General features: G+C 48.0%; 2 protein-coding genes across 6 annotated transcripts in view; both read right to left on the minus strand.

Moving 5' to 3' along the window:
• Positions 1–6,360, minus strand: part of LOC128894512 (uncharacterized) — a 14,218-nt gene extending 7,858 nt beyond the window's left edge. The window contains exon 1 of the mRNA XM_054156291.1: positions 6,321–6,360. The gene's annotated coding sequence lies outside the window, so the exon portion shown is untranslated. The remainder of the gene's footprint in view (positions 1–6,320) is intronic.
• Positions 6,361–39,246: 32,886 nt separating this feature from the next.
• LOC128894509 (ankyrin repeat domain-containing protein SOWAHB) lies at positions 39,247–120,928 on the minus strand. 5 transcript variants are annotated; one of them, XM_054156282.1, is made up of 7 exons: positions 120,768–120,928; positions 120,532–120,593; positions 119,565–119,954; positions 118,203–118,352; positions 101,406–101,441; positions 100,954–101,058; positions 39,247–40,058 (listed from the first exon to the last, which is right to left on the minus strand). In XM_054156282.1, exons 1-7 carry the CDS (start codon positions 120,892–120,894, stop codon positions 39,900–39,902), a joined length of 1,029 nt encoding a protein of 342 aa, XP_054012257.1. In that variant the 5' UTR covers positions 120,895–120,928; the 3' UTR covers positions 39,247–39,899. The 5 variants fall into 5 exon arrangements, with proteins under 5 accessions (XP_054012257.1, XP_054012261.1, XP_054012260.1 ...); XM_054156286.1 differs by lacking the exon at positions 39,247–40,058 and adding an exon at positions 60,221–60,451; XM_054156285.1 differs by lacking the exon at positions 39,247–40,058 and adding an exon at positions 64,340–64,567.
• Between the last annotated feature and the right edge of the window lie 968 nt (positions 120,929–121,896).

Raw genomic sequence — 121,896 nt, forward strand, 5'->3', positions numbered from 1 at the left:
GACGATAGGTCGACTCACGCATATGAACTTCCCGACTTTCATCCGGGTCTCGCGCGGAAATCCAGCTGCTGCGGGTTCAAGAAATACACCGTTACGCACGCTTTCCCGCGCGTTTTACTCTCGGAATCTATGGTAAACCTAAAAGTGTGGTATCATAGAGATCCTTCGATCAGTTAGGTTTCTACATCGTTGAATCTTACCGGTAGTCTATCTTTGTCAATTACACGCGTTCTACTGATTACATTATTCGAAAGATCGAGATCTTCTATGCTAAGCTGCTGAATTATTAATTTATAGATACCATGGTTTAATCAAACGGTCATCAACGGTATTGTTAATACCTCTGTGGAAGCGACGAGGCAGCAGCTGTTCCCCGACAGACTAGAGGAAAACTGGCCCCATTTCACCTGCCGTTCATCGATACTAATTACGAGATAACGTTCGTCCAATATTTCCATCAGCGCGACACTATTTAACGTGTCAACGATATTACATGATACGTCCCATTTTTTGCACCGTTTCTTTCGTCCATTTCGTTTATTCCGCGTACTCGCGCAGCGATCGCGACGCGTGCATTCGCCACTGGTGTCAAGACGTTCGTTCCGTATCATTTGCATCGTAATTGCGTGTTGGATGCACGGTGATCCTTCGTGGAACGGTATTACGAAGGAAGAACCGTGTTATTGGAGCACGATGAGGGATTACATTGTCGGAGGACACCGGGGCCGAGTGGTGTTGTAATCCTTCTTTATTGCAAATACACTAGCGTGCCGCTTTCGTTCGTGTCTGTCGCTGTTTTCTGTAATTAACGACCGATGCGACTCTTTGAGCTTGCATATCTCGATATTTCGATCCTCGGTCCACGATCGAAAATTTGAAACAATTTCGACTTCGCTCCGATGCAAGATCGGTTGCGAAACGAACGGCGTTATCGATGCGTTGGAATAATTTCTTCAAAGATCGAGGGGATATCGATCACGGTGGTCGATGCGGCGACAAAATTGCACGACCTTGAAATATCGTATGCAAAGCGTAACTTGGCGACGGTCGACCGGGTGAACCGGTACTCGCGAAAGCGAGCACGTATCGGTCGTTCACGATGTCCATCTCGATAAGTGCGACAAATTGCGCGTAATCGCGCGCGTCCACCAGTCATTATACGGTGGAGGTGAAAACGCGGACGATACGTCGAACGGATCCCCCGATCAACGTGGATCTTGATCGCTGGAAGGTCGATACGCAGATTAGCTTCCACGGCGTGTATGCAAACTGAACGACGAATGGCGAAGGTAAATTTTAATGCTAAAGTGAAAGCGGACGGGAAAATTTCGACTCGTGTGGAAAAAAAATAATCAGTGGGAATTAGTTTAAAGTAAATTAACGATGTAAATTTATATTTTAACTTTTGTAGCGTCATCCTCGGCGAGGGTGGCCTAAAAGAAATCGAATGGAGGTCGAAACGAGCGACCATAAACAGCTTCTCTATATATCCTGCTCTCAATATCGCATTCCGCAATAAACGCGGTGACAAATGGGTGGAAACCGCGATCATAGGCGGACGCGTTCGCCGTTGTTATCGAGGCGAGTGCGAGCACCCCTCGAGCCAGACTTTGAAAGGGGTTCGAAGCGGAGGGGCAGAGAGACCGAGAGAGTTATTCAGCGAGCATCGACTCTAATTTATTTCACTTTAAAGTCCCCGCGTATAGGTAGCCGAAAGTCAGGCGGTCGCATAGAGAGGGCCGCATAGGAAAACACGTATGGGGTGCCAACACCGAGTCACCCTTTTCCCAACTCCAATAGCACGCGACACGTGTGTCCTCGCGACAAGTGGCGCGACACCCTCTGCCTTCACGCATGCTCGATCTTTCTCTCAGTCTTGGCCTTTTTCCATTACGTTCGTCGCCGTTATGCGGTCAGGGCCGCATTAACCATTCGACTTCCATTACTCGAATCGTAGTCTAAGTATATGTATAAAATTCATAGAATCCAGAAAGAAGTCAGAAAGGGGTGCAGCGCACACCGAGCAAGCGAAATAGCGGCGTCAGTCCTTGTGGTTGCATTTGCTTGCAGGATGACATAAAATAACTGACATAAGATTCTCTCGTGTTCCTATTAAGTCTGATAATTTCAAATTTCCAACGCCTACTGCACAAGTTTATAATGTCACAGTTTATTAGTTTTAAAATATAGAGCCGAGGGGTCCACGAAATCTCGATCCGTCGCTGTAGGCAGTGTTCCACACTTTCCACCCTTTTTATACTCTCGACGATATATTTTAAAGTAGCATTGTCCCGACACGCCGAGTCACCGCGCCTCGAGACAATATCGCTGGAGCCAACCCCCGTGAACCCTTCTCCTTTCGCCCATCCCTTTGCGTTTTTCAGAATCTCTTCGTGCTACCGTGTCTCCTCCGCTCCGGTGTTCCGACCTCTTCGAGGGGTTTCCCTTCTTCCTCGCGCGACAGACTTCGGGAACGGGACAGCTGCCGGCCACCAATATCACGCACGCGTATATCACCGTTGAGGATTTTCAATTTTAATATTTTCCAACATCGGGGCCGCCTTTACGAGCAGCTAAATCATAACGGCCCTCCGCGCCGACGATTCCGACATTTTGTATTTCGACACCCTCGGATATTGGTTCCTATAATGTGGAACCCATTCCTTTCGACCCTGTTAGGTGTTCCCCGACGATCGTGTGTCTCTCAGGTGCTCCGAGAGACTCGAAGGAGGGACGTACACCTAGAAAGCTGGGGAAACGATCTTGCTTGATTTATTTTTTCAAAGAGAATTTAAAACGTCAAGAGGAAAGTCGAGAGGAAACGTACATCTAGGAGGCTGAGGAAATGGTCCTTGTCTTATTTTTTAAAAGACTGAAGATCGTTTGGACTCGAAGGGGATTGAAGAATGAAATAGGAGCACAAGATTTCGAGTAAGAATTTTTCTCGCAACTGCTCCTAATATTTAAATTTCAAGCACCCGGTGTATCTACAGACCGTTAACAAAAAAGACTCGACGGGGATTTCGTCCCTTCTAGAATCCCTTCAAAGTCCTCATTCCCCAAGTATCATTTTACTTTCTTCGTTCGCGATGTTTTCGATTCTAGTTCGCTGGGAGACGCGTTCGAAACAGGTCACCCGTTGTACGAGGACAGATTCCGGCGTTGTCTCGGGGGTCCACCGGTGGGATCGCCATTGTCGTTGGCTGTCGTACGCCTGGCAAGGATGCAGGCGCCACACGGGCGGCTTACGGTCCCCGTGGGGAACGGGCACCGTTTTTTGCGGGGATTAAATGCGAGCCGATGCCGCGATAAGCCGTAGAAAACTACGGTGGAAGCGGTACCCGTGACAGATTACGCTCGTGACTGCAATCCACCGTCTGCGACGTTGGCCCGCGGTTGTCTGCGCCGGTTCTAACGCCGGCCAGGAACCGTCCGCGAGAAGAAACGCCGCGACCAATTTCGCCGTGACGTGTCTATCGCCTGGCAAACGAGCCACACCTGCGAAAGAAGGCGCTTAGAAAGAAGAAGATGACAATTTCACGACGCCTCGACTCGCTGCGTTAATTTTTGGGTGAGTGAATCGAGAGGGAAGAAAATCTGGAGAGTGGCACATTTTCACTTGTACCAAGTCACTCTCCTAGTTTAAAGATAGATGCTTCAACAAGCGAAAAATAAGCTATTTATTTTCATTGGATCCCACGTATAGATAGATGTCCATATATTGTCCGCAAAGAGTTTCCACTTGTTCCCATCATTGTCAACAGATTCTTGGAATCTCCCCCAGGTGGTCTCGAGAGGGCCCAGTCATGTTTCTTTCGGTATTGTTACAATCATAATTGCAATTTTCTGTAGGAGATAAACACGTTCTTTTGCCATCCCACACAGCCAGAAATCGCACGGTGTGAGGCCTCGGGTCTCTCGCCTCTGGAGACCACCTGGAGGAGACTCCAAGAATGTGTTGACAATGATGCAGCCGCAAAGCGAGACTCTTCCAAGACAAAATATATTTGTCGCATAAATGACACACCGTATCATCAAATTTAAAAAAGTTACTTCCAATGTTATCATTTGCTTGTTAAATATCCTGTAAAAAGGACGAGGTTTTTATTCGAATTTCACCATTTCCTCAAGTTACAGGGAAAAATTCATCCCTCGAATATAATGTTTAGGGCTCGTTCGTTTCCTCTACGAGGGATAAAATAAGATCCACGCGATACCGGGTTAATGCTCCGTCTCCTCTCATGACAAACAGCCTGCATATTCTCGAAATTTCGTTCTAATTCTCTCGACATCCAGTACACGGACAAGAAATACCAGAAACTCGGGTCGGGTGCACTTTGTAACAAAAGAGAGCTGAAAACTACTTTGTACCAAAAGAAAGCCACGCTCCGGTGAAAGAAACACCGTGCCCGATTGGCGGGGATAAAAAGTGTCGGCCACCGGAATTCCTCTCGATTCGGAACGGTTACACGGAACGAGGGGATATTACACGGTGTGAAATCGCTGGCGTCCAACCGAGAAAGATACGCAACTTAGGATTGCGCGACGGGGACCTGGAGACCCGTGCTGTTTTTCCCTCTTTTTCATTTGCCAGAGCATTAAGCGGGGACCCGGTGGCGGTGGCGGGATAAGCCGGCAGAAAACTACGCCGAGAGCGGTGGCTGTGACAGATTACGCCATGCCGCGATTCACCGTCTGCTGTTAAAGCCGCTGGAAGGAGAAAAAAACCGAGGCGGATGGAGGATGGATCCATTCCAGAGTGGATTAGCCGCGCCACGCTGTCGGTACCTACACGAATACACGCGTATTTATTAAATCGAGCGCTAATCCCACGGAAACAGAGAGTCTGGCGAAATGGAGGCGACGCGGGCCGTGTTTTAAAAGAATCGACGACTGAAGCTACCCGATCGCCGATTACTAAATTCAATTATCGCAAAACCAATGTTCTTTATTACTGATTTCTGCAGACACAGGGGTTACACATTAATAATTCTCGATAAGAGGTGTGGAGTACTTTTTGTGAGATGATCTCTACGCCATGGGAAGGAGTCGAGAGGGAAAAAAGGTGTCACGGCGCCGACAGGCCGACTTAGGTTACGCTGCGAAGACAAATGAGCAGGGAACGTGGCAGGCTCACGAATGTGCTTTGGGAATTTATAAGATTCACCGCAGGGCGAATATGATCGCGATTAGATGCGATCTGCAGCCATTACGCCGCTAATCTCCTTAATAGCGATCTCCGAAGCGGAAAGGGAACGGAAGAGTCTTGCGCAATGGGACGAGACCTTCGATAAACGGAAAATGAAAATTATCAAACTTATCTCCCAATTAGATCCCAAGTTAGAAATTAAATTAGGAACGAAACTGATCGGTTGGACGTAGGATGCGAATCCCATAGTCTGGCAATCAACGTGTTAAACGCTATCTGCCCGAGATTTTGATGGCCTTGTTCAACACCCGATAGAAGGAACACAGCTTTGAGCAGACATTGTACCTCAGACGAACCTCCCGGCCGTCCTCCATCAAAATTACTCCGTTTTTTCACTCTGGCGACAAGCATTCTGCTCGTCCATCTTCGGAGGAACGTCCACGGTGGTTCAAGCGGTGTTTGTCGCGAGCCGCTAACGAGCACGGTTCTCCGCTTCCTCGGTCACTCTCTTCGCCTCCTTTCTGCCCCGTTTCTTTCCCCCCGCAAAGGGCACTCCGGCTTATATAAGTCTTATAAAGAGCAAAGCGGCGGACCACACACATCCGATCCTATCTGCGGAGTCTTCTCTCCGCGCCCTGCGCCTACCGTTTCGTCTCTTTCCTTCCACCGAGAACGAACATCCGTCGTCTTTCCTCGTCCTCTACGCTCGAGAGACGCGCGGCGCTCGCAGAACCGCTTAAATGCAAGGCCTGCGCTCCTTTCGCACGGCGGCCACTTAGAGATTACGGTAGATACCGTCGCGATACTCGCTCGCGATTTATTTTCGACGGTGCCGCGGCTCAACCTCGCCCCGCTTTCGCTTTATCGATCTCTCTCCTCTTCCTGCTTTTCCTCTTTCACTCGAATACGCGCGGTTCCGGTGCCGAATCGATCACTTTTGCAGCTTCATGTCGGGGATTTTAACGATTTCGTGATACGCTCGAAATTTGCAGGTTTGAGCGATTTTTAGGGAAACTGACTTCACAAATGAATATTTCATTGTGGAACAATTATAGATGCGGACTTGTTTTGTTTTAGTCGAAGAGGATGAATCTTTTCGAGTGAAGTTTCGTTTTAGGGCAAGGAGGAAGACGCCGACGATAAAAATGAAGTAGTGGTATGAAAGACTTACCCCATTCTGTGTACAGCAGGTTCGGAACAAGGCCGGAAACAGAATACAAAAGAGAAATCAGAGTTAAGCAGGCTCGATAAATTCTAAACTTGTTTTGTAGTGCATGGTTCGGTTAATACTCACAGAGGTCTCGTTGACGCTTTTGATGTAGTCCTTGTAGGTCCCTGCTATCAGCTTCACGATGTTCTCGTCGCCGTGCTTCGCGGCCCAGTGCAAAGCAGTCTGCAACACGCATAACAACGTCATGGATAATGATTATTCTTTATTTTTCATTTCGCTAAATATTTTTTTAGATACTCCCCCGTGCAATTCATGTCCCAACCCTCTTAATGTAACTAACCAGAAACCAACGGTGGGTACGTTGTATTTATCATTCCGCTAAACACATTATTCAGTATGTAACAATAATCCCGTAATGCGTGTACCTTACAATGTGTACGGAGTCCGAAGAGGTTAATAATTCACGACGCCAAATTTGCATTTCTTACGATAGTTTGTTGCCAAAACACGCGTTCCCGCGAACAACTCGTTTTACTACCCGATAAATCAGAATTCCGGATTAAATCATCGTGGCGCGCGTGCTCGAGAATAGAATTATCGAGTTCGCGGATTATTCGAGTACCCGGAAAGAAAAAGAATCGAGAGACGTAAAAATACTCGACGACGGAAATTTACAATCCCCCACCGTGCCCCGGTGGCTGGACGGGAATATTTCGGAAAAATCGCGACGGTGGCCCCGGTTGTAGACACGACGAGAGCAGCTGTAGCGTATTTTCAGAGAGCAGGCACGGTGAAATATTCGCGAATTAAGCAACGGCACCCGGCTACGTCAACCGGAACGAGCTGGATGAATGGCGACGTCGGACAGCACTCGAGAGGAGGAGGAGCACTTTGAGAGCAGTCGATCACGAGGCACTGCGAGAGGGAAGAACGGCGCTCGCCAGAAAGACCAACTCGAGGATCGTCGCCGAGGCTCGAATTACTCGGAGGATCTCGCCGACCTGGCGAGAAAAAATCGTCACCGGAACTGGTGCGGCCCCGTCAAATTCTTGGCTCGGGTTCAGATCGACCCTGCCGCCCCGAAGGGGTCGGTTCAAAGGACGTCGATCGATCGAGGACTCGGAGGAGCGCGAGGACTGCTGGAAGGTCTTCGAAAGCTTAAGCTATCGAAGAATTGTGCCACCTTGTCGACAGTCGTCTATTTCTATCCATTAGGAGACATCATTTTTTAGTCACAATGATTTCTAATCGATAACCAAATCCCAGCTTTGGAACGCAATTTACAAATCTCCACTTTCAATTTCATTCAATTGTTTCGTCGCTTTCGTCGCGCGAAACAACACCGGAATAAAAATAGCGCGCGAGTAAAATGTAAATACCGCGGTTTTAAAAAAGTCCCCGAAAACGTTGCTGCCGCGGTTGAAGCGGGCCGTGCTCGTTTAAGCGTTGAAATATATTCGCGGTGGCTCGCTTTGACATCGAGCTATTCAAATGTCCGGCTATTTCCATATAGCGGGTTATCCCGACGACGGATTATTTCGAGCATATACGTTATTATACTTTGTAAGTTACCGCGACGGCTCGTAAATTTAATGGCCGAGGGAGTGGAGGGGGTTTCGCTCGCGAAAAACGCGCGTGTACGCTTAATATCACTTTCGACGATGCACGATGCGCCATTGCTGTTAACGGCGACACGCGACTGTGCTTGTCGATGTGCGGTCCACGTTTCGGTGTCTCATTAACCGGAGCAAGCTCCTGAAAATTGAGTCGCCGTTTCAGAAAATCTATTCGCCCTATCGACGATACACGTTTCGAGATTAACACCCCAATAGGGAGAGGGAAGGAAGACTGAAAGATACGAGTCGAAATTCCCGTGGATCCAGGTATATTTTATGGTGAAAAGTGGTGGAGTCAATTGATTTGTGAACGGCTCAATAATACCAGTAGCAACTCCGTAACGAGAATTCCTCTACATCCACCGTCCATTTCGGAGAATTCGTAACGACGGCAGAGAGGAGCTCGGGGAATTCGTGCCGCGAGCGTAGAACGAAAAGAGAAAATCTGCCGGTTGGCGTAACAGTTGGAAAGAACGCGGATTATTCCGCGACGTCCGAGCCGGCGGAGGGTGGTCCGTTAAGAGAGAAATATACGATCCGCGTCGGGGATATAAGCAAGCGAGCCAGTGGACATGAATTTTAATTCCGTCAAGTCCGCGTCCCGGGGGTAGATTAAAAATAGTGTCCCCTGGTCTCCAGATTCACGCGGACGTCATAGAAAGCCAGGACCGTCGTCCACCTGATCCGAGGCGGAGAGGAGAGCCGGGTACGCGGCGGACCGTCTGCACGCCGCAGAGACAACTTGCAGCCCACCTCATTAGCGGCGGAAAAACTCATCCTAACGAGGCTACGTACCTAATGATGAGAACCACGCGCGCGAGCGCCCCTCTTTCGTGTATGCCTATTTACCCGACGCGTCCGTGTGTGCGAACGGCTTCAACGTTGGCCACCGTGCGCTGGTTGCTCACCAACGGCTCCCGTGTATGTGAACGTGTACGTGCGACCACGTGTGGGGTGCACCTTGTGCGCCCACTGGCCCTATATGCACTGCCTCCACAGCAAATTAACGAGCGACGCACCGGCAGGATATACGACCTCCTGGTTGATATTAGAGGCACGTGGCGCTAATACCGTTCCTCCGGCAGGATGCACTTGCCAAAGGATTCTCTGATCGAAATTGAGACCGTTGGCTGCTCGACAAATATTTACCCTTGTACCGGGGACTGTCCTTCGGCGTTCCTGAACAGGTTTAGGACGAGTTTCCTGAACCGCGCGCCGGTGTATTTGCTCCTTTAGGAAATTTCAAAGGGGAAACGGTCGACGGAGAAAATGATTTTGTAAGTACGTTTGGGTTGACTTGGTATTGACATACAAGTACGTCTTACTCAGAGAATATGTCTGACACATAGAAGCCTCGATTAGTTTCAATTTTGTTTGTCTAAAGCATTTGATATCTAGAAGATTCGAGCACCGGGACTCTATGTGAGAGCCTGTTACATGTTCAGTAGATTCGGTGTCTTATGGTCAGACACAGACCAGTGGAAGAAATAATACGCTATTCGCATCGACTATACATATAATATATGTATAAACTCCGCAGACCGCTGGCTTCTTTTTCCCTTTAACGAGAGTATATACGAAGAGCATGTACTCGGTGTCGTAAAATCATAGAACATTTAACAAGGTTACCAGCACGAAGATTCCGTGAACGTCCGCGGAATTGGTAGAGAACGAGTCGCGTTTCCTCGCGCGGATGAAGCTCCGAGGAAGACATCGCGATGAATCTCGTTTACCACGAATAAAGGAACGCGGTGCGCTAATCAAGATTAGGATCTCCTAGACGACAGGCGGGTCTACGCGACGGGGACGGGGTCCGGCGAACACGGTTCGCCTAATACGGTCCGGCGGTGCGAAAGATGCAAGAATCCGGGGGAAATTACACGAGCGGGTACAAAATGAATTTTTACGGTAGCCCCGCGAGGCCATCAGCGCTTATGCGCGGTTACACACACCGTGGCTCGCCTGGCCGTCTACTTCCAGCGTGCTAACGAAGTTTTATGAAGCGCGATAGCGCCATACCTACGCCGTCCCGTGGACTTTGGCGCTCCTTAATTTGTGAACGCTGCGCGCACTGTGTCGGACGCCGCAGTGCCGCAAAAGAATGGTATGTCGGCCGACAACGTGATATATCTTCGGTCCTGTGCCCTGGACCTTCGGCGCGCACGGACCTGGGTACACCGTGGGTATACGGTAGCCGTCGTCTTCGCACTCTTTAGCGGGATTCCCCGTTGAAAAGCCCCCTTCGTCATGCGTGAGAACCTTTACGTCGAACGTGGCCACGAGTGATTTGTGTTCGCCTTTGTTCCGCGTACCTCGTCGTTGGGTCGTGGCCCTAAGACCGATTCTTGCTTTACATCGTTCTGTCCTCTGTATCACGATTAATCGCGACGTAAAATGTCCAAGACACCTAGGACGTTGGTCAGAAAACAAAATCGTTGCTTCTTCCATCCGAATCGACCTCTTCAAAGGCATTCTTTCCGATGGTCCCAAAAGAAGCTGCCCTTTGAATACGACGACTGACCGTTCTTGTCCGATATCATAATCAAATCTCCGCTTGGATTAATTAGTACGTCGCAACGGTTTCGCGCGAGCTCTTCGTCTCTTTCGCCCTTCGGTCCTGGGCGAAAGAAATCGTCCGGATTCGTAGGTCTCCGAGGTCGATGTGTGGACGCTATATGTGCACGAAACTATGTAGCCGTGGTATATAGTTGTCTCCTCGTGGGTACTGATTAAGCTAACCGGAGACTGCGGACGCTTCGAGCCACGGCGAGCGGCACAGGCCTCTGGAGAAGCAGCAGCAGAGGCCAGCAGCAACAACGGCAGCAGCTACCGCGGGCTCTGATGTATGCGAGCGATACAGATATCTCCGGGAAGGAATTTGCGTTGAATTAGCGTATAATCGGCGGGCCGATCTGCTCATACGGAATCCCGCGGCCCCGCTTACACGTGTCCTGAGAGCTGTATTCTCTGCGCGAACACAATATTTAGTGGCCGTCTCGTGGTCCGGCGTCGTTGGCCCTTTCCTCCCTTTGGCTCCCGTGGGACCCCGTCGCAGCCCGGCTGGTATGCGATTCCCCTTAAATCCGCGCTCCCGGCCCAAATATCTTTGCGGTAGCACCCTTCGAACACCCGCGGATGCCTGACTTCGTCAATTCCGCCGCGCTGATTAAGGCCGCTATCGCCGGATCGAGCGGAGAATCCGACTTCCATATTAAGCCAAGGTCTAAGGGAAGGTTTGCTGGATCAGGAAAACGTTAAGTAAGACGAAAGAGCGATTCTTGGAACCCTTTCCCATGGATGCTCAGAGCTGGGGGACCGATCATTAATGCACTTGGAGGCATGGAGGCAGCTTCCAATGTAAATGCTTCTGTAGTCGTCACTCTTCATTTTTTATTTATGCCATCGAGTAGCAGATAATAGATTTTAATGAACCATCTATCTAGTCGATGTATTTTGGTATTTCACTTTGCTACTGCTGACTTCTCGGTTCAGGAAATTTGTCGATTCCCAATACAAATGCTTCTACCATCAACCTCTTAATTTTGATGCCATATTGAGATGCCACTCGGAAGTCGATGGATTCGGCTGATCCAAGACGAAGCTCGCGATCCTCGCCCTGGGGAACCATGGATGCCTGCGCTGCGGAAAGACGCGCGTTTTGGCCTCGGGCGCTGTACTCGACGTAATTGGATCCTTGTTAAGCGAAGAAATCCAAGGGAACGCGACCCTACGGAGCAACTTTTCTTAAACGTGATTTTGTTGCTTTCTTCCACGTCGAGTTCCGAGTTTTAATAATTTAAAATCCCTTTTGCGCGTTGACTCTGAACCTAACCCATAAAACAGCATCGGTTAGCGTACACGATAAAAGTACCTAATTCGAAAGCAACGCCGAACGTCCTCGCATTGTTGCCAACTTCAGCCCACAGCGAAACCCATGTTCCGAGCCCTGTCCAGGATCGATGCTCGCATGCCTCGATACCATCTCTGAGAGGTGATCGCGTCGGATCAAGGATACAAATTGACTAGGAATATCGGTCCTTGCGAACCCTCAACAGGCTGCTACGCGAATAATCGTTTCCCAGATGTCTTTGTTTCCACGGATTCGGCGGGGTTAACAGATTCAGTCGACGGCTCCTTAACTGCGGCGTTCATCTCTGCGACGGGATTCGACTTGGGGGAGAGGTAGCCGGTTCGGCGACCGATCCTCCGAACTCGTGGGTACCCGTGGTGGGTCGTCCCGATCCTGGCGGCGATTCGATCTCTCGGAAGACGATTCCGGGAAATCGGGGGAGACGTCGGGCGCGTGTCTTCCGACGGGAAGACCGGAGGAGGGAACAGGCTGGGAGAAGGAAGAAAGATAGGAGGATGTAACGAGCCTCCGGTCACGTGTACAGCGTCGGGCGTCGAGATGTCAGATCTATCGGCGCGTGCTCGATAGCGCGTGTCCTCGCCTGTTGATCAGCCCCGTGTCTATGCCCGACGCATATCGGCTAGAACGTCAATCAGCGCTATTAGTCATGAATTCTACTCGACGCGGCGTTATGGTGTCTCATATCTGACATTAGACGGCGCGATTGGATTTTCTGGAACGATTCGATCCTTCGCGAGATTGTCTTCGATGTCTTCTTCCATGATGGCGTTGGATGATAGCGCTCAAGGCCTTTCGAGATGCTTTCTTAGCATTCTATTGCTGCGAATTTTAAACTTAATCAGGTCACCTTCGCCAACAATCATTTTATGAACACTTTGAGTTCCAAAGAAGCGAAACCTAAACAAACGTTATTGTTGGTCGATTTAATGCGTTAAATATGGAGGCGGTGACGATCTAGATTATATCGGTATTTGGAAACATGGCGTTAGCTTCGCTTCCGCGGACTGTCCCGGTTCTCAGGCAGTGCCACCACGGATCGACCGAACTTTATCGCGGGTCGCGCTATCAATGCACGGCGATCTGGTGAAAAATCGTGTCCAGGATTAATTGGGCTCATTTTTCTCGGGTACAACGCGAACGCCGTGGCGCGATATTTCTTTCTCGCACCGCAGTCTCGTTACACGGCCGAGTACGGCTGTTGCATCGCGGCGTCTCGCGCTGTTGTTCGCCGGTTGAACGCGGGGAAATGTCGAGGAAGAGTGTTTTATTTCCTGCAATTGCGTCAAGGAGGTGTGTTGCCGAGGGGTCCCGTAAAAAAGAAGAACGAACAACAACCGCGTGGCGTGCCACTCGGAACTTTCGCGGCCCGCGCCAAGGATACACAGGATGCAGGAGGTGTCATTAGCATAGCGCGGAAGAGCCGTGCTTTATGATTTATTCGGCCCCTTCTTGTTATTCCCTCCTTTTCGCTCGTAATTCCAGCTGCACGCCAGGTAAACACGACTCCGGCTGCAATCCGTACCTACCGTAGAGATCCATCGGGAAGATGGACGAAATTCACTTTCGACCGTCGATATATCCGCGAAATCTACGTTTCGAAATTGCGTATACCGGAGAGATATCGTGACCAAGGTAATACTTAACACCGCTTACCGTCTAATGTTAACGATGCTATCCGATCTTCTCCGTATCTCGCACTTCGACGACTAACACCGTTTAGTATCCAATATCAATCCTAACTTGAGACACTGAATTCTTGCTTGGAAGAACATTTGTTTTGTCGCTATTTCCGCTGTTCCGGTTAGGTGAGATCTGTCTTCATCGCGTTACACTCTTCTAAATTCGCTATAATATTTCCCACAGAGTTTCGAACGAAACGATACGCACTGATTGCTGGAAATTGGACGCTTGATTGTTTAGCTAACGCCAGCTCTCACTGGCCACTCCGAACCGATACCCAAGCGTTCTCTTTCGCATCGGGATCACAATGTTATCCAGCGCCATCGAGCCTGCAATTTCAATTCGTCGACGCGACTGAAACACCGCTTCCTAGATCGTGGAAATAATAAGAGCCGTATACGACCGGATCGTGCAAACGAGGTGTAACTGAAATCACTTGAGGCATCCGCTCAAACGAGCTGTGACTGCACGGTGATTCTTATCCCGGGACCAGCAGGAGTCTTTAATTCCTCGATCTACGTTCGCGATATCGCGTTGCATTATTCTTCGCAGCGATATTAACTCCTCTCCGACAAATGTTTGCGACGTTAACTAGACACGACCCCAACTTTTCAATCTACCGCGATAAAATCCTTAAACGCTAGATTCCCTTCTCGCGATAGCCCTTCGATTCGCAAAACGTTTGAAACTCGAAGAATTATCCGGTTAGGTGCTCCTCTTAAGTGAAGGTTAGGAGCAGAAATGGGATGCGTATCCTTTCAGCAGAACTCGATGCCTAGTTTAAAGAAATTTAAATATTTTTCGTCCCACGATCGATTCGCGACGCTTCGCATGTTTTTCGCGAGATCTAAGCTTCTTCCGATGTTCCAAGATACGTGAAACCAAATGGATCTCTTTTCTAGCCTGATGATAGATCGAGAACGAAATTTTGAGTCATTAAGAAAGAATTAGGATTTCCGCTGGTTGTGAGAAATCGCAAAAGAAACGAGGCACCTTATACACCGGTCGGTCGAGTTAGCTTCCAGAACAAAACAATTGTTCGACCAAGTTTACCATCCTGACCAGCTCGTTTCCGGGGAACACGACAGCGCAAGTGGCTTTACGCGATCGGAGTGGTACGGTGAGAAATAGTTAAGCACAATTGCGGGTATCGAATCGACGATCCTTTGGCGAGTCTTCGGTGCGTCGCAGGTGTCTCCGCCGAGCCGCGACGCGGACAAGACATTGCCATCAGCGGCGTCCATTAACTGGAAAATGGCGACTCGCGTCGACGAGCATCGGTAGCTAACGATTTCGCCGAGTACTCGGTCAGGGAATGTGCGTGTCACGAGTCATTCTTACACGTGCAACCGTGAGAGACCGGAAATCGAGGATTGACGTCATTTACCGCGAGAGGACGCTCAGTGTTTTGGATACGAGTTGACCACTTCAAGTATGAACCAACGCAAAGTTGAAACTAGGTAACAAAAAAATGTTCTACGCTATCCAAGAGGAATAGAAGGTTCGAGAGGACTATTTTATATGACTATTGCTTTTTTTGGTTCAGATGCTGAGGCTGAATCAAGGCCACCGCCATGAGATTTTGTTTATAATACATGATCCTTGAAGGTTATGCATAGATAGATTTAATATTTATCGCACTGTTCCAGTTTAGCTGCCTCATCCTGTATACCACTATTCTGCATTTGTTACTTAGGAATACTGTAATCGAAGAATACGTCACAAGCGGTTCTCCCCTATCAATCCCTCGCAGGATAATCGACGCTCGCAGCGCTAATTTCTTATTAATCTCCCGGCTGTTTTGCCGAAACACGGGACTGATGCCCTGGCGCGTAGCCCAGACTCTTCCAGAACGGGTATCGATATCCCCCGGGTGAATGGTGGTGTTCGGCGGTTTGCTGGATCACGCAGTGCGTACCTGGAGGCACGGGCGCCGCGGTACGTCCTCCTGGAACGGAGTTTAAACGATTAACGCGAGCGGTTTCCCGCGAATAATCGATGTCCCTGATGTCCTAGGGCGTACGGCAAAGTTCTCGGGATCCAGCGCGCTATTTCACCGGGGATTACCCGGCTTACGTTTTCGTTCGATCGCGCCCGCCGTTCCGGCTCTTTCGCCGTCAGGAATTATCGGTTGCGTGCTGATTATATTTCCCGAACCCTCTCCTCTCTTTTTCCTGTTTCATTTCCCCTTCGCGGTGACTCCGATTCTTCCTGTCGTGGAAACGTACGATACCAACCTCTGCCGTTCCGTACTCCGCTTTATTTCCGTTCTTTTTTCCCCATGGCGTGGGCGATAGTTTTTCATCGAGTACGGAATTTATACTTTCATCGATGGAGCGCACCTCGCGTCTGGACGATGACAGATAAGCGACTGCGATTCGATCAAACGTTGTGGGATCGAGTTAGGTATTCTACAGAGCGACGCGCTTGAGAGGGGACGATTCAATATATAAGAACTTTTGGTCCGGTCGATGTTATCTGGGTAAACGGGAATTGCTTGTTGCGCAATCGGGGAACAGATAGGAGAATATTTAGGCGATTATTACGCAAGGTTGAGCCAAGAGCCTTTACCCTTTTATTTTTTATCCTTGACACTTGCTTTACCTATAGAATAATTTCTATTTTGCTGTATTTTTTTTAATTGGGGGTCACCCTAACTTTCTTGCCACGTAGATTCCTAGAATACAGTAGCAGTTTGGTAGGATGATAGAATTTCATTCCAACGATTTAGGCTTTTTACGATATCAATAACCACGACGTGGACTAAATCTAGCTATCTATAAAACAGCCTCGGGGTCATTAAGTAAAACACCCAGCTCCATTTTCTTCCTTTCGCGTAACTCTGTATATATATTTGGCAAGATTCTCATGCCTTCCACAGCAACAGAAATTCTGAAACGTTCCTCGTCGAGTGCGTCACCTTGTACTCGCGACAGGGCTATCAGCTTCGCCGAATACGCATCGTATAACAATTCGTCAAGCGAATGAGTCGCTTGGTCGATGCCAACTGGTCTGGTACGGTATGAATCAAGCCTGAAACGACGAAGATCGCGATCCGTTCGGACGGACAGCCACCTCGCGGTGGCCGAAAATACGTTCAAACGAGCACCGACCTGTGGCCGCAACCAGAGATGGGCAAAATTCGTTGCTGCGATCTCTTATATACATTTTAATCGATGTATCAAATTCTAATTCCCATTTAACTAGTACCCGAGAAACAGTTGTTCACTCTTTGTTCGTTGTTGAAAGTTTTTTGTCCGGACAAGAATGTCTCGCATTTCTGGGAGCAACGGTTTGAACTTCCACGAAGATTCACGGATCCTGACGAGAATCGAACGCGATTCGATCGCAGATGCGGAATTTCTCGGGTGTCCCAACAAGAGGCGGAAGGGGGTGAAAGGGTAAGCCGCTTTGCGAACCAGCGGAATCGCGCGCTGGACGAAGGAGGTAGGGAGAGTAAGCGATTAGGTAAACCCAGGATTAGTTGGACGCTAGTGCTCCCTTCGTTTCGGATCGGTAGTCGGGGTTGCTTCTCACCCCCGATCGCTCCCATTGGCCTAGGAGAGTTCGATTGCAGCCACTAATAATGCTACCCCTGATTTACATGATTGGATCGCCGTTGCGAAATTGAAACTGCTGCCCGCCACAGCGTCCTATCCTTGTATCGGCATGCAAATGCTGGAAATTAGCTGGATGCTACGGATATCGACATGCTGCTACCAGAAAAACCGAATTATCGTTGTAGCTCGCGGGAGGAAATTCGTGGTGGTCGATTCATTCGAACCGTGTACTCTTCCCTGTTTAGGTATTTCGCTTCGACTAACATTTTCCAATGGTCGAGAAAAGTGAGCTTTCGTTATATTCTGTTGCGGTATTTTCTGTCGAGTACGAAAACCTGCGTTTACGCGTATTCCTAGAATTTGTAAGAGAGTCGAAGTCCTCCACTCCAGAGGAATATCTATGCCGGCCATCCAGCCGTCATTTGATCTTCGATAAAAACTCTTCGAGCGCAAAAATCCGTCCTTTGTCCCGTATCCAGTGACTCGTATATACGTTTCTATTTCCCGGTACGTTCGTCGATGATCTAGAGGCGCACGATCTCGGAAAAATGCGCCGAAGATCCTCCATGTCGGAATGATATTGAATCGTTCCCCCGTGTCGGACGTCGGGGTAGGACACCAATATATTTCATAGACGGATACAACAAAAGGACACGGTTTCCTCGGAGAGACCTCTCGGAGAGATTAGTATGCTCGTATCTGCATGCCGCAAGATCGTATCTGCCGCGAGCGCGGTCCTTTGTGGGTTTTTGTTTGCGTTGCGTACGTATTTATGTGACCGTTCTCCTCCTCTTTCTTTTCTCCTCCTCGTCCACCGCCGCCTCCGCCAGCGACGTCTCTTCCTGTAGCTCCTCTTCTTCATCCTCCTCTTCTTCTGTTTTTCCGTGCCATAACCGCGAGGACGCGTCCCTCTTCGGGAACGTTCGCGAATGATTTGCTTTGTCCCAGGTATATCTCGAAAGCTACTTTCGGCGAACTGCTCTCCCGGGCGTTCCATCCGCGTTTTATCGTTCGTAATTTACAATGAAACGATTTGCAGCCACTCGAAAACTCTGAATTTATCGTCGACGACCCTTCGTTGCATAATGGGACCTGATCGGGGAACACAATGGACGAAATTAAGGCACGCGTAGAGTCAAATTAAGCATTCGCGATTACTAGTAGAAATACTGCTCACCGCGATCCTTATCGCGAAATACAACTTGATTCGATATAGCAAATATATAAAACTGGAGAAATTAAATATATCCAGCTGATTCGTAATATGTCAAGTAGTTCATTCCCAATCGTTCTCTGTTATGGAAAACGAATATACTCATCTTCCTACTAATGTAGTTAACGGATATCCGCGCAGAATAACCGTGGAATGCGTCAGAGGCATCTACCGAGAGCTTGAAAAATGTCCAACAAATTACGATCGCTGATCTAATTGTCCTTTCGTGAAACAGTTCCTCCGTCGGATGCCTCTTTAAAGGTGCGCCAAAAATTTCAAGTTAAAAGCAGCCGGTCGCAATTAAAAGAAAGCAGAGGTCCGGGAATCGTTGCTCCGAGACGGAGGAATCCGAGCCAACAGAGGCGCCCGGAACATCCGTCGCCCTGGCGCAGCCCTAATCCCTACTGTGTACCAATTACCTCGTCCATTTTGGTCGCAGTTCATGCAAATTGGATTTCGGTTGCGGAAGACAGAGAGGAAGAGGCCCCTTATTCGACCACGGACGGGGCTTTGTCGTCGTTGAGGCGAACCGTGAGGATAAATGTGTCGCGCGCCTGGAAGGAGACCCTCCCGTCCCTCCGGCAGAACCGATTCGACGGTCAAGCGATCCCGAAGAAAAGAGCCGTAAAATCGTTGCAGAGCTTTCGTGCAAAGCCGTGCAACCGTGTGACGATTCCTCATCACAATGGGGATGTCGTTGTCACCGGGAAGCAGCCGACGACAATGAGCCCAGGCCACGATAATGGGACCCATTTTCCACCGGAGCACTCGACGATCTGGAGTCCGCAAACCACCGGAAGAAAGGTAAACGATAGGTTGTCGACGAAGAAAGGTAAACGTTTTCACCGAGCTGTGTCGATTGCCGCGAAAGAATGAAAGCAGAACCGACGTTGCGCGGTTACAAGCCACTCGGTCTAATCCAATTGAGGGAACGACTCGTGCCAGTTTCCTTTCTGGATCCACCAGCTCGGGACTTTCCACGTGATCGAACCTTATGCAGGGGGTTTACACATGTAAAGATTATTGAATCTACTGCCACTGAAAACACTTTGCTTAAAGTACAAGATAGACTTGTCGAAGGCATACACGACTTGAGGTATTGGAACTTAGTTTTAGTACCGAAGATCAGTCCCTGAAGAAAATATAGTTAACCGTTTGAGACCTGAATGTTTTTTCTCGTACTATTGTAATTTCATTTTTCGGGTTAAGTTGAACTAAGATTAGTATGGAAAAAATAAAAAGAAATCATAATAGTGTAGTTTTCGAGGGAAACTGGTGTTTCTTTCTGTGCAAAAATGAGAACTCTTTGTCCTCGCGATAGTGTCGGTAATTTTTAAATGTTGTGTCTGAAAGGATTAAGTAAGTGACCCGCTGTACCCGCCGTACCTTTTTTGGGAAAACAAAGCCTCGACATATTTAATGCGCATCGATAATAAGTTCACAAGAGCAATTAGCGAAATTCAGAAAGCTTTTCAGGGAAGGGGACGAAAAAGAGTCTCTCGACATTTAGGCGTCCTGAAAAGAGGGATCACGGTGCACGAGTAATGCGGCGGCGCTGGAGCATGGGAAACGTCGATGATCGTTGGCATCGCTGAGAAAGGAAAAGAACCATTATGTAAAGATGAACTTTTTGTGGCAATCTTTGCGTCAATTAAATTACTGCGATGCGTCCGGGCCCTGAGCGTTCGATCGAGGCCTACGGTAAAGTGCATCGTGCGAGTGAGAATCGTTCCCACGAGAAACGTATTAAAGATATAGGCGCCTCACTCGAGAAAAGTAAATTGGCGAGGCTGTAATGCAACGCGCGCTCGCGGGGGAATAACGCCGAGGCAATTTGCCGCCGAAAAATTCTGGAAAATATTCCGCCTGGAAAACTTCCGCAGTTCCAACGTTCGTGGAATAATCCTTAATAAATAAGCAATACCATTGTTCGTGTAAATAAAACATGGGTGCGATAGTTTGTTTCTCGGATCTTGGGAGAACGATTGTTATTTAACGGGAAATTAATATTTTTCGTTAGGAACTTTCAACCTTCTACGTTCATAGTTTCTTTGAGAATACCAAACGACTCCAGTCTATAATAAAAGCCACTTAATAACGTAACGTTTAGTTAAGATTCAGGAAACACCGTCCGTTAGTTTTCGGAAGTGCGACCTGGGCGGTCGGAGTCGCGCGCCCGGCGACTGTATACGAAAGGCTGCGTCTGCGAGTCGAAATTCGAAAAGTCAGGAAATCGATGCTATCGTGTTGGAAGAATGAACGCGTCGACAGCGAGGAGGCCAGTGAATCACGCCACCTGATTAGTAGTCCTTAGCCATAGGGTTTTGTGTCGGCGTGCGAGATGACGAGGCCGATGATGCGCAGTCCGACACATGGGCTGCATCGTTCTCTCGCTAGGATAGAGGTAGCGATGGGATTAATGCAATGACGTGCGTATCGATACCATCGGGTTTCGGGTATACGTTCGAGACATCGAATATGTCTGGAAACACGTAGTCATCGGTACTTGTAACTGGTCGTACTTGTTGAAGTACCAACGAGGGTTATTAGAATAAACTGGAACACTTGTTTATTTCTGTCAAATTCTAGATAAACCACTGGAGAAGCTCCTTGGTCTGAGTTTTCTTCTCCTGTACTATTCTCTAATACCAAACTACCTTAACACGTTGATCGTCACGTCACCCATATAACCCATATATGGGTGACAGTGCTTTTCGCGGAAAAACTACAAAAATTAATTCTGAAAATTAAGTGTCATAAAAAATGAATTTAAACGAACTCTGATGAAGTTACAAAACTAAATACCACAATAAGTGTTTCATTAAGCAGTTTTCAATAGTCTCTAAACAAAATTTAATCACAGTAGAAATTTTCAACAGTATTAGACTGACAGTGAACGTTGTTATCCGGACACCTCCGTTTATTTTGTAAATTTCTTCGCGGTGTCGATAGAACCCGAACCCGTCTCAGTCCCATCGCTAGCCAGCGGCTAGCCATAACGAGCGCGCGCACAGTGAATTCTATTATTTAGTCAGCGACGCAGGCTGACACAGGTGGGCGCAGCAGTCGCATACGCAACCGTGCCGTTTAACGCAATTACCTTGCTGCCGTGCAGACGTGCGTGAAATCTCAATTTCACCCGTGCACGCCGCTTGTCACCCGGAGATACCTGCCTCGGGAAAGAGCGAACGGAGTCGCTCGTTTCTTGCCGCGATACCGCAACACGCTTCGGAGAAGAATCCGTTCTAAGCGCAAGGATTCCTCCTGAAACCGGGATTTCTCTGAGTGGTGGCACGGAACGACGCGGAATTTAATATCCAGCGACAGGTTGAGTTATAGTAAAATTCCTAAGACAGTTACCCATCCAAAACTTCGATTCGATTATTCAGACTTACTGGGTACTTAAATCTTGTAGTCCATCGATGCGATCAAAAAAAAGTTCGTACAGAGAATCTTCTCTACAAGGCATAACTGAATAGGAAGCACGTCTCGATAGATAAAGACTCAACATCTATGGAGATGTCACACACTCATTTGTCTTTACAATTCCGTTTAAGAAGCACTTGCTTTAACCTGCTTCTAGCAAAAGTGGATCGCGTCCCACTTTCCGATATCGTCAGTAAAACTCCAAGAAGATGATCCTATAGATCTTGGATTCTCGATTCCCTGCGAAACACGTTTCGCGACAGGCGCAACGTCCCTACTCGCCCAAGCTAAAAGCCACCTATGTTCCCCGGTAATAGCATGCTCGGCGAGTCCCTCTCGCCGTGGGCGCTCGGTGCGCGCGTAACACCGCGAGCAAGAAGACGCTTGTACGCCTGGCGTTTCCCCGTTTAAACTAATCAAACGCTACAGCCTGGCGCGCATGCCGCGCACGGTAGTCGGTGGTCTCCGGCACGCTAATCTTCCAGCAATTTTCAAGACAACCTTCAGCTTCGGAAGCGTTCGAGATCGACGCCCGTGGAAAGAGTAATCCGCGCGTTGCACGCGGAAGAACGCGGAGGAGCGCGGCGGACGCCGTCGTAGGCGACGGAGAAGGGTCGCAGGACGCGGAGGCGGGCGTTGGTTAGGGGTTCGTGTGCAACAGCACGGGCACAAGGGTCAGCTACAGATTTTTGCGGGCAGCTCGAGCGGCGTCGGGCAGCTGGCGTGCGGTCAGCCGCTCCGGCCGCAGCGCTGCGTCGGTCGTGCATCACCGGCCACCGTATTAACCCCAAGCCCCGACGTACTCGGCCAGCACCACAGGCCGCAGAGTCCACGGTCCATGGTGCCCCATGCCCGTCCTTCGCGTCCAAACGTTGTGTACCTGCCTGCATACCCACCGACTACGCCACCATATCGGCCATAATTGTTCACGGTTCCTCGCGCTCCAACCGAATCGCCTCCACCATTCTCTCACCGGATCGTGGACGTTCGTAAAAGTATATATCCTCTATAGGACCTCCTTTTGTTTACTCTTCGGGGATTAGATGGGTTAACCCTTTGCGATATGTCGATTGAAGTTCGACAAAAATGTACTGAAATCTGAAAATTCGAAGTGCAAATGGGTTACAAAGTGGCCCACCTTTTGCTTAGCATTTTATGCATGGTGGGATTATGAGCGGTTCGACTTTCATTTTTCTTTAAATCGCATGCTTCGAAGGGTTGAAATTTCGATACTTTTACTTTTAAAGCTCAGGTCCCTGCAGAAGGTAGAATATTTTCTATACATTCTATAACACAAGATTCTAATTTTGGACACGTACATCTTGAACTTCCATTCAACGCTTATCTTTTAATTTTGCCCATTTCTGCTGGCGATCCACCTACGCAACCACCGTATCGGCCATAATTATTCACGGTTCGTCGCGCTCCATCCAAAACGCCCCTCTCCCTGTATGTATCTCTGTTCGGCATAGCGCGTGGACGTACGCTGCTAAGCGCACTCGATGCGTTTTCCTCGTGTTAAGCAACGGACGTTTAGCGGCGATACGGGGAGCGGTCCCGCGGTAAATGGCTCGGTATTTAATGCTCCCCGGCATCGATGCTGTTCCAGTCGATTCGGTTGGCTAGGATATTCTGCGGTTGCGATCGTTTTTGTCGGTACGCGATCATCCTCGTTCTCGCCCCCGCTTCCGCTGCTTCGACCGTGTACTCGATGAATAATTGATCGATTTTATTTGTTTCGATAGGGACCTACTGCGTTTGTTATCGGTAGGTTAATTGGAATAGCCATGCCCACGAGGGACCGCGGATAACAGTTCGACTGATGGGCAAGGATTCGGTGCAACAAATCTACGTCTAGGACGTCACTTTTCAGACTGAGTTTTGTGTTAAAACCACGTCAACTTAAAACCTTTGATATTTTAAACAACAAGTTAGTGCTGTCAGTAAATGTTAAAGATCGTCGAGGCATTAGCAACAGGTCCTTTGCGTTGTCCATCTTTTTCTAAACAAATCCTAGGATCGATCAATGTTAGATGTAGTATCTTCGTTCATTAGTTATCGCATATTTATGATCCCGAAAACCTGAAGTTTAAGACTCCACACAAGTTCTTGGTAAGCTTGATTAAAAAAGGATCTCCGCAACCTCAGCCATCCGAGGACGCTCGATGATAGCGCCATTCCCGAGTCGATTTCGCTGACAAACGCGACAGGCTTCCAACCGAAACGTCATTCTCTCTCCTTTCATCGGCGTATCGGAATTAATTTGCGGCCAGGGAAATTTTTACGAGCGTCGCCCGAATAAAACGTGTGTTAACAACCCGATCGGCGCGTTGAACGGTAATCGCCGAATAAGCGTCCGCGGACGGCGATCAGCCCCGCCGCGTTACCAGAGTGCGAACCGACGTTCGAATTAATAAATCACATACAGACGAGACGTTTCCAAATGCGTGCGTGTCGCTATACAAGCAATATCCCTGATAATGACAGGTTACGCGCGACGATACACGAACTTCAGTGTACCCCGGCTACCAGGAAATGTCCCGCGAAGTTAAGTACCGTGGAACAAGTCCGGTCGTTTGCTCCGTTATTAGTAGCAGTGGCCGACGCGTAGAAACTTGATCGAACCTCTCTCTCTCTCCCGATATAACACGAAACGAAAGATACCGTACCGAGAAACGAGGCAAATTAAACGTCCTCGATGAAAGCGACGACGTGTAATCACCCACTCCCATGAACTGTACGAGAGAAATGGAGACATCGAGTTTTTTCAACGCTTTCTCTGCTGGGAGCCGACTCGCGGACTTCTTGATTTCAGTATTTATCTATAGAAACCTGTTAACTATTTGTGATTGGCCGAGTTGAAAACTGTTCCACCTTTGGTTTACCTGTTCATACTTGGTGAGATATTTTTTAATTCAAAAAGTTGGAAGTACTAATAGTAGGTTTTCAATTCGGTTGGCAATGCTATGAACTAATTTTATACAGGAAACATTTGTAAGGTTAAGTTCTATCTTCGACGCATCATCTTCTCCTGGAGTAATGTCTCTCTTCGCGTTTTAATTTCGCGTGATCGGTGTCAGTCCTCGTTATTTTTTTATGGAGCTTACGGTCGTGTACACATATTAAAATACATGTGTAAGTGCAAAAATCATTGTATAATTCCATTCCTTGGCGTGTCATTTTCTTTTGGAGCAGTCTTTTCTTCGCGTTTTTATTTCATGTCATAAGTAAGTCAGTCCTCGTTATTTTTTATGGAGCTCCCGATCATCTACGTGCATTGAAGTACAAGCACACACGCGAAAATCACCATAAAGAACACGCGTGGACTTGTCGAGATCCTCGTCGAACATGTAATCATCTCTGCTTGTAAGCTACGGGACAAATGGAGCCATTGACTTCCTTAACGTTCTCCAACGTGTCATCTTCTTGTAGAGCACACACGCTCTCATCCTATAGTTCAACTTAACCGACACACATTTAATTAGTACCGCATCTACAGTTTCCACAGGCGTAAATCTATCATCCCATACCAATTTTATCTCCATAGTTTCGGGAATGGCGCAATTGTTTTTGTGGCGTCGAAACACCCTCGAATCGGTATTGATAAGCGCAGCGTAGCGTTCGTAGGGATTCGTCGGTTCTCAGATTGATGGAGGAGAGATCGAGATCCACGCACAGGTGGCTGGCAACGTAGAAGCGTCGGAGGATCGATCGACGAGTGGTAGCCGGAATCGGGGGGCAGAAAACAGCTAGCACGAGCTCATATTCCACATAATAAGAGCGGCAGCAACATCAGACAGGCCGACAGAGCCGCGTAATTGAAACCTGCCAACCTAAACGACCTTCCCCCGATTCCGTAAAAAGTGCGCGCGCCGTCTCGCGGGAAATCGGAGCGGACTTTTGCGCGCGAAATCCATTTCGACGCCGCGCGAGCCTCCCCCCTTTGGTTTTACGACCGATAAACCGCTCTCGATCGCTGGTAATTGGACGATCCCGCGATGAGATCGGGAAACACCGAAATCCTCAACTGCCACGCCGAAAATTACACCCTTTATTTGATGTGTAATGTCCGTAATTTATGTTAACTAACGACCTCGGACGTGCCCATCGAGCTCTGCCGATTTTCGGCGCCGCGGCGGATACGTGCATCGGCGAAATAAAAGTTTGAAGCACTCTGTGCATGAACGTTACTATGGTACTTCTACGGTTAATAATTTTTGTTATCTCTCCCGTTGGTGCTTTATCTCCATGCGATCATACTCTATGCCCTATCCATGCTTCACGAATGATAGCTACCTTGCCTCTACATAAGCTGCACTTATCAATTACACAGTACAAAACACAGACGGTAATAACGTAAAACTCGATTACTTACATACTGATGATCCATCGTCGAGCGTGCAACGTCCATGGCGACACAGGTGAGCGTGTAACAGAAAGAACATCATCATTAATACTCGTTATTATGATCAGCGTCGAGTTCTTATTTGTCTAAAGTCTAAAGGGACCGGCGATGGTCGTGTAATCGACGCGCGTTTCGCGTGGCTACGCGCGACGATTAAACGTCGCTGGGTAGATCTATCATGGCTGTCATTACCGAGCGTTATGAGGGTGCAAAGGGAGGTTCGGGAGGGCTCGCCAGTCGCACCGGCAAATTATCGTCGAGTATATACACGGACAATCGTTGACAGGCGGCAATCAAGTTACGCTCCGAGTCGGCAATCGCGTATCGGTAGACGCATACGGTATAACTGCGATTAACGTCGTTTTTGCGGCAAACATGATATCGCGGTGGCGTGTGCTACGAAACCGCCTCGATCGCGAACTGTTCCACGGGAAAACCGAGGAAATTTCTACGGAGAAGTAAAGGTCCGTTTTCACGAGACCAAAACTTTCTCGTTGCTGTTTCAAATCTTTCGTTTTTAACGAAAGAGGGATCTTTCTTATTAACGGTCAGTGTCTGGGATTTTTTGTCGAGGAAAGTACACGGCGAGTTCAACTGAAACACAGCATGAATATTTTTATATAATTAACATTAACAAGAAACAAGTTATCGATGAGATCCTGCTACCATGGAGAAGTCCAAGAGATTAACATTCCACGTAGCTGTCGTTTACATTAAAAGTAATTATAATGCTTCAGCGGTAACACTACACGCGACGTTTAATTTTTCACAGTGATAAATGTCGCGATACTCGATGCCAGAGTATTAAAACTCACGACTTTACGTCACTTGAAAACGGACCTTAAGCCTTGGCGGCATGCAACGACGCGCACGAGACCCCTGTTCCCCGATCCGTCATGATCAACTCGGAACCTATGATTTAATTGTCACTCAGCTTCGCGACGGAACGGAGAAAGTCTAGAGACGCGGCGAGCAGCTGCGTGTGTTTTTTTAAGTTTCAGCTCGGGGGTTCCTTGTTCGATTTGCAAGAGAAGCCTGCTCTGATTCCATTACATCATTCGTCGGTACGAGCGAGGAATCGACGATCACGAGAATATTTCCCTATATCAAGTACATATAACAAGTCGGAAGTACCGATGTAACGCTTGACTGTATTCGACGACGAACAGTAACCGACTTAACACGCTTCGAGAAGACAACGAGTAACGAATGGTCGATACAGTACAAAAACACACCGTGCTCGAAGAAAGCATTGAGAATCGTAACACAATTTCAAGTTTCGAAGTATTCATTCCGAAACACTGTTCCTTCGATAAACTCCACCGTCTCCAACGGACTGCAGCAACATCCTCGCGACAAACACGAAGAACAGATGCGAACTAAAGAACGCGCGGCACTGTCCGAAGGGCGGATCTCGAGAAGGCGAGCGCCTCGACTCGCGCGAGCAGACACGAGACGATCCTGGCGACGTTTCGCGAATCTCGTTCAACGAGTGGCACGATATCCAGTCGAGCAATTATAAAACTGCTGTAGAGAGCCACCGGCATCACGAACACATGTCGTTCCCCGCTGCTACCCTCCGCGTTCTTCGACGCCGACATGGAAGCGAACGCGCGGCACGCACGTACGCGGCACGCACGCACCGACGCCGACGCCCCCGTTGCACGACGTGCACGTACAAACCCCGTTTGCGCGAGTGTACGCCCGCGTGTGTCGCGGTTCTGAATAATTTGACATGTTGTCGTACACGTTATTATTCAGATAGATCTTGAGATACCGCCAGTCGAGCGGACCTCCGCCTCCTTCGGGCAGACCTCGCCCCAACCTCTCGCGTTCCGCTTCTCTGTTCGATCATCCCAGCTGACTTGCTCGCTCGATCGCTTCGGTGCCTCGGGGTAGTCAGATTGGGCGTGTTTCGCGGCAAATTCTAGAGATCTGACTTTGTCGAGGTTGTTTGCCGCGCGGAAATTCATGGCTTGCCTCTTCCTGGCTTTTCAGGATAGTGGCTTACCGACAGGTTGCCATTGTGTAGTTGGGAGGATCATCTTGTGTCCTTTGAAGGATTCATAGGTAAGCTTGATTCGATAAGCTTGAGTGGATAACGGTTGGCGACAAGGCTCCTGGTATGTCAGATGCCATCCGTGTCTTTTGGATAAGTAGGAGCTATTTGATAAAAGAACTTCCAGTGTGTCAGACATAAATTTCATACTACGAGAGAAATATCCACCTCGGAACAATAATTCAACGCAACAGTGCCGGGATTCACACTGTCTAAACTGTGTTCTAAGCCTAGGAAGGTTAACAATCTTCTCACAACTAAACTGTGAGTTTTGAAAGGTTATGGGTCACTGCTACGAACCGTCTACTCTTGTTTATCCGTAGGACCATGTCTCGTTAGCCTACAGGATCACACGCCACCGCGTATCGATGCGATCTATTAGGAAATCTCTTTTCCTATCGACCACTGGGTCTCATAAAGCTGCCTTAACATCTCAACATACCGGTTTCCAATCGGGGACTCGAAACTTTTGAGGCTAAAATACAGCGACGTTGCGTCACGAACGCGGGTCGACAACATCTCAAGGAGTGGCACGCGGTTTGCGATAGAAGAGAACTCTCAATTGTGTCGCCAGGCAGGGGGACGAAATACCTCCCTGGCAACGCGACGTTCGACGACAGTGAGAAATATAACCGCTCGTTGCCATTAGGTGAAATATACGCCTTTATTAAGACAGACAGAAAAGACTTTACGATGGTCCAGCCCAGCAATCATAACAACTTCTATTGGTGACCAGCGAACCGTCTCACGAGCTCGGTGATTGGTGGATGCCAACCGTGACAGTAGCAAGGGTACTCCAAAAAAAAGCCTAAACTACGCAATGTCGATATTAGTGTGTTATTTGAAAAAGCTGTAGAGTGCAACAAAATGGTACCATATCCTATGTCTTTACTTATATTGAAGGTACTCTACGAAAGTAAAGGAAGCACATATATAAATCCAAGTTAAAATCGGTGAAACAAAATAATAGCGAAAACTAAGACGTGTAAATATTTTTATCACAGGCACCCGGAAGTCTCGACTCCGATCAATTACGTAGAACCTCGTTTGAAATATTTTATACCCCTAGAAAACTCACGACAGACCCCGGAGTTCCTCCTATCGAGATTGACATTCAGATTGCGGCTGCGCGGATCGCCATGCGATCGGACGAGCCCCTAATAGGCTCTATTAGCATGAAACGTTGTAATCGGTTCGCTCTTGCATGCGCCAAGGAAAAGAGTCGGCGTACCGCCACATTGGTTCCACAACGTGGATCGCGACGCGCCGTTAGAATAATACACCCGGTAATGCGTTAAACATCGGGACCCGCATAATAAACTGGCTGCACCTGCAGCACAGCGTCTAATTATTCGGCCGGTTTTTTAAGTCGCGGCGATTTATATCAAGCAATTAGCTCTGGCTGTAGCGCTAATTGGAGTGAGACCACGTACGTGCGCCCCGGCTGTTGATAAACAGGGACTATCTCGTTAGTACTTCGCGTGGGGTCTGCCCTTTCGCGTACAACCTAACGGCGAAACTTTCGAAACCAGCGAGCCGGCTCAATTTATACCTGGAAACCGAGTCACGGCGGGTATACCAGGTGAAGCCAGTCGAAAACAGACCGTGGCATCGAACACATCTCGCGCGCTGCTCTTGGGTAAGTATGTCTAGCTTAGAGCCTTCAGAATTTGCCAAATTTTGGAAATTTTTTTCTAAGAAAATTATTCGGTTGAGATTATTTTTAAGCATCCACAGGATTAGGAACTAGATCGAGTTAATTAATTAGTGGTTTAGGGAAGCCCGAATTGGTTGATTTAAAAAATAAAAAGAAATTTCGAGCACCATTTCCCTTAGAAGCTTGTTTTCCGTAAATTTGCAGCAGGTATATACGTCTGTTCTCCACTGTGCAATTCCAAATCACGATCGATCAGAATAAGTTGTAGAACCGCGAGGAATCGTGCGAGACACGTGTTACGATCTTGATAGCGTTATGGAAGCTAGTCTCCATCGATGAAGAGGGAAAAAATTGTGATACGAAATTGAAAGCATGTCAGAGGGGAAGCTTGAAGATTGTTCTGGGTAAGAACGTGACAGACTCGAGACGAGGAACAGAGGAAATCCGCATTCCTCGTGCGAAAACGTAAATTAAAATACGCTAGAAGTGCCGGTCGTATCAATCAATGTCTGCCAGGTAGAAGGGAGGCGCGAAGATGCCTCGTCATTATTTCGAGGAACCCTCGGAGCCAGAAACGGCCAATTTACTTCCTGTATGTTACTTGCTTTGAATATTTATTAAAAAATAATATTGCTAGTGCTCTTCGTACATTTGTATAACACTTTCAATAAAAGTATATGAATTTCATCCCCATTTCATACAGTATTACCAGATAAAACGTTTTTTACATAGCCGATGGCAATGCAACGTAAGTTCGAGATATCGTATATCCGCGGCTGCCGTCACGAATCTACCCCACAAGCAATTTAAAAGCACATCGGACCCCAATCTTTCCATCCAGCCGAACGCCTTTCGTTCCTACCGGTGGCGTCGATACGATCCCGTTGAAACCGACGCGTCGTTGCGACGGCTCGACGCACCTGCGTCCATCGAGTGGTGTCTTGGCCCGTGAATGGCCGCGTTCTCTGTACATATGCATGCGTGTCGAGCGAAAGGGACGAAAAGAGGGCAAAGCGGAGGGGTCCAGTTGCGCCTGGAGAGATCTCCCGTGGTAGATATAGCGCCGGCCCCTAAACATCCACCATTATATTAAATTGTGTATATTTCCCTTCATAATTACTCGAATTATACGCATTATGTAAATCGCTATGTTAATGCACCGCGTCCACCCTCCCGCAACCCCCTGACCCCACCCCGTGTACATCGTCGAGGCACTAGCGGTGCTTTCGTCCGCCACGCCGCAAAAGGATTACAGCAATTTCGTTTAAGCGCGCGCTAAATGTTACTTTATGCGCTTCTTATTCAGCCAGCATCCGCTCGCGCTGGGGCCAACTGCTACCCGGCCATTTCTAGGCGGTACGCTTTTAACGCGCGCCTCTATTTACATAATATTCCGCGGGAGATTCGTATCGGTGGCCGAAAGCGTGCTGGCAAAGATGCGTTTTTACGGCGATCGGCGCTAATACCCGAACCTCGGGAGCCGTTCATCCGGTCACGGAAGATGACGACCGGCGATCCTTCTTCGGGAGGATTTGGTTCGGTGAACCGGACCTCCAGACTGCGTTTCTTGGGAAAATGTGCCCGTGGTGGCTGATGCTAGGTTGTTGTTGCGTTAGGCTCCATTGGCGAGAAGATACTCAAAAGTCTTATAAAGTTAGAGAGTTTAACGTTTAACTTTCTTTGGACCATGCGGCCAGAGGAAGCTTTACCTATATCGATCAATCGCATACCGAAGAGAGCATTAGTTACAACATTCTCGAATTACGTTTTTCCTCGGACTAAGGATAAAATTGCCACGATCGTCTTTCGCGATATCTATGCGTAATAGCAACGCGGTGTTATTATTATAACATAGAATAAAGATTAATCGGGCCGTTATAGGCGCAACACCTGCCTCTATCAGCTTGTGTTCTTACTTCACCGTTTCTTAAGAAAAACGTATTCCTTCCGGTCGATAGTGCTCCGTATCGAACGAGTTTGCTGCTCTATTTACATAATATTCCCGAAGATCAGTATCGAGGCAGAGATTGCGGTGCCTTAATAAGGCTGCCAGCTCAAATTAGGAACCCCGAGCCATTCGCGCGCCCTGTCCTCGAAGGGACCAAGGCTTGGGGGGAGCAGGGACGGGTAAAATATCAACCAGCGATCGTCGGATAAACGCGATCTTCGTTATTAGCGATAGGCATCGTTTAATAAAGCAAATCGACAGCCATCGATGGGCCCCGATGCTAAACGCACCGGTCGATAAGTTACTTCGCACGTTACTTCGTGTTTTCGGGCAGCTTTAACACCGTCTCGACATCGTATAGTCGGTAATTTTATGTAAAGATGATGTAGCACTGTGTTCCTCGCTTTCTTCGCACCAAATTTCTGCGCCATGTGACGTTACGACAATTCTTAACCCTTGGAAGCCTGGTTTTCCAAATTAAATTTAAAGAAAATATCAATGTATTTATTATTTGAACAATTTTGACAGCTGACGTTTATTTTTTTAATTTTTGTTGAAAAGAACATTATGCAATGGTACCATACATACAGCCAAATATTAAAAACAAATCAGTTGCAGTGTACAATTCGATTTAAAAGTCCGATGTCAAATTTGGAACTTAGGGCTTTTACGGGTTAAGTATCGCACATTATTTACCAACTTCTGCAATTTTCACGTAGGCTGTGACTTCAATTTTTACACAGCAGTCTCAATTGTATTTTTTTTTTTGCATATAAAATTCCATCGAGGAAGCAAAGAATCAATTTTTTAACGCACGACTAGTGCTGCCTAAAGAAAACAAAAACCTACAAGTAGAATCTAGCGAGAACAGTTAATGAAAGCTGATGTCCAACAAATCGTGTAAACACACCTAATCGACCCTTTCCATCGACACACCGACTTAGCCACGTTCGATTGAGACGTCAGTGCGACAAGCGATTCCCTGACAGCGAAGTCTAAGAACGGTATTATTAGCATGAAGGTTCTCGTTGTTTTGGAAAAGTCAGGACATCGATTACCAAGTAATTCATGTGCTCATTACCGACGCCAATTATCGAATGGACGATTCGATCGGGCGCGGTGGCAAACGATCCATGGACGACTCTCAATCAACTGCTCGAGGACGAGGACGATGATCGACGACGAAGTGGATGACGATCGACTGCAATTTCGCACTCAGAAACGGTTTTTACAATGTTTTTCGGTATGCTCGCGACATAGCGACGCCCAACCACACGCGTGTATATAGGGTGGAACAATTAACACTAGTTAGTTTGAATAATTTACGTGCTCTTGGCAATAGGCGAAATAATTTTGAATAAATTTTGCTTGGTTTCAAAAGACGATCTGAAAGTAGTCATTTATAGTAGGGAAGTCATGGAGTCAACTTCTTTTCTGTCGATGATATAATCAGTTCTTTTTTTTAAGACAGAATTCGATGGAAAATTGAATTTAACGAAAAATTAACTAATCCAGTTATCAGTTCAATCACACAAACAAGATTCAATATAGCTGAATTCCTCCGTAAAAGAACCAGTAATTCCGCTTAAAAAACAGAAATCGAGCCTTTTCTACACCTCCACCTACAAGAAAACTATCGACATTCAAAAGATTTTTCGTAAATGGGTTATTCAAGGGGGCTAGTCTTAAGTACCCCACCCTGTATGCAGGCAATATACGCAAGGGCTATATTACACGTTCAGACGGGGTAGAAGGACGATCACGGATCCGCGGGCGAACTTCGTTACGGACCTGTGTGATTTTCCATGCAAATTGAGTTGTTCGCCTGTCATTATGCTAATAAAAGTAATGACGCGTCGCGTATATACGGGTAAATGCAGCTTCTGTAATGAACCACGGTGTATATCGGCGTCGGAGGTCTTCGCACCGTTGGAATCGTGACATCGCGACATTTCTTCGCGTTTCGACGGAATAACAGCTGGACGACGCGGAGAAAGCCCTACGAAATACCTTGGATTGTCGCGCGTACGTTACGCCTATGCCATTATACCAACCCTATCTAATGGAAATCGTTTAAAAGAACAAGGGGACTGGTTAGGTGACATCTGCCGGGCTAATTAATCGGGAGGGACACGCAACACGACGATGGACAAACGATTTACCCTTGTAAAGTCTCGGCAGAAAAACTAATTATGCGACATCGTAATAATAGCTGCGATGTACTTATGAAAACTGTATAAAAGTATTCTTTGGTTGGTTCGTTGATCTTTGAAAGAATCTTTAGAAGTTTTTGCATTGTAGTATCGGGGTCGCGTAGGGTAGTTTATGATGGCCTACTTCAGGGAAATTGTCGAGTCGAGTCCAAATCAGATTGTTTTTTCAGCATCGAGTATAATCTCAAAAATAGTAGCGTGTACATGCCCAAAGTTAAAGAATTTCGTTAGTGAACTCGTTCGAGGAGTCTTGAAAGCGTAGGGCTCGGTATCTATAATCATGAAAATTAAAATCGTGTCGGTGTTTTTTCGTAAATAAAAAAAAAAAACTTGTTTAAACCACGATACTGTTCAGAAAATTATCTTCTTTGGTACTCTACCTACCAATTTTGTCCAAGATCATTTCGAGGAATACCACACAACATCCGCAAGAACGTGCGTGTAATTAGTTTGCAAGTGGGCCAGCATAAATTGACCGAAACATCGACAAAACGTATTACTATTCAAAGTTTCGAAAGTTAAACATCTTGTGGTTGCAAGGGCAACTTACTTTCTCTCCTATTGCTTGAAAATTTAGAACACCATCTACATTATTTTCCAGGTTTCTTCGCACCGATTACCTTTCAAAAATTAACTAGCCCTCAACGGTTACAGCCATAAACGAACGCTTAGCTTCTCGAGGCTCAATAAGATTACCCTTACGGATCGAATGAACTTGAAATCGCGGTGCTTCAATTAGTTTTGAGAATGACGGGGCGAAATGATAGTAATTATCGCGAGCGATCGTAACGATTATTTCGTTAGCCCCTTTTCTCCCTTGCGGGGCGTTAACGCGTTTTCTACGAGTCGTTCTCTCCTGGAATAACGAACACGCAAGAAATTAGCCGCAATAAAGATATCCCTCCTTGTATTTACACTTGAACTTGCGCGCAAACCACTTGCACTACACGACAACCGTAATTACTTTTTAAATTCATGCGACAGTAAAAGCATCTTCCGACTCGCTACGCTAGACGGAATCGTTTTTACGAAGGCATAACAACAGGGAGGGAGTTTACCTTGAGGATTAAACTGTTCCACTTTCCTTACGATGCTTTATTTCGAGAATCAACTCTCGAAAGGGAGTTTAACTTTGTTATTTATAGAACTTTGCAGTACTGAAACCTGGGTAATGTTTTGTGTTGGAACCTTTTTCTAAAAGAGACTATGGATAAGTGAATATGTACATTTTCAATTTCAAGTGAAAAATTTAGAGAAAGAAGGGTTTCTGGCAAATTTGTCAGTTTGGTAAATAAAAGAAAATATGTGCCCATCGCATATCAAACACTATGCTTCATAGATTTCGAGTCGTCATACGCCAATCTGTTAAATTAACCTGAATTGATCGATGTCTACAGTACTCGATAAAAATGTGATGAAATTCGCTACGTTTTCATTGGCTCGCTAAAAAGCTTCCAGACGAAACAGAAGACTGTTCCGAGAGCCAATTTCTGTTTGGGCACGAGGAGCGTTGGGAAAGGCAATATGGAGCATCGATGACTCGTTTCTCACAAACGGGCAATCGTCATCGGCGCGACGGTGCATCGTGGGAGTGATTGCGGAAACGTCTGCCGGCGGTGCCGCCGCGTTACGTGCGTGCATAATGCATATCGCGTGACTCCGTCACGGATCCGGACAGTTACAACGTGTACACGCGTAACAATATCGCGTATCGGGGGGAATCTCTCCTCCCGACGTCTGGCATTTTAATCGAAGCCGCGAGGGAGAAATGGATTGCCGCCGGTACGTATATCTCGCAGCCGGGGCAGCGTAACGAGCCGCATTATAATATAGAGGCTGGCTGGCTTTCGCTAACCGCACCAGTCTCATGGATTTTCCGCCTCCAGTTGAACCTCTGCTCTGTAGAAGAGCCACAGCGACTATCTAAAACTTATAAAACGGCTCTAACCAGCGGTTAAAACGCGTGATTTGGCAGTAGTGTACTATTAGTGTCTGCGATGTGACCATCACGGTGCGAATATGATCTAGCTATGAATCAACCACGATTTTACGATCTTGGCGATATCCAGATAGGATCAGTGGAGGAGGATGGGTGTATTAATCGAAAATTGAGCGAAACGCGATTCCCAGAGAGCGAGGCGAGCGGAAAAACTGCTCCCAGGCAGGCACGCCTGCTGTTTTACGAGCTGCGGGTTCAGCACGTCGGCCAATTACACCTTCCACGGTTAGGTGGTTCCTCCGTCTTAACGGGCAGTTAGTGCCGACATAAATGTCCCTGCTGCACGCTTTTAATTGCCCGCTTATAGCGCCGCTCGCGATATACCGAGGCGACGCTGGAGAGGAAAAAGAGAACAAAAAAAGTGACAAGGTCGCCATATGTGTGTGTGCATGCGAGCGCATGGAGGACGAAGTAAACGCGAACGAGGCTGATGATTCTTGTTTCACAAATTGCCGCGGCCCGCGTTCGTGTTATCCGAAAACGCCTGCGCGATTACCCGCGATGATATCTATACGCGCGCGTTAATTATCAGCCGATGAGAAATTGGACGACGGTGATGCGCATTCGAGAAAGTTTAAGAGGTATAGCTCGTTGTTCGGGAGTTGGCGAGGCAGTTCGATTGGCTGTCGATACAATGGCCTTATCGAACAGTGCACTACTGCGAGAAATGACTTGATATTTTTTTATAAAGGAATTGCTTCCCAGCAGCATCGCCAGATCCCGAATAAGTTATTAGCATGTTCCTCGGCACGCGTTCGCGCGATCCCCGCGAATTCGTTTCCAGTGCACCGCTACCTCCAATATATTTTAATTAACGATTACGCCGTAAATATCGTTTATCGGGGTCATAAGTCACTCGCCGCGGGGACACGGGGCTGGTTTTCGTGGCCAGGAATCGCGTGGGTGTGACACAGGTCTCAGGTGAGCCGGGCTCGGGCCCGATAACTCCTCGCCTGAAATAGGAATACTCGAGTTTCGGTTATTAATTTGGTTCGGGGGCCCGCGACGGGGCGTAGCGACCCCCTCGTGCGTGTCAGCCGGGGTTGGGCCCTGCGCCCTTGAGACTCCCTTGAGACAATGGCCGCCCGCGGCGTCCGATGTCTCCGACGACGTCTCCGGGACCCCCGTCGAGCCAACGGCCACGCATGCACGCCGTTTCACTACTATAGAGACGTCAGATATCCGTCCCGTCATTTCGTATTCGTGGCCTCGCTTCTCGGCCCGAGGGCCCCGCTTTTGTACGCGCCGCGAGTCGAGTTTTCATCTCCGATGCGTGAAACCCGCGCCGATACCGATCGCGGGATTTTTATCGTTTGGGGGGCCATCCGGCACACAGCGTCGCGGCGTCCTCTTTGCCTCGATCGTGGGAATTTGGAGAATTGAAAAGTGCTTCAAGCTTGGAGCGTCATGTATTTTTGAAACAAATTCCAAGCTAGCTAAGCGATGTCTCAAACGCCCCCTATTTCAATCCTAATTTCACGAGGAATCCTCGCTTCGGCGTCGAGCGACTAATGACTTCCACTAACTAGTTTCAATCTACCAGCACTTGTCTTCTTCATCCCTGAAAGAACTCGTCCATATGAATATGTAGTTCCCAACATACACGATACTATAAATACTAACAAAAATGTCAGACCACAAAATCCACTGTATTGTGCCCGAATTAGACCGGAATGAATCGATTAGGAATTAATCGCGAGTATTGCGACGAGCGTAATTTCGGGGTGTTTCCTCGGTGACGATCGCGTCTCATTATGCAATCTCGAGCGATAATCGCTGTAGGAGAGGAGTCTAGCGATATAAATCTGCCGCTTAATTGAGACCTAACCGAGGGCCTCGATCCAGCGATTATACCGTCGTCCTGCATGAGAAGACACGCGCGCTCGGTTTTACCCGATCTTGTCCGCTGGATCGGGTAGGACACACGGTGAGCGTGCGAGCGAGCGAGTGCATCGGAACCCAACGAAAAAGGAACTCGCCGGATTTATCGTGATGCATCGAGATACTGACAAGAACAGCTGTGCGCTCGTCGTCAGTGCTCTCGCAGCGGGAACGGATCCGCCGCGGGAAACAAACGTACGATAACGATCCCTGTGTTTTGCGCGGCGTATGATGTTATTGTCGCGGCCGATCGCGATTTTCAGGGGAGCACGATAGATCTTGATTTATCGCGACCGAACGATCCACACGGGAAAGGGTCATTGGTCGAGGATTCTTCTTGCTCGATGCAAGGAATTTCGATCGGACTGAAATATGATGCACCATGTTAAATTGGAGGATTTTAGTCGTCATGTTACTGGTTTCGATCTTGCTAAAAAGTATACCAATCAGTCCCATAGATATCGGTACTCTCCATATCTACTGAAGAAATTTGTTTAAATTAAATGGTGGTTTCCAAGTGTATGTTTGTATCAATATGTTGATGTATATATAAATATATAGATACATAAGTTTATTCATATACATATTTATAATGAAACATTCATTTGGTAATATCAAAACTCTTATTTAATTTAGTCAAACTTCTTCGATAGACATAGAGGGTGCGAGTATGTATGCTATTGACTATAGGTCGTTAGTCATAGGCTCAGAAGTAAAAATTCATAAAACTAAAATTCCCTTCATAGTCCTCCAATATCTCTAACACAGCTCTAATTATTCGCTCACCGTATCGTCTTTCAATTTCAACCAATCCCTGATATCGTCTGCGAGGAGTGATCGATTTGTCACGGAGTGACCCAACATCGATCGCGTGCGGAACCACTTTTCCTTCGAAGAAGTTTCCCTATAAATTATAACCGACGGTCAGTCACTCCCTCGCCCCCGAGTATCGTTATTACCGAGTAATTAGTCCGTTGGTACGGCGCCGGTTTCCTGCTTCGTGGCTAGTTACGCGCGGCCAGAGGATTCAATAAGTAGTCGTCTTCACGCGATGCCATCGGGGGAGGCATATCTCCGAGCGTTTCGACGATGATTATCGGCTCGTGCAAGTAAACGCTCGCTCCGTACTCTCCCTTTAACCTCTCGGAACGCGGGCGAGCAACAACAAAGTGATCTTTCGCTTGTCAGCCTCGTCTTCGGGGCTGGTACACTGTTTGCATAACCGAATCGTGTACGCTCGAATCGGTAAAAAGCGATGCTTAATGCGCGTTTTGAGCGCTATCTACCTGGAGTGCCGCCGAGAGCGTGCAATTACGATTGTAGGAAATTGAATGCTACTTACGCCCTGAGATCCGTTCGGTACCGTGGAAGATGGATGATGCGCGGGTTCGTCCGAGAGATCGGTCCGGAAGATATGAAACAGAAACCAGAAAACCTCTCGTCTTAGTTTAACTGAAATTTAACTTAATTCAACTAATTAAAATAACGAAACTTTATTAGATATTCAATAAAGACGCTATAGCGGAATGTTGAATTTCGAAGCTGTTGCACGTCCGTTCCACTTTTTCGTTCTTGGATAACCAATCGAACGAGCATTCGCGGTGCAGCGTGGCAATGAACGAAACGCGATACGCGCGAGACTTTTTTCGGGCTCGAAATCGGACTCACGTGGCCCTTGCGACAAGAACGAAACCTGTTCGCGCTAAAGCTGAATTCACACTACCCATGGGGCAATCATCCATCAAAGATCCATCAAAATATTATTCAACGGGTGTTAGGTTGATTAGGTTTAATTGATGGAAAAAAATGAATTAAAAAATGGTGAGAGGGAGATCTAGAGTAGTAGACTATTTAATTCTTTGAATTCCAAGGAGCGATATATCGCTTCTTTATATACTTGCAAAAAGGGCCAAGCAGCATTTTGTTTACAATCACGCATCTTTGCTTAAAATTGTTTGGCATTTCTCGGATATGTACGAAAATTTCCTCTGGCACTCAAAAGGTTAAATAATGAATCCAATTCAATAGATTGGTAATCAATTTATTGGTAATCAGATTTGAAAATCTATTGAAGAACATCTCTTCGCACGATCGCTTGGCGGATAGTGTGAATCCAACCTAACCGTGCAACCTTGATACCTCTTCTCCTGCAGGCAATACTTTGCAACATTTCGTGATACGTAATAACCCATACTCACGGACGTCGGATCCTGGGGGGACGGGATGCCCGGGCAGCACATGGAACAGAAAAAAGCATACCAGTTAAACCACGCTCCTGGATCGGAGAATTCTCGGGCCAGAGCCGCGAAACGTTTAATTTTCAATTTCGCGGACGGGTGGATCGAGCCATTTTCGCTCTTATTATCGCGAGACGCGACTGATTAGGATTCGCTCGAGTTCTAAGGCAGGTGAGTACACGAGGAGACGAGAACCACCAAAAGGAGGAGGGTGCTGGCATTATGCAGGAATAATGATCGGATTGTAATCGTCGACGGGGACGGAGCCACCGCTTTTGCCCCCGTGCTACGTCTATAATGGCTACGGTCGGTTTCAAAGTATAAAGACGTTCAGTCCTTCGACAATTTGTTATGCATACCTCGGCTTGGACGAAAATTGCGTTTAATTCGACGGTGCTTACGCGTTCCCGAGCCCTGGCCCGTGATCGAGGGGAGCACAGGAGGAGTGGGGACCGCATAAATGTAGATGTTCCATTTAAAAAGCCATTTTCGCGTGTTTAGCATAATACGTAATCGCGCGAATCGCTCGAATTACTCGCGATCGTCGTCGTAGAGGGCGGCTATATCGCGTCGTCGAGTCGTTAACCATCGAACGATCCCCGCCCCGGTGCAAAAAGCCCTGTTCGAGATCGATTCCATCGCGTTCTCGGAACAATCTATGTATACCCCTTCGGGAACGAGGCTCGCGTGGAGAAAAAAAAATCGTACACTGACGAATTAATTATTAGGCCACGATGTCGCTCGTCGATGGAGGACTCTCGAATCTAGTTCGAATCTATGTAGTTCTCACGGTTGTAGTCTCGGTTTAGAACAGACTGAAATTGGTCCTGGATTCGTTTGTTTATGAACCCTCAAAATGTAGTATCCAGTGGCAAAGAATTACAGCGGACGAGGAAACGAGTTGCGGTTTTCCGGACTGGGTCGACTCCTGTTCCGTTTAAATATTCCGTCGCGGAAAACCATCCACCGCGGAGATTTCCGTTCCAATCAGTCGACGGGTAAACAGCCATCCCGGCGTAGCCGTAATTCGCGCGGCTCGCAACCCTTTTTGCTCTTCGTCGGACAGTTTTACCGCCTTTCGACAATTCCGCTTGCCAGCCGACGATGTACGCGCCACGGGAAAAAATCGCTGTTCGAGCGAATACGAGATCCTCGCCATCGACGAGAGCTGCGAATTTTATTGCTGCTCGGTACGCTCAACTGGGCCAGCTATTTTGTTGCTCTTTTCTTTTTTTTAGTCGGACCAGTTTTAGGTATATCGCGCTAGTTTCGACGTTTTCGGAGGTTTACGCCACCTATCGATCATTACTCTTTCGTTGCACGTTATTGGACGCGTTTCCTGTTTAAATTCGGTAAAGGTTCACCTCTGTGTCAACACACGTTCTTATATTTGAGCCGTTCATTGCACAAATCGATTAACTCCATGAAACTGCATTTGTTGTTTAATGGTTGTTAATCTTTCTTACTCAGGAAAATTGGTATAAATATAAAAAGTTTTGACTATACCAAGTGCTTTGACACTTAAATAAGATTTTTCAAAAAGTGGAGTTAATCGATTTGTGCAGTGAACGGCTCATTCATATCTTTTTAACAGTAGTGTTCTTTGTTTCTCCTTTCCTCCTATATCTCTTGAACACCTGGTGAGACGACTTTTATTATTCTTATAAATAAAGGACTCCCTAACATCATTCAATCGCGAACTTAAGAAACCCCTAACAATTTCCCAAGCAACATCCATTCCGCAAATTCTCCCAAGCCTGCAGTCACTACTGCGAGGCTCCTTCGTGGCGTTCACGAGTCCGCCGGCGGGACGTCAGTCAAAACGGTCGGAGACTTAAAGAACGGGCGCGTAAATGCCAGCCGGATGCTGGAGATTGCCGGCAACGAGCGTTTGCACGACTTTATAAAAGACGAAGGCCGCTCGCAAGGGGGAGAGAAGACGAAAGAAGTCTGGAGGCGAAGGAGCCGCTAGCCGCAAGATCTCGGCCCGGCTCCCAGCGGAATTTTAACTTTTAATAATAAAGCGAAGGAGTCCCGAGTTGTTGCGTTACGATAGGGGGAGAGAGGGTTGCCAGGAGGGCGATGGAGGTGAATTAAAGGCGGCAGGAGGCCTCGGTTGTCCTCGTTCCTCCTGGCCCGGGTAAACCGCAGCACAGGCACCGCCGCCACCGCGTAATTGCCCGACTCTCGCTTACTAGTCGTTCGATTGATTATTATTTTTGCGTGGCCTGACCCCCGTGACCCGTTGCCGAGCACCTCGATCGACGCTCGATTTACTCGTCAGGGGGACCTCGAAAGGTGGACGGGCGTTTAGCGAGTTACTTCGTCCAGGACACGCGACGATCTCACGATCCAGAGTTACATAGCCTTTTCACCGTGTCTCAAAGATTGAGTAGGCAGCCCCGTTAATTAAACAGGAGTTAAGTAGCCACATTATAAAGCAGGAGGATTATAGGTAAAATAAGTCTCCTAAACTTGGACGCGAAGAGCGTCGAATCTTTCGCGCGCGTTACATACTTGGACATGAGAGAACTTATTCGTCGATCGGTCGGTGGCTGGGCTATTATCTTTATAAACCTCGACCCAGCTGACCTTAATGCACCGATCGCTGCCGCTCCTTGAATCATGTTATTAAGCCGCTCGATCTCATGAGCAGAGGTTGCGCGCGACGTGGGTAACCGAGAAATCTGACAAGAACCGAGGAGCTTTCATTCAGGCGCCAGCAGACAGGACAATGTTCGTAAATAGCCCTTTTTGGATAACACCATGAAAATCCGTTCCGTTATTTATTAAAGTTCTGCTTAAATATTATTCCCATTCTTCTTATCATTACTTTGTATTATATAACTCCTGCATTGTTTTAATACTCTTTGCATTATCTCTTAATTTTCATATCTGCGACGACCCTCTAGCCCCCCTGTAGCTCGGGTACTTCGGGATTGCTAAACCCGTACTGTAGCTGCGTACACGCATGCTACAGCCCCTGAGGGCACCCTGAAAATCAACGACGAATTTTTCAATAACGATCAATTCCTCATTTCTCGGAATGTACAGATCCTGTCACGTGAAGTTTATTCTCCTAGCTGTCTTTTAACGCCACCCCCTTGGAACATCGTGCAGATATGTTAGAAAGGTAATAAATAATGGAAGGAGTTTGAGACATACCTCGTGAATACGGCGATAAGACAAAAGCTCCCGGAAGTGGGAATAATCGAGCAAGTGGCCAGGATCGGGCACGCCTTCTCTTTTTCTCCGCGCTGAACAGAGGGTAATTCGATTCAAGAGGGAGGACTCGAGTAACGAACGGGAAAACCTGAGTTGCGTTGCAGGAGAAACACGTCGAGGCCGTATAAATAAAAACTTAACGGGACGAGAGTGGTCGCGAGGAATTCCAGTCCGGGGGAGAACTTCCTCTCCGTGCGGCGCCGAATGATAATTGCATTTCTGCGGCGGCTAGACCACGGAAATTTCTCTGGAGACTGAGGAACGAACAATTTTCGGTGCTGAAGCTCCTTTTTAGAAGATTTACGCCCGCGGAATATTTGTGGGAACGAAGCACGAGTTATTAAAAGAGCAGGTCTATCAAGTTCGAATTCTGAGATACGAGCATAGGAGATTGCAGAGATTCTTGGAGAAATCTTTGATTCACCTGTCCGCCTAATGATTCACTAATATCGTCAAGAGACGTGTCTAGAAGTGTCGCAGAAATATGGAACCTCGAATGTAACGTAATCCATCGATAAGGAGCCAACGAGTTGATAAAAGACAATTTATCCCGAGGATCTAGCGTAAGGAGCAGGCTCCGGGTACGGTAATTCAAAGTAAATTATTCCAAATAAATGAGCGTATCCTCGAGTGTCTACATCCCGGAGACATTCGTCTGCTCTTAATTAATGATCCGCCGGCAAGACGGCGGGATTAATTGAGCGCAATCAGATCGCTGTAATTAATTACATCGTGTGTTCGAGGCTACTTTATTTCGCGATCCACGAGGATGGAAGCGTAAGACCGAAATGAGCTGGATGAAAATATTCCCAAGGTAACGGCACGCGTGCAGTGGCGCACTGTGACCTCGCAGAACTCGAGAAAAAATAGTTCCACTAAAGAATTACTATGCCTAATAATATACAAGTATACTACTAAACCACTCTAAAACAGTGTGTTCTATCTTCACGAGTTTTTGGAATTTCATTCTACACTATGCTTTCCACGTGTCACCATAAATAATAGTCTAAGGCTGTTAAATCTAGTGAGCGAGGTGGTTAAAGCACAAGGTCATTCCTACCAATCCATCGATTTGGATAAATTTTAACCAACAGAACGAACCAGTGGAAGATACATTTATTTACAGGATAATACGCCATTGACGCAGCGGTCCAGAGCGCTCGACTCTCGACGAAGAGCAGATTAATCGGCTCGGTTGGGGGCAACGAGATCGTTTCTTCTCCGATTGCTCAGCCTCGTTAACCGGTTCCAGACAAACCCAGATAGAGACGCTACAAATTACAATGGTGTCGGCGCAATTGATCGAATCGCAGGGAAACAAGTGACTGCGCGATCATGACATCCCTCGAGGGCGCATGTATGGCGTTTGCTACACCGGTGGAGGCACTTTAGACTACTGGAAAACTGCAACCGGAGCATTTCCTCGCGGAACAGATGTTTGCTAGATATGGCGCTATTGCCGTAACATTCGGATCACCCGAAAGACACTGGTAAGGGATGTGCTACAATGGTTCCATTTTTGTGCGCAACATGGCCACCGTTTCAGCCAAGCGACTGTTTGTAGTGCATAGAGTGTGTAGAAATATTGTGGCAAACTTTAGTAGTCTGAAGATAGGTGGGTCTTCGTATTTAATTTACTTGGGTGATCGATGATAAAGAATTAAGAATTATGATTAAGAATTAAATTGTAGCATACTCTCTAGAAAATATCAGACTTAACTCGAGTATTTGATGTTTGATAAAAAGCGTTCAAGTAAAAATTACGCCTTTCTCGTGTGAACCGAATAACCATTTGAAAAATGTGTTCAAGAGAAACAGAGAATCGTGTTGGGAGCTTTAAAATCTTTCTACGAAAGATCGTACCGAGCCCCACGAGTCTTATCAGTCCCCGACGAAACATCCAGAGATCCTCGCGCGTTGATGTCCAGGTTGGGTCGTAGGTCGCCGACGCGAAGTTCTACGCCCACGCGTGTATGATGCAGCGAGGTAACCCGTGTGAACTTCGCCGAGTCCGTGGTCCTCGTTTCGCGGATTGCTTTTCGCAAGAGGCGTAATTACTGCCGGTGCGGAAAAACTCGTGAATGGAACGACTACTGCGAGACGGAAAATTGCGTTACACTCGCTAACGTATGCGTTACGTGTCCCTTATTAGAAGAGCATCTTGACTTCTCGTGGGTAAAAAAAAAAAAAAATGGCTCGAGTTGTAATTACGTCTTCAATTACGTCGGGAGGTCCCGTGTTATAATGGCGGCGCGATTTCTATCGGCACAGCTTTCTAAACGAAAAGTTTCCTCGGTTTCTGGTGCAATCAATTCGTTGATTGCTGGGAGAACGAGAGAGAGAGAGAGAGAGAGGGAGAAAGGGATCATTGGTAAATCCGAATCTCACGCTTTCGTTCTTAATAGCGGCGCCCTATCGTACATGTCCGATCGACGGTAACGACTTCCAGAATAATGTATGACTTGTAACTCCGGCAACCGGGTAGTGTTTTCTTCGCCTCTTTACCGAGTTATGTCCTCCATAGTTCTTGTACGAGTTAAATGTCGCCCCGCAACCGCTGAAATATTTTCCTCTCCGTGTGTAGACTGGCGAATGCACACGCGATTCCCGATACCTTCGCGCCAACTCTATTCTCTGGTTCAACGATCCTTGTTCTCGAACGGATCATTCGCCCCGAGGATGACATAACCAGAAAATTAGGAGTTTCTGGAAGATGTGTACAAACGTCGCGAGGAAATGATACGTTAATATAACAAGGCATTTAAGTGGGACAAAAGTATTCTTTTTTAGTTGTCCAGATCCGTGAATTCTCAATCACACTGTACTCTGAATAATTTACCAACAAAAGTATAAATTGGGAATTGTGTCGTAGCAGCAAATATGACTAGTGGATTGGAGCAAAGTTCAAAGTTCATATAGGTATTTTCATTCTTAACCTACGCGTATCGTTAACGTAAAGGTTCTTCCAAAAGGAGCTCTAAGATTTTGTTTTTAAATGAACTTACGGCCCCCTTTGGTAAAACCACTGCAGACATACGCTACACGTTTCCATATTAAAAATGGTTTGAAGATCCGATGCAACGACCCCCATTAAATATTCCCGCCAAATCGGTAACTCGTTTCCGCGGCCTCTCTGCTGGTCAGGGATCAATTGGACGCGGTCATATTCCTCTGGTCCGGGTTCATCGACGAAGGGGGTCCGCGAACACGGGTAGATCGAAGCGAGCCGAGCGGAACCGACACGTTTCATCGAGAACGAACCAAAAACACGTTCCTTTGTGCGGATACAATCGGGTGACCGGCCACCCCCGGCGGAATAATTTCAGTTTCGTCGAACGAGCGAACGTGTGCACGCTCTCTGCTCGCCCAAACCCTCCCTCTCCAATTTTCAATCCTCCCGATCCCACCACCCACCCCCTCGCCAATTCTGTTTCTGCCCGTGGGCGGATCCCGGGATGGACCTAATAAATTGTTTGTTGTAATTAAATGAGTTCGAGGGAGTCGTGTAGGGCGTTTTGGAGGGGAACGAGCCGCGGGGGAAGGAGGGGATAGGAACTCTATATATAAAGGAATAAAGATGAACGGCCTATGGATGGGCCGCTATCTGCGCCGCTGGAACAGAAACACGCTCGTGCCGCGACAGCCCCTGACAAATGACGGCCCGAGCGGGGGTATTGCCGCCGCCCCAGCAACCCCTCCTCTGCTATCACCAACCCCTCTCCGTCCTTCGACGCTCGTCCCGTCTCCGTTCGACCCGTGACGCCCGCGTAGCCCTCGCAGCGCACACGAGCCACCCCCGAACAGGGCCCAGGACCATGATTAAACGGGGGGAGGGGTGCGTGTGGAGGAGAAACGAAATTGAGCAGCGAATATCCCGAGGCGCGCGCGCTACAGCCCGATAAACTCTCGATTGGCTGTGAGCGACGCGCTCGTCGCTTCATCCCCCCTGGAGATCCACGGACGCGGTTGATCCTGCGGTTGCCCATCGAAGATTTTGGCAAAAGGTGATCCTTGGATGGAGAAACTTGTCGGAGAATTAGGCGAAACTCTCGCAGGGGACGTCGGGATGTCTTTAGTAATTAATTTTGGAATCGTTAAGGGGTGAGTGAAGGTGTCGATAGACACAGAGGTTATAATCTTCCCTGTACAGTTTCAATTTTGGTATACGTATCGCTGAAGATAATGGCGGAAGTGACTGTCTTATAGCCTCCAGGTAGGGTTGAAATCGATAATTTGAAAATTCAACATCGTCCACGGGAGACCCAAGTCCTAATTTGCGCGCGATATCCGCGTTTCATCTCTTTCCACTGCGGAAAATTGGAGATAAGGAGAATCGAGCAGCGGGACTGAACATCCTCGGCGAGCAGGGCACGTTCTATTTGATTTGCAATTCGAATCGGTCGCACTCGCGAAACGTGGAAGGGAAGAAACTCGCGTCGACTGCGCGCGTGTTGGAGAGCCTCGGGTAAAAGAGACGAATACCAGCGCGCGGAGAGCCAGGTTGGAGCGTAGAAGAGGCGGCGAGCGAAAATAGGAAGATGAATCGAAAGTCGACGACGTTTCTCGTGTCCCGAGGTGAAAACGCAATCTCCGCGAAGCGCCTATAGTGGATATACGAGCAAATTGATTTCGTTTCACGGCGCTTTCCACGGAGATCCCGCCGCGGTGGATCTTGTACTTAATTTTATTTCTTGGACGATGCAAGAAGTTTTGTTCTCGATTGGTAACTACAGAGCTCAAAACTTGCGATGGTATTTCTTGTCGTAAGCTTTATAGAAATTCAGAAATACTATCTAGATTTACTTTCTTTAACATCTAGCTATGAAAATAAATTGTTTTTAGCTAACGGAGTGTCATGTCCGTGTACGGATAACGTGGTTGACAAAGTAGCAGATATGCAAAATTCAAAGTAAAATTAATAATAATAATAAAAGAGAGGAGCGCCTTTAAAAAAGTATATCCTTCGACTCCCCTTACGATCCCGTCGTTTTCAATCGCGAGTACGATACTCGACGCGCGAAACTATGGAACAGAATCTGGTGAGATCGAGGGGACATCGTGACCCTTTTACAGCTGACAGTGCGAAACTGTAGTGAAGGGTGGCTTGGGGCACACACGGAAAAAAAAAAGTAAAATGAAAAGGTACGAGAGTGATGGATTTATTCGAGCCGCGAGGGGTGCCCGGAGGTGTGGGGATGGAATCGCGACTCGAGTGGAAAGAGAGGAAAAGAGGCAGAACCCCGACGACCGATGGATTTGACAGAAAGCTTTACAAAGCGCTGTCGCGCTATTTTGTATTTTATTTTCGAGCGGCACGCGGATTGGACACGGACGTTAACAGCACTCGTTGTAATGCTTTATAATGCCCCGTGCGGCTCCCACCCCCTTTGCATCGTCCAGCCCGGTGGATAACACGAAAAGTGGGAAGGGCGGTAGGAGGCACACACCATCCGTCGGATTTTTCGCAATAAAATATGAACACCACGCCAGAGATCGAAGTATATTCAGAGAGGGGGCAGTGTCTGACCAGCTCGTCCGCCATTCGTGGATCCTCCGCGATTTTCAATATACGCCGAAAACGGGTCAGTGGCCACGATCGATGATTTTCCAGAACACTATATCGTCCACGATTCCCTCTGTGCAAATTTCTTCGGCAGAAAGACGGTTTTCCTCCAGGTCCTTCGATTCCTTCTGCAGTCCAGATTCTCTCACACGTGCACACTCAACCTGTGACACCATCGAGTCCCACAACCCTGTGGTGACACTGCAAAGTAAAAAATTGCGACAGGACGCGGCCCAATTTCGCAAATTCTGTTCATAATCCCGTCGAGGAATTCGCGGCAATCCGCCCCTGGCGTAACTCACCGGGAGGAAGCATAATGGGCTACCATTTGCCCTGGCGCACACGCGCGCGCATTATTGCGCGGTCTGGGCCGCGCGTGAGTACGAGAGCGACCGAGCGAGCGAGCCGAACCAACGAACGCGGGTACGGGCGCATCTTTTATTCATCCGACAGAGTGGAGCCTTAATTTGAATTGAATAGGATTTATAAATTATTTCAAATTATAGTTGCGACGCATGACCGGTACGGAGACTCGGAGAGAGCAGCTACCGGACCGCTAGGCCCGAGTAGAACGAGTGGTCCGACGACAACGACGACGCTGCCGGTGGCGACGACTCCTGACGACGCCGACGGCCACGACGACGAACGCCTGCCGGCATCAGTCTCTCTCCGTCTTCTCCCTTTGGCTCTCCGTGTCTCCTCTAGCACGGGGATTTCACTTGGAGCAGGTGCAGCTCTCCCGAGAGAGGAGAGTCGCTCGCGCGGAGAAAGAAGCAGCCCACGGTCGCGAACCCTTTTCTTGTAGCGTCTTTTGCCGGACTTTTCTTACGTAAGCACGGTAGTGGCATCTTGAGCTGGAATGCCGTATCCCGTGCATTGTTGCTCCCTCGAGTAACTCGGCAACTTCGTGCAACCAGGAAGAAAAGTGTCTCTGGTCTCTGCAAGTAGTCGTCAGTTTCGGAACGAACGATGCCATTATTCGACTTGCCGGGGGTTACTCGCCATGGGAACTTCCTGACAAAGGGTGCCTTGAATCTTCGTCTGGTAGAGGTGTCCAGGTCCAGGTTGCTCAGGTGTATGTGTACTCTTAGAAGCTGTTATCTTTCAATCGGTGATTCTAGGCTTCCTCGAGAAGCTACCTACTCGATACGTGTTTATCTTCGATCCAAGCCTCCAGGACCAAATGCAGAGCGAAAATTCAAAAGCGACAGCTGCACTCCAAGTACTGCCTACTAGTGTTCCTATAGTCCTGTCCTGCCAAAGCTACCGAACCGAATTACAAAATGAAATCTCAACTGCTTTTCCTCCATTCGACACTCCGTGTTCTCTCCATCGCGGAGATTTCGCTGCGAGCAGGTGCAGCGATCCTGAGAGAGGATAGCTAGTCGCGAAACGAAAATGGAGGAGAAAGAGGCGGCCCGGAGTCGCGAACCCTTTTCTTGCAACGTCTTTTGCCGAGATTTTCTTACGTAAGCACGGCACCGGCATCTCGGGCTGGAATGCCAGGTCCCCCGAGCGTCGTTGCTCTCTCGAGTAACCACGCGGCTCGTGCAGCCAAGAAGAAAAGTATCTCTGCCCCGTTGGCGTCCAGTCCTCGGGCCCGCCGTCGTCGTCGGAGCGGCTCGATGCACAGCGTTCGGAACCTGACGGCCACGGGGCGAAAAAACCGCCGGGGCGCGAGAAAAAGTTGCATCGAACCGATCCACCGGGCCGACACATCGATAGAGCGTATCCATCGAGACGAGTCGAGCGTGTAACGAGTTTCCAAACGGGCAAAAACCACCGGGACTTTATTGCTCCCGATAGAAATGTATCGAAACGTCGGTAAGCTGTCGCTATTTGCCAGTCGGCTTCTTCCCGTGCGACTCGGGCCCAGAATCGAGGATCGAGGGATCGAGACCTGGGAGAATTCAACGAACCCGGTCACCTAGTCGCTGGTTTCGATCGAAGACATGAAAATCCGTTGAAAAGCAGGAGAAGATGCGTGAAAACTTTGGTTTCCGCGTAGGAAAAATAAGAAGCGATTCCAGCCGAGGAATCGTAAGTTTTCGTGGAAGGAAAAGTACAGGAGGAAGGTGAGACAACTTCCCGCATCCAGAACGGGAGACAAAGACCTCGCGCGAATCCTGTCCGAGAACGACTCGTCGTAAATATGGTAATCCCAAAGTATCAGCGCTACCCGGTGGGTCGGGGACGATAACGACCATTATACGAATGGTCGACGAAAAGAGAATTAGAGGAATCATTTGTTAGGCGAGCTGTCCGTCGCAGCTGATATAATCCCCGGATGTCGACGCCGAAAGACACTCCCTGCCGTCTTCCGTCGTTGGAAATCGGACAGACTTTAAATCTGGAACCTGTTCCAGCGACGATGCTGGAACACGCGACTCATATATTTTTAGAAAATTTGTTGTCATTTTGACGGAATGTCTCAATAAATGTTTGATTATGTAGTTTCTTATAGATTGCAAACAAAATTTAATCACGACAGAAATTTTCAAGAATATTATCTGGCAGTCAACGTGTTAAAGAAGAGCGATTAACCGAGGAATTCTGATAAAATGAAACTATGGAAAATACAGATTGATGGAAAAAGTCGAAAGATACTTTCCATAGTCTGCCATCATTAAAAACGTGGACGTTGAATCTGAAACCTGTTTGCGAAGTCTCGCGACGGATATTTTTTTCGAAAATCTGCAGGTCGATTTAACGAGACGTCTCGATTGTTTATTGTTTCTCCACGGGCATCGAAAGATCTTCGGTGCACTTTGTTACAAGATAACGAGCTCGGTTAAACGAGCCACGTTTTTTACGCGGGTGCAACTAGACAGGAATTCTGATAAGCTGCAGGTATCGTCAATTTGTAGTCGAAGCAATTTGCCAGCCGGGTCGTTAAGCCGATGGTTTCATCAACCGCCAACGTACAGAAGATGAAGATAGTAAAATTTACTTTGGAACGTCGTAAACGTTTAGAATTAATATCGAATAGCGATAAAAAGTAATAGTGACACGAAACATATTGGTCCAAAAGAGTATACAGGACAGACTACTTTATTCAGAGATTGATCATTCTATTCGCATTCATCAATGAGGCTGTTCTAAAAGTGAAGAGTGCTTTTAGGGCTTCGCACCTTCCGATCAGGGATAACCGAGTGAAAAGTATGCAGTGTACGTATAAACTCGAGGAAGCCATTTGCACAGAGTGAAACCAAACAGCAGACATTCCTGAGTCTAATCGTCTATGTTAACGGTCGCCTTCGTCAACGAACGCTATAACGCGCTAAAGGTTTAATTGTGCCTAATGAGTTCGAATAGAGGTAGTTCAGAGGTATTCCTGCGAGGTGTTAGGTCAATCATGGTTCACCGAAAACTAGGCGCATCTAGGAGATCAGGAGGTGTCGGGGTGTCTGTCATCGACAGGTCCCCAAATGATATCCTTTTCATCGAGGACGTCGAGGATGAACCGTCCCCGAGGTGTTTTGCCAGAAGTCGGGACGTTGACCAGGTCAGGTTTTATTCCCACGGGACGGGACATGACGCTCGGGACGTCCCTCGCCTCTTCCAGCCGGCTTTGACTTCTTTCCGGCGGTCTCCCAGCGCGGGGTCGGGCAAAAACCGCGAGCGTTCGCGTTATGAATTACAGATTGGCCAATGCGTAAGTACGTATCGGGCCGTAGCACCGCGGGTAACGCATACCTGGGCTACGAACCTTCGAGGAGAGACGAAGGTGGGAGCAGAAGGAGAAACGATGAAGTGAGCAGCAGGTTGCAGGTCGCTCGAAGGGGTGAAAGAACGGCCGCTGTCGAGCTCCGTACTCCTGGCTGTCGTCTTCGTCCTCGAAGGAGTCGGCCAGCGGAGGATAAGGACCAGAGGCTAAACCACGACGACGAAGAGAGACGGAGAGACGTAAGAACTCTCGCGTGTATACGTATAAATATATATGTATATATATACGTGTATGTATGTACGCTTATATGTACGGGCTCTCCGGGATACGTCACCCGATTAATTTGTTGTTAGCAAACAGGTTGGCAAACTGCGAGCGGATGCTGGCTCGAGCAAATAAAGGAGCCTCCATTTATTAAGCCGGCAATAAAATAGCGCTCCTCCGCTGCTTCGTTTCGCCGTCTCCTTCTTTCTCCCTTCGCCGTCCGTGGGTGGAACGTAAGGAAAAGAGGAAGGGATATCGCTCTGTTCGCTTAGGAGAACGAGACGGAGAAAGATAGGGGGGAACTTCGGGGGACAGGGCTGATTTATGCGAAAATCGAGGGACTCTCTCGGCCAGGATCCACGGGCTGAGGTACGCTGCGTGGAAGTAATGCCGCGATGCATACGCCGAACCGGGGTAGATTCGCCCCAAAGTCTGTCGCGAAGTCGCCAGAGGAGAAACGATGAAGTATTCGATGTCAGAAGTCGTCTGAATCGGGCGATCGCGATGTGTTTTTTATATTTTTGTTTGTTTCATCTAGATGAACCGATGGAGCCGCTTAGGAATGACCACGAATAAGCTCTTTCCCCATTCAATTCGGCCTAAAGGCACATTAACTGGTTATCTATAGCCGATGAGGAAAATTGATAAAATTCGTTCCACTAAATAGTCAGAATATTGTGGCTCGCACGTTTAATTATGCAAACGCTATTAAAAGCAAATCGTCTAAACGAAGTTAATCGCCGGGGGGATCGGTTACCGCATCGGGGCAGATCTCTATCGTCGTCGGTGTTAATTCTTGAAGGCTGTTTAATATAATTCGTAAACAGGGCTCCGTGAAATTCACTAGCTCGCCTACCTGCGCGCCACGCACGATACATTACGCGATTATGTACCAATCATAACGCAGATACATATGATTAGTCTATTCCTGCGCGTGGTACGCAGTCAATGCTCCGATGAACAGGTTACAACGCCTGGTATCTTCTGGCGAACAAGCGCGAATTAACCTTGCCGAAGGAAAACTTGCCCCGGGAACAATGCGTTCGCATGCTAACAATTTGTTCCAGAATATTAGCGCGATTGGTATTGTTGCAGATTTTGGAAGAAAAGAAACATAACGTTCCACGTATATCTCTATTTAACACTAAACCTACCGACATTCATTTGTAACTATTTCTACCGAGATGGTACAAATGACTAATCTGAAAGACACTTTTTCCAATTAAATGCAAAATTGGTTTTGGATACTACAGTTTGAAAACGGTCATTTCACCGGTCGTGGTAGGTTTTAAATATTGCCACCTACAACTGCGGAGGGTTAAAAGTGCTTTTATCAAAGCAGCTGGCGATTCTTACACTGCCGTATTCTCCTCGAAGAGGACACAAACGTTATGCGGGCGCAAGACGAACGATCTTCCTTTGTGATCTCCCTAGTATCGACTTGAACGAGTGTTCAGCTGGAACCACCAGTTTTAAGAGGGTTCTAAAACGTCGATTATTGCCGGAGGACTCGAAGATGGCACAGATGGTCATCCACGTAAGTGCTAGCCGTGTGACACGCATCTAACTTCGGCTATCGGACGAGGCCAGGTGCCTTCGGCGCGTTTAAAATAGTCGAAATATGTCAAAAACCGAGAACACTTGGAGCATTTGGATGCCTAAAGTATCTAGAAGACTTGAAACATCCGGTACACCTAGAGGAAGGAGAACACTTGAAGCGTATGGAACTTTCGGTATAGCTGGAGAGTTTTGAATGCCAATGACGTTTGGACCGTCTAGGACATTGTAGCAGTCTCTACTAAAAATAAGGCACGGAGATTCAAACCCACGATCTTCGGGTCCACAGTCAACCGCTTTTGCTACATGACCAATCCTGCACCCTACGATTCTTGTTCTTGTTTGACTCCGTATTCTTGGGTATGGGGGATGCGATATTACAATATCGAGAATATTTTGATCAGTTTGAGCACCTGATGGAGGATCTCCAGAGCACCCGAGTTAGGCTTGAAAGAAGTTTCGATTACCCGAGTCTGTAGCACTGTCATGTGTATCTTTTCCGAGCTCATAGCTACGAGAAAAATCGTTTAACGACCCCCATATCAGTCGAAACTATAGAGAACCATCTTCGATGATCGAGCAAGGTTGGATTGGACGAATCTCGGTCGGAAGGCGTCGGTATTCCCATCACCGTCGCAGAACAACGAGGCCGAGGCTTCGCTGCGAAACACGCGGAGGAGGGTCTACGTTTGGAGTGGGTTCCGTTGGTACGGGCGACCGCGTCCCCGGTTCCAGCGACGGGGGCACCATGGAAACGACGCGGCCGGGTCCCATGCTGCGCTAGGAAGCATATATCCTCCGCTATCTAAATAATTATCGCGGCCATTACCATCACGTGGCGTTGTCCGGTGGAACCAACGACGCGACGTTGCGCCCCACGCCGTAATACGGCCGGGAATTATTATCTATATGCCTTACGCTCTTCTCCGAGCACACGTGTGCGTGGAAGCGTGTATCGGTAGGTGCAGGCTACCGTATGGAAGACCACGAATGTGACGACCTACCCGCTGTTCGCCGCCCGGCCACGTCTACCTCGTGTCAAGAAGGACGCAACAAACGGAAAACGGATTGGGTTCTTTCGATGCTGGGCTACTCGACATCCAACCGCGCCAGGAGACGAACCGTCCTCTCCCGCGAGCCTTATTGATCGCGCACTTACGCCGACATGTGTCGCGATACTTATCGTAAGTCGTGTACGTATACCGTGCAACCATGTTTCGTCGGGTCGACCGATGCGCTCGAGTATCGCTACGTCCTCGCTAGAACGACCGGCGAACTCAGTTCCATTTTTTTGTACGCTGACCTACCCGGAGTTCTCGAGATTCGACTGGTTGATCCCTTCCGGGTGTACTTGTTCTCGAGGATCGCGAGATCTGGGCTCAGGTTAGGTCCAGGATGCTGTGACGTTTACAGAACAGGGAACTGGTTGTCGATGTTTGGTGGTTCTAAGACCTTTGGTGTCAGAGGCATTACTTCCACACGCCTTAGACACTCTGTATCCGAACTATTCGTTTCGTTCGCCGTATTCCTCTTCGAATGTGCTCAAGGAGAAAGCCAGCTGGCCTGAAGAAGTTGGAGGTAGCTTTCCCTAAAAACGTCGGTAGTTCTTACCGTAATTCTATCTCTCCTCCTTTCAGTCACCAGAACCTGACGATGTATCGCGGTGCAAATTACAGTCCTCTGTTCACGCTCGATATTACACCTCATCGGAGCCACGGGATCGGCCTGGGCTCGGAACGACCGCGATTACCCCCAGGAGGAGCTATAAAGAGGTTCGACGTCGTAAAGCAGACGAATTCGGGGCTTCCCCACCGTGGAACGCACGGGACACGAATACAACATTAGAGGGTATAGAAAATTCTTGTTCACCGAGGAGGAATATTTAATTCAAAGGTTAAGGGGAGGAGGACGCGAGGCCCGCGGCGAACGCGTAAAAGAGAGAACGTCGTTTCTGAAAGTACGAGAGGCTGGTGGCTCCTGGTGCCGCGCGGGTCGGCCTCGCAGTTCCCTCTCAGCTCGAGGGTAAAGGCACCGCCAATTAGCTCGAAATAATGAACGCATTTCGGCGTCTTTTGTTTTGCTTCCGTTCTCCGCCTAGCTAGCTAACAGAGCGCCCGGAGCAAAAGCGTGGCATTACAATGGAGGAGATTCTGTTTCAGAAATTTACCGCGCACGACGACGCCGATGACGACGACGACAGAGGTACATTACGGCGACCTGGATCGACGGCGTAAAAAACGCCTCACTACTTCCAGCACGAAATTATTTCGTTGAGTGCGAACCCTGAGGTAACCTTGGTATCCGTTTTGCGGAGAAGTCTGAATTAATTCGGAATTACGAGAATATCGTTATTTGCAGATAACGATGAGGTAACGTGTAAACTGTGGGATTTTCAAATATCAGATCTCAGAGAGAAGAAACTGTACACCAAGAATTCAAGAGCTGCGTAAAATTCAGCGTAAACGTTCGAGTCGGAAGAATGTTCCTCGGTTTCGCTCCTCGAGTCGCTGAATTTATGCGCAAAGACCACGTCCGGTACGAAGGCGCGAACCTTCGAGGAAGATCTATGCGATTGGCACGTAACGCGGAGGGAGGGGTAGGGATATTAATCTCGACAAAATGCTACTTTCCTACGTTAATTTTCTAGCTTTTGTTCGGTCGTGGGCGTGCACGCGTAGGCGTACAGCCGTGACGAACGAGCACGTGAACGTTGCGCGAACACCGCCGCGAGAGCTCAAGGTTTTCAGCGGTTTCCAGCTCGTCGCGGGCTCCGCCGTGGCAATCTTATCTCGATAACAACGTGGCCGATGCCGAAAGAAAGAAATCGCGCCGCGGTGTCGTGTAATATTCCCGTTAACGGGGCGATTCGCCTTTCACCGTGCAATAAACGGCCCTGCCCTCGCGACGTTAACTAGTTTCCGCGCGAATGCCCAGGAACGTTTGGTTAGCACCCTTGGACCACGCCGTGGAAATAGAAAATTGCAATTTTATCGGGGTGTTCCAGACAATATTGCACATTTCGAAACACTTATTTACCGTGCGACACCTACAAGGAAACACAATTTCGAGCACGATGATCTACAGTTTTCCGCTATCGAACTGCGGTCAATCGCATTCCTCCGCGACACCGCACAGGTTTTTTTTTAGCCATCCACCTACTGAGCAACACATATATTTGTGCGATATATGATCCGTTCATTGCACAAATCGATTAACTCCATAAAACAAAAAGTTGAGAAATGCGATGAAATGATGTACATTGCTTTTTTAAATTCCTTTATAATATAAATTCAAATAAATATTGTATAATGCATAAATACAGATGTAGATTTCATCTAACGGTATATGAAATTAATACGTAAAAATAGCATCATAGCATATGGGACTGATATGACCTGGCAGCTTCAAGGCAAAAAATCATGGATAGAGGACGACGCAGCTCTAAACAGAGTTACGTCTGAATTCAAGAATTTCAAGCCCAGAATTTACTAAAGGCCGAATCACGAGAGATTAGGGTGCATTACAGGTTACAGGAGGCTCGGGCGCAGATAATCCGTACGGTCCAGGCCGCGGTCATACCGAGCGGTTGGCCAGCGGAAAAAGAGCGAAAGAGAGGCGGGAGGAACGGTTGGAGGAGGGGTTGGGAGGATGGGGCGCGGAGAGAATCTCGGGAGGGCAAAAAGCAAGCGGCGCGATCGAGTGAGAACGATTCAATCAGGAGCCACATAAATCTCCTCCCCGCGGACATCCCGAACCCGGTCGGTCCCTCCGGTACCAACGGGGTTCCCTTCTTCTTTCTTTCCACCGTTCCACGATCCACCTTCGTTCCCGAGACCTCGTCGTCTCCGTTCCCCTAAGGGCGGCGGGCAGCGGCTCGTCCTCCTCTTTCTCTCGCGTTGGCTGGCTGCTCGCCGCGAGTCTCTTCGGCGTGCACCTCCCCAACCGACCGTGGTATTAATTATGCGCCGTGTGCGCTCGCGGGCATTCCACGGCCGGTACCAGTATTTGCGGCATTGTTAATCCGCGCTCCTCGTCTGCTACCGTTTCGTTTGTGTTCCTCTCGGCTCTTTTCCTCTCTCCAGCGCGCAGGATCCCGCTTGCGCGACCAGCTAGGCGAGGCGTTCTCTTTTTTTGCCCCTCGACTCGGATCCTCGCGTGGCTAGGAGTCCGCACCCCTGTCCGCGGTGTTCTCCGACTTCTTCGACGATCATCGTCCTCTCTTGTTCGGTGAATAGCCCCGGGCGGAACGCGATTCCTGCTCGTCTTCCTCGAGATTCGATGGCAGAGTTTGGTTTTAAAAAACCCGAGGACTGCCACGACCTCGAGAAAAATGTCTTCCATCCGTCCTGGCCAGCAGTGACACGCAGATGGTCTCCGGAGGAAAGTTTTGCTCTAACGGAGACGTTGTTAAGAGGAAGCCTCTGCGATGGACACCGGGATAAAGACTTTTACGTTGAACGAACTTTGATGGAGATTTGATAGGGACGGCGAAGAGTTTGTTTGTTATAGTCGAGGAACACCCAGGAAATTATATTCCTGCGAGCACGTTTGTTGTCGATGTTGTCGACGTTGTCACGCTACACACAGGCACCATCCCGAAAATGACTAGGCAACTTCCAGTGCGAGGACTCTTCCTCGCGTTCCTACGAGGACACAAACTCTCGAGAGTGAAATCCTCGAGTAGACAACCACGAGCGAGCCCAAAGACGAAATGGTCGCGAGGGATCGTTCGTTGGTCTCGAAGGCTACGTAAATATCCGGTTTTTTCGTCGCTTTCACGACGATTTCGCGCCCAGCGATGTCGCTCCGAAGTTATTGCCCCTCGGTTTAACGATACCTCTCCTAGCGGCGATCGCCTGTAAGCGCTTCTAAACGACGCGCGCGAGGATTAGACGATCCCCGGGCCGTAAGTCACCGGGCGACGGAAACCCGTTTTTATCGAGAGATCAGAAAGTCGGGCCAGCCTCCCGGTCGAATTCTTGGTGACGAGCGAACACGACCGTGACCTTTCGATAGATGTCGCGGAGATAACGCCAGACATCGAACTGTGTTCGCGTTTGAGAAATCGGAATCCCCGTTGGCACGCTTGCGTCTCGTTGAGGTGCCCATGTGCTTTTATAATTCATTCATTCTTTGTACATAGTTTATAGTACAACTGTATATTATTCAAATTTCATTTTCATTATGCAGATTATTCAAGAATCACTGGATAATAAGTCAGAATCAAAGGGGTATTGACCAGAAGAATACTTTATATTGGAAACACGTCAATTCCAGGAGCACAGCAGCTGCCAAAGTTTATGAATTAACTTATTAATCAGTCTTTTAGTATCGCAACTTTAATATCTCTTGGATTTCGTGATTCTCTCTACTTCTTGCCTCTTTTCTCGCCATCGGTCTCCCTCCGACCGGTCGGAGGCGCGTCATCGCTGACATAATTGTACGCGGCGGTGATGTACGAAGGCCGAAGTCGACGTTGATTACGTTCAAGCGGGGAACACGTATACGTCCATCGAGGAACGAGGTTTCGTAATTCTCCTGGAGCGGAAGAACGCAGAGAAGGGGTCGGAGCGAGTGTCGGAACCGTTAGGGACTATAAAGTTAGGCGGCCTGTCTCCTCGATCACACCTAAACGCTCCGCTCGAAGGGAGCTGCTTATTTGTGGCTGCGAGATAAAATCGCTCGCGCCGTTTTAATAATTCACCCGCGACGCGTTGTGAAACGCGCGCGGAGAGACGAAACGGCGCGCGAGCACTCGAATTTTGGCGCGTTCGACGCGTGTGGAGCCGATAGGAATCGACAGAATCGATCTAAATCGTTCGGACAGGTTTTATGGAAATAACAGTTTTCATGTAATATTATATAGAGGATGGACAAAATAATACGAGCACCTGTAATCAATAAATATGGGGGTAGCATTACTTTCGGAGGCAAATGGTGGCTCAAGCCCGTATTAATGGAACAGGTGTTCGTATTATACAACCCAATCCCTGCACCTACTTATGTATGTCAAATGGCCTGTAACTCCTTTCGAATACCTCGGATGAGGCATCCCCATGGATCCACTCTTGTCGACTACGCATGACTTACCTGAAACAAAAAGAAAAAACCGCGTTGGCGTCAAAGAACAACAATATTAGCTTGGAAAACCTCTTGGCATCAAAAACCACATCGTGGTCAACGAATTCCTCGCGCAGATCGCGGATTTCACTTCCCTGATCTAACCATTTGCTCGATCTCCCGATCCGGAGAACACTTGTCGTTCAACTGTAAGGTCACGCTCAAATATCACGGTACCTACAGCGTGTCCGAAACCGAACGGTTTACCGGCACGAGGTTGGAACACGGTTTCGAAAAAATTCTCGAAAACACGACGCCATAAAAAAGACGCGAGGCGGACACACTCGACGCGACGTTTTTCCCAGCCGCTGACAACTATAGCGACGGCACTCTGGCGTAATTAATGGCGGTTCACCAGGCGGTGAGAGCATCCAGAATCCCATTTTCGTGGGATGATTGATTCAATTGCATCCGCGTGCCGGCCGCGCGGGACATTTCTCACCTCGTCGAGGACCCTGCTAACCCCGTTATTATTTTCAGGTCTGCGGCCTGTGTTTTTCGTCCCGCGGCGGGCCGGTATAAACGCCATTTAAATAAATGGTACTTTTAAACCGATATATTATGCGTCGGGGCAGCTATGCTCCCGGCCCTCGTTCCGTCTCCGTTTGTTTCGGTCACTGGTGCCCTTTCTCTCTCGGGCGCGAGCAGCAGCAGCCGTCCGAGCGGAGTGATGGACTGCCGGGAGTGCACATGGGTGGCTGATTCTCCGAGAGTGCATGGATGCACTCTTTGCGTTCGCAGAGGGAGAGAAAGCCCCGCGGAGAGACGGGGGTGCGCCGCGTGTCCCGGCACAGAGTGGATGTTTTGACAGCGAGTCGCCCTAATCGGTCTTTCCACTTTGCTCTGACGTACGGCCCGGCTGCGCTGCCCAGAGATTTCTAATTGCCCGGGAACGAGCTGGGTAGTTTATTCGATGCCCGAACGGAACCAATCGCGGCGACAAATGTGGGTGTCGGAGAACGCGACGTCGTCTTGAAACGATCATGGAAATTACGAATTGGGGGAGGCAGGTGCTGATGTTTCGAGAGGAAAGTGTTTATTCCACGGGTAACGCAATTTCATCATTTTTCGACGAAATTCTGCTGCAGTCAAACTTCCATCAGATGCCTAATAAAGTAATGTTTCTTAAGAATCAAGTAATACATACTTTAGGACTTTTGCAGGATGTACGATAAGGTACGATAAAAGTTTTAGGTGCTGAGAGAAAAGCTTTTCTACTAAATTGTACCACGAGTTGGTCGTTTCGAGGGGCTACGCAATGTCGAATTCGTATCACCTAAGCACGTACATGCAACCCTTCGACTCGGAAGCGGTACGATAACGTGGTCCCCAAACTAAGGAAGGTTGCTCATGCCTGACTTAAAGCAACCAACGAAACCAGGCACTCGTTTCGGTTACCGGAGGATACAAGCCGTGAGATCGTAATTTTGCGTAACAAATTCGTGCCTCGGCCGGCATACCGAGAGTCCAAGCGAACGCGGGGGTGTGCTCGAGGCGGAGACGGTCGTCGTTGGAGGGTGATGTGTGGAGGCGACGAGAGGATTACGCGTTAGTTTGCGGACCATCCTCATGACGATATACAAGAAGAAAAGAAGAAACGCGATGGGACCACGAGGGAACGGGAAGGGAGTCAGGATGGAAGCGGGACCGTACCGCAAGAATGTTGAGCCCGGAACAGCGTGGAGACACGCGGAGACACGTGTAGGTTGGAAGCAAACTATATAGGGATAGCCGAAAGCACGCGAATGTTCCGTGCGCTGTCTGTTACTCCCGTTACAGTTGCTCCTCTTCCTCCCTTTTCTCTAAATCTCTACGGGCCGCGAAGTGGCTCGGTTTTCCAGCTGCGCGGCTCTCGTCAACGTGACGGCGGCGGCCACCCTCGACGAGCGTCGGCATTCCCCGCAAAAAAGCTCGCTCCCTCGCGTACATAATGGGCCACGTTGACTCCGTGGGGACCGTTTTTTGGACGGGCGGCAATGCGCTCCAACGGGGGAGAACCGCGGGCCGAGCCGAACCTCTCTTTCTCTCTCTCTCTCCATCTCCTTTTCTCGGCTGTTATGCCTCTCTCCGGTTTCCGCCTACGAGCGAAATTCCGGCCAAGGGGACCAGCAGCTTTGTCTTCCGACGGCGTCGTGGAAAGAGAAATTGGCGTGGACTCGCCGCGTTGTTCCAGATCCTCGACGGGGACCGTTCGATGCTATCAGCCGAGGCACTTCGACAGATTGGACGACCGCTCGACCAGAAGTAAATACCACGGAGCTGGCAATGCCGTGTCGCGACGAGTCCCGATCTAATCGCCGCCGTGTGCCTTGAAAAGCGACCAACGCGATCCTGGTAAATTGGAGAACACCGACCGAGCTCTACTTACGACCGCAGCCTGAAAACTGTGCGATCCGGTACAAACAACGCGCGATTGTTTTCCTTTTTCGAACGGTATGCGAGGAAGTACACTCTTACATTTTAGAACCACTCGAAGGACCTCCACAGGGAAACAGGAAGGGTCACGCTGGGTCAGTCTAAAATTTGGATTAGGGAAGAAATGGGCGATCAACTTTTACATTAAATTCAAACAAACCTACCTAGTGTGCAATTTTTCAATTCCAGATCGACAAAAATCAATTGATACACAATGAGCTCATAAATGACAAACAAGTATCGACATTTGCAGAAACCACATTACTTTCTGGTCCTCCTAATAGGTAAATAACACCGTTATAGTATTCTTTAACAACATGCAAGTCCCTATTGTAAGTAACCAATAGGATTCAAATCCGTATAGGATTTCTGTGATCCTCGATCCTGTGATCCCTCGTTTCGTAAAGGTCGCGCGATCGGCCACCAAAGAGACAGGCGACGTTCGCCGAGCACCGCCGAAAGGGAAAACCGCTAATTGGCTGGTGCTACTGAACGCGGAGGGGGTCCCGAAGGGACGCAAACTTAGAAACCGCGCGCGTCATCGCGGGTCGTAAAAGAAAGAGGCGGATAGAAATGGAGAGGGAAAGTCGGGGTAGTTCATCACTGCGCGAATCGGCGGTGTAGCGGTCATAGCGTGAATCCCAGTCGTTCTATCACTGTTAAGAAGCAGTCGGTGTTCCTCTTCTAGCGCGTCGGCTCTCGTCTTGGCCACGTCTCGCTTCCTACCTCCGCCTCCCTTATTTCTCGCTCGGTGGCACCCCCTTTTCGTGGCGTCGCCTTTCAAAAAAGCTGCCTCTGCCCCGCGCATAGACGCGAGAGGACAGGCTGCTTAATGGCGACGATTACTCAACGGATCGAACGAGCCGCGGCCTCGTGCCCGACGTCGCCCGTAACGAAATACCAAAATAACGTCACCAATAAATATACCGAGTGCGGTTGTAACCGTGCCGGTTGGGAAACCGCCTCGTTCGTTCCATACTCCGTTGCTCGAACGCTGATGCTGCTACCAGGCTGACAAACGGCTCCAGAATTAACCGGCTCGTTTCTCCAAACTGGCTGCCTTTTACGTCTACGTCGACAGAGGTACCATTGGAAATTCAAAACGACCTCTTTTCGCGTGGACGCTCCCGCGATAACTCGACGAAACTCAGAATGGTCGACTACTAGGTACGTAACACTTCTCGATAGACCTATGGGAAAAATTTCATTTGAAGCTCGGAATGTGTATCATCTTATTTCACGTAATACCCTCGATCAAAAGGAAACGTCTGTTTACAAAACAATGACTCATTCTATCACGCGAAAAGCCGCATACACCGCGCAAATAATGAAAAGAAATCGTGATTGAGCTCGAAAGACAATAGGTCATGCGCGATTAGCTTGGACGTCGCCGGTGACAAAAGCGGGACTCGGAGTGAACGTAAATTACCTCTCCGAGGCAAAGTGAGTTATTTGCGTGTGACTGATGGAACGCGCCAGCTGAGGAGGCCCATTGGTTAAACACGCGTGCTCGCGTCCGGCTGCCGTCATCCCCTTTTCTCTCGTCTTATCTCGAAACGCGACCACCGACGATAATTGTCAAAAGGTCTCGTTTGGCTGTTGTGCTCGAACCAGTCACGTGAACTCCGACAGTGGCACGCGATTCCAGAAAAGACGATCGACGCCCGTCTCCTGTGAAACCACGACAACATATTTGCAGGCTGCTCGATGCACAGCGGAGAATTATGGCGCGGTAGCGATGGGATCGAACGCCGCGAAAAAAGTGTGCTGGGATTCTAAGTTGCAAAGATTCAAATTAACTGTTAGACTTCGAGCTGATAGGTTCGAATAAGGCTCGAATCGTTTAGGGGCGCAGAAGGGCCTCGATTATTGCAAGAAGATTCCTGCAATAATCGAGGCAGTCGATTCAATGAATAAAACTCACTTTGATCTTGACTCCGATTAGAGTGGACGCACCAAACTCGGCCCCATCGCTACAGGGCAACGGATGGTGGGGATAATGACGAGTTTGGCGAACAGGGACATCGGATGACAGTAAACGCTACCGAGCGGGCCGAGGTGTCGCCTTCGAAATTCGAGGGTGCGATGATACCGTCACGCGACCACGAAGGGGAGTGATCCGCGCGATAACCCGTAATTGTCGTTATTGCCAGTGAGTAAGTTGTAATTTAGTCGTACGATTACGTGAAAAGTTGAGGCAATTCGAAGCCTGTTCCTCGCGTCAGGCGATCGCACGTATATTTTCGGAACGGTGCTTCCTTTGACAGTTCAGCGGAGTTTAAACCATCGAACCTGTTCCTCGATCCGATGGAATCGTGTCTTTCGAGCCGAGTTAACGATCAGGAAATGAAACGAGGATTAAACAATACGAGGTCTTCATTAAGAAGATTCTTCTGCAATTAGTTCAGTTATTTATTAGCGTTCCAGTAAGTTCTTCTTTACATTTGCATCAATTTCTTTTATTCGTTTCTTTAAATTTTCAATTTCACCGAATTACACGGTTATCTGCGTTACGATAGATGCACGTTCCAAGGGAACGATCATAACCGATGGTTTCAATGCGTCAGTGACGAGGGCGGAGACGAAAGCGTCGACGGTACAAAAAGCCCAACCTCTGAACTTTTACGACGGACATTAGACGACTACTTGTTTCTCTTACTTCTTCTGCAAACACTCCGAAAGTTGATATAAGGACGATAAAACGAAGCTGGAGTTTACGGCTCTCGAGGCGTTAAGACGAGAGGAAGTTGTTAACCAGAAACGGCGACAGAGCCTCATCGTTGATGTCACTCGTGCGTGCCTTGAAGACCGAGTATTTTTAAAACGATCGGCGCGAAAGACACTTATCGCCGTGGAAAGTGTCTTTCCACGAAGTAACCTTTTCTGGAGCGCGATGGTATCGAGCAATGATACATTCTATCGGTCAAAAGCGAATAGAAGAAATTGGTTCAAAATCGCGCGAAGATTGCATCGATAAAAGAACGCATCCCCGTATTTCATCCGTGAGAGATCCTCGGTGAGCGTAATTGATGTTAATCCATCGCCGTCAATTATCCCCCTTTTTCACACCGACGCTTCCATCATCAATCTGTTCGAGTTCATGATTTCGTTCAATGTAACGAGATAATTCGAACGGAGCACGTGCCGGGTCGAGCGGACGTCCTCCACGGAAATCGTCTCATTTCTCCTTAGAAGAGTATGCCAACCGGTCCGTAAGTTAACGATCCCATTAATTAGTTTCGTTTCGTTAAGCGAGGCACGAAATCTTGTGTCGTTGCGCGAGAGAGAATTAAGCGAAATAATTAGACAAATTAGGACAGGCGGCAGGGGTGGCTGGGTTGAAGAAATCATTTATCATTAGGATCCGCTATTAATTCCTCGTTAATTCCTCCTTTCCTCGTCAAGCAAGATAAACGAGTGGCTCCGACGGTCTCGTAACGCTTGCTCGCGGGCTCTCCGAAGGGCCCCGGGAACCTGAATGGAGTATGTACCTCGTCGCTCCTCGAGGCGCCCAGGGGCAGGGAGACAAGCCGAGGGGGGGAGTAAAAAGAATTGTGCAACGGCGAAAGAGATACGAGACCGATAAAACGTTGATTGCATTGAAAAAAAGGATACAATGATAAATGCCGCAGAATATAATGGAGAAAACACAACGGGCGCCTGCTACGCGCATTCGCGAGGAAGACGAAGCGGACGCGGGAGAATATGAACCAGCAACGGAGAAATTGGAGAATTCGAGCGTCACTCGACGAGCAAAGACACAACGGCTGATGTTTCGGTGTAGTTTGCTCCACGAATAAAGCAATTTTATCATTTTTCAACGGAATTCTATTGCAGTCAAATTTCCAACAAATGTTTAATAATGTAACGTTTCTTAAGAATTAATAATACATACTTCAGGGCTTTCGCAGTGTCGAAGAAAAATAATATCAAGTATTTTGAGGGTTTCCCTTTGCGTGTACGCGAGGCGATGAGCCTAATGTTATACCTGCGAACGTTCACCCCCACCGGCACCGTTCAATTTTATTGCAATTCCAGAAAGGTTCGAACAACTCTTTCTCTGCATTTTCAGTCTGTAAGAAACTCTGTAACAGTCAAGTCACCGCGTTTACTTGGTGGTTGACTAAATTAACATCAAACACATATAATAATATTTCCCTTGAGTAAAATACCTTCTCTGTACAAAATCAATCTTTAATAGGCAGGGTGTACCATAAGGTTTTTCGGCGAATTTTGTATCGCGTCGATACCCCGAGCGTAAAAGTTAAACGCTATGTAACGGGTCGCGAGAAAGACGTGGCGAGAGGAGGCAAGGGCGAAAAGTTTTCTGCTCGAGAGGAGGCAAAAAGCTGAAAGGGGCCGACCAGCGGGACGGGAACCGGCACAGGTGGTTATTATGCCATCGATGGCACAGGTGAGAGCTGTTTGTTTTAAGCTCGAAGAGAAAACCGAGCCCCTACATTCTCAAACACGCTCCTCGAGTGGCTCTCCACGGGACGCCCGATACTCTCTACACGAGGACCATTGTAATACGGTACGTCCCTGAAGAGCTCGTGGCCACTCTCGAGAGGCCTTGATGTTTTGCCGGTCCTCTCGACGATTCTCGAAAAAAAGGAGCATCGCCAACCCTCGAGTGTATCCGTCTACACTGCACGCATGGCCTTCTAAGGATTTCCATACGTGTTCCTCCGCAGGAAACACGTCGCGGATGTATTGCCTTGGCAACGAATGAGCACACCACCGTTAATGAATGCTACTGTTAAGTCCATCGTGGAAAGATGTTCCTGAAAAGTTATTATTACGATCATCTTCAGACGTTAAGTACATTATTAACACGAAGCTGAAAACGGATTTTCATTTTTAGAATAACTTCAGATTTCCTTTGTTCTTCTTCGCGTTCATTTTTGCAAATATTCCTTTGCACTGAACTCCCACAGGCATACTTTGTGAAACTCTCTGTACGAGACAGCGGTGAATCGCTCTTTTTAATGCAAGCGAGTAAAAGATTTACATCAACGCGCGCGCGCAATAATTATCCCAGCATTATGAGCTGCTAACGACCGTAATTAGAACTGTCGTTACTTTTATTAAGCGAGCAACGACGGCCGTGACTGCGATAAATCATACCGTGAACGCGCATAAATTGTGCGCACCGCTAGGATATGGAATAATAAACACGCTGGGAACGGGCGCTTATCCGCGATTTTCATTCCCTCGAATGGCGCTCCATAACCGATGGGGGTCGTTACTTTGGCGAATGAGTCGCAGAGAAATCTTGAAGTCGATTCAACCACGAAGAGAATGATTTTTTAATTGTACGATGAAAGATGTTCTTACATCTCACCCTGACATGCTGCATTATGCTGTGTTATGTTGTGTTTTCTATCCCGTTTTAATATTACTTTAATTTGTGTTCAGCACGTACTGTCCGCGTGCGAGAAAAACGCCACGAGCTCCGCCTGTAACCGATCTATTCGTGACGACTTAGCCAGTAAAGCAGTGGACTCGTTCATGACGAAACGCGCGGTGCCTGGAAGAGAAACTCCGTCCATTGATAAAATCTCTGAACGGATCCTCGAGTCGTGTGCTCGTGTCGTCTAGAATTATCGAGCAAATACGAGTGGGTCCCGCAAACCCGTGGCTTCTCCGACGCGCTACCAGAAAGACATGCGTGCCATGTAACGCGCACACGTATTCCCGATCCGAATGAGAGGCGGTCGTACGTCGGGATCCTGATGTGGCGAGACTAACCGATGCACGGCTCGTTGCCGCTGTCACCGAGGTACTATCTCACTCGTTGGTCCCGCATAAAGCTCGCGACTCCGTTTCCAGGGCCGGCTCTAGAGCTACTATGTCTCTGAGGCAATTCCTGAATTAGGTTCCCTCGTTATAACTCGTGTTACAAATTAAAATTATGGAACACGGTCAGCTTATCGATTTATTAAACACCAGAAGAAGAACTCCAAGAAGTGGTGGGGACAACACACGTGACAGTTACCGAACATTTTTTCACGAACCTTGTCATCGATGCGCTACATCTGGAGAACGTTTCAGGAGTGATTTACCAAAATATTTTGAAAGTATTTTGCAATTTTTACAGTGTCATTTTTCTCACGTGTAGGCTATATTTATGTGTACGTTGTTATTTCGTATACGTTGGTCTCTGTTTTACCTTATATTTCAATCATTATTTATTGAGGTACATCGACTTTTGTACATCGAGTCATCGATACCACTAACATTCAGATTCTGTACATATTATTGAGGATTTAAATTAAATTTTTGACATCCGTAAAAAAAAAATCAAATTAACTGAAGAAGGGCCGGTTTGCTCCTATACGATGTCGGCCCTGGCACCGTGCATGCGAGTTGGCACGCGTGTGTATCGAGTTCAAGTAGGTATGGCCAAGGGCCTCGCCACCCTCGTGAGGACACGGCCGAGACACGTCGCGGGACCGCGTCGCGCCAACAACCGAGTATTTATTAAGCGTGGCCCCCGTGCCGACAGTTATGACGTGCGCTTCGCGTTTATTTGTTTCTGCGCCTCGGCGAACAGCCGCTGATATCTATACCGTCTGTCTCCACCAGAGAACGAGAGGACGAACCCAGACGCGGTACGAGACGCGCTTATGGCCGCTCGCGGCGCGAATGGCTGCTTGAAAATCCTCCCGCGACCCGCTCACGTCTGCACGAGCTCGTTTCACATTGTTTTACGATGGCATTCGAACGTCATATCGCTTTGATCGCCGGCTCAATTGCGCCGACTGAGCTGCGATGAAATTGTCACGTTCCTCGGCTTCGTTGGGCGAAAATTGGTATTGTGGAGGAGTACAAGGAATTGTATAGAAAATTTGTTCGATAACTGTCGCGAGGAAAGCCCTACCACTTCCCGATACTAATATACTAAGTCTCCCGGTTAGGGGAAGCAAAAAGGATGAAGTTTCACATCCTTTGGTTGATAAGTGTCGCGAAGTCAAGATTGACGACTCACCGTGCTTGGAAAGGACCGTATATGAAGGCCTTAGACTTGCGTCACGAACTTCCACGTATCTCGGGACAATACCGAGTGAGACTAGGAACCTTTGCGTACATCTCGAGTATGTGTCTCCATCGAACACAAAGCTGCCACGTGTATCTACATCCACCACCATGCGAGGTTTGAATAGGAAAATTTCAATGTAACGTCAAGAACGTGTCTTGCGCCTCGGGACAGAGCACATTCAGACGTCACCGAGAACACATTTAAAACGTATTCACTTGTTATTGTGTAAAAGCGTTCGGCCTTGTTGCGACACGTGTACGGCGCATTCGTGCAACACACCACTATACTACACAATCCTGAATTAGCCCTCGAGACATTAATTTGTCTCGAGAACGGCGGTGCATGCGTCTCGAGCAGGATCATCGTTCCCGACTTGGTAATGCAACATCGGAGACAGGTCCGAGGTAAATAAGTCTTAGAGTAAGATTCCAGTCCTTTTATCGTTTTCCGATTCATCAAGGTCTTGATGAATCTTTCAATCTTCTCATCTTTTTACCGGTTGAATATCAGTACAACCGGATCACGTGATCAAATTTTGTCTACGATGCAGCAGCCCACACCAAGAAGAGGTCCCTTTCCAGTCGATCGGGGACTAGTTGCGCGAATCGCAGAAACTCGGAGGATGAGAGACCCAGTCCACCCTTTTGCGATCGGTAGTTTATCATATGTCATGGGATCCCGCCGGTACTTAGAAGGGGTTGCACCTGCCTCCGCGACGTTAGAGCCAGCCAAAGATAAACGGGCCGCGTTAAGTCTCGAGCATTAATTATCAATTCCTGGCCGAGCTCGGTCTCGCTGGCCCCGAGAGTCATAAAGAAATCTCGCGGAGCCGTCTTTCCTTCGTCCTCGTCGGCCATCGTCGCCCGTCTATTTAACGTCCGCAAGATTTCCCAGCGTCCCCTCTGAACCGCTCGAAACGACCTCTCCTCGCCGTCTCATTGCTCGCTTTCCCGTTGCTTGGCGTTATTATTAGGGCCGCGTCCGCGGCTACAAATAATGTCCCCAGCGTTGAGTGACGCGGACGACGGACGACGGGGAACAGCTCGAGGAAGCATTCGGAATGATCCGCGAGGCTTAGAGGCCGGCTTGTTCTATTTATGGTCCCCGCGTTCTCGACAATACCGTCGCGATATTCGTGCACCCCCTCGAGAGGCAAAAAAAATGAAAAAACACGAGTGTGCATCAACTGAGGCATGATCGAGGTTTTTGAAACTCCGAAAGGTCGAGTAGTTGCGATGAAATCAGGGTTCGCAGATCAAATTTTGTCAAAATTTGTCTCAATTGTAATATTTATCTTTCTTCTAATTTGAAAAATAAGAAGTGTACGATTAGTTCGATTATCTCAATGGAATTTCACGCGGGTAGGAAAACAGAATCGAGTAATTTTTTCCGTATAGCAAATTCTCCAAGCAGATGTGGTACGCGGGGGCGAAGAAGATCAGAGCTAAAGTTCTCCGTGGGCCCGTGGCGCGATTGTCTGCGAACGCAGAACGGACCCGGAGGATATGGGAGGAAGGGGCAAGCTGGAAGAGAAAGCGCGCCGCAGGGGTGCCCCATGTCCCGCAGCTGCGCTCCGCACGAATGCGTACGAATGCGCGCGATGTGTCACAAAATTAATTGGATACCGGTTAAAATCCGAAGGCGTTAACTTTCGCGTATACGTTTCTTTATCACCTTCGTTTATACGTTTTAATAACGCGTCGCCGGATGAAATAAGCCAGCGACGCCTCGCGGTGTTCCTTTTCCACCTGACGTGTAATCGCTGTGTTATCGAAGGGGGAATTTTATATATCGCGATGGAAAGAAGTTAAAAACAGTTGGAAAAAGAATGAACGGAATAAGAATGTCTAAGTGTTTTAAGCATTCTTCGAAATAAATCTAAGCTTAGCATTCGTGGTAATAGATAACAGAAAAAAGGCCTCGAGTGCAAAGGGATAAGAGATACACGTTCAATCAACGGGACTGTTCAATCGACGTCGTTTCTTTTTTTTTAATCATCCGATGAAAACTCGATTGGTAATATTGAAATCGATTTTCTAAACGTGGTTATTGAGATTCTTGAGATGAAGCCGAAGAGTAGAAGCATAGTGGAGGAAGGAGAGGCAGAACCAGGTGCCCATTCGTTTGTTAAGCACCGAGTCGGCCACACAGAGGCAGGGACCCGGGGGCGCAAAAAGATGCGTGTGGCATCCGCGGTGGCTCATTAACCGAGCTGCCTCTAAATTGGCCTCGCGGCAGCTCCATAGCTACTTCTTAAGCAACCCGTGGAATATTTATGCCCGCCGCGTGGCGAGCTTCGACCATCGCCATCCGATTGCCTCGTTTAGCCCATCTCAAACGGAACGATTCTTCTCGCACCTTCGATTCTTTACTCTTCTTTACGCAAACGATAATTACCTTCGGAAAAACAAATAACATTATTCTTCCCGTTGGCAATGACGCGTTGGGTGAAGCATCTATAGGCATTGGAAAATCGTTACGTGTCGCGCTATGATGGAGGAATGTAGAGTTAGCCTTTTCAAAATATTTGTTGAGATTAATAGTTAAACTAACTTCACCTGCAGTTAATTTCATCCATACTAACGACGAGCTCATCCACCCCTTCTCTAAACGCAAAGAATCTTCAAAGTTTGAGGGCACCTTTCACTTGCAACCTGTAACCTCCTCGTTGATATGCCACAGTCTCAACGATCACTCTATTTTCCTCACGCTCGACAATTTCGTACGGTCGCGTGACTGGTACGAAATCGGTATCCATCGCAATCGGACGGATCGCTTCCACGTTGCAGCCTTTTCACCGAGAACTCTCCCAAAGAGACGTCGAAGCCTGAGGACGACAGGGAGGCGCGGGGCCTCGGAGGAGAGAATAAAGGGTCGTACGAGAGTGGTTTACTGCACTTCCAGCAAATCGTAAATATCGTGGAGCCGGCATGCGCGGGATCGGATAGGCAGAGGCATAAGTTACCATCGCCATCGTCGTAGGTAAACGTATCGGGCACGGCAACGAGATGGCGAGTGATTTTTTCCGCCGTGGCTCGTGTTCCTGATTTACGGACCGGTATCGCGGCGAGGCAGGTAGGTACACAGGGAATATGTATACGTACTAGCACGCGGAAGGTGCCCAAGCGTCGACGTAGATACCGACGTAACGTTTAATGCGGCTTTAACGGGACACCGCACCGCCTATGCAGCGCGCGACGCTATATATATGATCGCTATCCCTTTTGTAAATCGCTTAGGATCGGCTCTTATAATCTCTCGATTCGAGCCTCGACCGATCCCGATATCGCTCGTGACCGCTAGCGGATCTGGCTCGCGGTTGCCTCAACCACCGAACCGATCTTGCCGCGATATCCCTTGCCAAACGGATAACGATCGATCGGGGGACGAACGAGGAGACTAGGTACCATCGATATGCGAACATCTTCTTCGTCCCGATGAAATTCATCCCGATTCCTGGATACTCGCTCGATAGGGATCGCAGTGGATGATACCAGATCTATGTCGACCGCGGTCATATGTACGAGGGTTGTTTCACGAAGAGGAACAATTGCTACGAGAAACCAGTGAGAAGCAGTGTCTGGGCCTTCCTAACTCTAACGTATCCGGGGAAGAGTCTTTTGAAAGTGAACTAACGATTCCTGATACTTTCAGTGATTCGAGATTTACATTATAAGTTCAGGAAAACGTGGAACCAGTATGTAAAACTGACAAAGAGCCGTGATGCAATCGCAGCTCGCTGGCGGCGCTAGGGTCGCATCCCGCGATAACTTCCAGAGTTTATCGACTTTCTTTTCATCGCAAACGTTGACACAACATTTTAAACGGTTTGAAATTCACACGATCGGTTCTGGCAAGGCGTACTCGGTGCGTAAAGTCGACGAGTAGGCAGGGTGCAATCACAACCCGTGGCCGGCATCGATCCCAGCAAAGTGATAACTTCTGCCCGCGTGTATAGCTTGTTTCCACCGATTTCTAATTACAATATTGTTGCTTTCCCCGCCTCTACCGGTCGGCAACCGATCGGGGCAACGAGTCATATAACACGCGCATGCGGTAAAAGGTAGTAAATTGGCAACAAGTCCCCGCGGCTGGAAAAAAGTCGACCCCTTTGAATTATCCTTCGTGTTCGCTGCGAGGAATCGTGCATCCAGATGTAATTGAGCCTATGACTAAATAACCGGCTTGCATTCTCGATTCCTCTCTCTTTTTCTCCGCCATAGGGTAGAAACGAAATCTCCTACCGCCCCGCGAAGATTCGACGGGGTCTCCGGAGTTTTTCTTGCGATCGCTCGAGGCGTCGATGGAAACGATCGTAATCCAGCCCCAATTTGGCAGGAAATCGCGTGCCGTTGCTCGCACGAAGACAACCGTCCGGGCAAAACAACGTGGAATGTTGTAATTGGCGGCAGAAGGTACCACGAACTCCGATGTCGTCGACTGATATCCTTCTCTTCCTCCATTAATTTTTCGGGACAACGTGTTATTCGTACTTTTTGCCGGCTCTATCGCTGTCCCGCATATTTCGACCGACGGGGAAGATTTTCTACTACGATACCCAGCTTGGGCATCCTCTTCCCCCATTTAAACGTAAATGTTTCATCGATGATGTGCCGTTTCTAGGAGTTGGAGGTGTATTCGACGTCTCTCTAGACTCTAGAGTCTAGCGAAAAGACTTCATGTCACCGAATATTATTTCCTAATTGAATGTGAAATTAAAATAATCTAAATAAACTCCAATAAATTTTGTTGATATTTTACCGGCATAATGAATTGAAATGAAATATTTTACATAAATATCTCTTACATTACTATAAGATTTGTTTATATCTCTCTGGGTTTCATAAATTGAAATAGATAATGCAAGTGCAAACAAGAGTTTACTCGTGTCCGGTCAACAATATGTTAATCAGAACATGGAACTATACACCCCCCGAAGAGTGGCAAATGAGTCAAAGAAAAAGATACGAGCATCTTTTATAAAATAATAGGATTTCATATTCTTTTAAACGCTAAAGGGTGCGTACAGGAAGTGCATAAAAGACTGTCCACGCTACCGTCGCTAGAGCAGCACAAGTTGTACAACGAGAGTGCATTGATAAATAATTTTCAAGCGGGTTCTAAGCGACGTTTCCAGTGTGTTGATACGCGTTAACGGTAATACCTTTTGCGCGCAATATCGCGTATAGGCAATGGTGTCACGGCAATTGCAGTCCCGCGACCAAAGGGGGTTCGAGCAGTGCAGCTGCCGGTTATCACTGCACGAGTGCAATCTACGACGGACGGGCCGAGCGGGAAAGAGGTCGTAACGACGCAGTTTCGCAGTCACTGTCTTAATTACTGGATGCACGCGTTCGGTGCAACGTATGCATGCAATCCGCGCGACACAACACGAAAATCCATTAACTACCAAAGAAGCAACGACTGGATCGCAATGCACACTCGGAAGGTCTAGGTATATCGAAGACACCTTCGATATGCAAGACTTAGGATGATATCATGAACCAGGATTGGCAACATTTGTATCTACGTAAAAGGAAGAAGGAATTTAAAGAAAATAGACTGTTTATGCAAGCGTTTTACATTTACAGTTACTTCAACCAGAGGTTTCCTTTAATTGGTGGAAAACTTGATTAATATTGAGAAGAGCAATTTAGGGTGATATTTAAATAAAACTTGTCGTGGTCCTTTTCATCATACCGTGGGACGCTCGTTAAAAATCCCTGGGACACAGAACACATCGTGCACCGGAAAGTGTATCGTTTCGCTATCGCAATCCCAAACTGTACACGAGGACAATAATTTTTAACCTCGCTGTACGGAAATTGAATTCGGCTGCGCTCCGTGCACGAGGGTCCGACTAATTGATTTACCCCGTACAATTTCACTCACGAGCGGGCGGGGCGGGGGCGGAGGGGGCAACAAAGTCGTTCTTGCGCTGACAGGGGATGGCATTTTCTGGTCGCACACATGCGGGGCACGTTGCGCGAACGGCGTGGCTGCGTTTAGGCCCCAGTATACATTGTAACGTTCATGAATTTCAAAATTGTGTTTTAATGCAAAATTAGGGGAAAAGATCGTATACTTTCATTGCAAGAAACTTCGATTCCAAGCCTGAAGTTCATCTATTGTACATTGAGATGAATTTTATAGACAGGAAATGTTGTGACCGATTCACGTATACATGACAAAACATGGTTCAGCACGGCGACGTTTTAATCGAATTACATTTATCGACGCCCGAATAACTTGAGACACGCGAGACCATTTCTTCGGTCCAGAGCAAAAAATCAGGGCCGAGAGGAGGTTAACGCATAACTCGTTCGCGTGGCGCCCCAGTCTGACATGTTTTGATACAAATTAAGCATCCGGGCCCACTGGTGATAGAGTGGCCCGAGGCGCCAGCTTCCCATCGCGGATATATATTTTTCCCCGGGCGTGATTAGTTAAACGTCGTTAGGATAACGCGTGACAGCCGTACCCTTGGAGCACCCGCCGAAACCTGGAAGCGATTTATAAGTTCCCAAGCGACATCCTCGAGAGTTCTCGGATTGGTAAGGAGACACCCGAGGAGGGCACCCTTCGTCCTTCTTTCCTCTTGCTCTTATTTTTCTGGCCTTTCTCCACCGAGAGATCCGCCACCCTCGACCCGAAATATTTCACGACGAATCACTCGTCGTTCGAGCTCTAATTGACCGTGCTCCGGGCGACTCTGCGAACCAGAGTCGAATAACCCAGCACGTCGACGGAATGGTATGCTGGAAATTTCGTTCTTGGAGCCAGGACTACCGCGAACACATTTGTCCTGAGAGGATTCGTACAATTCCACCGGAAAAACGTCCCGAATTTGGGTAACGTATGCCCTACTCTAATTGACAGCACCAATAGTAAAAAAATCGAGGGTAACCCAAGATGACTTTCGTGATAAAGGAAATAAGAAAGGTCTAAGAGACAAATTAACACATTCGCGACCGCTGATGTGAATTCTCGTTACTTCGAATTCTACTCCTGGTTATGAAAAGATTGTAATTTAACAAATTAGCTTCCAGCAACCAGCTTCAGAATTTTATTATTTTCGTCAGTAACTCGGTATTAGAAAGGTAAAATACCTGCCGGTCAAGAATGCGTTAAAAGAATGGACTGTGATATGACGTCCATCTCGAAACAGAAAAGCAACGCGATGGTTAAATCCTTTCTGAGGCGAGCGAGAATCCGTCGATTAATTCGCGTAACAGAACTGCGTCTTAAATAACCCGGAATTAGGGTCTCGTAGAGGGTACGTAGGAAGCATTGCTCGCGGAAGTAGCGAATTTCCTGTGGCAAGTAGACGCAGGGAGGAGCAGAAAGACGCCAGCTAGTCGTCGAGGCGTTGCTGCCGATCAATCACGAGGACTCGTCGATCCAGCCCCCTTCGGTCCTTCCTGGTTCTCTCCGCGCCAGATAAATGACAAGACGACGAACAGAACGGCGACTGCGCGCAGCCCCTTACGACCTCGCTCTGTTCTCACGTATCCGTGGGGATGTAACGAAGCTCGAAACATAACACCGTCCCGCGCCGCGAGGACACGAAGCAGCCAGGTCCGGTGTGTGGTCAATGTTTAGTTTGACAGCGAGTGTCCTGCGACTTGACCTCTTTTGTCAGCCCCCGGTTTCATCGGTGGCTGCACCCCCATGGCAATCGAGGCTTTCAGCTTGCAGAAACATGCGTTCAGCACGTGTTGCGACACGCTTTCCAGCGGCGAGGAGGACCGCTCAATATCGACCGGGGCCCCCAGCGATCGGATTTCCGAGGCCTACCCAATTCTTGGGATTTTCGTGTTTACGACCGTTGGAATTTGGACAACACGCTCGTAGACTCGTAGTTAACCGAGGGGTAAACTATTTCTCAATTGGATAAGCTGTTGCACGAGTGATCTTGATTCTAAAACCCTGGATACAACCTCGCATAGAACAAAAGCCTCGTATCCACTATCCAATCATGTCCACCCGGACAGAAGTTTAAACTGGAGGAAGCACGTCTAGGACGCGGTTTGATACTTCTAAAATAATAACACCATAAATCATCCTGAACATCGGGGTGAATAACAGCAAACAGGACCAGTAGGCGACACAACAAAGAAGACAAGCAGGAAGGACCTTTTGTCACTGTCTCTCCGCCACTCGAAGGAACTCCCAGAGTGCCCTTGCAGTCCAAGAAAATTGGTAACGTCTTCATGTGGATACCGAGGAGCCACGCAAGAAGCTAAGTACTCATACTCGGGAAACATATTTTTTCTCGAAGCACTCAAACGCGAGTGGATGGAATCCTATTACACGAAAACATAACCTTTCGAACTCGAGAGCTCGAGCTGCTGGAACCGTGTCACGATAATCTGGCGCTAACCCGCTGGCGTCCGCGTCGGTGTCGGGTAAACATTTAACAGTCTCCAGAGTCCGTCCCGGATACACCCGTCACCCGACACCGAACCGCGCGTCGTGCTGATAATTAGGAGATGCCTGCCTCCGCTATTCCGACACACCGAAACTATTCGGTTGTCATAGTTTCCCGGAATCTCAATCTGGCTGACGTTTACGAGCGAACTCGACCTCCTGTTCCAGACCTCCGTACTCGAACGAGTACAAAGTTGCGTTGGAGGAAGAGGACGATAAGCTGGTCTTGTCTCTATCCAGAAGAAAGACTTTGGAGCACTGTTCTCGCAACTCGAGGGTTGCAAAAAGGGAGAACTCGAAGTGACATGTTTACGAGCTACCTGAAATCGTTAGCTTCAACTCTAGGACCCACTGGTTCGACGAATTCTTTGCGCAACCAGAAGAAGAAAGATGGCGGCTGGTAGAATTCCACGACTCGTCGCTGCCTTTTCGTACGTTCCGAGCTTAGGGGTTGCTAGTAGGAGCTGGGAATCGGGTAACTAATGTAAGAATGGGTCGCAGAGAGGCCAGGAACGATTCCAGACAACGGAAATGTCTCCCGTAAACTACTAATCACCATAAACCACCAGGCTACACGTGTTACGAATTCTCGGTGTAGAGGAATCGCCGCGCTTCGCGTCTGCTCCACCCCTGCGTTTGTTGCTCTCCCGGGGAAACCTCAGACATTTACCTCCGCGTTCCTCCTCGGGTTCTTCCTGCCATTCCACCGTGTTCCATCTTTCGTTCTAGCTCGTCGCTGCGAGCGCGGCGCTTGCACGACGTTAAATGGATCGTTCCAGGACCCCGACGTCGAAAAGTTTCGCCCCGCGTAACCAGCCAGCGCTTTGACGCTTAATTACGTTGCACGGTAATGGAATCTCGCGAGATAACGTATAACTTGCGACTCGGACCGCGAAAATTCATCCTTTGTTCGCACTTTCGCACGTTATTCTTATCGTTGATGGTCTTTTCTTAGAAAAAAGGCCTTTATAGGGTAAAACACCTTGGGCATTTTTTTTTGTCCACTTTTATGAAGTGGAATAATCCATTTACTTTCACTATAAATTTAAAAATACAAAATTCCCATCCCTTTCTTAATGGTAACAATGAGTACCAGTGACCTATGAAGGGTTAAGAGGGAGAGGGTTAGGTCACTTGGGTTTTTGGGACTTCGAGTGTATTAATAGAAGAAGGCTGTTAGTTGAACTCAACAGAAACGCTCATCAAATAGAAAGAAAACTGAAAAGAATTCATCTCATTTAAGAGTTCAAGTTTTCAATGTGCTTTCAAAGTATTTTCAAAGTACATTCAACCTCGCTCGGCAGGAAGCGCGCGATGCTAGCAGTGGGTTTTTTGGCGCCGAAAGGAGGCTGCCAGGTCGTTGAACGAGGGGCTCCCGAAACTGCTACAATTCACGATCCCCGTGTTCATCGACGGGTACCCGAACGGCGAGTATCGCAGCGCCTCGGCAGCGCGGATCGATCGTCGCCGATCCCCGTCCCTCAGCGTTATCCGCCATAATTTCAGCTAATCTATGGCGGCAAGCTCGCGGTCGGCGTGTAATAATTTCGAGATGTCTGAGGCTCTGAAACGGATCTTTTCCCTCCTCGAGCGCATGTAACCGCTCGGTTTCTTTTTCTCCGCGAGCCGGTTGTCGGCCACGAGCCGGTCCCTGGCAACGTATCACGATAATTCCGACTAATCTATCGCGGTGTCGATAGGCAATCGATTGCACGAAAGGAGGAGCGACGCCGCGAGGAGGGAGCCGAGCGGGGGGAGAAATCTGTTGCAACTGCGGCCGCCCCGCTGCGGAGAGTTTAGAGGAACAAACACGCCCACGAGGTAACGCATCCTCCTAAGTCGTCGACACACCGTACCGAGGCACAAGACACCGTCTCTTGGTGGCGAGAGGACGCGAAGGGTGCACGGGAGGTAGACATTCGTCTCGCATTAGCATATACACGAGGAACCAGAGAACCAGAGAGAGAGACTCTATCCGCTTTACGGGTGGAGCACTTCTCCCCGAACCCTCGTCCTTTCTCTTCCTCGCTGTCTCGCTCCCACGGAGCAATAAATCCTATATTGTAGCGGCGTGATCGTTATTATTCGCGATTGCGAGACTCCTGGCCGCTTTCCCTCCACCTGCTGTCAATTACCGCGATACCTTTGCGAGTCGATCAGGAAGAATGACGCAAGAACGCATCCAGTCGACGATTTCAGTGTCTGAACTTTCGCTTACAAAGAGCCCAGGTCGATAGTAATCGAAGACCAAATGTTTCTCTCCCTTCTTAACCTACCCTTATAAATTGAAATTCCTCGTTTGAAATGCATGGTGCACTTATTAGTCGCCCTCGAGGGAAACTCGTTCGACGCCTTATCACGACCACCGACCGACGTAAAATAGGAGAGAGCGGTCGTAAAAGTCAGGGTATCTCCGAAATGAGCGTGACAAGGTACTCGCAACGAAACAATTGTACGACCGCGTGTATCGAGCGACACGCATCGTTCTGTAGCCTCTTGGAGCGGGCGTGGAAAAGCGTTAGAAAGCTCGATGGGACGCGCATTATCGCGTCAATAATGTTTACACCCGGCAGGATAGCCGTTGACGAGATAAACGACTTAAGTGACACGATAAGTGCGAGAACCGTCCGGGTCGTTCTTTTTGTTTTAATTAACACCTTCTGTACTCGAAGATAACGAGAGGTAAAGACGATAAGAACGCGTCCCGCAGCCACGCGTAACAGTCCTCTTACAAACGATCCCTAGTCATCCAGCCACCACTTAAACTCGATAATTACGAGAAAGAGAGAAAACGTTCCGTTCGAGACAGCGAGGAAAGAACGATCGCTGAACGCATTCCGATCGAGGCTCACCTGGCGCCGTTGAGAACTATCGTCCCTCGGCGATGGATTCGCGGCGTATTGGTTCAGTCGCCAAGGTATTACTTTCGCGGACCTCACCAGTGGTATTGATACTAATAATTAGTTATTAGGCGCCAATTTGTCGTTTTACAAACATTGGTAGTAGACTAACGTCTGACATCATGAAGCGAGCCCTTCCGGACACTAGACTGTTGGAGTCTTAGACCCTCTGGAACGATATGGTATCTCATCAGGGGGCTGAACAGCGGATGTAAGTATCCAGCAAGGTGTACTCGAATAAAATATGACGTGGTAACATATGACAGAATTAGATACATTTCAAATCAACATCAGGGAAGCCACGGAGATAAAATTGCCAACATTTTTATCGATAACGACGCATTAATTCAGCGAAGTACCTCTTAGACTCGACTCGATGAAACGAACCTGCACGGTTCTCGCTCGCTCCTGACGGCGAGCAGCGGATATGATAAACCATCGGGATAAGGATCGAGGAACAAGGCAGAACGGTCGCGAAACGAAGGAGGGAGCAAGAGGGAGGAATGGAAGGAACGGGGGCGAAAGGGAACGTGGAACGAGAACGTAGTCGCCCAAATTAAATCCTCGGACGTCGAAGCTGTAGCGGACCGTTTGCTCCGTAGGATCGGGCCAAAAGGATCGAGAAAAAATTTTACGAGGGTCTAACGGGTGGGTTGGGTCGTTCCGTGTGTACGAGGAGAGGTATATCCCCGCCGCATCCGGACCCATGGACCGTCCGACGATGTACAACGTCCGACGGTCCCATGGTGCACCGGGACCTGCGAAGGTTCCTGGCGCCGTATTGGGCACAAAGTCACTGGAACCTCTTCTGGGCCTCTTTATCCATCGTTGTCCGGTGCCTCTAGCTCCGTCTCTGTTCCATCCTCGCGGATAGGCTCGGATCGGCTCGCGGAGAGTTGTTAAGGTTATATTGCCGGGGCGTTAAAGCAACGCAAACGCCGCAAAAACAATACGACTTTATTGCCCGGCTCCGAACGAGGGAGGTGGCGAGAGAGAGCCTCGAGAGTGGTTCACTGCTCCTCCTCGGTATTTACACAGGCGGCTCTCTGGCGTTCGTCAAAAAACCAGTGACACTTTTATGAACGGGACTCTTGCCACGCGGAGGGGGATCGTTAGGTGTTGGAGATGGAGGCAGATTGCTCGGTCGCGGTATTTTAACGCGCTCGCTGCGGTACGGATATTCCATGCGTGTCAACTTGGTTGAATCTTCGCTGTAAGAAAGAGGACATCTCTCAACTCGGAGAGAAGATCAAACAAGGCGCGTGGTCGTGTCATTCTCATGGATCTTGTGCCCTCGATCCAGAAGTCCCTTGCTGAGATACATCCTGTTTATACAACAAGAGGAACGGTGGCCATGGTTTGGACGCACCCAACAATAAAGCTGTGCCGAGGTTTCATAGCCATTCTCCAAGGCGGTGACTGGGTCAGGGTCGAAATTAAAAGCAGACATCTTGAAGCTCTGGCGAGTACTTCTTTCAAGAAGGTGGCCGTCCCCTGCTAACCGCGAGCGATTCCTCGTCGCGGGACGAGACTAATAGCCGTCTGGGGTACAGGTAAGAGACGGCCGCGTATCGGGCCAGCGTGTGTGCGTGTGTCTCTTCTCCCTCACGCCCACGTCCTCTCGGGGTTCTGGTACCGCGGGGTCCAGCCGAAATATACGAGCGGACGGTCACAGAGGTAACGTCGAACCGGTATACGCGGGGTCTCAGGGCCCCGCCGTTTTTGACAACAATTTCCACTTAGTGCCTCCGCGAGACATTCGAGCCCGTCACGGCTCCGGTGTCCCCGGATATACGTTTCGTTTCGGTTCAGAACCGACGAAATTTTTTGAAACGCCGCCGCAGGGAGGACAACAGAGGTCCTTCCCCCACCCTCCTCGTCCACGGTGCCCCCAGGCCTCTGTGCGCCACGCTTTAAACGGTTACATCGTTTCCGAATCGGGACAAGATGGCCATTTGCCCGTGCTCGCACGATATATTACCTGTGTTCGCGGCGCGAGGGTTCGAGATTTACGGCGACGAAAAAATCCCCCTCCCTCTCGCGCGTACCCCTGCACCGTATATCGTTGATAAATACTCGCCTCGACTCGCTATCGGTGGATTCGTGGTGGTGGTTAGATAAGAGGCTAGTATTATTCATCCACGCGAAAAGAAGCGTGCAACTTCGGGGAGAGCTGCGAGAGTTATGGAGACGACTGTGTTATAAACAATACAGCGTTTGAAATTCGAAATCGAGTTTGATATATTCTGGAAAGTATTCTGAATTGGCGTTGTGGTCCAACCGATATTACTGCCGACATGTAACGGAACGAGGGAGGATTTACATAGAAATCAACGAAAGTAGATTGAAAGAGCTAGACAATGGGAAGATCGACCTAATGCAATACCGTACGTCTAGTCGTCACCATTCACGCGGCTGCAACTCATTGAGGACGCGTCGTGGCGGCGTGAATGGGCGCCTCAGCGCGACGAATTATGCGAGGAGCGGCCAAGATGTTTATCGTCCGAATGAATTCAGGAGCGTAGAACGAAGGGGAGTACGAGGCAGGCACGAGACGAGACGAGACGAGACGAAGAGCTCGGGGGTGCGGTGAACGGCTAACCGTAGGGTGGCGTGAAGGTCCGTGGAAGGTGTTGACACAAGGGGAACGCCGCGGGTGGAGGCGTCACTACAAGCCGGTCTCATTCACACCTCCGCCTCTCTCGTTTCCTCTCCTCATTGTGATCTCCGGAAAAGACCACAGGAGAACCTCACGGGTGACACCTCTTTCGTGGCTTTGTCCAATCACGAGTTACAAACCTTGGTCATCGATGACGATCACCAAGAAAAATTGCAACTCCGTAAACTCCAGAACTCGTCGGAATAATCGTGATTAGCACTTTGAAAGGACTTTGAAAAATGAGTGCATTCAAGGAGGATGAGCCCCATTGAAAATCGTAATAGGCGCATCCGATGCGGGATGCAACGACCGTCGCGAAGCCTCGTGTTCGTCGTCGCGCCATTATCGAGTATTAAGATCGTTTGGGACTCTCGATCGATAAAATTAGTCGTATTCGTATGCTCATCCCGCGACGAAGGTGTGGGCCACGGAAAGGGCTGAAGGGTGAGTAGGTGGAGCGGAATAGGACCACCCAGCCCGTGTCGGCAGCGTTAGTGTTAGCATAACGCGTGGGCGCCATTCTTTCCTCCTTATACCTCTTTACCCTCCTCTTACATCCCTTTCCGGGTCGGCATAAGTCGTGAACGTCACCGCGGCTCTGTCCGCGCCGAAGACTACCAGGGCCGACCATTTCGAAAATGGCGCCCAAGACGACGTGTCCTTTTTTTTCCGAGCAATAAACCACGTCGAAAGCGACCAACAAGAGATCTGCCTTTTGTACCATTCCCCTGCATTTTCGCTTGCTTTTTTTTTGCACCTCAAAATGCACGCGTCGTAGATATCACCCTCGCGAATACGATTTAAAGTGACGACACGAATGGTCGAGGTTTGATTTCGTAGGTTGTAATTCGCGATTCAAAAGCTGAGTTAATTCCACGTTCCAGAAAATTCTAAGAAACTCGGTCACTTTGTAGTGAAATAATAGGGACCAATTTTTTACTCCCCCGTTTTTACTCCTACGACAAAAGCCGGCCCTGAGCCCTTGGAATCCAAACGAGCCATTAGGAGCGCAGGAAGATTTTCAAGGGGGATCATTAATAAACGGCCAAGTCACCGTGTAACCGATCCGCCATTGTCTCGCTGGATGAATGAATTAACCTCGTTCATCCAGACGGACGACGGATTCTCGGAGACAGAGTGTTTCTGTGAGGCACGACCGCCGTCACGAAAGATACGACGACGTCTACTTTTCATATTGAACTTCCTCCCCGGGGAAGGAACACGCGGTACCCTTCAAAGCTCGAGAGAGCTTATGAATAATTCCAAAGGCCGCGACGAATAATCGATAACTTTGTGAAGAGACGCGTCAGCCTGTCTCGGAAACCAAAATTTCCCACAACGCTCCGCGCCGCTCGGAAACAAAGGGAACTTTTCAATACTCGACCATTGAATTGCTGAATCCTTCGACTGAGAGTCTGACCGACGACTACGTAACTAAAAGTTTACGCGAAAAATTACTGCATGAAGTTGACGCGCTCTATGCCACAGATGGCGATCCATACGTGATACGAGCAAATGGAAACTAGGTGGTTTACGATAGAAAAAGTACGTGGAAGTATAAATTAAATACGATACAAATATTTAGCTGTATTTTTGTAAAAAGGAGGACATATATGCGTAACGCAAATCCTCGCTCGCGCCAACGGCATCTGCGTCGAAGCGCGTGTAAAGTGTCCTGCTGGTACATCGTTCGAACTGAATTCATTAATTAGTCCGGCGCAGCGGAGAAAAGGCTTTAACAGACATCAAAGGCGCGTGTCGCGACAGGATCGTGCGATCTTGCTCGTCGAAGAGCGGATTCGACGACAGGCGATGCCTGCGGCGACGTGGCAGGTGATAACTCGTGTAAACTTGTAATAGGAAGCGTAGAAATCGCCGCGACTGCATTCGCAACTCGCCTTGGCGCTGTTGCCTCGATGACTCGAAAAGCCTTTCTGCTACTCGTGGAATTTGTAGAAGACAAAGGTTATTTAAAAGTAATACACGTCCGTCAAAAGATAGGAACAGATGAATTTGATGAAGACCTCACCAATGCTTCAGAGAAATATAGCAAACTAGAGAGGAATTAAATGGTACTTTCAAAAAATATACTGATCACCTACTGCTCAAATGAAGCTAAGATCGTCGGCGATCTCTGATTAATCGGTGCAGCGCAACGGAGGAGGGTTCGATGGAGATCATAGACGCGACAGGGTCGGCGATAACGCTCATCGGCGACCGGATTCGACGACAGGCGATGCTCACGGCGACGTGGCAGGTGATAACTCGCGTAAACTGGTAACGGATAGCTATAGGCTAAGCGCGATTGCATTTGCAGCCCGGTCCCGAGTTTCGTGGCTCGTAGGAGGATCATCTTAACGACCATCTAGATAGGCGACGGTGAAATGATCTGTAAGAAAACCGGTGGCGAGTGGTATCCTCCGGCGGCCATTAATCAAAGGACAGGAGCGCTAATGAACCTGCTGGAATCGCGGACTGGGGAACCGTTTCTGTTCGGTTCAGCGCTCCTCGTCGTCCCCCTGGCCGAAAGAACCCCACCAGACGACCGCCATTCTCTGGTCTGCGCGCGTCCGTCTTTGAATCCACGAAACCCCGGAGGGCAAACGAATCAACGAGCAAACAAATGAACGGGGAGAGGGTTGCTGCCGCTGCTCCGCGACCGAATGATCGAGCAGCTTACCGGTGGAAAGTTTGCCGTTTCGGTGCAGCGCCGGGAGCGTCTTCGACGGCCAACAAATGGAACGGACATTATGAACGTTTACGCGAGAAAGCCTGCTCGCCCAAAGAAAATTACTCCCGAGGGAACGAAGAGCGTCGGATTGCGCGTTGAACGCGTGTTGCTTTGGAAAACGAAGCTGTGAAGGGAAAAGTGTACTTAGAAACGTTAGATGCTTTCAACAGGGTGCTGTCAGATTTTTGGGGGCCATGGAACTGTATCCCGTATCCTGTATTTATTTATGTGTTTCAACTATACAGCCATAATTATACGATTATCACTATTGCTCTCAATTTTCTTCTTTTCGTTGCTCCATAGTTTTAATATTGTTTACAGTATATCTTACATTTGTTTGTATACCTGTTGGGGCCCACTGACCCCCCTATAGCTCAGGTACCTCGGGATCGCTAATCCCGTACTGTAGCTGCGTACGCGTATGCTACAGCCCTGAGGGCGGGGATTGAACTATAACAAATCTCTAATGAGTCTCTTCCCAATTTGTTAGGAAAACATAATTTGGAGAGTGGATGTTGAATTTTCTTAAAATATTTGACTATACGTAGGGGATGATTTGCCAAGGCTTGAAACTTAAAAAAAACAGCTCCTATGAGATAGTACGTAGATTAAAAATTATTAACGTGTACTCGATTTTTCACCAGTAAAAAGGAGCGTAATTTTACAGTACTCGTTATTATGTGTCGAGTATTCTGTATTCCCGTGGTGGCAGGAGTGGTTCCCGTGATGAAGATCCTGTTAAAAAAGGATACGCGCATTATTCGTCATATTCGTTAAACGCACGCTTCAATTATGCCCCCGCTGGGTACGATAAGTTGTACCTGCAATTTGCTTTGTGTTATTTGCACTATTATTTTCTCCGAGAGCTCTCCCTTTTTCCCTTCCGCCGCCATCCCAATTATTCGACGCCCCGGGCCGTTCGATCTCGCCATTATCGGATGACACGGACCCGTGCTTTTATGTTTAATTGATATTTTTCGTAATTCCTCCGGAATCCAATACAGGAACGCTCCGGTGGACAGATATAATCCCGGGCTCGACATTGCTCTCGTTAAAATATTTCCGATGGAAAATATAGCGAACCTGTGGATACAGCTCGGTTCAAAAGTCTGCATTATCTCAAGTTTACTCCAGCGAGACACTAACATTTCAATCCTTGGTTAATGCGATGAATTTACAATTATTAAGAGTGTAATACACGCAACAAATCGTAACAGTTTAAAGAAAAATAATTAAATGTAATGTTACACATTTGTTTGACTGCATAGAGTGGTCTTAATATATTTTTTTCCCGTAATGCATCTACAGTTATTTAACATAGTTCACGCCCTTTCGCCGGGTTCACGGTATCCGGGAAGAGCAGACGCAATAAAGGCTGATCTTCATTCCGTTACCCGGCAATAAACAAGGATCGTCGTAAAAGCTCGTAAACCAGATAATATCTCGAAAAAAGATGTTCGCCTCGGAGCTTCAACCCGCTCCGACTGCTGGCGGCGTCTCTCTTCCGTCCATCGACGTTTTCCCTGACGCGGAAGGCGGCCGCATTTTTTCCCCAAACCACCCTTCCTCCTGACCCCTTTGTTCCCGATTTATCGCAACACGCTGTAGAAGGCCAGAGAAACGAGTCCCATCGCGACGGCGAAAATGTTCGCTGGAATTAAATGAACAATTCGTTACGGAGAGTAACAGCGCTCCCAACGTCGAAATGGCCCTACCTCCCAGGTGGCCGCAGAAACCGTGGATTTCATTCGCCTAACTCGATTAATTAATCCGTATTTATTCACCTCTCGAGAGGCATTTCAAACTTTCTTAACCGATATCGGCTGCGCGGGTGGCGCCCCACGATAAATCTGTAAATTTTCAGAATGACGGGTTTGGATGATGAATGAGAAAGACGTTACTACCTCGACTGCTAACTTCGATCTAGATAATGCAACCCCTTTCCTCTTTTTCTAGAGATTCCTTCACTTCGTCTGACTCTGTAAAATCACTGATCGAAGATGACCCTTTACGCCCGAAGCCTAACCACCCTCGCGCCATAAGTAGTCGAAGTTGTGTTTACTTAGGAGCCATTCCAGATTTCTTTTGCACCTGCAACGGTTGTAAAGATATCGCTTTCGGAGCAAACTTTCGCAAACGCAGGATTAGCTCCCCTCGATGACCGGTAGTTCGCGTGAATCGCCGGGAAAATTCGTGAAATCGAGCCCCTCACGGGGCAAGAAGACCCGAAAGAAGATACGATCTGTTCTTAACGATCGTTTAACGACGACCGTGGGGCTCGGAGTGGCGCCAGGCCTCTGTCCCCGCATAGTTGCAGCGTAGCGAACGTAACACGAGGCCAGAAAAGTACTAATAAATTTTCCGGAGCCGGTAACGTGCCATACAATCCGACTGTTTTAAGCCTGTTGCGTCGACGGCGAAAAAATATTAGCAGTAAATTTTCCCAGCACGAAGTCGTTCACTCCTTGAGTTCTGAGGTTCTTGCGTTCAACCTGTGTTCCCTCGATCGAACGCGGAGATTAAATAGAGGGATGAAAGTGGGGTGCTACTGGGACTAGCTCTCGTACTACTTAACATAGTTTCAATTTCACGCAAGGCTCGTCACAGAATAAATCGTACCGTCCGTGGATTAACACCAGTGCGATTAACGCTCGCGGATTTCAGCGTCCGTCGATAACAGAAACCGACGACGTTGATTTCGATTTCGTTGGATCGAGTACAGGCAATGGCGCGTCGATTACACCAACCGTCTCGCGTGTTAACAAGTGCGGCGTATTAACAACCGGCTCATATCGGCTAATTGCTGTCGCATCCGTTCTTTAAGAGGGCCAATTAAGGGATAAATTATGCGCCGTCCGCGGCTAGATGCAATCGACCGGCGATAATCCTCGATTTACAATGCTCGTTTCTCGATTAATCGGGGGTGGGGGGACAATATATTAGTGCCGCTTACAAATTGAGACCGCGCACCGCCGACGACAAGATTTACGGACGCGTTTTTGCCCCACCGATATAACCGGGCTCGTCCACTCCTCGAAAAACGAAGACGATCTGTTGTTCGCGTTAACAGCGTTATGGTTCACCTCCGTTATGGAGATGTACTCTCAACTTTTCATGTGCTACCGGAGAAAAAAAAACATCCTCTTTAGAAACTTCAATCGATAGAGGCCATACGCGGCCATGTTTTGTGGCATGGAAGTAACGTTGACATACATGTACTGTAAGTGCAGTAACGACAAACGATTAACGTACCGTTCCTCAGTGAAGGAACTATAAGATTGAAATACGGTAACTGTCTTAGCACGCTGTTCACCGGTCACGAGTAAGCTCGTGTTTGCAATTACATTATTTATTTCAATTTATAAAACCCAGGGCGATGCAGAATGTTGCAAAAGTTTTGCTCATCGTTGTATGTATGTAAAATAATTCACTTCAATTCATTATGTTGGTAAAATATAAATAAAGTATACTGGAGTTTATTTAGATTGTTTTAACTTTACATTCAATTAAGAAATAAATGACATGAAGTCGTTTCTGTGTAAAATTATCGGTCAACAATGTCTTAAAATTTCTCTTAACGTTCGACTACAGCGAGAATCAAGTTTCATGCGCGTAGGCACGAAACTTCCTACCTGCGCGATCATCCCTTAACTCGGGGGCTGGAAGAAGCCGGAAGTGGGGTCGAAAGCGAACTGGGAGAAAACGGTTTGGGATCAGGTTATGGCGGGCCGAGTGTAGCTGGCTCGTTAACGCCGAGACAACCGATGGCGATAGCGATCGGCTAATCTTCGTCCAGTGAGCCCAACTAGGGTGGCGTTTTTGTGCATCCCCCGAACGCTTCGTGAGCAGATTATCCGCTCCGGAGTTCCAAGAAGAGCGCATATATCGTGACAATTACAGGCGTATACGTCCCAAAACATAATTGATTCCGTTTCAATAACGCATTCATGGTACTACACAAACGATAGAATTGTTTTTGTTTCTTTCTGCAACCGTTTGTGTACTTCTTCAAAATCTTTGGCAAAACGAACATGACTATCAACGCTATCGAACGAAAGGTAGCAAATTTCAACGAGGCCAGAAAATCCATGGTTCCGTGACCGGGGTAAACGTTCTGCGCGCGTGTTCGTCCATTCACGAATTCCAAGCGAGGTAGAGGAGACGGAACGAGTTGAGGAGGGCACACGTGGTGGCGACGTCCGCGAAGAATGGAACCGAGGGCGGCACGACCTGATGAATTCGTGAGTCGCCGTTGATATTTCAGTGTCACCGTCGGCAGTTTTTGTCATTTGTACCGGCAGCCTTAGGACCGGATCGCCATATATACACCGGTGCGTCGCCGTGTCGTCGTCGTCGGGCTAAATCGAGTTTAGGGTCTAATTACGCTAATGATAGAGGAGCCCGTGTCTCGAACATGATTTAATTCCTTTGGAGCGTTTGGAGCGTACATCTACGTAGCTACTGCGTAACGAAGACGGCAAACGCGAGACGTATCGAGATAAACTGAGAAAACAATAGTAACTATCGGGGTAGATATGTGTAAGAAAAATTAAAAAGTTCGAGACGCATAAGATACACTTCGTGTTTAACCGACAATCTGGTGTGAACTACTACTATGCAGTGTGACTGCAAGAGAAAAAGGGGGCTCCTGGGGGAACAAAAGCGAACCGAATGGTGAAATTCCCTTGTCTCTGTCCCCTTCAATTCGTGAGTGCCTCGTCAACTCCAGAGCAATATACAGTATTGCTCCATCAGGATTGAAATTCGCAAAAAAGCATATTTCCCATCTGACGAGGGGTGTTCCTAAACGGAGGATTGTTCCAGACTTGGAGTTGAACGCAAGGATCGGTGTGAATTCCTCGAGATGCACTGGCGCGATCCCGAGCACCTTGGAGGGGCAGAGTCGCGCGAAGCCATCTTGGCGACGGTCGTCAAAATGGCAGATTTCACGAGAGAAGAGGTCAGGAGGAAGAGGTCGGCATCAACGGGCGCTCCGCATCCTCGATCGCGTCGAACGGCCGGCTCAGGCGGGCGTAGCGTGCGCAAACTACAAACAATGGCTTTGTTTCCACGCGAAAAACGTGATACAACTGTAAAGTAACAAATATCTCGACGCAGATCGACACGCAATCCGTCCGCCGCTTAGGGCGCACACAAACGTCGCTTCTCGCGCAACGCGTTCGCGCACACGCACGCAACTCGCGGTTGTTTCCACGCTGGACGCTTACGGAACGAACGCCCGGCAGGCTTTTCTCTTAGAACTAGCTATGTGCACGCGGGATGGGCGAAATTTTACAGGAATAATACAGGATAAAATAATACAGTTGCACGTACTGTTCCGCTTCGACGGATTGTTTTCGTTGTACATTCCTCAGCTTGTAAAATACGTGCGCAGGTATGGATATACAAAAGCTATTTCAAAGAGCAGGTATGGATAAAAAAAATTATTTTAATGTCGTTTACGATACTGACGAAATAAAATAAAATTACTGTATTTGATTTTTATCAGACTGTTAGGTCTTGATGACGCTTAGCAGATGAGGTATGCGAAAGAGCGTCTCATACCGAAGGTGTAGATAGAAGTAGCATATTAAACAGTCGCCTCTCTTTACTTTCAGTTGAAATTTTGTATTTTCTCATCGTGAAACATTTAGATTCTAGTTCTTCCTCGACAAGCAACGGCGAAAAGGTGTTTATTCCGTGTTCGTTATTCTAAATTTTCACGTAGACGAGAATTTCGTCTCCGATGCGGGTTGCCAGCACTCGCTGCGAATCCACCGAGAGACACAGGCGAGACCTTGTATCAACTATTTAGGTGTGCAAGGTATCTCCGTAACGAGCCCCGTTCGCTAATTGCGCCGCGCACACGCGTCTAAGCTCTGTCTGTAATTTCGCGTATTAACTCGAGTTCCGTTTGCCGTGGAGAGGTACGATCGGATGAAGCGCGAAGCACCAATTCTGAGAGGCGAAACGGCGAATCTCTAAAATAATCAAGCCTGTCTTGGAACGCGAGACATCGCGGCAGCTCGGAATTGAACACGAGCGAGCACACGGTGAATTACCTCAAAAGATATTCGAGTAGTTCCAACTTTACTACAGAATTCGGAGCACGGTAATATCCTGAACATTGACAAAATTTGTTGTTAGGGATTCGATTCATGCTTGATAAATAATTAAAATCACGAAAAGATGATTCTCAACAAGGATACAAAATTCCGTTGCATCCTAGATTCGCTAAAGCCCATTTCAGTAGAGTTCTTCCACCTACCAAATTGAAGTTGACATCCACAAAAGGTGTCTTTTCCCGTCAATCTCGCCAGGTTCGACACAACGCGACGCGGTGCGCATGGGAAAAGGGCCAGCGCCCGATAATCCGATCTCGCATGTGAGTATAATTATCGGAGTAGGGGTGACACGCGTACTTTATGAATTTTAAAGTGCCTACAGCTGTTGTCACGCATCGATACGACCGAGTGTAGATGCCACTCGCATTTGCAGGTCGTTTGTTTGACATCGGCGTCGTTAACTGATACAACTCAACAAAGAGGGACCTGGCGACGCGCCTATAGGTCTGTTTTCACGTAATAGGAAGTCACGACTTTTAACGTCGAGCCACCGAATGTCACGGCATTTCGTTATCTCGGGAAATTAAACGTCGCGATATCATGACACACCAGTCAGAAATGTCGAGTTGTCATGATATACTTTTTCTTGCATTCGAGGTGCTACATACATGCTCTTTAGGCATTTTGAAGCAAGGCGTACGCTATAATTAGAAGACTGTACCAAGCGTTGAAAGCAAAAGGGTTAGAGGGATATAAAAGGGTGCTATCGCAGGGTTAAAATGGAAGTCCAAGCGAACAGAAGACTGGTAGTGAAAACGGATCTTAATCGACCGATGGATTCCGCCACGGCGAAGAAACCGACCGCGTTTCCGAACGGAAGGGGCGTACCGGATGTTTGAGCTCGCCACTTTAGGGACATGTGGTCGGACAGATAGCCATCAGTCTTGAAGCTAATTAGCGGCGCACAGTGCGAACAAGCAGTCACCGACTCGACTCGACTCGACTCGGCCACGATATATGCGTAAACGCGTGTATTCCACGTGATGGCGAACGCCCTTTTGCATTTTTTTCTTTCCACCTTCTCTCTCGCCGTCGAGGAGTACGCTTCTCGAGCGCACCGGCCACGATCGACGACCGCGCGACACGAACGATTTCGCGGCCAGATACCGAGCGACGTTCCGTCGTTCCTCGTTATTACTCGCATAATTTCACCGAACCTCGCTCAGGGCACGGTGAAGTTACGGCCGAAGGATCGACTTCGGCCGTGCGTGCGAACCTACGTACGCCTCGCGAAACGCACCTGTACCGGCGACATTAATCACGAAGAACGAAGAGTATCCGTCGCTGCGGGCTGCAAGGGAAACTCTACCAGCAATGAAACGACCAGAGACCTCGAAGATCCTCGGCAATCATGAAAATTCCAGGCACAATGTACAAAGAAGACTACGCCACTCTGGGATAGGATTGACATGAGTGACTACATGGAATTTAGTGGAACTTTGAGGAGATATTACAATCTTTGAAACAACTAGTAACTCTGTAGTTTGTACTAACTATACAGAGCATAGTGTATTTAATTTGTATATCGCGTGTGGAGATGAGTATACTCTGTATTGGATGCTCTGTAGCTGATTCGACTCATGGTGTTGTTTACTTCAACAATAATTCGTGAATATAGATAGATAACTACATTAAATTGATTCTGAATACTTGATAATTATGTACCATATCCGTAACCTGATAAATACTTGAATACGGATACTTTCACGAATCATTACACGAACAAGCGAGGTATAGTTTCTATTTCAAAAGGATAAAATAAACTTCGCGAAGGATTAAGTTGCCCATTCTTCAGCTAGACGAATTCGATTCTCGAGTTTCACGGCCACCGTCGCCATTGTTTTTGTAACGTTTTCTTCGTTTTCTTCGTTTTCTTCGGTAGGAAGGGTTCGTCGATTAAAACGAGCGTTCGCGTAGTATCTACGTACGAGCAGGAGGGACTAATTCGAGCACGAATAGTTGGGGAACGCCGAGGCAAAACGAAACGTGAAATTCTAGAAGACTATTAGAGCGAAAAGAGGAGAGGTTTTGGGGTCCTGAAAAACAAGCACTGGCATCCGTCGGATCGTGTCGCGGAAGACGATGCCACGGGAAGATGACGCCTCCTTGGCGCCCCGATCTTACACCCTGCCTGCTCCAGAAACCATCCCTCCGGCGCTGATCCACTATCGGTCCTCTTAGTTTTACCATTCTACCCAACAACCCAACTTTCTCTTCGTCTAACTGCGACAAAGTCACCTCGGACTGTGCAACGAAATGGAAAATTTAACGCGCTCGACATGGCGCCTGATTTTGTATGTCACTTTTTCGAATAAAATAAAATATTGAAAAGATGCAAAGTCTGCAATTCCTGACGAAAATACGCAATTCGTAGCACTTGACTGGATGAAGGGTGGCTTCGCTACCATCCGTCGACTGGGGCCTCGTCCAATAATAAGAACGCAATTACGAGGCGGAACGAGGCGCCTATAAATAGTCGCGATACCAAGAGAGAAAACGCCGGGATCTGGAAGGGGTACGCGAGGATAACGGGGAGTCGGAAGAAGGAACAGTTAATTTGTTGTGTATCAGCGCCGGCAGCTACGAAGACAAGCAACGAAGGCGCGCCGGGGCCTTCCTGAGAAAATAACTAGAGATAATTACGCGCATAAATCAGAGTGTTAATATTCGGGGGCGTAGGTAGGAGGTGCAGGTAGAGGTATAGCCTGCGAGGTCTCCGGGATGCGTGTACGCGCGAGCTAGAGCGAGAAAAGGGTCGATGGGTAAAAAAGGCACGACGGAGACGAAGAGGACGGAGTCGTAGGGAGAAACGGAGAACGAAATAATGCCAAATCTGGATCGGTAGATCATTCGTGGCCGTCGGATACGCCTCCTTGTTAGCCAGGGTTTACTTAGTCCTGCGACGCTGCTACGACGTGCGTTACGCCCGCTAATAGCCCCCTGGTAACGAACTACCGTCGGCATTTTTCGAGGACCTTTTAAGCGAAAACGCGTTTCTCCTCTCGACGTGCCTCTTATCGATCATCCTCGTCATCCGACGGGGAAAGAATCGCCTCTGGAAACGAATACCCGATGATAAACCGCAGTGGGACATCCGGTCATCGAGCGTTCCAGAAAATATTGCGCGTTTTAGTCTAATGAGTGCTCGAACGGCAACAACCAATTGCTGTAATTGCAATCGCGGTTGGAGTAATCGAGTCTAGGTACCTGGCACACAATGGACTGCATTCTACGACAAAATAAATGCTAGCAGCTAGTTAAGCTATGAATAAGCGTGAAGAAATATAGGCGATCACTTTATTTTGTCTACAGTCGAGATTTTGAAATCCATTTGGGTGTTTCCTTAGAGCTTAATTGCTTTCCAAACAATGTCAGAGCATCCTAGATGATCGTTTAATAATTTCGAGCAATATTTGCTAGGACTGCTGAATATTAGTCAGCACGGCGGGATGGATCTTTTCCAGCGTCCAATCGGTCGTCGATGGGAATCGCGGTTCCCGAGCAATTTAATTACGCCGCGGTATTTCTGATATTTTTCACGGTCACGTATCGGGACAAGCTATCGGGAACCGAGCGGGGAAAAAAGAAGAACGCACAGTGGCGTTGGAACACTCATAACAGGTGGACCGATGGTCGGTTGGGAGATGCATCTTCGAGGTGGGCGGTCCCACACTCCTTAAATCAGCCCGCAGCCACCATAACATTAAGGCTGCCTCTCACGGCGCGTCTTCTGCCTGGCTTGCCGTTTATTTGTTTGCTTAGAGCGAGTAATTAGAAACCGATACAAATGGTTATTATTTATCGGCGAGGGGCGACGGGTGTACCAGCGAATGCAGGAGTAGGTAGGAGGGAACACCTTCTGATTGCCTGGCGTTATTAAACCAACCGATACCACCAGATAAATACACGGACGTGCGCTGAACCCAGCTCAACGGACAATATATAATGCTGTGATCGTTGCCAACGGTTTTCCGTTACCATATTTCGTTGCTTGGGTACGTAAGTACACATATTCGATAGGTTTCAGGAGACAGTTCGCCTCGGACAGACCAAAGCAGTAGCTGGGATCGTCTTCAATTTTCAATAAATATTTCAAATCGCAGTAGCTGTGGCCTGAGTTATATTTTAATCGACATACGTCTCTTTCAGATTCTATTCTACACAATTCAGACAATATGTTGCGTATAAGAATATATTCGCATCATCATGCCATAAATAGTACTCTAGACAAGAACACTATTTTGAATGAACGCCGATTTTCGGTAAAGATAAAAATATTTCACACGAACCGCGTGACTATATCACACGATCAAGCTGACGCGATTCCGTAAGAGCCACTAAAACGCGGAACGAGATTATGAGCCCGAGTTGTGCACGAAACGCTTCTCTGTTTTTATAAATAAACATTTACGAAATCGCCAGCAATCTTGTCTCTATTTGTAGAACAACTCTCGTGCAATTAACTCCTCGTCTCGCGATTTAATTTGTGACTATGCGTGGCATAGCCAGGTAGTGAATTTCTCACGCGCTGGAACAAACGTCCAATCTGCTCGCGAGGATCGGCTCGGAGGCAACGGAACCGTGACGAGGAAGTATCAAAAAGTAATTCTTTCAAACCACAATTTTAAAAACAAGAGATTCGACACGATATTACGGCCGTAGCCTAAACTTTATATTGAAATCAAGTCAGTAACGATACTCGTGTTAATTTCGATTGAATAATTCAATTGTACGAATACTCTTCAGACTTGTCGTGATGTTTGTTTGTTATTAATCGTAATTCCTGTCCGAGTACCATCATTTTGACTCGACTGTTACATTCATCGAAAGTTTGCCTCAATTCAAGACTTAAAACAAGCTTCATTTAATGAATTACATATACAAATTGATCGAAACACGGATGCACTTTAAAATAACATAAAAATCCACCCTTTTGGATGTATTCTCGACTATAAAGAGCAAGATAACCACATAGCAATCGTTTCCGTTAATAACGGGTACCGAAAGCTCGACACGCAATCGAACTGGCCGCGATATTTGAGCCGAAACCGGTAGCACCGCACCTGTCGAAAGGACGAAAAAGGATTTTAAGGATTTCACTGAAAGGAATATAATGGAGTCGAGTGAGAGACGGCCGCCGCCACGTCAGACCGATGCACCCGTCCTGCATTTCCGAGGGACGCACGAATCGAAGAGTCGAATCTATCGCGATGCCAGACGCGTCCGTTAATAAAGTATAATGGGCACACGGTACCCCGACGACGATGTACACCTGACCCGGCGAATACAATGGCCGTCTACGGCGTTCGAGCACCGATCACGTAGCCCACGTGTGTGAACGGCTCTTTAATACGGGCTCGTAAACTATCCAGCGAGAAAAGGAAAGCTACGCGCCGTGACTCCCGACGGGGCCTCGTAAACAATAAATACAAAAGTGCACGAATACCGAACAACGTGCCAGAAATGGCTAATTAACGCTACGGGAAAAGAAGGTCGCGACGGAGCTTGTCCCGAATCTTTTGTCGGGCTTCCAAATGCGTCATCGATCAGCGCGCGAATTTGCACGGACACTCGAAAAAGATTGAGAAGGGTGTTTTAGAGGATTCGACACAGTTGATCGCGGTATATAAGGCGTTCGTTAAGAAAGTGGTAAGAGACCACCTTCCTTTTTTGGAGATGTAAAAGGTTCGCGCTTCGAACGGCGATGAAATGTGATCGGAATTTATAAAGTAATCGTGGTGGACAGGTGGTGTCCACGATGATAATTCCAAGTACTTCCTTGCATTCTTTTGATATCGCGGAAGCATTTGATAATTCGTCCTCGTGGATTTACACTATTTTGATGGTTGATATTTGTTTATCTAAGACTCATTTGTAATACACAGCCCGCAGTAGCTTCCTCCTTCTTTTTTTCTCGTTTATTCGTCGGAAACAAATAAATTTGGATTGTTTGCACTCCTCGCAATAACCAAGCGCGAAATACGATTTCCCGTCCCGGATATATCGGGTAATGGTCCGATTTATTTATCCGCGCAAAAATTGGCCGAAGGGGAGAGCAACGTCGAGTGGGAGTAACGTTGATTAGCTTCCGTGTTGATTTAATTACTGGGGGAATAATTGGAATGCCTACCGACATTCCCTTCCCCCCCCCCCTTCGACCGCGACATCCCCCCATCGTTTGCTTCACTTTGTCTCCTGCATCCCGTCGCCCTCGCGTTCTCGCGACCTGACCCGTTGCATATTCATCGATGGATTAATATATATCCCATGTGTCGAAGACTCGACTGGAAACGATGTTACATCGCCCGAAATACGAACGATAACGAATTTCTGTATCGACGAACATATCGGCTAAAATTAGCGACGGTGTTCGCCAATTTGGCGAACGAGCTATCTGGAAATTTCGAGTCTTGAGACTTTTAGAGTTTTAACATGATACCTTCCAAAGTGGTACCTTACATCTCGATAAAGCGTAAGTTCAAGACCTCTACAAGAGTTTTAATAGGTTAATCAAAGGCAGCGAATTCCGTGGAACCTCGAGTTCAATTACCAAAAATATCTGCGCCACGCTTCCCGGGAGGGATACGAATTTCGTGATAAAAGAGATACAACGCACCAGACTCGAATAAAACCACGGGCACCCAGGGCAAAAACATTTTTCCGCGTTCTCGCGAGCAATGTAAAAGCGGTCTGGCGTGATAGACGACGAGTGTAGGACGCTGCAGGGAGCAGAGCACGGAAAAGACACCGCGAACGAAGTTCGTTGCCAATTTCCACGGGAGCGCGAGATACTCGTCGCAAAAACCGTGGGGCCGTGTACGGTTACGTTCGTACGGCGGCCATAGGCGAAGCGTATATCGCGGCGATGTTATCCGCAAACACGCGGGTTCGGCCAATTTATCCCAAGGGATGAGGCCGACGTGGCCTGGAGCAAGGGTGTGGGGCAACCTTGTCCAGCGGAATGAATTCAGCACGCAGCCCCCGTGCGGTTCGGCCGCCTCCAACCCCCGTTTTGCGGACCACCTCCAGCCAGCGTGCCGCAACCCCCCGCTTTCCCGGCCGTTTTCCATCCCACTGAAATATTCCACTCCACCTTCGCCATCGACATTCTCCGCGGAACGACCGCTAAGGCCAACTCAAACTGCTCGGTCAGGAAACGACGCGTGCTAACAACAACGACATCGTCGTTCGCGGTGAACAGTTTCTGCTGTCTGATCGCTAATCCGACGATGACGATCACAGCGACGATTTTCAGGCTGCGCTCAATGGCCACCTGGATTTAACCGAACCGAAGAAATTAGGTTCGAGAGGTTAGGTTCCACGCCATGGATCGTATCATTTATTTCTATAAACGAGACTAAAACGTTGATATAGATAGCGACACGAATATTAGCCTCCTTTCGAGCAACATCGATTCAAGTGGCTGTGGAACACGTCGAACCCTGGCGATCGTGAGCTCTTCCGTGTCTTCGAGACCCCTACACGGATTATAACGAATATCAATAGCCTGAATAATCCTTAACTCGTTGCTATCGGACAACTGGTGATCCGCTCCACATATTGGCGGTTTGGTGTACACCGGCCGCCTGATTGCCACGGGGGCCCTTAGATTTATTGACCTGTCAATGGTGGCGCGCGAAAACGGCGAATTTACAACGCCGCAGGTGTTAAGTTCCGCCGTGCGTGTAATAACGGCCTGATCCCAGGCCTACGGTAAGCCACACCGTAATTATATTTCCGAACCTCTGGCCCGCCACCTTTGTCATTATCACCCGAGGCGGCGCGGCCGTAACTCAGCGAGATCCATTGGCCGTGTGCGCGCGAACGATAACAGAGAACGCTTGCACGACGGATCGCGCGCGAATCCGCAATTTTTTTAACGCGCACACACTACCAAACGGTAATTATTTTGAGTCGATAGAAATTTACGAGCGATATCCTTGACTTCGTTTTCGGGGTGCGTTCGACTTGTCATCTGTACCGAACTCGGTGAAATATAGTATCATTCGAGACGGGTCACCCTGATATCTTGTCTCTTTTTTTAATGGTAAAAATTATTTAATTTATGGGAGAATACTTGGAACAGAAGTTATCTGTTTTGACGGGTCTCAAATATACCATCCTGTATGATTGAATCGGAAGCAAAAAAAGAGATCTGGATTTATGTTACCTTGAGTCGAGCCAAGCGAGGTTCCTCCCCAACAAGTTTCGCCAACGCCTGATAGTCCCCTTGCGCAGCCCTCACCAACCACTCCCGCGACTTCCCGTCCAATTGCTGCTTTCCAAACCGATAATTGTACCGATTAATAGACGTTGCTCATGGTACTGAACACCGTGGTCGAACGGAGCCAGCGAAGAACCGTGGACGTTTTTCGTTTCTATTTTTACTGCACCGATTGGGAATCAAAGTTACCGACCCTTTATTCGTTTCTCGAAATTTACATCCAGACGGGAATTTTGCCTGTGACTTAGCCGATGAAAATTTTAATTAAGATCTTGATAATCCATCGCGTGCGTTTATCACGGACGGCGGCGTCCGCCGAATCATCTCCGGCCAGCCCCGTTCGAAGTGGCGCGCGATAATCACCGATCCACGGAAGACGACGACTACGATGAACTTACCGAGGCAACGGAAGCGCTGTCATCCTCGTCGGCACCCTGCGGGGAAGAGAAGAAAGTCAGTCACTCAGTCGTTCGAAAAATTAACGTTGCGCGCGACAGGGCGAGCCGTCGTTGCATCTCCGCGTGAAACCGGTCGTCTGCCCGACCGTCGGCTCAATACAGGGCCGAATCAAGGTATAAACTTTAAGAGGGCACGTTCTGGGATCCTCCAGAGAGATAAACGCAAAGTCAAAGTGTAAAGATAGATTCATTATACGGGGTGTTAACATAGAGGTAAAAGTTTTCCAATCCAAAAGAGGATCCTACATTTTTGTTAACAACTTCCTCGAGACACTGCAATTTTTCGTCCAGTCCAGGGATCTATGAGATCTTAATTCGTCGCTGGTTGGCCGTGTTGAGGAAGTGCATTCACGCACGAAGCGATGCGTGCTCGCGGTTACGAGCACCGGGACAAGCGGCCACGAAGAGGGTAAGGGGGTTCTGAAGAGAAAATGCGTAAAACCAGCGGGGCGTCGCGTACCACGAATGCGCTCCGGTCATCAGATTGATATACGGATCCAATAATTGATTCTCTGACGCAAGACCGCGGGAGACTGGACTAACTTACGCAACCCCTGTCGACCACCGCCAGGCACGAAGAGCTGTTCGTCAGCTGGGGTCTGGGTTAGGCAAACTTCGTCTCGATGGCTGTTTGGCAACAGGACTCCCTATCAAGCGAATAGATCAAGCAACGAAACGACGTACTCGGAGAGGTAGGGTAGCTGTCCGAGTAGGCCATATGTCTAAGTGATCGGACGCTCGACAAAGTTTTCGCTTGGCATTAGGGAAACGGGGAGTATCAGACGATATCTGTGAGATTTATGGGGTAAGTAAAAAATGAGGTAGTTAGATCAACAACCACATGCTACGCGAAAGAATCGATGACATTATTTATACCTTTATCGAAGTGTATTGTCTATTATTTCAACAACGCAACAACACAACAACATACAATTGGCATTCGTGTTCGTGGACTATTTTCGTAACACCCAGCCGACTTGTCGACAAAATGTCGTCCAAGGCAGCGTGTACCAGGCGCCATTCGTTCGGTTTCCGCGGCTTTAATCGCAACTATGCGTTCAGTCCATGCGATGCGGTAGGAAGATCCAGGAATGGAGGAAGAGGCGAGGAATAAGGATAGAGGAGGTGGTGAGGAGCGGCTGATCCCAAGAACGTTAAACGACTACTCATCCCTGTTAAACTGTTTGTATTTTCACTCGTCACGGCTGCATCGTTCGTTCGAGGTGCTCACATCGACACTCGTAGCCGAATCAATCGTGACTCCTCGTAAATTACTCGAAGCGATGCGGGGGCCGTGATGCCCGCTTGAATTCGGTCGAGTCATCATTAGCCGGGCCCCGATATATCTCTATCGATCGACACCACCTCGCGTGTCCTTAAGTGAAATCATGATTTCAGGGGCCGTTCGATCCCGTCAACATAAACTCGTTCGCATTCCACGCGTTCCACGGTTAATTTAATTTCGGTTCAAATCCCGTCCACCCTCTGTACGCGAGTCGTCTCGGTAGATCTGCCAACGAGATACCGCGAGTGTCACTTCGAAATTTCCAACACCACCTCCATCCTTCCTCTGTACGGAGTTATGGTATGAGAACCACTGACCCCCCGTCGCGTCAGGTGGTGCATCGAGGTACGTTCCCAGCTTTCGTACGCTACAGCCACTCGCTCGCTTCCTCTTTATCTCCGAGCGAGAGACGCCCGTGCTCTCGTGCAAATGCATCGATACACACGAACGGAGAGATAGTCTTTATTATGTACGTGTCCCGAGCGTTATCCGCCATCAGTGATTCGACAATCGTATTTTCAATAAGCGGTTGTTATTGCCTGACGGGTCCAACAATACCCGGGCGGACGACCCGCAAACAGATTCGCTCGGTTTTCTTCTTTTTTGGAGCTCGCTGGCGAAAACGGAGATCGAGTAACCTTTCGATAACTTTTTGTGAGACGGCTAAACGGGAAGCGAAAAATAGCGACGATGGTAGAGGAAAATGCTTGGTTTTTAAGCGCATAAATGTCACTTTAGTTATTGTATTGAATCCACACATCGCAATACAATTATTTCTATTCTTCTTGACATTACTTTGCCTTATATAACTCCTTAATTTTGGGGTAGTTCCCGTTAACCTAACTCTGTAAATTACATTTACGTTATTTCTTATCTTTGGTACACTGGTCCTCATCTAGCTAGGGTACCTCGGGGTCGCTAAGCCCGTACTGTAGCTGCATATTCGCATTCTAAAGCCTCTGAGGGCTAGACGAAGATATGTAGTATGTGAGAAGTGTTCGATATTTGGAAAGGGGCAGAAACGACGTCCTATAGGACAATTTGTGTCCTATTTGTCTCCTATGAGAGATCAAACCTTCTTCAAGGCTTGAGAACAAATCCTGCGATGAGAAAGATCCGTCATTTACTGGTTTCAAGCTGTGAATGAATACAAACACGGAATCTTCTAACTTCTAGCCTGTAACTCGGAAACCAACGCCACGTTTATTACCATGTTTCCAATCACAGTGACGACAACTGCGCACCTCTTCGCGGCTCGTAGCATAAATTTGCGAGCACTCGGTGCACTCTTTCTCCGACATCGATAAGAAGGGTATTATTAATAGTTGTCTCGAAACCAGAACATCAGAATTCTCGTGTCACCGGTAGGCTTCTTCGATGCTCGAACGATTTCGAGATGCGATCGCGTCGATCTTCGACGGGACTAGCAACCACGAGACACTTGTTTCCACGTATCTCGGTTTAGAAATATGCAAATGGTCCCCATCCTGTCTCGACGCAACGAGTCCGTAAACGATCAGATGGACGGACAAGTCGGAAACGTTGAAGCCGCAAGACCATCTACCATAATGGCACTGATTATCAGATAAGCTTATAGAAGGCGCGGTAATCGTAATAGCATCGCAACGATGGCTCCTCTGATTCATCGTTGGCAGAGATCGAAGAGGGAGAGTGGGAGATAGGCGAAGGGGGACGCAGGAAAGATAGGTCCATCCTCATCGGCGCCTGGTCCCGTCAGCGGGTCACTGTTTCTTCGTAATTAATATTTTAATTGAGATCACCGAGAATTAATTAATGCAACAGCGTCGTCAAACCCTCCCCGTCTGGACAGTTCGTTTAATCGATCGTAACACGGCGTCCGTCAGAGCTGTACAGGTTGTTCCATGAATTTCCTCGAGCATCGCGGCGTCACGCTGAGCGTGGACCGCCCTCTTGGATGCTATCTCGAGACTAATTTCTTACTCGTCGAAGCTCGTACAACCGTTACGATTACATTGTTACGTGGCAGCTCGAGTGTGGTGAAACACCGTTCCCGTTTAACCAACTATAATACTTTGTATATTTCTTCAGCTCGAGTGGATGGACCGAAGAGCCAAGACATTCGAAGACACGCGTGCCCGAATCTTGGCGCAGAACTACTCCCAGGGAAATACGCGCGACTCGTTGACTCTTTGATCGGGATACCTGCGGGAGGACCAAAACTTTGAAGGACCAAGACACGCACTTAAAACTTTCCGGTGCGACAACGTCCTCGAGAACTTTCCGGGTGATTCGACGTCAAAGACTCTCGACTCCCGGAGTTCCTCGATTTACTCCTGTCTATTACCCCACCTACTTCGGAACAAACAAAAGAACGATGCTCCTGGACCGTCGCTCGATAAACGGCGAAAAACGCGTTACATCGAGAGCCCTGCGGTCGTTACACCGAAAAGGGATCGTTTTTATACAGACCTCGCTGTTGCTAATTCCGAAACCGTATTTCATAATTAAATTAAGCAGCGCGTGGACACTTGAAAATCGTGCACACGTGCTGGATGGAGCCAGCCAGCGAGCTTCTTTTCTCGGGACAATGGAAAGGACGAGAAAACAGAGATAGATATAGAGGCGGAACGAGCTCGTCAGGGTGGAAACGTTTTAATAAACGGACGCGCGCTACCCTCCTGAGGGGGTGTACAAATATATTCGGTTGTTCCAGCCCGTGGAGAAAGCCGGGGAGAGGCGGGGGAAGAGTGGAACAGTGGTACCAAGTCAGGAGGTGAAGAGTCGAGAGGGTCGGATATATCGGTGAAACGCGAAAGGAGTCGGCGAGGGAGGGATGGCGGGCGGGACGAGAGGCAAAACATGTTGCGGCACGAGCTGCCTCAAGAGCACCGCAGAATTAGCTTTATTATAACCTGGGGGCCATCCATACATGCCTAACAGAGCACGAACATTCGCCAGCCAATAAGCCGAATGCTAACCAAACATTTTCGCGACTCGCCGCACCCTCGAATTTATCCCTGCCCGCGCGTCGGACGTAAAGCCAGCAACGGCCAGGAAGGAGGATCGATTTCGCAAATTAAAGCTGGGATATCTGTTTAATGCGTCCCGTTAATGTCCGTTGGCGCTCAACTATTAATACGGCTGGCTGTTTGCGGAAACCACTTAAAAGATTACCGACAGTTTGGGCAATTATCGAAGCCCGTGGATTAGCGGTGTCCCCCACCATCCGAGGTCAACGATTTATCGGCAGCCACTTAATTTAATAAGAACGAAACACTTCTTTTGGCGCAAAATAATAGTTGGTGGTTTCCAACCAATGTTCTTTTCGGACATTGTTCGCCACATTTCGCTACCTTCAACCGTTGGGTCAAGTTATTCGGCAAATGGTGGAAGATCGAAAGAGGAAACGAAGAATTACGGGATAGAAGTAATTTGAATTGCCACTGAGATACAATCAGTCTGATAAATATTTGTTCACCCTGTGTTCATTGAAGAAGTTTGTCTAAATTAAATGATAGATGTCATGTTTCCAAATAAATTTTTCATTATATATATACATATGCAAAGTCTATTCATGTACATATTTATAATGAAACATTCTTTTGGAAACATCAAAGCTATCATTTAATTTAGACAAATTTCTTCGATAGACATCAAGGGTACGAATACGTATGGGACTGCCTATATTACAATTTATCACTTGTAGTGATGGGGTGAAAACCCTAGGGTCCGAATGAATCTGAAGTTTGTCAATTTGTTTGTCTCGTTTCCTCCTTTGGAAAATGTTCAAAAGAGGAAATGAGACAAACGTATCGGTAAACTTCAGATTTATTCGAAGCCTAGGTGTTCGCCATCATTGGCCACTTATCTGAGAAACCCCACACCGTCTCTAGCATCAAAATCCACTAAACGTTTCTAGTATCCGCATCAGTCATGCCTTACTTCTGAATGCAAAAATCCATTCAAATCACCAGGTCCTGATCCCTTCCCAGAAGGCACAGAGAGGCGAGAAGGGAGAGAAGTTCCCAGAAGAGGACCATGATTCCTAGATCACCCGCAACGGCGCATCCCCACGGTCCTCCACCGTCCATCCTCTAACGAGGAGGAAGTTTTCCAGCGGATGGGGGCGCGTCGCGACGCGGAACGAACGATTAGGCCCCGGATTAGCGGGCGCGCGCGAGATCGATTATGCGACGCTGCGGATAACGTTGGCCTGATTTATTCCCCTAATGGGCGTTCGCGCATTCATTTCGTGGCCGTACGAGGCAATTCCACGGGGCTTCGTCGGTCGGCGGCGGCCGTACTGCCACTGACAGGAAAACTCTCGCTGGGTGATTCAGCGTTCGGTTCGGCGACGCCTCCCAACGACCACCATAATGCCTACCTAGCTCCAGCGCCCACCTACCTAAACGCCATTTCCATCGGCCACTATCGTCGGGGATCATAATCCAAGGTTTAGCCCCGGACTCCGACGAAATTCGCGGACCGAAGTGCGGACCGCTGTTAGAACTGAACGCGCGGAATGGGAGAATCACGCGGCGCCTCGGATCTACTCTAGCTGCGAGATACCGGCCCGGCTTGTTCGTCGGAGGATCCCTTTGGCTGTTCACCAAAATCGCTCCCAAAGAAGGGAAAGCGCAATTGGAAAGCATACATTTAGCGAGAAATTGAAATTTCGTCGCTGTGAAACGCGATAAAAATGATGCATCTTTTGGGTACACCTTTGCTCGGATGAACAGAAATAGTCTAGTATGATTTCAATGGTAGCTAATTAATGGAATTAACGTCATTATTGGACACTAGTCTTTGTCGAGACTTGAATAACGAAGAGGATTCGAAACGATATCCTCGCTAGTTTAGAAAGATTTCTTTTTTGGTAAACAAGCTCGAAGAGTACAAGTTAACCCTACCTATACGTCTTCAACTGTAACTATCGTCTTGCACTGCTTGGAAATTCGTACGATCGAATAGAGGAACGATCCTCCGGGTCGGAGCCATTTTTCATATTGAAATACGAAGAGGATCGTTCGGGGGCCACGTTCGACAAGCCGAGCATCGAACGATTACACGACGCCAGAGAAATTCAGGCATGGAGACGATTATTAGTTTCGCCGGTGGTGCGGGGCTGTGAGTAATTTATAACCGGGGCCTCGTATTTTCGCGGACGGCACGTCGAATTTGGTCCGGATGGAGAACATGGAGCATCGACGTCGCTCTGCTATCCCACCCCCTCGATCCCTGCCGCCCTCCGTCGACAGGATTATATTCGTACGTACCCATCATGTCCCTCGATGTACCTCGGTCCCGCAATACGCGTCGCGCGATCATATTCCCGTCGACTAATAAATTTACCATGGTACTCGAGCGCACTAGCCATCGTACGACTGTCGTCACTCGATTGCCCCGTTGGCGGTGTCACTGTTTCGAGAACCTTTCGCAATGACAATGGACGCTCGTTACCGAAGCATTCAGGCCGACGTCTTTTCTCCAGCATTTGAATTACAAGAATTCGTTTTGCTGTCTATAAGGTACACTTGTTTGCATCTCTCAACCAACTTAACATATCCAGACTTATACCTTTGAGCACTTCAGCCAGTAACAATTTGCTCATAACGCCTCAATTTAAATAATTCCTTACATTTTCATTCACCTTGAGTCCTCCTCGGTAAACAAGAAACCTTCCTCGCGATCAGACTATCGCTGTTTATCGTGGCAGAACGCCGTAACGGTTTGCGCCCGAGCAACGTTAAACGGAATCCCGTCATCGGGCGGTTGGGTCCCCCGGATTCATTCAAGGAACAGGTCTCCCAGCCAGTAGACACGGCGACGAAAGAAACGTCCCCCTGCTCGTGAAGACCGGGGCTTAGCCATCCTCGGCGCTGTTTCGTCTCCTAACGAGTTTATCGCATCCTCTTTAACGTTATTAACACGAGCTAACGAACTGGAAGTGCCGAGTCACCGAGAGGTCCTACGCCAAACGGCGGGGCCACGGTTCCACCAGGTACGCTGTACACCTGTGCGTGTGCTCGGCTGGCTGGCTGTGTACGTATGTAAGTTTATACGGTCGGGCTTGTAAGTGCAGGGCGAGAGCAAGCGCTCGACGGGACGGGTTACGTGTAGAAGGTGGGATAAAGGTACGTATAGGCGCAGCCCTGGCTGTCTGTGCGGCCCTGATACCCCAGTCTCTGGGCTAATTCCGAGGTGTAATCTGCGGGTACCATCTCAATGGATTAGCATATAGATAGCGAGGTGGGCTGACCGTATATATACGCGCCTAGACCACGTCGGGGGACGCGGCCATGTCCGTTTTGGTCTCGTGTCCTACGGACGTAAGGGGGTCAGCCGGTGCTGCTACACCCCCACGATTGCGGGGAATGAACCCCGAGAGCGTTGTATGCTCGACGCGTCTGTGGCTAATTAAGAAAACACCGGACCAATCGTCGCGTCTAACCAACGATTTCCTTCGTTATGACCGCCAAGTTTTATCGACTGATGAGAATCACCGTCATCAAAGTCGGCCGGACTTAAATATGCAACAGATATGGATTTTTACGCCTTACCGCCTTCGTACCCATTCACGATCCTTCAACCTAACCCGTGTAATGGCAACTAGGATCAGTCTGCTAATGCCCGTTTCAGTCGCTCGTAATCGTTCTTGTTTTTCCTCTCCGATCTGCATTTAAACACGTTATCGCGATCCTTTGTCCGTCAACGCGCTTTCTACATTTTCTTAGCTCTCTCATCCTGCTGTTTGTACTATTCGCTAAACTGGATAACCGATCGTATAATTGGGACCACGTCGTAGACGCAATGGGTCAATATTCTTGAAGAAGTTAATATAATAACTCGAACAAGGTACTCGAGGGATGCTTCTTTAACCGTTTGCACTACGAATTATATTTCAATTTCGTTACCAGCAGGTTCTTCCAGTATGTACGAAAATGAAAGGAGCTCCTGGGATAAAACCTGATGTCGAGTCACACTCGACATAGTGCAAAATGTTAAAAATCGCATCGGCGATTATCGGAAACGTCAAAGGCTATTCCAGCTCCGTAGTAAATCTTTGGAGTGTCTAGGAACTCCCCTGCGCTGTTGGCACTGGGACTGTATGCCTCTAGCAAACGACCAATATTGGTCAACGCCGGTTAAGAACAAGAGCGGACAATTGCCGCGGTATTAGAACGGAATGGCGTATATGCAAGGTATTGGTAACATTTTCGGCGAGCGCGGTCCCTGACCGCAGCATCGCCAGGAAGTGTGATCGACATGAATGGCAGTTGGCCATTGGCAGCGGCCACGTGGGGAGAAGTGGAAGACGAAGACGAGGACGAGGACCGAATATTTCGCTGGAGGTGATTCGGTCGCGAGGTAATTTGTGCTCACAGCGGGGCTGAGCAAACATGCGCGACGGGGGTGCCTCGAAAAATTAAATAACTCGATGACTGGTCACATTCTCCGACACTCGGGGCATACGTAGCGGTCGAACGGTGGACCTGCAACGTACCCACACGCACGAGGACCACCGTTCCAAGATGTCCGGCGCGAAGGGCGCCTCGGTTGAATGACGTGGCCCTCTTCTTCTCCCTCCGTCGTCTTCCATTTTCTCCGTGCGGTGCCCGGGACGGTCGGATATCCCTGGGGAATGACGGGGACCTTGTGGAAGCCAGGACTCGAGGGCCCAGGGAGCGAGCGCCGGCCTCCCGCGGACTTATGAATACAAATAGCCGCTCACTGCGCGACTCAGATCCCTGATAAGGCGCACTCCTGGCTTACCACCGCCTAGCATAAAGTACGGACTTAGACCCTCACGGACACCGACGCACGACCGTTTAACGGAAGATTATCCTCGCGACGGAGCGAGATTCGCATCGGACGGTATCGTCCTTGTATCGGTCGAAGGAAAAAGCGGCTACGGAATGTTGTGCAGAGTCGAGGAGGGATCGGTAGAGAGAAACAGGGGCCCAGGCCCGAGATCCCTCGGTATCGGTTTCCCCGCGTGAACGGTGAAAGAGACGTTATTAGCTTGGAACGGATACGCTTCTTCCGGGGAGGCGGATGTTTTAGCTAGAAACGTAATCATCGATAGGCAGATGGTACCGTGCCGTGTTCCTCGTTGTATTCTCGAAGCCGTTTGGTCATTTAGCATCTGTACAGAGTCGAAATGATGGAGATGATGGCACTCCGATACAAACAAATCTGATGCGAGAAACTGCGGAACTATTTATACTCTTACCATCCCCTCTGAATTATTGGGAAAGATTTGTTTGACCCATCCCCGAGTCTTTTTTTCTTTGTTTTTAGATGTCTGCTGTGGCGTAACGACGTCTAGGTGGTCTCATCTTGGGCGAAATTGCAGAAAATAATTAGGAGCGTGTTCGCGGCTAATTTATAGTAAACAGGACGCACGGGGGGAACGGAACCGGATGCTTATTAATTTTCATGTATTCAATTTGAAAAGTGCGTATAAACGTCACGCTAATAGAGATGGCTGACACTACACGAACGATCGATGAACCAGATAAAGTAGTATGAATATTCTTAGGTGTACGAGCACGGAAAAAATATTCATGCGGTTTCGGTGTTTCGCGACGATCTCGCGCGACGATCTTTGCCTTCTTCCAACCTCTCTCTCTCTCTCTCTTTTCCTCTACGTTGTGTCGTGTGGAATGCATTTTACAGTACCGATAACAAATTACGCGTCTTCATCCATGTTCTGCCTTCCAAGCAGAAAGGAATGCCATCGCTCGATCGGTCATTCCCCGGTTTCATCCGGTCGATCGGTAAGAAGATACCTATGCTCCTGCCGTGCGTTTCAGGATTGGAGACAGTATCTGCCTTTATCTGCGGCTAATGTCGTGTAAGAACTACGCCTCCCTTCGATCCACTGACAACCATTTGTTCGGACACTCCTGACCGCGACGGAGGGTGACTCGAAACTTTGTAACGAATTCACGATCCTTTTGGCCACAAAAGAAATGAGAGAGAGAACCGCCAGCAGGCTATGAATTACAACTCTATACCGTTTCTTTGTACGCTCGTGTAAGATGAGCTACTCTGCAATTTTTCACACCAATGGATACGGTTGGATTAGATTTTACCATCTTCTTTCTATAACAAAACAGAATTTTGTTCAAAAGCTCAACGTAGAATTATTCAGCGACCTCGACCACGGAACCGTAAACAGGCAACTGCGTCATTCGTATCTCTTTGTTATTCCTTTGATTAACTTACGGTTGTCGCAAGGATCGGCCGGCTAGGCAATAGAAAAAATTGTTGTCCCACGGTTGGACCACCAAGAACGACCCGGAAGGGAGGAGCCTCGGTTCGCTATCGCGACGTTCACAATCAGTTTTCGACGTACTCTCCTGCTGTCACTACGGGAGACGAACTCCCGCGGACGAAGCCAGTCCTTGGTGAATGGCGCATACGAAACGAGAGGAATCAGGCAATCTGATTTATTTGGTACGGACCTCGACTGTGAAGAAAGTCATTTCGCTCGCCGGTAGTCCACCGAGCTTCATTAATCCTTGACAGTCACGTGCTCCGATAAAACTGACACGGAATAGTCGAGCAGGTAACCGTACGAAACTATCCTGTCGTGAAATGCTGAGACTACGGATGCAGGTGAAACGTGGTAGTGTGCAAGGTAAGTTCAACCATCGCTTTTGTGAGTCGGTCTAAATGTTAGCAAACTGGTTGCAATAGGAAGGAGCTACAGATTGGATAATGGTAGAGGACTTTTCCATTACTTTTCACACAAGAAATAGTAAGCATATTCAATCCTTTAAATAATACTAAAGCCCTAAAAATTAGCAGAAAAGTAGAAATCTCATATCCCAAAGTAACTTTTACCAGCGTATCCACGACAAGAGAAAAAAATCGCAACGAATTCAGGTTAACTGGCTGTGACGGTACAATGATCACGTCCATATCTCATTTTTACTGTCGTTTCTCCATAACCGAACGGTTACTTCCAGCTACGAGGGCATAAAGAGTTCCCGCGGAAGCGAGGGCGGGTCGACACGACTGTTAAGCAAACAAATTTAATGCGCGTGTATAACGGCACCAATTTAAATGATAATGCGCGGCGTGTATGTGTATGCTTCCAAGATTAACTCGTAATAGGCCGGAATAAACGTCGGCGGCTCTGTTAGCCGTATCTAGCAGTGCTACACGGGAACAGTAGGTGCTAACTACTCCTGTAGACAAGCCTGTTTATATTGGTGCGCCGTGTATCTCCGAGGCCTACGCGTAAATTTGTCCCGTGCCCGATGGCGCCAAGGGAATTGGGTCGCGCATCATCGTTCGCGCTCGTCGATCGCGATATTCTTGTTAACATAACGGCGATAAATTATTAGCCACGGCGAACGGTACCGCAGCGACGGGGCCTGCAATTACCCGGGACCGGTTATTAAACTTCGCCCAGCGTTTGATTATCATAGAACGAACTGTCACGGTCGATCGGTTCGTCGACAAATCATCGCTCGAAAAAGTGTCCGGTCAGCTCGTGAATTCAATTTGAGCGCCTTCACGCGTCGTGTGATGGATGCTCGATAATATACCGGGCATAAAGTATGGCTGTTATTATGCTTTGAAGCCGTTAAATGCTCGTCGAGGCAAATGAGTGGTAACCTTAATAAGTGTGCCAGGTTTCTTTCTGTTCTTTCGTTCCCTTCAAAGAGTTCACGCTATAAAATTGTTATACAGTTAGCAGGTGTGTTGAGTTAAATGTTTGGCAGCGAAGATGGATACCTATTTTATTTTTGTACGCAAGGAGTTAGAAAATAAAATAAATGGTAGAAGAGCGTATCCACGTAAAGTCAGAGTGCTAAACCAATGAAAAATTGCAGAGGATTTCATCTCAGAAGTTTGCGATCTCCTCTTAACCCCTTGCGAAAAAATAAAGAAGTTATTATTTTAATAACGCCTAAGAATGTATCACGTAGCACGGAGTTAATTCATCTCGGTATTCAGTGCAAAACCGTGTACCCTATTCGATACGACTAGCATTCCCTCGACGCGTATATGCCCGTACTTATTGATTAAATTCCGGAAAGAAAACAGGGTAAAAACCGTAGCGAAGACACCGACAGCGAGCAAAGGTCGAAGAGTCTTCGAACTATGAGGTAAGTTTGCCTCTGGAGGTGTCTTGTCGGTGTTGTCGCGGATGGGATCATGCAAGCTGTGCCCTCCCCTCTAACCCTCTCCGCCGGCGTTCTGCCAGTGAACCTCTTTGCATATACATTCTGTAAGATTACTTTGTGCGGTTTACACCCTCGAACCCCACCCTCCCGTTGCTCTCGTCCTTCAGCACCGGCGCGCCTCAGCCCTCGACGACCTCGCTCCTTTCGCCAGGAGGCAAACTACCCTGCAAGTTTCACCAAGGGTCCCTAATGTATGCGGAACTATACGAGAGAAATTCCAAGTTCGGCATGGCCGTGTTAGGTGCCTTTACGATGAGTATCTCTAGCCACCCCCCGCCTCCCTGCCTCTTTCGCCCGCCATGCGGAAAGGAGGAACTACCCGACAAGACTCGCCCCCGTAGAAGAGGCGAACACGCGTGATCCTAATTAGAACGCGTCCTCGAGGTGTCGAAGTAAAAGCGGGTTTCTTGTTAGGCGTATCGCGGAGACGCCCTCGGCGCTCGCGCGTTAACATGCGCAACGAAGAGGGATGAAAGCGCGTTCGTCTTTTGGCGAAAGAGCAGATGACAGAAAAATATTATATACGGCGTTAAAAAGGCTACGTTTCTCTAGTTTTACAAATTATCGAAAGAAAATTCTTGGTTTAGTCCCGAGCTAATAGTATTTTAACGTTTTTGTCGGATTACAGTATGCTTGGTTTCCTTCCTCACGGTTCTGTCTTTTCCACGTTTTCCGAGACGTAAACGGGATTCAACGAGTTTGTAAAAGCGCGGCGAGGCTTCGAGTGGTGCTCACAAATTTCAAAACACGCCGTTGCATCAGATACCGTTTTCGGGGAAGCGGTGAAGAATATACAAACGATTACGAAAATTCTCACGAAGATACAACTCTTAATAGTATTCTTTACCACCCACATTTTCAGCGTATTTACATAAAAACGAGCGAGCTCCGTAGCCCCGAAGCGCGATGACTACGAACAGCCGCATTAACTCCGTGGCATCGTTTTAATATTTCCTTTCGTTAACGCGAGGCTCAAAACCTTTTCTAATAGTTTCCCATTTATTTCGAAAATTCAGCGAATTATCCCTTAAATCACATTCTGGTCCCAACACAAAATAATTCTGAATATATTCACTTACAACTTCTGTTACACATTTTCCATTCGTCATTTTTTTATGTAATGCAAAAGGCCCAAAAGTGATAGAATCAAAATGTCGTAACAAACTTTGCTCGTACAGAAACCAACTCGAGCCCACGACGTGATCTTGCGTTCCCATAAGTCAAATGTTTTCCAAGGAGGGTTTCCGTCGATCACGATCCCAGTGTCTAATTGTCGACGTCACGGTTACCATAAGCCATCTTGGGCACGTAACTGTTGTGCATTCAATGACTCATAACGAGCCTTTCGAAGAAGGCACGCCGGAAAATTACGTGAAACGTGTTTACGTGGCGATTGGCCGGCGAACGACCGCGGCACGCGACACAACGCTAGACGAAGGGGTCATTAGGGATGCGAGGGGCGAAATGCCGTAGCCACGGTGCATGATAATTCTCGGTAAAGAAAGTTCTCCGACGAGGAAGGTTCCAGCTCCCAAGAGATTACAGGATGTCCGGAGGCGAGAGGATCGGCGTGCCCCGAAACCCCTAGCTCGCGACTAAGAAACATGAACAACCGCCCAGTTGAATTCATGTACATGAAAGGCGGTCCGTCACAAATGGACGGTAGGCTCTTGAATAATGAACAATTCTCGCGGTCCCACGCGCCACCCGCGAGCTTCTTTGCGGCGAGGTGTGCGGACGAATGTGCCCGAAAGCGATTTGTGTTTCCGGTGGATACCCTTACTTGTGAGTGTCACGTTTTCTTGGATGCTTTTCGACGGAAAGAAGTAGAAAATTTGAGTATGCAGCCTGGAGGGAGTAGGCAATTAAATTGCTTCGAGATGAGGGTCTTCCTTGGAAATTAGTTCCGAGGAAATCGATGCAAAGTCCAGAATTTTACTTAGAGACTAAAATGTCGGGGACGTTAGTCAAATTGAAATATAGTGCAGTTCACGTGGCGACTCACGAGGTTTAAATCACAATTTTCCCATCTTAAAAGCAACTTAAGAGGCAGTTTTCATAAAGATCTGCGTATTGTATTGTATTTACAATAGCAGAATGATGATATAACCTCCTCTTCTATAGTCACACCTACTGTAACATAACTATTTCAATTTTAACAAAATCCTTTCCATCCATTCCTAAAGAGGGAGCGATACTCTTGTAACCAAAGGAGACGATTAATATAGTAAGTTCTATACCCTCAAGCTGCGCCGTATTCGAGCCCCAGCGAGTAGGATGGCGCTCCTTCCTTCCGATTGCCGCGTGGCCGGTCCTTTTAATCGTTCGGCACGATAAACATATCGAGACGATGATGTAGAATCGGCCGCGTAAAGGACGAGCGGTGCGCTCGTGCAAGCTTTTGCGGCGGAAAGGAACCTCTCCACCCTCTCCGCCTCCTCCACTTTTAATTTTCAGGCGCGGCTAATTATGATTTACGGCAACATCGGCGCAACATCCTGATCGGTACGCGAGATACCGCCCGCAGGATATTCAAATGCGATGAATATTGCTCGCCGCGATAAACGGCGCACGAACAACGACAAGAGGAGACAAGAGAAAGAGAGGTAGAAAAGGGGAAAAGAAACGCGTGGAGCCGTGCGGCGAGAGGGTGGCGCGCGTGTAAAGGATACGAGAAAAGGATTCTTAGTAGTCTATTCGGTATGCAAGATGGGCAGTCGGACCTGTACGCATCGCGGCGTCCCTTCCTCGCTAAAGGATGCGTATCCTCGCGAGTCGACTATTCGATACGCCTCCATTTGAGCATTTAGGGGTTAGGCAGTCGAATTGCTCCGAAACGAGGTTTCCCTTGGGAATTAATATCAAAGATGCCGAATGCAAGTTCAGATTTTTAACTTTGCACAATGTTTATGCGTCTTAAAACTCAAGTCAATTTTTGTTCTCATATGTGTGTTAAAAATGTGGTCCTGCAAGTGGTTGCACGAAGAGCCATTTTTAAGAAGTCCTGTTGGCTCTATCGAAACTTCGTCATTCGAAATAATTTTGTTCGCGCTCTTACTTTTTACACAGTCTTGCACGGTGCTAAGTTTGACGCGTCTTGTAGATGGTGGTCGCGATTCGAAGACGAAACGTTTAAAAACTCCTCGTGTTTTAGTCGATGGTTATCGGGGCGAAATAAAGGATACTTGTTTAATAGATAAGGAGATCCTCTACGCGTGTTCTCACATGAATTACATCCGCGTGAAGATCACAGTCGGATAGCGTAAACTTTCTGTTAGAGCAGAGTAATTTGTCGATATTTTATACGGGATGTAGAATGTCAGTGCGATGAATTATACTAAGAATAAGTTGAATAAATCAGATGAAATATACTAAGAATAAGTTAAATAGATTAGATGTGTGTGTATGGTAGATGTGGAACATTATTAGCGACTGCAGGTGCACGTCGAGCAGTCTTTCTATTATTATTCGGGAAATTTGTGCAAGATGGCCGGCACGTTACTTTCTCCGAGCGTATCGCGGGTACGTTAAGCCTCGAGTATACTTTGCAATCGTCGGACTCTGTTATTTAACGAGGCACCGATTACCGATCGCGATTAGGCGGTTAGAGGCGCACCTTGCCACGGAATGTACTCGAAAGAATGGCCGCGCAGATTTGTTAGTCAATGAAACTGAATAGGTTACGAGGCATGATTCCGTCGGACGATCGGGCAGAAACAATTATTGTGAACTCCTGTACAATGACGTGAGAAACCAGCGCCCCGGTGAAAGCGTGCAAATGTTCAGTAACGAGACAGAAACATATTAGTACACTGCGAATTTAATACGATTTACGGCTTATGTTAACCAGGAGAACACAATACAAAATGTATGGAGAATATCGTTCGTGAGTCAACGTTGGTAATAGTACTATTTCATTCCATATGAGGATGTATATATATAGCGAACGATTATTATTATGCTGGAATATCCTGCATTACACAGTATTTTGCTGTATTATGCTGTTTTGTGGTATAGTGTATCACGTTGTATTATGCTCTGTAATGCTGGAATATTCTGTATTACAGTGTATTTTTCTCTATTATGCTGTTTTGTGATATGCTGTATTACTTTTCGCGACGATTTGTTCGATAAATGTCGCGGCGCAGTCTTGGCCCCGCGACACTTATCGACGATACCCTGTATATTTTGATTTCTCTCGGTGCATGTGCCCTGAACGCCTGAACTCACAGTGCAGATATTAGAAAGAAAGGAGTTATTGATTACCTTGTCTGATCGCTTTTTAGTGGGTGTGAGAGAGCCGTTAGGCCTGCCTTGAAGATCGGTCTCGCTAGCCATCCGGTTGAAACGTTGCATCCGCTCGCGGAAGCTTAATTGCTCGGTCGAGCCCGGATTCGCCGCGACAGCCTCATCTTCCTGCACGTTTCAATATCGTCGAATTGCCGAATCTCAATAGGATAGGATCATGTTCGCGACTACGTTCAACTGTACTGATTAAACGTAGAAGCAGCGACAAACACAGCGACAAATAGGGCGGCTACAACCATTCGCGAACCGTGGAAACTTGGGAGTTACGACGATACAGAAAACGGAGCGTGCTCGCTAACTATGGCATACTTTCGTGCTTCTAATTAAAGCAAGGCAATGCTACCGTACAGGGGGTCGATCGTGTGCCGTGCAAGCATGACAAGGAGGGGACTAGCGATGAAATGACGATGTTCTAGCCAGCTCTGACTCCAATCCCGAGTCCGAATATTAGAGGAACATAACGGGTCAATTTGTTTTCGAAAGTGAGTTTAAGTGTGAACATTGGAAGACCAAAAAGTTTGTCCATCTTCGTAGAGAGTCCTTTTATTTTAATCGAAGACACTACTTCGTCTTTAGGTAAAAAGAGTAGAATCTTCTTTTCATCTATAAATTGTAAACTGTTTTAGATCTCATAACTAAGAATTTACTTCTTATGTAAGGACATAAGTGGAATTAATTTTTATCGACGAAAACTGTAGAATCAAAATAATTTAATTGTTCGTTAGTGGCTCTAAACAGGGATTGATTTCACATAAAGCGTGCATTCTTAACGAGACAGTAGGGGTGCGGGACGAGGAACAATGGTTTCGTGTACTACATCCGCTATTACGGCCGCTTAAATGACGTTTACCAAACCGTGAACACCTTTCAACATAATCATACAATGTACACACAACAGTGTTCCACAATAATGCCGAAATTATCTGGTCACAAGTAACTACGCGATAAAGCGAATACGTGTTTCACCACTTTATCATTTGCAAATTCTATTCACGTGTACATGGAACCACAACCGGGAATCTATAGACAACATACTACATAGCGTGCTAAAACAAAAGAAAACGTGATATTTTGCTTTTCATGCGACGCTTCTTCTCTGGATAATACAAAATTGGTTACAATTTTTCAAGATAAAAATAAAAAAAAAAACTGAATGCAGCTTTGCACCCAACCTGTAAATTATACGAAACGAAAGCCATCTCAGGCTCGACTGGCGCCATCTACAACCCCTTTCCTCGCGCCAAAACGTCGACAAAATTTCACGCTTTCTCCACCACTACGTACACATATACATATAGTACATGCGTGGAAAAAACTCACCTTGATAACCGCTTCGGATACACCCCTGTTCCTGTCGACGTTCTCCTTATTCTCGATCTTGATCTTATCTTGACTTTTACGGCGCGGTGGCACGGGGGGCGAGGACGTTGAAAATCCGGTCTCGACGCAGTCAACGCCATTTTTCCGCGCATCGATACCGTCCCCATCGCGCGCAATATTCAAACACGATTCCTCGTGAATCGTGGTGGAGTTGCCTGCTGTTGGACTTAAAGGTGCAGGGGGCGGAGGCCGGTACGGTGGAGGAGATCTTACAGGTGAAATCGGGCTAGCAATGTCGGGAGTGGCGATAGGAGATGTCATTTGCTCCTGAGACGAAAACCCCAGAGGAGTTTGTCGATACTTCTTCTTCAGGACCAAATACTTTTCCCCCTGTGCAAATAGTTTCTCTCAGATTGTTACACTTGGACGAACGAACGGAGCGACGCGACCGGTTTCGACGAGCGCCATAGTTTACGAAGTAGACACTATTGAAAACTCGAATTTCGCGACACGTTTGCGCGAACTGAACCCTCTTTGTTGCACCAGTGTTTCTCAAACTTGTGTCTAGAGATCCCATTTTGCTCTACATGTATTTTGGAGCATTCTTTTAGTAAACAACGTAGAAAAGATTCGAAACAAATACATTTCACTAAAATTCATAAGTAGACGATATAGAGGAATTTAATGTTACTGTATAGGAGTTTGAATTTGAAGTTTGAGAGACACTCAAATAAGTCATTTGCATATTTAAACACCTCGTAACGTTAGTAATGATGAATTACGCGAGCAATAAATTAAACACGTATGGCAAAGAAAAGAAGCATACGCGAAACGGTAAATTAAAAGTTTCTTTAGATAACGAGTTTCTTATCAGTCGCGCGATACATGCGTAAACCTGGCAACGTCGCATGGCGCGCAACAAGTCGCTCCTGTCAAGGCGGAAGGGAATAGATACTCGATGACGCACCTCTTCGTTCTTTATAGTGGCCAGGGTGTTTACATACTCCTTGAACCGATTCCGTGCTTCGACTGTAACGTGAATTTGTGCACTGTTCACTGACTGTCGTTATATTCGACACCGAGTGTGACAAGTATTAACTCTGTCCTGTGTTTACACACAGCGCACCGTGTTAGCATCGAGGTCACACCTCGAAGAAACGAGACAGTTAGTTCGCCACGGTCTATAAAGGAATTTTGACGTACCTCGGGTGTCGGGATCCGTCAGGAACTTCTTGAAATGCTTCACCACGTCATGATTGCGAGCAGTACCACCGTTTTCCAATAAATGTTTCCGTATCTCCTCGAGAGACAGCTCGCTGGGCGTCGCCATCTTGTCACTACTGGCTGGGACACTAGCGCCACCGGAGCGGTTGCGCTCCGCGCTGTCGATAAAAAAGACATCTGTGCTACTTGGCGCGAAACAACGAGTTCAATCCCCGCGAAATTAAACCGCGATTCCGTTGTGAGCATGCGACTAACCTAAATAGTTTCCTTGCATTTGAATAGCGCTATGGACAAGGTACACCGACACACTATACGCGATAATACGTGAAAATCTTTTCGCAACGAATCAACGATGTTCCTAATTGCTGCTTAAAAATGGAAATAGGGATTACGTATGCGTGAAAATGCATACACTCAAGCAACCTGTAATTTCTATCTTAATAACACGCTAACGAACTGTAATCACAATTGCGTCGCAACGAAAAAAAAATTGTTAACATCATTAGTAACGAGTGCAATCGTTACACCTCATGCATAACGCATAATACGACTCAATTATATTGCATTATAATTGTGCTGTAGACAGGACGGTTAGGTGTATCGCGCGAATCCAACTGTTAGCTCGCATCCCACGTCGCGCAGCACACATGAAAACGACCGCGACGATGAATAGCGAGTTTCACTTCTGCGAACGCCGCGCGCGTTGAACGCGCGACGATCGAGCCTGATATTTGATTTGCTCGCGCAAATAGACGATTCGTGAAACCTTTTAACAGTCCGACGCGTTATATTCCATCAACGCCAACATCCGCCATGCAAACCTGTCGCGCGAAATGGTACGAATAAATGCGGATCTTGCCTTTAAACGACAAGATTTAAAAAAGTTTAGCTTTGGAAAAGTTGGAACAGTTTTGAAATTTCATAGAACGAAAACTAATGTAGATATCGGTACGAGACTTTGCATCGTCATCGATACAGGACTTGGTAAGGTATAGAAATTGTTTTAAAGGTATTCGAAGGTGTGGTCAAATTGCTTTACGTAATATTTGACGCGAGAACAGGGACATAGCGAGTTAAAGGTATCGAAAAGTAGGACGACACCATTCCA

Source organism: Hylaeus anthracinus, unplaced genomic scaffold (genome assembly GCF_026225885.1).
Source record: "Hylaeus anthracinus isolate JK02 unplaced genomic scaffold, UHH_iyHylAnth1.0_haploid 4, whole genome shotgun sequence".
NCBI classification, from domain to species: Eukaryota; Metazoa; Arthropoda; class Insecta; order Hymenoptera; family Colletidae; genus Hylaeus; species Hylaeus anthracinus.

Coding starts and splice junctions, on each gene's coding strand:
- LOC128894509 (XM_054156282.1), bottom strand. CDS start 120,894: ATGGCGACGCCCAGCGAGCTGTCTCTCGAGGAGATACGGAAACATTTA. Junction 118,353..119,564: donor TATCCGAAGCGGTTATCAAG/GTGAGTTTTTTC, acceptor TGAAACGTGCAG/GAAGATGAGGCTGTCGCGGC. Junction 40,059..100,953: donor CTCGCTTGGCTCGACTCAAG/GTAACATAAATC, acceptor CCGTCCCCCCAG/GATCCGACGTCCGTGAGTAT.